Below are 144,179 nucleotides of genomic sequence, written 5' to 3' on the forward strand. Positions count from 1 at the left end.
ATCGACCACGCGCGGAAAAATGTGATTCTATTTAAAAAAACATAGTGGTCCTTCGTATGTTCACCAGCGAAAAGCTAACAGCATCTTCGTGATTTTTGGACTATTTCTTGAAAGGTTTTTTTCGTGCAGTAAATAGTTCTATAATAATGTGAAACCATGGAATTAGTTGTTTCATTTTGTTTATGGTGGATTATTCAAAAAGGTAGATTAAGACACAGTTTCCCTTTTCCTCGTTAATATGAGATTATTTATTTCCTTCCTGACTGTGAAATGTAAACATACTGTGAACAATGTCAATGCAGGTTTCAATGGAACTTTAATATCATTTTTTAAGAGAACAGTTGAATCACGACCTATGATTCTTTGAGATCTTTGTTCCTTGTGATCAGTTCTATATGGTGCAATACGAAAAGATTTTGGCTTTAAATTTCAAGATCAATTTTCACCATCATCATTCACGACATATATCTTTTATATGTCCAGCAGATAGACAGACAGTGTTTTAAACATTTAATAAAATAATTCATTATCCTTACATCATCTATCTTTTCCAATGTCACTTTAAGGTCATGATGTCAGAAGTCACATTGAAATGTTCACTACGTCAATTATATCATTGCATTGTAGAAGACAGACGTTAATATGGATAAAATCAATGACGTTAAGATTCGCTTTTAAAACGATCTCAGTTCCAGTCCGAGTGCCCCAACCTGCAGACGTGTGTCTAGTGCCCTGTGAAGTTCACAAAACAACACGTGCCGCCCATCCGTCGAAAGTGAATCGAAACAAACATAATCCAAGTGTTTCCTATCTTATTAGTGAAAAATTCCAACGCTCCTAAACTCTACCCGAATCATAGTCTCATAGCCTCTCGAATAGTTATTCAACTTGAATTAACTGGCTCGATGATGGCCCAAGAATCGCGACCAGGCTCTCTTGAGCAAAACCATAATTGCACCGCGCTACGTCTTCCGTGGCAAAAGAGCAATATATCCCACCATATTGACACCAAAAACATTAAAAAGCGTAAACTAGAATCAGTTAAAACAAACGCAAACGCTAACCAGAACGAACAGTCAAGAAGCTGTGTAACCACATACAATTAGGATGTTGAGGGGCTAGGTGTAGGTTATGATGTAGAAAAGTGTCCGAAGGTCGGGGGTCCATATCCTATCTCTGATGTGGACTGAGGTGCGTCACAGCCTTGGTGTATGCTATGATGATAAGGTGGTGATGTGTCCAAAAGTGTCCGAAGGTCGGGGGTCCATATCCTATCTCTGATGTGGACTGAGGCGCGTCACAGCCTTGGTGTATGCTATGATGATAAGGTGGTGATGTGTCCAAAAGTGTCCGAAGGTCGGGGGTCGATGTATTATCACTGATGTAGGTTGAGATGTGATTGATGTCACAATGGACATGGCGCGTTGCTTGTTAGCGGAAGCGAAAGTACATAAAAGGTACTGGCCGGAAATAGTTTGTACAGCGGTATACTTGAAAAATCGAATATTAGCGAATACTATAGAGAGAAAGACACCTTTTGAAATATTCTTCGGGAGAAAACCAAGTGTTAAAAATCTACATCTCTATGGAAGTAAAGTTTTTGTAAGAAGGCCAGAACAAAAAAGAGTTTCCAAATGCGACAAGAAGGCAGATATGGGAATTCTATTAGGATATAGTGAAGTAGGATACAGAGTCTTATTAGGTGGGAAAATAACAATAGCTAGACATGTAGAGGTCATAGAGACAGACACTAAATGTATCGGTTTTGAGGAAAATTCATTAGAGGCAGATAGAAATGATAGCGAAGATAACTATTCTTTGGATGGTATGGATAAGGAAGAGTTAGAAGGTAGGAAAGATGAAAATAATAGTAGTATTGAAAGCTCAAACACTCCTAGGAGATCTACACGTATTAAGAAAACTCCAGTAAGGTATCCAGAAAAGGAAAATATTTGCGAGATTCATGCAAATTATTGTAAAGTAGATATCCCTTGTACATTTGAGGAGGCGATTTGTTGCGAAAATAATGAAGTTTGGAAACAGGCTATGGATAAGGAAATAGAATGTCTCTATAAGAATAAAACTTGGAATTTGGTAGAAAGGGTAAAAGGCAAAGAAGTATTAGATGTAAAATGGGTTTACACGAAAAAATCAGAGGACAGGTATAAGGCTAGATTAGTGGTAAGGGGATTTCAACAAAGAAACGTAGCCGATGACATATATTCTCCAGTGGCGAGTAATCAGACCTTTAAGATATTGCTATCATATTGTTGTCAAAATGGATTAATAATTGAGCAAATGGATGTAGAAACTGCCTTTTTAAATGGTGAAGTAACCTCGGAGGTATATGTAAATCAACCAAAGGGATATGCGGACGGAACGAATAGAGTTTGTAAATTATCGAAAGCGCTTTATGGGTTAAAAGAAAGTCCGAGGGACTGGTATGAGTGTTTTGATAAGTATGTGACGAGATTAGGTTTTAAGAAGAACAATATAGAGCTGTGCCTATATACTTATGGAGAGGGAGAAAATGTTGTTTATTTGTTAATATACGTAGACGATTTGTTGATTTGTAGTAAAAACAAAGGGAAGATACAAAGTGTAAAAAAATTATTAACTGATAAATTTGAAATGAAAGATTTAGGTGAAGTAAAAGAATATCTTGGAATAAATATAGAGTATGATTATTTAAAAAATGAAATGAGATTAAGCCAAAAGAAATACATAGAATCATTAGCAAACAAATATAAATTACACAATAGCAAATTGTACTGTACACCTATGGAGACCAACTTAAAAATTGAAAAAGCTGAGATAAATAGAGAGGACATTGGATACAAGAATTTAATTGGCGCATTGCTGTATATTAGTGTAAATACCAGACCCGATATAAGTTATAGTGTGAATTATCTGAGTAGATTTCAAGATTGTTGTAACGAGACACATTTTAAATATGCCTTGCGAATATTGAAATATTTGTACCGGACTAGAGATTTAGGGCTACATTATAAAAGAAATGAAAAGTGCGAAACGATAGATTGTTATGTGGACGCTGATTGGGCAGGAGATCATATAGATAGGAAATCGACTTCTGGGTATGTAATTAGATTGTATGGAAATGTAATTGGATGGAAGTCTAAAAAACAAAGGTGTGTGACAAAAGCCTCGACGTATGCAGAGTATGTAGCTCTATCGGAAGCGGTGAGCGAAGTAATGACTATCAGAGAACTAATGAAAATCTTCGATGTAAATGTAGACGATAACCCTGTAAAAATCTATGAGGATAACTCTGGAGTAATGAGTATAGCAAAATACGGAACTTTTACAAAAAATTCTAAACACATCGAAGTTCATTACCACTACGTTCACGAGTACGTAAAGGAAAATAAGATAAACATAATAAAAGTAAGTACAGAAGAAAACACTGCGGATATTTTTACGAAGGCACTGTGTAGAGAGAAATTTGAAAGGTTTAGGTCATGGATGAATGTAAAATAAGAGAAATGTAAATAAAGCGATAAATATTAAATATTTTGTTAATTCGACAAGTATGTAAATAAAATTAAGTGTACAGTATAAATGTAAGGAGGCGTGTTACGGAAGTGATACATTTACACTGTACATGAGAGTGTGTGTGTAAGGGTCAGAGGGCGTCCAGGACTTAGTTGAGACAAAAGACTGCCGTTAGAAGATCCTGGTTAGTCGGTTGGCGACAAGCGTGCGTGCAAGACGTTCTTCAGAGTGTAATATAGATGTATAGCTGTTGTGTGTGAAATATAGTCAATTATTTGTATTTCCAAATCCTCGAATTTCCTTAACAATTACCTGAAAATAAACGGTTGTAACTTCTACCATACCCAACATCCCAGTGGAAAGGCCCACAGCGGCACCGGAATCATTATCAAAGCTAGCATTAAGCATTGCGAGCTTCCATCATTCCAGAAAGACTATCTCCAAGCTACAAACGTAGCGATAGAAGACTGCCATGGCACAATCACCACCTCAGCAGTACACTGCCCTCCCAGACACTCCATCGCCAAAGAAGACTTTGATAACTTCCTTGATGCTCTGGGCAATAGATTCATAACTGGAGGAGACTATAACGCCAAACATACCCAATGGGGCAGCAGACTGGTCACAGTAGGAGGCAAAAATCTTGTTGAGATATGAGTGCGTAGTAGAAATACTTATATGTATATATCAGTGTGTGTGGAAGTATGTGTGTGTGCGCAGCGTCTCGAAACAAAGGAATGTAAACAGTCAGTCGGTTAAGAGTCGTCGATGAAGAGTCGGGTGTAGAAGGTGCTGAGACGCGTGCAAGTGTGTATCGATAAATATATAAAGAATCGTCCATGTAATAAATATGTCATTATTTTAGTAATAACTGTCAATATAAATTGTTATATATATATAATATATATATAATAATATATAATGTTCCTATAACATTATTTCGGCTTCAAAGATCCACAATTTTCAACAAATCTCTTAAACAGCATAATCACCAACAATCTCAACTACCTCACCACATACGAACCCACGCACTGGTCCACAGACACTAACAAAATACCCGACCTACTTGACTTCTTCATAACTAAAAATATCTCGCTATGATACGTCCAAATCAACTCCTCGGCTGATCGCTCTTCTGATCACTCCCCCGTGATAGCAACTGTCAGTTCAACAATTATAGAGAATACACCTAATTGCTTTATTCATAACCAACTCACCAACTGGCACCTCTTTAGAGAAGTCTTTAATCACTCAACTTCAGCAATAATTTCATTAAAAATTAATGAAGATATCGAAGCAGCCACGAAATACTTAAACACGAACATAATAAACGCTATCTGCTCCTCCACACCCACTAAGACTTCTATCAGCAAACGTGAATATCTCTGTTACATATTTAAAGAAATAACAGAAAAACGTAGATTAAGAAGAGTATGGCAGACCCACAGAACACCGCATGACAAACGTAAACTAAACAACGCAACTAGGAAGCTAACCAAAATCATTAAAAACTATAAAAATGACTGTTTTCAAAAATATCTCTCCAATCTGTCTCCCACAGCTGACTCCCTCTACTCACTATGGAGGGCTTCCAGAATATTCACTCGTCCCCCGCAAATAATCCTTCCAATCCACTATCCGCAAGGTGGATGGGCGCGTAGCCCTACAAAACAGCCAACCTGATTGCTAATCACATATCTAACGTAATTAAACCTCATTCCTCCAATATTACCCCGGAAATAACGGAATACCTGCACTCTCCCTTCCAAATGTCTCCTCCTATTGAACCTTTCACTTCTGTAGAAGTTACAGAATTAATCCGTCGCCTAAATCCCAGGAAAGCATCGGGGCATGACCAAATATGTAATAAAGCAATCAAGGAACTTCCCATAAAAGGGATTGCACTCATCACATCAATTTTTAATACAATTCTTCGCCTTGAATATTATCCTAAGTCCTGGAAAGTATCACTGATTACTCTCATCCCTAAACCCGAAAAACCAATACTCGAAACTAGCTCCTATCGCCCAATTAGTCTTCTACCTACTTTGTCAAAACTATTCGAGAAGATGCTAACGAATCGACTCCTTCCACTCATAGAGGATTTGAAAACACTCCCAGATCATCAATTCGATTTTCAGAAGCAACATTCTACGATAGAGCAAATTCATCGTATAACTCACATTAGCAGCCAAACCCTTGAAAAGAAAAAATATTGCTCAGCGGTATTCCTAGACATTCAACAGGCATTCGACAAAATATGGCATGAAGGGCTACTATACAAACTTCTACTACTACACAAAATCCTACCACACACCTACTACTGCATCCTAAAGTCCTACCTAACCAATAGATAATTCATGGTTAAATGCTTAGACGCCACTTCCACAACATTCCCAATAGAATCTGGCATACCCCAAGGCAGTGTCCTCGGATCCCTGCTGTTCTCCATCTACACTGCCGATTTATCTATATCAACAGAGATAACAATAGCAACATTTGCTGACGACACAGCGCTATTCGCTTCCCACGCAGAGCCGATAATTGCTTCATCCACTGTCCAGCGGTGTCTCGACTATATGGAAAAAATCCACACATGTAACCTTCACGCTCCGAAAACAAACCCGCCCCCAGATCACCATCAACAATACAACAATTCCTAGCAAGGACACAGTCAGATATCTGGGTATGACCCCGGACAGGAGATTAACCTGGGAAAACCACATCGCAGACAAAACGAAGCAAGTAAAGGACAAACTCAAAAAATTCTATTGGCTGGCTGCCCGACGAACCAAACTAAACACACAGAATAAAATTACTCTCTATAAGATTGTAATAAAACCTCTCTGGACCTAAGGAATCCAATTATGGGGAACAGCAAGTAATTCCAACATTGAAATACTTCAACGCTTCCAATCGAAAACGCTGTTACGTCGGACGACCCTCTACCTAGACCAGGCCATACACCGCGGGCCAGACGGGAACCAGATGTCCGCTCATCCTTACTGCGTACCCTCAATAGTCTCAAGGGCCCATCATAAATCCCAGTAATTTGCTAGCTAAGGTTCTTCAGACCGAACAAATACCTTTTTTCTCAATCGCCTTTTAAAGAGTATTGTCTACTACGACTTAACACGAGAAAGTTAGTTTTTCTCACGTACGATACTTCTCACTAGCCGCTTTCTATCGAGGGCGGCTAAGACCCTTCCTAGTTCACCAACCTTCGTTTATCCAATCAGAAGCAATGCATACTGCCCTCACTTTCCTGACCAAACATGTCATGAACAAATCCGATGGTCCCGTGCTCAGGACACACCCATCGCTATCTTTCCTCCGACACAGCATCGATACTGTACCTTACTTCTTCTGCACCGCTAGGAAAGTCAACTACTTCTTCTACATCACTAGAAAGGTCAACTTTAAGACTAAGTATACACTGCGAAAAGTCTACTTTACTTATTATACAACGCTAGAGGAGTCTAACTCACATCAACTATCTAAGTCGGTTCTCGGGATTACCGAATATTCACTTCCTCTTAAGTATCCTCTAGTGCTACATCCACTAACATACTAAATTCAACTATAAGAGTCTTGCTCTATGTTACATATCTATCTTATCTTCGTGCGACAAGTTGTCATCTACGATTTATACCTACTCAACAGTGTAACTTAAGTGTTGGAAATAAAAACCTTATAACCCTGCGAATCACAGTGTTATACTAACTGAATCACCCCTATTATCTTAACGGAAATCAGGGGATCGATCAACTCATGGTGTCGATTATTATAATCGTAACGGGAATTTACGACTTCCGTTGACGTCTCTCCTCACGATTGCGTCTCCCCGCGATTGGTCGAAAATACAAACGCTAAGATCCATTATAAATGCACCCTGGTATGTCGCCAACGAACTAATACATCGCGACCTCAAGATACCAACAGTCAAAGAGAAAATAACAAAATATAGCGATAGATATAGCAAAAGAGTCAACAAACATCGAAACCCCTTAATTACTGGACTACTTGATACGTCGGACCAGATCCGCAGGCTGAAGAGACACTACCCGCTAGACCTAAACGCTAGATTCAATTAGCTATCTAAATTAAGTAATATTTACTTATTTATAATACTTACTTATAAATTATACTTATCTATAATAAGTATTAACTTATTATAAATATTTAGCCATGTCACTGCACCACGCCAGAAAAAATTACTGAAAATTCTCAATGCGAGAATTGATTGTAAATTTTAATAAATAAAAAAATCTGGCTGCCATCTTGTGCGCGGTGTGTGGCCTGGTTTAGGTAGAGTGTCGTCCGACGCAACATACCCTTTTGATAACGGAACGGAATATCATGGTGGCCAGTTTCGATATATTGTTGATTTCCTTGGATTGCTTGGGCATAAGACATTGAAGTAGTAGAGAATTTTTGAGGACTGGGTACTTGATTGGTTATCTCTTTTGCTCTGGGTTTAGGGTACTTATTTGTGTACAGGGTTTTATGGGCAGCGCAACCTTTATAGTTCGCAGGGTGGTCTCCTCCTGCACTTCGCAGGACTTTCGACCTATTGATTAGGTCGATTCCTGGTGCTTTATTATTTTTTGTTTTCTCGATTATGTTTCTAATTTCTTGTGCTGTTGTTTTAGGTATGCTGTAGTGTTTGTCAGTTGAGGTACTAGTGGGTTGCACATCCTCGTCCGTATGGCATTTGGGATTGCTGTTGTTGATATTATGTGGTGTAAATGTGTTGTAAAGGTGGTTGGAAAATTCTTCAGCTTGCTCTTCGTTGCTTCTTGCCCATGTGTTGTCTGCTTTTCTGACTGCTGGGACTAGTTTTAGTGGTTTCTTTATTTTTTTCGTGCCTTTCCATAGGGAGTAGTTGAAGTTCTCATGTGCAGAGAGTGACTCTATGAATTTTGTGAAATCGTTATTGTTATGCTCTTTTATTTTGTTTTTTATTTCCTTTGCAAGTTTGTTTAGGTATTTTTTGTTTTCTTGTGTTCTATGTTTTTGCCATTTTGCTTTCGTTTTTCTTTTTTCTTTAATTTTTTCAAGTATGTCTGGTGGAATTATTTTTGTTTGTCTGTTGGTTGGTTCAGGTATAGTGGTTGCCCTTGCTGCTTCTTGGATAGTTTCTGTCAATGCTGTTACTGCCTGTTCGATGTGTTCGAGTTTTCAATGGGATGTTGCAGCTGATTTTGCTCTCACTTATTTCTTTAAATGTTTGCCATTTGGTGGTTTTGTTGCATAGTATCTCTGGGTTGCTATAAAGTATTGGTTTGTGTCTGTATGTAATTATTATGGGTGCAGCTGGGTGTTATTTTTATTTTATTTGCGTTTAGTCCTTTTGTAACTGCAAAGTCGAGTAGGTCAGGAATTTTTCTCAGGTCTGTTGGCCAGTATGTCGGTCTTCCCGTGGATAATATATTGAGGTTATTGTTTCTAATGTAGTTTTCCAAGGTCCTACCTCGTGGTGTAGTGATTCTTGATCCCCATAGTGTGTGCTTTGAGTTGTAGTCTCCAGCTGCGATATACTCGTCACCTAAGTGTCGAAAGTACTCCTCTCACATTTACGCTGTCATTTTGTGTCGCGGTGGTACGTATGCTGGTGACAACTGGAAGTGGTTGCTGCTAGTTTGTACTGTAACGGTGGTTGTTTGGGTATATTCCTTTCTTACTTGGCTGTGTAAGTGATGTTTGATATCGTTTCTTATTATCACTGCGCCCCCCCCCCCCCCGCCCCCGTGTGCATATATGGTGTAGTACGGTATTTTTATGTAACTTTTTGGAGAGAAGTGTGTTTCTGATACGAGTAGTATGTCGATATTATTGTTATACAGGAATGTTTTAGTTTCTAGGGCTCTTTGTTGTAGGCCGTTAGAGTTCCAGGCTGCTATTTTAAGCATGTCCATTTTTATTTTTTGCTTAGCATGTTTGTAAGTAGTTGTAGCATGACTGTGATTTGTTGCGTTTGCTGTTTGGGGACTGCGTTTTGTTCGCTTATCATTTTTGTTAGCATTTCTGTGTTTTTGATGGATTGCTTTAGTAGTTCTTTGATTTCTGTAGTGTCGTTGCTGTAATTGTTCTGATTTTTATTGTCTAAGGGTGCTGATTGTTTGGTTACTTGCGCGTAGCTTCGGCTACTAACGGCGTTGGTGTTACTGTGGTTATTGTTCATTACGTGCTGTAGATTTGGTGTTGTCTCTGTTTCTGTGCTATCCTGTTGCGCGTGAAAGTTGTTGTGTGTCCTGTTTCAAAGCGGCGGAAACAGTTTACATTGCAGTTGCTTTTTGACTACACAGCCTTTGTTGCTGGCTGGGTGGTTTCCACTGTAGTTGTAACATTTTCGCGTGTATGGGCAGTTCGTTGTTAGATGCATTTCTGCGTATTTGACAGACGCCGAGATTCTGTTACAGTAATTTTTTGTGTGTTCATATTGATGACACCGTGTGCATTGCGGTATGTCTTTTTTATGTCTAGATGGCTCCACTGTTACTATTGTGTTTAGAACCTTTTTAATTTCAAAAATTTCTTTGTTATTGTTTTTAGGTTCAAGTTCTATTAGGAATAGCGGCAATGGTTGTTTAGTATCGTACCTGGTTATGTTGTTTATTGCTCTTACATGATGCCCGATTTTAGCTAGTTCCTCGCATATGTTATTTGTATTTGTTTTTGGATGTAATCCTCTGATTACTGTTTTATAACTTTTATCAGCTTTGAGCTGGTAAGTGTAATATCCGGCGTTGTTTTCTTTTAGTGCTTTTGTCACTTTTCTGAAAATTTCTGGGGTGTTCGTTTGTACTTTTACTTGGTCTTGTTTTAATTGTTTTATACTGTAATTTTTTTCCTGCCGTGTTGTTAAGTAGTTCAATGAGGGGGTCTATTTGGGCTTCAATGTAAATTGACGGTGGTTTAGCGATGTGGGTTATTGGTTTTCCGACCGGAAGGAGTTTCGGAGTGTGATTTCTTGTAGCCATTGTTGTTTTTCTGCTTCTATAGCTTTCCTAATGTTGGTGTTTGGTGTTATTTTTCGTTTTTTGTTGTAATTCGCCACCTTCCAGCTTTCATCCTGGTGGGTTAGTTCGTTACTGGTTTTATTCTCTTCATTGTTTTGGATTGGTTCCATTTCAATTTCGTTTGTAGCTGAGCACTCCTGTTCTTCGTTTATTGATTGGCTTGGTTTTGAAGTGTTTGTTGTTTTGTTAATGTAGTATGTTTCGTCCTTACTATTTATTTTTATCGGTGCGCTGTGATTTTGCATTTTAGATTTGATAATAGTCTTCTTAGTAGGACACGGATTTCTACCATTTGGCTATGGGCGTTGACGTTCGTAACTTTCTTTTCCCCACTTGCCGCACTTTGTCTGAAGCACTGTTTTACACGTTCGTTTAGCTCGGCTGCTCGGGCAGAACTGAGAGTGAAAGTGATGGGAAAGGTCAAATGTATTTAAAGCTGAAAAAAGCGACATAAAGTGCCATGGCTGTGGAAAGTACAGCCACGTGGTAAGAAATTGTACAAACACGTGCAGAGGCGGAAACAATGGCGCAAACAATTGAGGAGCGCAATGGCAAGGAGGTGCGTATCAGCCGCAGAAGAATAGGGGTCGCGGCGGACCAAAGCTTTTGGCCAAAGAGGACGAGGATATGGTCAACGAGGATTTGGCCAACGAGGACGAAGCAGAGGCTGGCAACAACGCTACAACGGGGCAAGTCAACACGACGCAAATTATTCATACAACGAGGACTACAACGACTAAGAAATTGGATCTTTCCTAACGCGAGTAGAGCGCGATAATAGTAAGAATGTATTACGGTATATACTGGCGATACGCGAAAAATAGATTGGATATTGGATAGTGGATGTTCAGATCACATTGTAAATGTGGCAGGGACTACCGGGCATAGCCTTACTGACGAGTCCACCGGTAGTCCCGGGACGAAACGCAACCTCTCTTTTCATCTGCCACATTGGTGACCTCGACGTGATAAAATGTCTAAGACCAATTCATCGTATATGTGCCCGCAACCAATCCGCGTGCCTCCGATGAAGCCGCAGAAGGTATCGTTCTGGTTCACTGTATTTGAGAAACAGCTTGAGGCGGCGGGAATCGAGCGAGATTCCGACAAAGTTGCCACCCTGTTTGGGTGTCTCGAATCAGAGTATCTGGAGCGACTCGAGGACGTTCATTTGGACTCCACGGTCGGCAGTCAGTACGACCGGCTAAAGGAAGAACTGATACGGAGTCTAGCTGAATCCGACAGCGAGCGGGTTAAAAGACTGGTAGAAAAAGAGGTGATGGGCGACCGTAAGCCGTCCCAATTCTACCACGACCTGAAGAAGCTGGCCAGTCCCTTAGCGTCGGAGCAGTTCATCCTCGCGTTGTGGAAGAATCGTCTACCAGACCGCATACGACGGGTGTTGGCGGTTATGGACGACACCAGCACGGATAAAATAATCCAGGCCGCGGATAGAGTAGAGGAGGCCTGTTCTGGAAGCGATCAGCGGGAGGCTAGAGTAGCATCCGTGAGCAAACGCGAGGCACAGGACGACGCAGTGCCCAGTTTCAAGAAGGAAATGCGTGAGGAAATGCGCAAGGTAATGCGCGAGGAATTGCGCGAGGAATTGCGCGAGGAAATGCGGCAGGTTAATGCGAGGATCAACGCGCTCAGTATTAGCATCCGTCGACGAATGCATTCGCGTTCGCGTTCCACCGGGAGGCGCCGTCGGCGTTCTACCTCCCGAAATCTATGTTAGCCTATGTTATTATCACGACTTGTACCGCGAGCGGGCGCGAAAGTGTAGATCTCCGTGTCGATGGAAGTCGGGAAACGAGTCCAGCCGTCCTTAACCGCGGCGAACGACAACGGCTTGGTGACCCGCCGCATTTTAAATGGCGTTTTGTGATTGCCGACGTGAAAACGCCCATCATCGTCGTCGACTGTTTGGGCTATTACGGGTTACTCGTCGATTCGCAGCTGAGACCGACATAAGATCCATTAGGACCATCGACAAGGAATCCCCGTACCATCGCTTATTAGCAGAATTCCCGGCGTTGACTCGACCACCTGTCTTCAGGAAAAGTACGATTGAGCATGGAGTGCAGCATCATATCTGCACGACACCTGGAACCCCCGTCCACGCGAAACCACGCCGCCTAGCCCCCAATCGTCTCAAACAGGCAAAGGCGGAATTCGAAATCATGATTGACCGAGGAGTGATGCGTCCATCGCGAAGCCCGTGGGCACCACCCTTGCACATTGTGCCGAAGAAGAACGGAGGAATACGACCGTGTGGCGACTATCGGGCATTGAACGCCCGTACCATTCCGGATAGGTACACACCGCCACACATCGAGGACTTTGCCCAGAATTTGTATGGTAAGCGAATCTTTTCTAAGATCGATCTTGTGCGCGCTTACCATCAAATTCCCATCGCGCCGAAGGATGTACCGAAAACGGCAATTACTACCCCTTTCGGTCTATTCGAAGCGACTTCCATGATGTTTGGGCTTCGAAATGCCGCCCAAACGTGTCAAAGATTTGTGGACGAAATCACGAGAGATCTCGATTTCGTCTACGCGTATATCGACGGCTTTTTAATCGCGTCGTAAGATGGAAAACAACAACGCGAGCATTTACGAATTTTGTTCAAACGCCTCGGCGAATATGGGGTCGTCATCAATCTCGCGAAATGCGAATTCGGCGTACGCGAAATTCAATTCCTTGGCTATACCGTTACCGCGGAGGGGATAAAACCTCTGGCTGAACGCGTTGCAGCGATCATGAAAGTACCGTGTCCTTCTACCATTAAAGAATTACGAAGATACTTCGGTATGAATAATTTTTATCGACGTTTCATACCGAGGGCCGCGCAAATTCTGCAACCACTCAACGATTTGTTGAAAGGCACGACCAAGTGCAACGCGACTATTGAGTGGTCCGATCAAACTGAAAAGAACTTCCGCGAGTCGAAGCGCGCCTTAGCTAACCGATTTGGGATTTGGGCTAACTTGAACGCAACGGCCGCCGAAATGCTCTACGGCACCGATATACGATTGCCGGCGGAATTTTTCATCGCAATTAAACAGCAAGCCAACACAGAGTACGCGAACCGGCTCAAGGAACGGGTGGGGAAGTTCAGGCCGCATCAGCCTACGCGTCGTGCCGAAAGAAAAATCTTCGTTTTTAAGGAATTGGAAACGTCGCCTTATGTTTTCTTACGTCGTGACGCCGTAGGAGGCCCTCTACAGCCTCAGTTCGACGGACCGTACAAGGTCATCAAACGCCTCGACAAAGATTATATCATCAAAATAAACGATCGCGACGTAACGGTTTCCATAGATCGTTTAAAACCGGCGTTCGGCGTTCCAGACGATATTGAAGAGAAGTCCACCGAACCTCGGGACATACTTATTCCGGTAAAGCAAGAGAATGCGCACGAGGAAAGCAGCGCAGGCAGCGGTAAAACAACGGAAGAAAATGCTAGGAATAGGTATGTTACGAGGTATGGACGTAGAGGTCGTTTTCCCGACCGGTTCGAGGCAGGTCTCGATTAGGCGTCTTAATATGTCGGTTAGGCGTAAAATCGTAAACAGCGATGACAAACTCGACGAAAAGAAACTCCGTATACACTCAAAAATTTTTTTTTATAACGTAAACGTTATCACTGGAAGGGGGGTAATGTAGCGGCACGCGAGCAGGATAAATTCAAATCTTATTGTTGTTTTGTTTCCGAGTATCATGACCGTTAGGTCACAGGTATTGCAAGGTGTAATAAACTCCGAGCAAAACAATGCCGCCGTTACTTTCAACCGTCAAACGCAGTCGAGTTCAAACTTTCCGACTGTCCCTCGACCAGTATAAATAAACAAGCGAATTGACGAGCGAGGGAGTTCAGCGATCGCAGAGTAAGCATATCGACGCATCAAAGTGTATACGAAGTTTCTCGACACGCGCGTATTTATTCCGATAAATGATTACACCAGAACTTGTGCTTTGTATCAAAGCATTACTTTAATAAAGTGCTCACGACTTATAGACTGTAATAGTAATATTTGAACTGATCCATCCTCTACAGATGATTCTTATTTTGTTGAGTACGAAAATTTAAAAAGCCCGATAAATGTAAAGGTAGGAGACGGTAGAATTCTAAAAGGAACAAAAGTTGGAAAAATTTTAACTTACTTTGAAATAAACAAAAGGAGGATTAAAATTACAATGTCTAATGTATTTTACGTGAAAGAAATGGATAACAACTTGGTTAGGTATGCGAGAGTAACGAATGAAAATAAGATAGTCTCAGCAGGAAATACTTCAAAGATACATAACAAATATCGCATTCAAAGATCATGGTTTATATAAGATAAGTAGTTACATTGAAAGGCAAGAATCTCACGCTATAAATGTAGAAAAAACGACAAATAAGGAAAAACTTTGCAAGATCTTAGGACATGTAAACTTTGGTTATTTAGATACAATGTGTAAGAAAAAATTAGTTGAGGGAATGCCAGAAAATTTTGAGCAAGTACAATTAAAATGTGGTACATGTATCCAAAATAAAATGCACAATTTGCCCTTCCAAAATAACCGTAGTAGAGCACGCGAGATTTTAGAATTAGTACATACCGATTTAAATGGACCTCATAAAAAAAACCGGGTTTGATGTATCCAAATATTTCTTAACATTTATAGACGACTACAATAAGTGCGCATTGATTTATACTTTGAAATCAAAAGGTGAAATTTACAATTGTTTCCTTGATTATATAAACAAAGTTGAAAATCTTACTGGTAAGAAGATAAAGAGACTAAGATGCGATAATGGAAAAGAACACATGAACAAAAACATGTACAATCTAATTAGGTCGTAGAACCATGCCCACCTTATGTTCACGAGTTAAATGGAACAGCTGAGCGCTACAATAGAACAATCATGAATTCTGCTAGATGCTTATTACATGATTCAAAGCTGAATATTAAATATTGGCCGGAAATAGTTAGAGCCGCGGCGCACTTAAAAAATAGAACCATTACGAACACATATGAAAATAAAACACCATTTGAAATATTTTTTAAAAGGAAACCGAATATAAATAATTTAAGATTGTACGGAAGTAGAGTTTTCGTAAGAATAGCTGAAATTGCACTGGGATACTTGTAGGTTATGAAAACAATGGATATAGGTTAACAATAAAATTATAATTGCAAGATACGTAGAATTTATAGGTGAAGATGAAAATTTAGTAGGATTTCAAGGAAAAGATGAAACAGATAATGAAAGAGAAAAGGATTTTGACGAACGTTCGGATTCAAACGAAATTCATGAAAATGAAATAAATGACGAAAAGGTCGAGCAGGTTGCAATAGAAAAGGAGAGAAATTGAAGTAACGAATCAGAAGAAAAACTTGAAGACATAGAAAATAATTTGAGAAGGTCAGGACGGGAAAGAAAGAAATCTCAAAGATGGCCAAACGAGTTCATATTTCATTTATGTGAATGTAGTTAGCGCAGACAGTCCTCAAATCTATGAAGAAACTTTAAGTGGTGATGACAGCGGTTCATGGAAAGAAGCAATAGATCGAGAAATGAATAGTTTAATCAAAAATAAAACCTGGTAAATTAGTAGAGAAACCAAAAGACAAAAAAGTATTAGATTTGAAATGGATATATAAGAATAAATCTGATAATCGTAAGAAAGCGCGACTGGTTGTTCGAGATTTCCAACAAAAGGAAATACCGGAAGATTTATACTCTCCAGTGGCAAAAATGCAAACGTTGAAGTTATTACTATCTTATTGTTGTCAATATGGTTTGACGATTATGCAAATGGATGTAGAAACGACATCCCTATACGGAACTATAAAAACGGAAGTATTTGTAAAACAATCTATAGGTTACGACGATAAAAGCGGGAGAGTATGTAAATTATCAAAAGCGTTATATGGATTGCGTGAAAGTCCAAGAGCTTGGTATGAATGTTTGGACGGGTATATGAAAAAATTAGGATTTCAAAGAAGTGAGAGCGATTATTATCTGTATATGAAGTATAAGAGCGATAATGTTATATATTTAATTCTATTCGTAGACGACTTATGAATATGTGGAAAAGCAAAAGAAAAATCGATGAAATTAAAAACAAATTGTCAAAGAAATTTGCGATGAAGGACTTAGGTGAAGTAAAGACTTACTTAGGAATAAACATTGAATACGATAATAAGAAGTGTGAGATGAAATTAGATCAAAGTAGTTATATAGTGTCATTAGCGAAACAATATAATATAGAAAATAGTAAACTACATTTTACACCAATGGAACAAAACTTAAGTTTAGAACCCGCACAATCAGCCTCAGATGATATAAGATACAGAAATCTCATAGGAGCTTTATTATATATTAATACTGGAACAAGATTAGACGTTAGCTATAGTGTAAACTATTTAAGTCGATTTCAAAACAGTTACGACGGGACCCACTATAAATATGCATTGAGAATTTTGAAATACTTATATTTAACTAGGAAATTGAAATTAACTTATAAAAGAAATTTGAATACTGAAGTTATTGATTGTTTTGTTGACGCTGATTGGGCTGGAGATAAAGTAGATAGAAAATCCACTACGGGATTTATCATAAGATTTTTCGGAAACGCAATTTACTGGAAATCGAGAAAGCAAAGTAGCGTGACAAAATCATCAACAGCCGTCGAGTATGTAGCTTTATCGGAAGCTGTGAGCGAAATTAAATTTGTAAGAAAATTGTTGTTCACTTCCATTTTATGAATGAAAGTTACGAAAATAAAGAGATTGACATTATGAAAGTAGATTCAGAAAATAGTGTAGCTGATATTTTAACGAAGCCTCTAGGGAGGAACAAATTTGGAAATTTTAGATTACTTTTAAGAATGATTTGTTTGACTTATAAAAGGAAATGAATATGCAGCACAAAAATTAAGGAGGTGTGTTGAGATATACATAATTTTCTGTGCTGGACTGAGTTAAATGCGTAGTAGAGATACTAGTATGTGGGTATCAGTGTGTGAAGGTATGTGTGTGCGCGGCGTCTCGAAAACAGATGAATGTAAACTATTCAATCGGTTAACAGTCAGGTATAGAAGAAACTGCTGAGACGCGTGCAAGTGTGTATCGATGAATATCTTTGGAATCGTTCATCAAATAAATATATAACTATTCTAATATTAATTCCAAATGTAAATTTAGTGCTCCCATGACATTATTTCGGCTATCAAGATCCACAATTCTCAACAAACGTATCGAAGCTAAGTTGTGTTTTGTCAGACCAGTGGAATTGTATGTCTTTCTTAGTTAGTTCTGTTAACGGCTTGGCAATTTTAGAGAAGTTTCTAATAAATTTTCTATAGTATCCAGCTGGCGCAAGGAATGATTTTACATCTATAGGATTTTTGGGTAGTTTAAAATTCTTTACTGCTTCCATCCTTTTATGGTTAGGTTTTACTCCATCTGCTGTCACTACGTGTCCTAGATATTCTATTTCGGGTTTTAAGAACTCACATTTATCTGGTTGTATTCTTAGACATACTTCCCTGAGTCTTTAGAATATAAAGGCTAAATTTTTATTGTTCTTCTATCGATTGCCCGAATATAATGATATCATCGAGATAAAGGAAACAATGATTGTTAATCAAACCCCCAACGCGGTATCCATTATTCTTTGAAAGGTGCGTTTTTGAGCCCGAATGGCATTCTATTGTAGTGGAAGTGTCCTTGCTAAATGCAGTCAGTCACAGAGTCCGTGTATAGTCGATTGTTCATGGCTCGTCGAGTTCGTCCTTATATTCATTGTTAATGCTGTATTGAATCTTGTTAAAAGCACGTCGAAATCTAATGTTATAATTTAGCACGCTTTCGGTTAATCCTTGCCTTATTTCTCTTAATTGATCTTGGTGTTCTCTTACTGATGCTTGAGTAGCTACGTTAAATCTTAATGCTTCGTACAGAGTTTCAAATTCGTTAATATGGATATTGCGAATTGCCATTGCGGGTTTTCCTACAATTTTCTCTATTTTGATCATTTTTAATAACAACATTTGTTCACCACACATCATTCTCATTTCTTTTATTTCACGAATAAAATCCTCTACACCTATATCATCTTCTCCGTTTAGCATGGGAATACATTTTAATGCAATTTCAGCCTTTAGATTTCCATAGTTTGCAGTTCTTGGATTGGATGGTTGGACGTATGTTGGTGGTCTTTGTGGCATAGGTGGAGGTGGATTAGTATGGTGTTTTAATACTGATATATTATCGCCATCGTTAGTCATCACAGAACCAAATTCAGTTGATTCTACGTCTATTTGTGATAGTTTAACACGAGAGAGGTTTCTACCTAATATTTCTATTTCGTTAGCGCGCTTTCTATTTTCTTCGTTGGCTAATCTTAATGCATTCTTTATTTCGTTAAATTGTTGTCGAAATTCTTCGTTCTGTCTCTGTATTAAATCTAAAATTGCTCTGGTAGAGGAATCAAGTGATCCCGTTTTATTTTGGGTTTTACTTGTAGAGGGTAAACTTGTCTCGGCTTTTGAATCTTTCTTATTGTTCATTGTGAATATTGCCTGTTCGCTAGAGTTGCTGGAGAGACTAACTTTAGGCGTTCTATCGTTTAAAGGAATCCAGATTTTTCTCACCTTGATACGTAAGTTCGTAGAATGAGGTTCCTTTGCGGTGCTTTCCTCTGCGGCACGTTCAAAGGTGTTGCTAGAGTGTCAAACGCGTTCTGTTGATTTGTTCTATGCTGACAGTAGTCTCGCTGATTTGATCCACTGTAGTAAATTATTGGCAGCAGAGTTCACAACACAAATGGTCCCAATCCTTCGATCTTCAATGATGTTCGTAGACCGAAATCGTAATTTCGTTTACACTGAAGCGAATGGATCCTGGCAGGGTCGCCAAAATGTCACGCAAAAATAACGCGAAAATAATAATAAAAAAAAATGTTGGGTTCTTGGACCACAGTTCGAGATACCTTTATTCTAATAAGACCACAAGTGTTCGATTGAACTGTTTCCGAAAAACTGAAGCCTCGATCAAGACCCAGCCCTTCTAGATGTTCGTTTATCTTATACTTGCGTGCCGAATTCATATTCCTTTGTTTTGGGAGTTGGTGTCGTGTGACAGGCGGTTCAGGTTTCCTGAGTCGGTTGGAGATATTTGTCGACGTTACAATAGTGTCACGACCAGCTCAGTTAAAGACCGGAGATAAAGATGTGGCGACACTCGGCAACAATGTATATCACCGAAACGGAGTGCCCAATGAACCATCAATATCCCAACGGTGCTTCCGTCGAATGTTCAACAGGAGAGCGTGCGTGGCAACAGTCGCGGACGCCTAACAAACCCGTGGATAGTGGGGATATTGAGAGATGACAAAGGAGAAAGAAACAGTTCCAATCGAAAATCAAATTGTAAGAGCTTCAGTCTTGGAAAGTCACGGCTGGATTTCAAAAGTAAAAAAGTATAAACAGGCCAATTTCTCGTAATTATATGTCGGAGATGAAAGGACATCGGAGCCTTCTCTTTGGAACTTCGGGAAAATCCCTTAACACCGTAATCTACATTCTATCATAGGCGTAATTAAACAATTTTCGTCATTCGATCCGATTGTATTTGTTCGAGATTTGTGATAATGAGCTTGGGCTCGAAGCGACAGTCATTCGCCGAACGTAGCAGCGGTCATGGGATGAACGCTTTGTCAAATAAAATATGGAGTAATTCTATAGCTCTCCGTAAAAGAAATACTTGTGGCGGCACGCGACAGTAAACATTCGAACGGTTTCCGTCCCGTGGCTCGCCTTACGCAGACCCTATTCTTGGAGTAAGATGATTGCCAGATGTCGATGCGTCTCCGCAGCACACGTTCAGCTAGCCTGAGGGCCCGTTATAAATCTTAAGATTGAGTAGACTAAAGTCCTTCAGACAGACAAACAATTTTTGTCCCAACTACGGTAAGATAGGGGAGATCTATTTCTTTCAACGAACGACGTCTCCCACTAGCAACTTTCCCTCGAGGGCGGCTAACTTCCTTTTCTAACCACCGATATGGAGATTGACCAATTAGCCGCAACGTCAATTTCCGTTACTTTCTGAACGAAGGCTATCCTCGACGAATCCAATGATCTTGTGTCAGCAAACACACCCCATCATCGTTTTCCTCTGTGGCATCATCGCGACGGAAAGTCATTCTCTCGTGAAGTCTCATTAGCGAGTTATATAGCGTCTTTACGCTCGGTGAATATTCTGCGTTTTAACAAAGAGTTAGTTTAGTAATACTTCCACCGTAGCCAAGCAAATCGAGTACGACTTGGAATTTGGAAGAAGGCGCAGCCTGTTATCCCGTTGACCGCGGATTCGTTATTGAACCTAGGATCATTGTCATTAGTTTCTCGAGTATCTAAGTGCCACGGATACTTATCAAGTCATGCAATAATCGTATTTGCACTAGTCAATGTCTTCTCTATTGCATAACGACAACGTGTAACCCAAACGAAGATTCGTTTCACGCCCCTAACCCTAATTCTAATGTAAACCTGACATATATATGTCGAATCTTTATTTGGATTACACGTTGTCGTTATGCAATAGGGAAGACATTGACTAGTGCAAATGCGATTATTATAGAATCGAACAAGTAATCGTGGTAGAGAAACTAATGACAATGATTCTAGATTCAATATGTATGTCTAAGGACACAAGATCATCGGATTCGTCGCGGATAGTCTTCGTTCAGAAAGTAAGGGAAATTGACGTTGCTGCTAATTGGTCAATCTCCATATCAGTGGTTAGAAAAAGATGCTAGCCGTCCTCGAGGGAAAGTTGCTAGTGGGAGACGTCGTTCGTTGAAAAAGTAGGCCTCCTCTATCTTCCCGTAGTTGGGACAAAGACTGTTTGCCTGTTTGAAGGACTGATCGAGACTTCAGTCTTTCGATAACGGTCTAATCGCACACCTGCAATCTTATTGCAGAATAAAGGTATCTGGACCTCTGGTTCAAGAGCCCAACATTTCCTTTATTATTATTTTCCCACTATTTTTACGTAACACAATCATCGCTTTTTTATTAATTATACTTTAAAACGAATAACTTTAATGTATCATGTATTTTTGTTATAATGTACGAAATAATTATAATTTATCAACAAGCATCGTTATAAATATCATTCTAAACATCACAAGGAATCATTATAAACATCAGTTCTCTTTATCGGCATAATTATAAACTACAATAAGTTTTGGATCATTATATTACTACATCTTATATGTAGAAAACCGAAAAGTTTACCTTTTAAATATATGCATATAAAAATAAATATTATTTATAATAATATTTGCGCGTATAGGGTAATAGTTAAGCGAATCATTTTATGGGATGTCTATATTTGTTTCATGTACATTTAGCAATAAGCTGCGCAAACTACCTGAGCGATAAAATGTGTGCATATTCACATATCTGAAAGTTCTTCGATAAAATGAGAAACTATAAGTTAGAGAAGTAAAGTAAATTACAGAGAAATATGAGAAGTAAAGAGAAAAATGAAATGCCAAGAGATTGAAATAATAAGAAATATAACATGTGTAGTAATCCAAATAATCTACGATATAATACTGTGTTGATTGATCTCTTTAACATTATATTCAATATTAAATCATATAAATATTAAAACATCTCTGCAAGATATACCCGAGTCGGCTCTTTTCTGGAGCTCTCTTCAGATCACGCACTTGTAGCAACAACTAGTTCAACAATTATTGAAAACTAAATAGAACTACTCAGAACGACCACACAAAGTATCAGTGCTGTCGGGAAGCTTTAAACATCTCAAGATCGGCTTCAGTTTCGCTAAGAACAAACGAAGATTTTGACGCAGGTATGGAATATTTGAATAGCAACATAATAAATACGATCCGTTCTACTACACCTGATGAAGAGTCCGCAACCAAACAGGACTACCCAGATTCCATAAAAAGAAAAATTACAGAAAGACATAAGCTCAGAAGAATATCACAAGGCAATCGAGAAGCAAGAGGAAACGTAGGTTAAATGAAGCAACGAGAAAAGTGGCAACAATCCTTCAGAAATTCAAAAACAACTGTTTCCGAAAGTATCTAAGAAACTTGTCCCTTACAGCAGACAGTAACTATTCTCTTTGGTAGATATTCAAGAAATTCACTGGTTCATCTTAAATTATTTCTGCGATCCATTTGTCGCAAGGAGGACACGATACCCCACACTGATAAAGCTAACTTAATTGTGAATTAGCCGAAGTATTTAAGTCACTTTCTTCTATTGAAATCGGCAGGTACGCAGAAAAATACAAGGAAAAACGACAACACATCCAAACCAACTGACTGCAGAAGCGAGCAAAACTCTCAGAGACAGAAGACAAAAAGAAAACATCCCATTGACCTCACTAAAGAAATAAAATAGTCAAACTCGATGATGGTATCCCGCTGGTCGTAGCCATCCAAATGTTATTTAGCCATTAAGCTAGAAAAATTTACCAAATGTCTAGCTGGACAAATTGTAAAGTACAAATTAAATAATAATAAAAAACACTTTCTTCTACCAACGAAGCAGAAATATTTGTATATCTATAAATCATATTTGTGATAATACATGAAATTTTTGTAAATCACCTTTCTAGATATCTTTTCCTGTAAAACCATTTATAAACTCACAGGTGAAAGAAATGATCTATTACCATTTTAACCCCCAAAAAGCACCGGGACACGAATTGATAAGTAAATAAAGCGATTAAGGGAGTGTTCGGAATTAGAATGTTCTAAAACAGCCACTTTTTGTGATTTTTTTTAGAAGGGAAAGAAAGAAACGAATTTGTTGAATTTTGAGGTATGATTTTGTATATAATTAACGAATACAAACAAATTTTTTTTAAGTAAAAAGAAAAATTATAGCAGATTTCTAAGCCTATTTCAATAGCTGCACTTTTCAATCGACGGGAAAGATCCACATCATAATTCTTTACCGTAATTCTAATAATCTAAATCTAAATCTTGAAGTTAAAATCTTCTGTTACAAATTATGAATTAGACCTATTTATAACTTATGCTAATCCCATACGTTATAAAATCTTTACCAGTGTGATGGAAAACGCAAGGCTAGGCATCTTGAAAATAAGTGCATTACAAGAGGCAGGAATTCTTTTAGAACGGCCATCTCTTACTACAAGAAATATAATAGCAGCAAAAATATATTATTAAGAGCTTCATAATAGATTAAATAATAATGATTTAATTAAGGGAATTATTTGCCTTTACCCCTTGTATTTTGAGAGGGCTATGAAAAAAGTACATCTCCTTCATGAGGCTACTTAGAATACTTCCTATGATATACATTGCCACATTAAGAATCAAATACTTTCCAATCAGCTAGAACCTCGGCGAGACAGCCAGCTACGGTCGTTAAAGCCCAGAACTGAAGACGACCCGTGGCGAGCTCGAATCCTCGGCATAAGGACTCCAATCTAAAAAGGGACGGAAAAACCAAAATTTCTCTTAGAATAATACAAACAGGCAAGCGGCCAAGCTCCTCCCTTGCGTGTGCTGTGGATGTACTTTCTGGGAGTACTTGGTTTTTAAACGTGCTTGGTGTTAAGCACACAGTGGCCCGACGATAAAAACTCGCACTGGTACACTGTCCCGTTCGTGGAGGTTTTAGCCGGCACTACCTTCTGCCCGTCCCCACAGGGTGGTAAGGTGTCTATGAAGATTTCCTCCACGTAAAAAAAAAAAATTTTTTTTGTAGTATGATAGGAGAGACGTTTAACATTCCCGTAGACAAGGGAGGAACACATATAAATGATATCACTGGCGAATAATCTTTATCAATAATCGACATGAAAGTAGGTGTTACGCCACGATGCTTACCACAGGCTGTATTTTCTAACCGTCGCTCGCGGTCCTACAGTGTCGCAGGCAGACCGTCTTATCTGCCCGCCGGATCATATACAATGTATCGACGGGCGTGTCACGTAAAATAACAAAATAAAAAAGGAATTTGAGGTGAAAAATAAAAAAAGAAAACTTTATTTTTTTTCTAACATCAATACACTTTACAATCTACTTCCGAACTCTAGGCGTGACTTTCTAAGACTGACTCTTATGATTGTCTTAAGACTGTCTTATTCAATCCCGGACGAGCCCCCGCCTGTAATATCGGAATATATTAATGTAATATCGTGATATAATATATTTACAAGGAATGGATGATACAGATGTTAATCGGACAGAAAAAGACGATTGTTGTCCAACCTGAACTATTCACACCAAACGTACAGAAAACAGCACAACTAAATAATTAGATAACGACTCGACTTTCACCAAATGCAATCAACACTCTCTCGGCAACGCCACCCGCAAACTCTGCTTCTCGACTAACTCTCTGCTCGTTGTCGCATTCTATTGTCTTTTGCTAGGCACACGTGTTCTACAGACGCTCGTAGCCAGGGTCACGTAGGTCTTTTCTACGAAACTATGCACTTGAAAAGACCGATGATACATTGATGGACCCGACGGCGCCTCGGCTCTCGCGACATTGTTCATGGTTCGCCCGATATCTCTTAGGCTTTTCGTCCACGATACTACAATCGGCCATCCTGCAATAACATCTGCCCTCAGATGTTGCCTTCTATCTCGCTGTCATCAGATGCGTCATTTTCGGCGTTTATGACCCAAGGTTTCATGAAATCGAGGTGTGCGTGGGTCCTTCCTTCGGTACTGCTTCGCACGCTTTCTTCTTTTCTTGTAATTTCGCAGGTTCCCTTCTAGCTTACCTATGTTTCGTTCGGTTAGGATACAGTCAAGGCAGTTGGATACCACGTGTTCGACCTTTTCGCGTAACCCCTTGAACCAGAAGTCCTTCTTGACCATAGCTTCTGTTTTGGTAACCCCGAAATGCCCACGCTCGTGCGCTTGCCTGACTACTTGAGCCCGCATCGCCTTCGGTACTACTATTAGCACATCGTCCTTACACTCCTTATACAAAATATTGTTTCTAATTACATACCCATCGGCCTGACTGCACGTTGCGGCGTCCAAAATCCTACGGACTTCAATGTCCTTGTTCTGTGCCCTTCTCAACCGTGCAATCAGCCCGTCTTCACTCTCCGTTACATACATAGTGCTCGGCAGGGGATTCCTACTCGGAGCATCTACATGCTGCATACTGTTCCCCGGCCGATGACACACCTGATACATAAACTCGCCTAGTAACAAGGCCCATCTAGCCACACGCACACACAAGTCTTTCTTTCTCATCGTTCTGGCGAATGCTTGACAATCCGTAACAATAGTAAACGGCACGCCTAACAGATATACCCTGAACCTTTTCAACGCTTTTACTATTGCTAGCACCTCTAGTTCGTAGCTGGTATACTTCGCTTCCGCGGGAGTTGTTTTTCCGCTGGCAAAGTAGACCGGATGGAATTTACCGTCGTTTAGATCTAGTTGCATTAATATTGCTCCGTAACCCTCTGCGGACGCGTCCGTATGCAACTCGGTCTCTGCGCCTATTCTATAAAGTGTTAACACAGGCCCGCTGGTAAACGCTGCTTTCAAGGTTTCGAAGGCTTCTGATTCCCGATCCCCGAACCTGAAGTCTATCTCCTTTTTCAACAGATCGGTTAAGGGTTTGGCAATCTTCGCGTAACCTCTAATGAATTTTCGAAAATATCCCGTAAGTCCCAAGAAACTCTGGACTTTTCTAACCGATGTTGGCTTGGGAAAGTTTGCAACGGCCTTGGTTTTATGAGCGGACGGCTTTATTATGCCTTCATTTGTCCATAATTCCATCAACTCGTCCACCTCTTTTTTCTCCGAAGGCGCCAGTCTTCGCGGCCTTCGAACCACAGGTTTGTCACTCTTTAAAACAATTTTTGCCGTTATCCCAACGTCCCGCTTTTTCTCCGGCCTATACGCCCTAATGATATCGCGAATCGCTTCACGATGATGCGGTTCCTGTACGTGTGTTAGGTCTGTTTCGTCAGTCTGTTCTACCACGTTAATTCTAAACACATCCGACACGTCTTTGTTAGTCTGTTCGTCAAGCCGCAAGAAAGTCACTTCGCCTCGTTTAACCCGTAACTCTACCTGATCCAGAAAATCAGTGCCTAACAACAGGCCGTGCTTCGTCAATATTTTGTTTGAAACAACGTGTAAAGTGATTGGCAGTTTATAACCATCAACCATCATTACCTTGTTGAATTCACCCCAGGTCTCATTGCCAGCGGAACTAAGACCGTCGAACTTAAGCTTGCATTTACCTAGCGGTGGTGACTCTAACCTCGCATACTCGTCTGATCGAATGAACGTGAGATCACTACCCGTATCCACTAATGCCACAAACCTACAATCATCTATCGCCACTTCCTTCATATACTTCCCCTTTTCGGATCTTGACACTACGCAAGTCTCTTTCGGTTGTGCCGTACACCTCGCTGCAATATGTCCAAATCCGCTGCACTTGAAACACCTAACACCTTCTCCCCTCTCCGGACACTTAACACTTAGATGATCCTCACTACCGTAAATGAAGCATCTTCTTTTCTTCATTGCATCTACAGATTGACTGGGCTTCCCTTTCTTCTGGGTTTTAGCCGACTTCACAATCGACTTTACTCTGCGACTCTTCTGCTCTTCGTACATCACTAACCTCTTCCTCAACTCTTTGATTGACGTAGCACCGTACAATATAGCCTTATTGTTCTCGTCGTCTATTATTCCATCCACTATGTATTCCACCTTTGCTTCCTCCTCTATGTCCACATGGCTGGCTATTTCGAGCATGCGGTACATGTAAGCCAAACATGCTTCATCACTCTCCTTTTTTGTTTCGTTTATCGACGTTTATAATGAAAGAATTTCGTCAACGGCGCCATCTGGATCCTTGTTGAAAAATTAAAATAGCCGCAACAGCACCATTAAGCTCATCACCCAGAGTAGCTCTTGTTGCTGACTCGTGGAGGAATTCTTATCATCAACGACATAAACTATACCAGTTCCGGTAACGTTCTTCAGATGGTCCAGGCACTCGAACTCGCAACATCGCTCTCCAACACGGAATTTCTTGCATGTTTGTAGTAAAAAGAAATCGATCAATTGTACAGATCAATCGTTACTCGACTGCTCGAGAATTCAGATCATCCAGAGAATAGAATAGAGACGTGGAAAAATGTAGTGCGATCATCGCAGTGGGAGGAAATAGGGGGATAGGGACCAAATGAATGAACGAGATGTTAAGGACAACTGACGATAAGTTCTTCTTTTGTCGAGAATTGCATGTTTGTGAATGGTTTGTGGGTGGTTAGGTGGAGAGAATTGAAGAGTTTGGAGGTGACTGGAAGAGTGTTTTGGGCAAGGTAGATTGCAGAATGGTTGCGGTAGCATTGTGTTAATTATGGGTTTGTACATGTAATCTTTGTATGTATCACTACATACAACCTAACGTATATTTTTAATAATACATCAGAGTTTTAGTTATTTCATAGCTATGAATTTTATACTCTATAATCTTGACGTTTTATTTCACAGAAGCGTTTGAATATCCATAAAAATTAAATGAACCAATGTATTCATTATCTTATAGAGAAGATATATTATTTTTAATTATGTTCCAATTATTTATCATGATCCTGATTTCCTTATTCTGAAAATTTGAAAGGAAGTTTTGTAGTTTGATACTTTCAGCGACAAAGGGTCAATATTGCTTTAGTATATTTCGTCACATATACATGTATATCTATATGTCGGAGATGAAAGGACACCGGAACCTTTGGATAGCCCCGCAACATTGCAATCTAAAGTCTACTATAACTGTAACTAAACTATTGTAGTTATTCAATCCGATTGTAATTGTTCGAGATTAGTGACGGTGAGCTTTGGCTCGAGGTGACAGTCTGTCGCCCAACGTAGCCGCGGTCAAGGGATGAACGCTTTGCCTAACAAAGGTATGGAGTAATTCTATAGCTCTCCTTAAAAGAAATATTCGTGGCGACACGAGACAGTAAACATTCCAACGGTTTCTGTCCCGTGGCTCGCCACACGCAGACCCTATTCTTCGAGTAAGATGATTGCCAGATGTCGATGCGTCTCCGCAGTACATGTTCGGCTAGCCCGAGGGCCCGTTATAAATCTTAAGGTTTAGTTAACTAAAGTCCTTCAAACAGACAAACAGTCTTTGTCCCAACTACGGGAAGATAGGGGAGACATATTTTTCAACGAGCGGCGTCTCCCACTAGCAACTTTCCCTCGAGGGCGGCTAGCATCTTTTTCTAACCATCGATATGGAGATTGACCAATTAGCAGCAACGTCAATTTCCCTTACTTCCTAAACGAAGGCTTTCCTCGACGAATCCGATGATCTCGTGTCCTTAAACACACCCCATTATAGTTTTCCTCTGTGGCATCATCGAGACGGGACGGGCATTCTTTTACGCGCTCCCGTCGACCAAAGAGTAACGCCTTTACGCTCAGCAATTATTTTTACGAGTCAGACTTAGATTCAGCGAGAACGCCCATCTGTCATCCCGTTGGCCGCGGATTCGTTATTGAACCGGAGACTAATGTCACTGGTGTCGCGGACGTCTCACCGCCGTGGTAGATTGTCAAACCTGTGTTATTCATACCTGTGTCAATAAATCGTATCTTCGTTACACCGCAACGATGGCTACCTTCAATCAAGACTCCTCAAACACCGACAACCCTATCCCCAATGTCATTCCGACATATATATCCACCGAAAATGCGCTCTTGTAGACTGTTACGCCATGCGGCTTGCCATAGATCATATTCTTAACTGTCGGTCGCGGCACTATATTGTCGCAGACGGATTGTCGTGGCTGCCGACAAACAAACATTGTAGTGGCAAGCCCATGGTTCATTAAGCAGGGCGACCTCCAGAAACGTCGATTCGTGGCCGTTATTTTACCTGGCGTAAAAGAATGTGGCGTGATCCGAACGTAGTGGGGGTCGCCTTCCAGAAAAAACGGAAAAAATCGAAAGGCGTGCAGAACGTTTCGAGAAGCCGAACCGTCAACACATATTTTATATCGCGCATTACGTAGTTACATTTCTTTTTGTTGTTCTCTTTATGTCTTCCCAGTTGATAATTTCTTAAAATAAACGTTAATTTATTTGTGTTAATTCTGTGGAATTCATTGAACTACCCTTATTATCCTAATCGAAATAAGGGAAGCGATCAGTTCGTGGCGTCGATTATTTAATCGTAATGGGAACTTACAACTCTCGTTGACGTGCTATCTCGCGATCGCGTCTCTCCGCGAACGATCGAAACATAGACAAACGCTCGATTCGCGTCATAGCTTTTAAAGCTTGTCGCATCTCAATCCGTTGGAAAAAGTTTTTCCAGTAGCATATTTTATTTTTACGAACCAACAAGGTCTTTGTTTATTTCCTTCTTTTTTTTGCTCCAATTTCCCCATTGTTTTTTCAAGGATAGTATTTCAGAGCCACTAGTCAAGTTTATTGTAACAATAAACGTACGTTTCGGAAACATTTTGTGCTGTGAAACAGAATACACTAAAGTTTGAAGGTCACATCGATTTTCGAAAGTTTATAAATGGAGGTGTATGACAGTATCACCAGCTGTTGCTGTCCAAGTAACCCCAACATCGAAATACTACAACGATTCCAATCGAAAACGCTAAAAGCCTTAATAGACGCACCTTGGTATGTTACCAACGAAACCATCCATCGCGACCTCAAGATACCTACAGTCAAAGAGGAAATAGCAAAATATAGCGACAGATATAGCAAAAGAGTCAAGAAACACCGAAACCCCCTAATCACTGGACTACTCGATACGACGGACCAGATTCGCAGGCTGAAGAGGCACTACCCGCTAGACCTAAACGTTAGATTCATTTAATTATCCAAATTAAGCATATGCACTTACTTATAATACTTATAAATTATACCTATCTATAATAAGTATTAACTTATTGTAAATAAACAGCCATTTCACTGCGCCACGCCAGAAAAATTACTGAAAATTCTCAACGCGAGAATTGATTGTAATTCCAACAAATAAATAAAAAAAAAAAAAAAAAAAGCTGTTGCTGTCCCCAAGCGCCAAAATACGTTCTGTCTACTATTTTATGTATCTCACAGAAGTATGTCTTCATTCATCATCTCCCATGCCATCCACCAACGTGTTCTTAACATGTTATCTCCTAGTAAAATATTGATGTTGAGTCAGATATCCAACTGAATAATCTTTTCGGTGTCTACTATAAGACATTTAAAACCAAGGCTCGTACACACGTGTGCTTATACGTCAGATGTAATACTTAACACGAAACCTGCTTATATTAATATTAAATTTATGCATAGTAGGATGTTCGACCTTTGTAAAAATGAAATTATAATACATACAGTTTCACCGTGGAAAAGTGAATCTTTCTAGCATGTCCACGCAAATGCAGGGGAGGGGAGGACTGTGCATGCACCAAACAACTTTACGTTCGTAATTTTTCACACAAATGTACAACTGTAGGGAAAAAATTATCTCTGATTTTTCGGATGTTAGGAATCGACAATATCGCATAACGGAATGCTGTGTTCTACGTATTCTATTTTTGTTACGAAAGTGGTACAAACAAAGTCCACATAAGAATAGTACAACAAAATCGGTTGAGGTTAGGTTATCGTGCAGATATCGCGGCTTTTGCATTGGAAATCACGCAACTGCCAGTCTCGTCGTTCCTTGTAAACGAAAGAAAGGTATTGTAATCGGTCGGAATTAACATAAAACTCGTCGCATGCGACCATATGGCCTGAATGTTGAATAAACGAGAGTAGAGCGCGAGCTATGTGATTCTAACCGTTTAGGCGGAAACTAATGATTGTAACCAGAGCCGAGATATATGCCAATATTACTTTGCTCGACAAAGCGTATAAGATGAGGAGAGAATCGCGATAAGGTAGAGCAAGAGACAGATATTCTCTACGTAAAGCAAGTCTGTCAACTAGATTGAAGTCCTATAGCTATAACTACAGTGAATCCATATTCTGGCGAATTGTCTTTTCACAAATGAAGCTTCTGAAGAACGGAATTGATACAATAACTACTGTTCATTCATAACTACTGTTGTAAGAATCTATATATTTGTCTATCTATATCTATATATATCGATCTATATATATTTGTCAGAATGTCATTTTATCAAAAAACCCATCCTCTGTAATCATAGTTTAACGAAGCATAATTAATAGAAGAGGTAGAGCGTTAAGTGGAGATGATTTAATCACAGTTAAGTAGATAAATCTCTATATTAGTCTCTTTAATTAAAATGTCCTACGTTTTATTTGCGTCATTTTTTTTCTTCATCCAATTTAAAACGTTTAAATAACAATAGCCTATACAATATAATTTTATGTAAAAAAATTGATTATACCATGTTTATTACAGATATTTAACATTTTTGTGTACATACAAAATTTAAATTATACCTCGCTTGAGAACAAAAATTCTATTTGTTTTCCTAACATGTACTAATAATTATTGATCAAACTAGAAAAAGCTGGAGGAGATTACTTAGGAAGATTACTTAGCATCTTATATTCCTGGCAAGAGAAAATGAAAAATTCGTTTCTTCTCTTTGCTTCCCTGTTCCTTCTTTCCTCCTTTTTCCCTTTTTACATCGCTTTGTTTTACATCGCAATTTACATTTATTTGTAAAGTTTGAATCTCCTCGATATTGAAGATGTTGAAGCTGCAAGTATGTATTTCATTTTAATCCATTCGAGACCGAGATTTAATTGTAAGACGATACCTAGGTGTCGGTACGATCTGAATGTTTAGTTAGAATGATTCTGTGTTTTACTTTCTCCAGGGTATCCTTTTCATACTTTGATATTAAATCGATGACAATCTTAAATAGTATGCCTCATATTTTTAAAGTATAAAATTATATACTATGTTATTGTATAATGTATTATGTACAGTTATATATATATATATAATAATTCTATATTGAAAAAAATATGAAATTAACATGATATATACATTACTACATAAGTTATATATAAAATATGTATATTATACCCTTGCCTACTGACTGATATGAATTTCTTTCGGTCTCGAATGCGTTAAAAGAGAGCGCAAAGAAGTCGAAATTACTTATTGTAATTAGTAAAACGACCTGAGAGGCAGACAGATACAAGAAAGAAGGAATATTATATTAGCGGCATTATCATGTTTTCGCTCTCTTTAAGTCTTTCATCGAGACAGACAATCTACAGGTATTAATCGACCAATTTCTCCAAGCTGATAACTTCGAATTGATGTTTATATATAAGAAGTGTTATGTGTTAATCTGTCTAAATGTTTAAAAGGTGTTATAAGTTAAATGTTGTTAAACGATACGTAATTGCCTTTTGATCGTAAATTTTACTATCAAGGGGTCTTTTATGTATGCGTAATCATTGTGAATTATAACAATTTATGTGATCGATATTAAAGGTGTTTAAAAGCATGTATTCTTTTCTATATTATTATTCTCCTATATTATTATCCTATATTATTATAGCATTCCTATATTATTATAATATCCAATTACATGTTGATACACAAGATATACAGATTATTATTTATAACGTTTTGGTTTTCTTAATTGAGTCATTCATTTAGTACAAATGATAAGAAATTAGTAATAATTCACAAAAAAAGGATATCGTAGTAGAAATATTATAAAAAAACATTTTCTGTTTTAGTGCAGAGTTACTCCTTCTTACAGACAGTGTCGTACAAATCTGTACGTCTCTGAGAAAATGTAGGTATCTGAGCCCTTACTTCCTCAACAACTTTTAGATCTGATAGAAAAAAGAAACATACGAAGTAATAAGTAATGCTTACTAATAAATTCAACAAATACAGAGGAAGATGGCTAAATCGATAAATTAACGAGACTAAAAATTAATTGCATCATGGATCTCTCGCTTTTAATTTTAAGCTGTAAATTACCGATATCGGTGACTTTTTTTTTTTATTATTTATTTGTTGAAATTTTTTTTTTTTTTTTTTTGATATCGGCGACTGCCATATTCTCTTGAGTTTCCAAATCGTAAAGAATCTTTCTCCAGGGATTGGTCAACTGTGTATGTCCCCATGCGACGTAACTTGCTTAAGGAACACGAGCCGGTGATATGCAGGCAACGTATGATTGATTAGCATTCGCTCTGAAACGCTGAAGTAATGACCAGTGCAGTGGTCCAGTGGTCATATTGAATGCCGCTGGATATATCAGCATTTGGCAACCTAACCCAGAGAAGCAGGAAATATGAAGCCACCGAATACCAATTAACTTCGTAGTTGCACGGTTCACATTCCATCATTTCTGAATATGCGAGGACAGTCCTCTTATTGTGCTTTTAATTCTTTTATTTGTTTCATTTTCAGCAAATATACTGGTTTTTTAAATTAAGCTTCTTTTTATACAGAGTTACAGATTATATTAATTTTATATAGAATATATTTAAGAAAGATATTTAATTTTTTGCTAGTTAAGTATTGATCGATTAAGTTACTGTACCTTTGTTCTGTCACGGTGGTCGTGAGAACGCAGCGAAAGGATGATTATATCTCACATACCTTGGCCAGCAAAATAGCGACTAAACAGTAATAGAAACCCTATGTGACCGGCATCCAGCGATAACCCCTCCACAGGAACCAAGTCCTTGATATAAAAAGGTACCTCTCAAGTCAGTACTGGACATTCTTTTCTGTGCTGTTTGACCATTCTGTATCGTTACTCTGTCAGTGTTTAATAAATTTTCTAATAACAATCAAAATTGAAGTACGAATCTCTCACCTTGCTTGCGGAACGTGAAATTACCCCGAATCGACGTGACAGTTCCGATAAATGCGTGCCATTTCCTCGAATCTAATATCATAGCAAATGCCAATACCTATTTTGCAGCCCTTCACATCGAACGTCGTTAGGGAGTTACCAGGACTGAGTGAATCACTCTCTCGAAAAGTAATCTTATTAGGAATGTCGATGTCGAATAGATGTACCTAATAACATAAAAATGTAGTCGCTAATTCTATTGCTGCAACTTTTGTAATTTAATATCAAAGTTACCAACTCCTAAACTTTAATTATTTTTTATTTAATAACTGACAGCGTTTTTATCACTTTCTTTTATTAAAAATTCTTATCATTTAATAATGTTTAAGAAGGAGAAAAAATAAGTATTTTCGTATGTGAAAAATTTATACAGCAACAAACACATTACAACAAAAATGGGCGTTTCCCGTATCATAACGTATTTTATAAACCGTAAATTATAGAATTGGTTATAGTATACGTATGTACATATGTATATTCCTAAATTATTCCCAGATAGAGTCACTTTCTTCACCCCAATATTTTCAAATTCAAAGCCATAAAGGAATATATTACTTACCTTTCGGTGTTTTGCTATCAAAGTTCCATCGGGACCCCAAATAGTACAGGTATTGTACAATTTATCGCCCTCTATTTCAGGCATCGTACCACCAACTACATACATGTTGTTTTCTTTAGCTGCGTTCGATAAAGCAACGCTCGTTTCACCATCAGGAATACTCTCGGCGTATTTTGGAAAGTACTCTGCATTGCAATATTTCAATTAATGAAAAATAACTGTCTTTTGTTCCAACCATAAATTAAATTGAAATGTTTGTCAGTTTTTTATTTTCTAAATTATCAAAATAACTAAGTTTTATATTTCGACTTAATTAAATATGCAATTACTTAGCGAATAGTATATATAATAAATTGTTTCTACAGGTTCAAAATGAAAAATGAATATTTAGAAATATTTAATTACGACAATGCTATTTGTGTTAGCATCAGTGGCTTGTTACTCAACGACTTTGCTAGTACTTTTTGAAACATAAAGTTAGTTTTCAATTAACACTTATACTAGAGGCGGAATTATAAATGCAAAATAATTGATAATACTAATTTATAAGTACCTAATTATTAGTATGTTAAAAAATATATTTATACAATAATCACGATAATCATGAAAATGGGGAAATCCTATATTCTCGAATCAATTCACAATTTATTTTGTATATTAATTAGATTCCGCGCTCATCAGTACGTACTCACTGGCGACATCGAGAAAATGTATCGGCAATTCCTCGTACGACCAGGGGATCGGAAATATCAAAGGATATTATGGCGCAGCGCGAGTGGAGAAACAGAAACATATGAGCTTAACACCGTAATACTCTTATCATAGAAATAGAAGCAGTCCTCAATTCCCGCCCGCTAACTCCTATCTCCACCGATCCAAATGATCTCCTAGCCCTCACTCCCGGACATTTCCTCATTGGCGATTCATTAATGTGCTTACGTGATCGAGATTTCAGAGACATTCCATCGAACCGACTCTCCAAATGGCAGCATATCCAACAGCTTAAACAACATTTTTGGAACCGCTGGCATAAGGAGTATTTGAACGAGCTAACCAACCGCAATAAATGGAGCAAGGGTGGACACAGCATCCAAAAGGGCACAATCGTCATCCTCAGAGAGGACAACGTTCCCTCCATGCATTGGCCTCTGGGCCGAGTTATCAAGGTTCATCCAGGCGCCGATGGTGTCATCCGGACAGCTACAGTTCAGACGGCAAAGAGCATTTTGGATCGGGGCGTCAAAAGGCTTGTCCCACTGCCAATTCAACCCGATCTCGAGAAACCCGAACAACTAGCCACCGAGACGAAATAAGATGGGAACTTCAACCACACCTCGCTAGTTTGATCGGTACCCTCTCAACGGGGGGAGAATGTTACGCCATGCGGCTTACCATAGGTCATATTCTTAACTATCGATCGCGGCACTATAATGTCGCAGACGGATCGTCGCGTCTGCCCGGCAAACAAACATTGTAGTGGCAAGCGCATGGTTCATTAAGCAGGGCGACTTCCAGAAAAAACGAAAAAAATCGAAAGGCGTTCAGAACTTTTCGAGAAGTCGAACCGTCTACACATCTGTTATGTCGCGCATTACTTATCAACCAAAACGCAGTTACATTTTTTTTGTTCCATTTATATCTTTCTAGTTAATAAGTTGTTGAAATAAACATTAATTTATTTGTGTTAATTCTGTGGAATTTCATTGAACTACCCTTATTATCATAATCGAAATAAAGGGATCGATCAGTTCGTGGCGTCGATTATTTAATCGTAACGGGAACTTACAACTCTCGTTGACGTGCTATCTCGCGATCGCGTCTCTCCGCGAACGGTCGAAACAAAATGATTCACTAAAAACTGTCCTGAATTCCTAAGAATTTATTTACCGCAAAACTGACAAAGTGTTTATTTAAAAAATGAGGTTGAAGGTAGTCCTTTTCTTTCATTTCATTCATTTTCATTTTCTTTCTTAAGTATGGCTAACACAATATCTAATCAATTAAAATTTTATACTTTCACGTGAGTTTCTTTAGATAATTATTATCAACATGATGACTAACTCTTACGGATTAATACGTGTCTGTAGGGCAATCCGGTGGACTTGATCGGCTTTTTACTTCGAAAGTTGAGTAATCGGTGTCGCTTTCTTACGCATCTTTGAACTGTATAAATGTTTTAAAATTGTTTGATCCAGAATGTACCACACCGAACAATCAAGAAGGCAGGTGCCTTGACTACAGAAAATGTAAACCTCTGCAAGAAATATGGCAGATACAGTACCGTACAGCCACCGATTTTTATAGACGATCAGTGTGCAGATACCAGGGCAATGTTACGATCGTTTGCTGTCCGAACGATCCAAACAAAGAGAAGAGAGAAATTTTAATAAAAACTGTGTATAAGTATAAGGCTTTGCGACCACCATACTGTGGTTTTAGCAACGTCTCTCATACCAGGGTGGTCGATGGTAAACCAGCTGAACTTGGTACGTTTTATGTCTTTCTTTCCGATTAATAATAAGCCATTTACTGCAAAGAATGAACTTTAAAGGCATTAAACAGCACATCAATGTACATTTCAATTAGACCAAATAATAATGCTATGATTTTATCGGTAGTAACTTTACTTATTAACTTGAATTATTTCTTTCTTTTACTTCATGTTAGGAAGAGTATCTTTTTGCTTGAAATAAAAAATTGATATAGGAGTAATAATATGGATAGAGATCAAAAACTGTTAGGGCAGAAATTACACGTTTGAACTTTATAGTTCAGTATAGTTCAAATAGAAATTATATAGAATTATTTAATAATTTGTATTCCACTGGAATAAAAATTTAATTTCTGTCTTTATCAAATCTCTATTTCAGAGTATTTGTACGTATGTACTTATCGTCTGCTGTATGATCGAATATCGAATAGGTAATAATTGTTGTTACTCGTTACGTGAGAAAAAATTATGTATATTCACAACTATGACTATTGCATTTTAGGCGCTTGGCCATGGATCGCTGCATTAGGTTTTCGTAATCCCCGAAACCCAGACAAACCACTATGGAAGTGCGGAGGTTCCCTGATATCGACTAGGCATGTTTTGACCGCAGCACATTGTGCACATATGGATGGAATAGAAAACATACACAATCATAATATTGCCATTCTTAGATTGATGGAGGAGGTGCCATTTTCGAGTAAGTCCTCAAATATATATATATATATATATATATATATATATATATATATATTTATTATACAAATATATATATATATATATATTTGAGGACTTACTCGATATATATATATATATATATATATATATATGCTATTGAGTATTACTGAAGTATCATATCCTGAAATTTCTTACTGTACACATATATTGTGTCATAAAGCGTGTACAATTCTTTCTCATACTTTTGGTCATTCGTTTCCTGCATTTTCATTTATTTTTTTATTTTTCAGGGTACATATATCCCATTTGTACGAAAAAGCCCCTACGAAAGAGCAACTTCGTCGGCTATAACCCCCTTGTTGCTGGATGGGGAGCATTAAGATATAGTAAGTGATATCAATTTTATAATAAAATTAAACAGTTCCAGTCTTAAATATCTTTCTTATTTTCTTCGTAGGACGACCACGACGTAATGCATTAATGGAAGTACAAATGCCAGTGATTAAGAACGCCGAATGCTGTGATTCGTTTCTTGTGGTCGGAGGTTATGTTTGATGCCTATATTTATCAAAGATTTAATGCACATTATGGAGAAAGTGTTTTGTCACGAAATGTGTTCGAATGGGCACAAAAGTTCAAAGAGGATCGCATAAGTGTTATGAAAAAACAGCTGGACGCCCGTCCACATCCACGATGACAACATTGAACGTGCTCATGAACTTATGCTCTATGGAATAGACGAGTGACGCTGGATAATGTGGCAAATCATTTGCAAATCAGCCACGGCTCTGCTTATGCAATAGTGCACGACAGATTTGGGTTTTAAAAAGTTTGTGCGAGATGGATGCCGAAAAAGCTGATGAAAAGGTGAAGACGACGATGCATTCGTGGTTCGCAGCTCAGCCCAAAACATTTTTTAATGAGAAAATACGAAGGTCCTTCAGCAAATGGACAAAGTGTATACAGAAATTGAGTGATTATGTCAAAAAATGATGTATGTCTTTTTTGACAATTGCCTAAAATAAATTCTACACCGACAGAGCGGGTAACTTTTTACTCACCCTCGTAAGACACTTAAATTTCCAATCTATTATGATGAACAAAAGAGCTTATACTATTAAATCTAATTGTGTTTTGTTGCATGAGAGTACACGTGTATGTGATGTACATTACCTTTATATCCCCTTGAACGCTTCAATATTGCGCATATATACTATATTTTGTACAGCTTCTATAAAATTTTGTATGTTTGTTTAGGCTGTTAATCTAGAGGCTGGAGTACAAAGAAGTGGCACAATGATGTGGGCTGATGACATTTATAATTATCAAGGAATCACCCCTACATTTGCTCAGGTATATATCGTTGACTATAATGTATTTAACATATATGATTGTTAGAATATTAATAATTAATTTTTAATTCTATCAGCATTTTAATGAAACTGTCCCTTGGGAAGGAAGAACTGATACCTTGATATCACGGTTTGTACATCCTATATGTACGACAAATTTTAGAACATTATATAACGAAGAACCAGATCGTCATGGCCATGTGATGTGAATAAAAGGACTTGAATTTGATGATATTTTTATAATGTTAGATAACATAACTAAGTATCTTCACAGTAAGATAGGATGACATGGTTTACATGATCTTAATGTTGTTCACATGAGTGATGATATTATAAGGAAAAGTGTAATATCACAGGTAGGATGATTCATAATTTAGAACTACTAACTCATGTATGTATTAAAAATTAAAGAAATATATTAAATTTTATAGGATATTTATGTTTAGTAACCAGTAATTCAGAGATTGGTATTCATGGTTACTATAACGAGGCTGTAGAAACGCACCCTTTCTTCTTTGCAAATGGTCCTGTATTTATGTCTAAGCCGAAACTGGAACCTCTGAATAATTTAGATTTATTCTTGTTATTTTCTAAAATACTTATCTACAGTATACCATAAGGAATGATACCGTATCACACCTAATCAAGTGTCTTAAGAAACATCAACAGGATATCACAGTAATCCTTTATCGACTGATATGTAAGTAAAAGTTATGTGTCATTGTTATACACAGTTATGTGTTATTGTTATACACAGTTATTTATCATTTTCTATTAATTCAGTTGTAGCCACTACAATATCTATGACACTGGTAGTAATTATAAGAACAATAATGATGTTCTATAAGAGGAAATGATGATTAGGAACAAAAACTTACAGGTAAGTCAAAGTATATGTTATTTGCCATTTGAAAAGAAAGTTACTAACTTAGAATTTTTTGATAAATAATAATTGTGCAAAATATATTGGATTTCAAATTTGTCAAAAATTGAAATTTAAGAAGCATTGTAATAATATAACATTAATATTTTGATTTTTCAGGAGATATCATGCGGTGGATGGATAATATGTAAAAAATATTAAGCAGTATATGAATTTTCATATTGCGTAGAGATAACAAAATGAATTTTAAAAAATGTCGACATGGTAATAAGAAATAGCATCATGACAAAGAATATATAAACACAGTTTCATTTTTTATAAATAAAAATTTGTTGTTCCAGATTTTGAAATATAGTGAAACGTTTAATTAGTATCTTAATATCTTTAAATAATTATTATTTTAGAATCAATTGTAATTGTATCATACGTACTTTTGAATTCGTGCAAGAACATATGTAATTTTGAAGTAGTTATTATTAGGAAATTGTTAGACGCGAACAGTATGCGAAAAGTTAGTATGTAGTGTAATAATTATCAATCAAAACACAAGAATTAAATTCTTGAGGAAAAAATTTCCGGAATTTCTTATTTACATGATTATAAAGAAATCCATAATAAAAAGGAGCTGCTTTCTAATACTTCTCTTCCTTGTAATGCCTACGTTGATAATAACGAGGTTCGACTTTTTGTTTTTAGAGGGGTACTGGAAAATTTGAAAGTACAGTACCATTGGGAAGAAAATCACGATATTGAAAACGATATTTGCAAGTAAATTTCCAAAAAATCTGTTTTCAAATTTTCGCTTTCTATTTCACATTAAAAGAAAGGGCTGCCTTCTTTTTCTGCAAGACAAAACAAACATTCTGAATCTCGTATCAATGAATGATATCAATAAGTTATTTTTCTTTTCAGATTGAACAATATTCCAGATTTATTCATAATTTCATACTACGCGAAGAATAGACTTTCATAGGTATATAAAGGAAATATTAAGTATAGGAAAACTCTTTTTCGTTGTAGGTGACATATGCTTCACGGTTGAACACATGTATTTTTGAACACATATAAATGAAAAAGTACTCTTATGGAGAAAAAGAATTGATACCTTCGATTGACATTAGATAATGTATATAAACTTATGAACAATCACTATCAGTTTGTATTTTAGGTGCATACGCAGATTTGTTGGAGTTCTTATAAAATGTACTTCCTGTACGAACGTTTTATTCTTCCAAATTTTACGATACTATGTCTCATATAATAACTATATGGATTAAACGTAATATAAATGATCCGAAAATAGACTCGAACGACATTAATTGTCTTTCTATTTATACCAATATCGAAAATACAAGTAAAGCTGGAGCAATAGTATGCAAGAATGGACTATTTATTATTTTAAACCAAATCATAGCATATTCAGAATGCACAGTATTATCATGAAATGTAAATGAATCAGTTGTAAACGAACGATTTTACTGTAAAATCATTGCCTCCTTTTTTTCATCTGAAATATAGCAGCAATGAGTACATTCTTTTAATATATAATAGAACGAGATATCTTTATAAAGTTACATATGTCATCACTGGTAACTGTTATCTCGTATGACACCAAATATACCGTTAGTATGGAATGATATTTTTATGAAGATATACTTTAATGATAGATTTTATGAATGAAACGTTATATAAGAAAAATTATCTCTTGTTATTCTATGAAGTGTAGTAGCTAATGAAGATTAATTTTACGAAGTATTAGAGCAAAAGAGAATTAAAAAATTAAAAAGATCTAAATAAGATTGTTCGTGTGGCTTAATTATCTCAATTCTGGTACACCACTTGTTACATTCTAACTAATTAGCGCTAAACAATAACTTGCAAATATTAAAGATATTAACACCTTAATATTAACACCTAAAGGTTTTCAGGAAATTTTATAATATTTGATTATTGTATATCTAGTTATTGATTGATAAAATTTCTTGTATAAGCATAGATCGAGGTTGACGTCATACGCAGATTGCATTACAGGTATCGTTTTAATTTATTTTATGGCTAGAATCATTTGAATATTATACGAATAATTATTTCCATTCGAACGATTAATAAATCACGTACCTATAAAAGATATATTATGAAAAAGACGTGACGAAACAAAAAAATATTGGAAATTCCGTTGTCATTAGATCAATTATTTTTGCAATGATTTTTATTTCCATGTAATTACATATGAAATGGGTAATTCATTAACATCTCCTCGAATCGAATATAATTCGTTACACTTCACAACGATTCAAATAATGGACGGGAAATATATAATAACTTTCCTGTCCTTGCGTTAAAATAGTACTGTACAAATCAGATGATACAGGAAATACCCAAAAAACCCAATTTTTGTGATTTCAATGTCACAGACAATGACACAACTAATCAGAACACGTTCGAGGCTATAGACATTGAAATTACCGCGTGTTTAATACGTTTAAAGCATAAATCTAAATTTCACGCGATTATTTCTTTGTACATTGTGAAACTCTTAAATTATCTTAATCGAATAAATAATCCTAATGTAATAAAACATCTTGAAATAGACCTAGATATCTGAAACAGAAACTCGAAGGATAAGAAATCCTAAAAGGTACTAATCCTAAAATAACAAACTCCTAAATAATAAACAAGTGATAAAACCTGTTATAAATAATAAACCTTACCTGGAATAATCAAATCCTAACTAATCGAAAATAAAATAAGGCAAGCAATTCTTAATCTTTCAAGTAATTTTTCCGAAAACACAGAAAGATAGAGAAATTAAAAAGACGCAGCACAAATTGCAGCACAATGAAAGTTTCAGAGCGATGAATACGATCGTATTAAACTAAATAATTTTCAAAAGTGAAATTACACTGAAACGTATATCGATGATATTTGTCATTTTTACGATCTGTTTCGCTTGATCGTGCTTCTTTTCTGATGTAAATTCAATTTATGATACGAACTAAGTTTCCTTTATTATTATTAGTCCTGCGTCTTTTTAATTCGTCACTTCTTTTATTTCAGAACAATGACGGGCTCCAAGATGCTGTTCGGATGTTTGGCGTTAATTGCTTTTCTGCATCCATTAGTTCACGTTTGTACTTCGAGTAGTACAGCTCAAGGTTTGTACTTCGAGTTGTCTTTTTCCATGCACTTCAAATTCCAATACGATCTGGTCACGTGGCCTTCGTACAATTTCGAAATTTTACCTGTTTGGTAATCGTCAATGAAAAAAGAAGTTATGCGTGACCTCAACACATTGAAACAATTTTTATGATTTTTTATTTGCCGGTTGGTCAGCAAGTTAATGGAAAAATTTCACTTAACTATTCGCGTTAATTTCTTCGGTTTAACTTTTGGGAAATGCTTCGTTAGCTTCGGGAATATTCCAACGATTCGTTTTACGTACAAAATAAGCATGATAAATATTACATCACGGTAATGTAATATCGGAATATATTAAAGGTGTAATTTTGTCCGATTAATTATAATTTATTAATAATGGATTGAAAATACAGATATTAGTTAGACAGAGAAACGATGTTTGATTAACAGGAAAACTAAATGCAACGCTCGTATTTACAACAAATAACTTGACAACTATTTGGTAACTCTCTCTCTCTCTCTCTCTCTCTCTCACTAGCAACTCTAACACTCGACAACACTCGCAACTCAATTCTAACGACTCTATGCTTCGACGTCTCGATCAACTCTGATTCTCGCAACACGCACACTTTTCGATTCGCCTTGGATAGCGAAACCGTCCTTCTTCTAACGTTGTCTATTGTTTCCCTCATACCTATGTAAGAACTACCAACTACGTGCCTCTAGTCACGTAGGCACTCTTAAATGTAAACGAACCACAGAAACACGACGTACACGGTTTTTCTATTTTCAGCCGATCTCCAATCAAAGCTATTCTACGATATTACAATCGGCCTTTCCTGACAATCACATCTGCCCTCAGATGTGCTCATCATCGCCGCTCGCACTTACATCACTATCGTCAGCATTCCACCATTTCATGTGATCGGCTGCCGTGGAAGTTGTACATGGCCCTTCGTGCTCCCCCTCTCGCTGCACTATGTATCGGTCATTTCGCAGGACTTTTATCACCCGGTACGGTCCAAGAAACTTCGGATGCAGCTTTAGCCCGGGACCCCTCTGCATCCTCTCGATTGCCACTAGATCTCCCGTCCTGTATGCTGTCGCCTTCTTGCGTCTCCTGTTATACGCCCGCTTGTTTCGGATTTGGATCTCCTCAATCCGTCTCTTTGCGTCCGCACGCAGCTGATCTCGTTCCTCTTGGAACACCGCGGTCTGTTCGTCCTCGATGCTACTGCTCCTCTTTCGCTCTTCCTCTATCTTCCTCTCCGTTCTTTGTTTACCCATTTCACTCTTGTCAGGGGCTTTGATCGTCGTGGCAGCATCGTGACATTTTCGTAGGCTCGGTTCGTACATGGAAGACGTTAACAACTTACCATCTACCGAGACTATGATCTCTTCTTTTTCGAAGGTCTTCACGTTCATCGTGTCCTCGACAATCCCATCGTCGTCCTCGTCATCCACATCCTCTGTATATCGAATCTTCGTATCGATATTATTGGAGGGATTCCGCGCGTGCGACTTCCCTTGTCTTTTCGTTCGCCTTGCATTCACTCTCTTCGAGTTTATCCGAAAACTTGAAACAACCCTCACACCCGCAACGCTATCCTTCTCAGTAAATTCGGAAATATCATCAACAACATCCTGTTGCTGTTGTTTAGCCAGATTCTTCCTCCTCGTGATGTTCGCTAAGTCCTCCTGCTGGCCGCAAGAATCCGACGAGGACACCATCTCGTGGTCCACTTTACCAATCACCACGTGTCTTGCCACTATTCTCCGTTCCTCCGACACTTGCTGCACAGCTGCCCGATACTTCTTCAAAACTTCTGCTAACTCTTCTTTATTTTCTTCCAATTGCGACAGTAGCTCAGTTCGTTCGCGACTAGCTACATTAATACGATCTACTGCTTCGGAACGTTGCCGCAGTACTTCCTGCAACGAAGCCTGCGTCTCATTCAGTTCTTGCTCCAGTGCCTGTTTCGCTTTAACTGCAACTGCTCTAGCGCATTCTGCATCTTCTAACTGGTTCTTCAGCTGTCGTAAAGCTGCTTTACCCGTCGAGTCACCTTCCGATATCTCCAGCATCGTTTGAGCGTCTCTTAGCAATGCTTTGGTTCTCTTCAAATCTCTTTTTAGCCTATGTTGCATGTCCTTAACGTGTGACAAATCTATCTCACTCGCCTGTGTCTCTACATCTATCTTGAGGACTTCCGGACACTCATCGGGATTTTCGTCCTTTATTATACTAATAAAAGATTCTCCCCCTTTTATACTTATTTCAACAGTGTCCAAAAAGTCTGCGCCAATAATAAGCGAATGTTGCATCACTGTGTCTGAAACTACGTGTATGGTTATACAGTACGACTCATTGTCTATAATAATGTTCGTCGAAAATTTCCCGAGCGTAAAATTCCTTCCGGAACCGACACCGCGAAATCCAACGATTTCCTGACTTAATCTGGGCGCTCCGATTTTCACATGCTGATCTGCTCGCATTAGAGTCAGCTCACTACCGGTGTCTATCAACGCGCTCAATTCGAAATTTTCCATCTTAACATCCTTACCACGCCTTGTTTGTAACGACCGAAACACGCTGTAAACTTTTTTTGAGGACTCACCCAAATTATCGCAACTTGATGCGTACTTGATGTGTCCGTACTCCCTACATTTGAAGCATTTAGGTCCTCTCGACTTGCTCGGACACACCGCGCACACGTGCTCCGCATCACCGCAATTGTAGCATCGCGCCTTCCTCGCATCTCCAGATCGACCGAGTTCCTTGTTCCTCTCGGTTTCGGACAGCTTCGCCACCGGCTTTACCCTGTTACTCTTCGGCTCCTCAAATTTCGTCCTCATCTCCATATCTCTTTTTATCGCTTCGTAGCGCCTGAAACGCTCTTTTAATTGCTCGATATTCCTGGCTCCGTATAGCACAGTCTTGTTCGCCACCACGTCGGGAATGCCTTGCATAATGTAGTCTATCAAGGATTGCGTATCAACCCTTCCTTGTTTTGCAATCCCGCACATGTGATACATATATTGTTGCAGACTCTCATCTGCTTTCTTCTTTCTATGGGATAACTCGCCATGTATCTGTTGGTCGCTTGCTACATTTTCAAACTCATTCCTCAACGCCTTTTTTAGCTTTGCCCAGAACTTCGCGCATCGCTCTTATCGTACGAAGGCCTGAGCGGAGCCTGCGAGTAATTTCTTAGCATAGGCCACCATGTGGGGGTCTGACCAATCCCACACTTCTGCCATTTCCTCGAAGTCTTCCACCCACTGATTTACACTCAGCAGATCATCCCCGCTGAATTTCTCTAATGAGTCTTCCACGTCTTTAAGACTCAACATCGAACCGACGCATATACTTCTGCTGATACTCATCGCGGTCCTGATACACCGCTCGCGTGCCTCTCCTGTATTCTCGCGCGCCTTGTTTATCGTCTTCGCCTTCACTTTCGTCGGAGCTCTCTTCTTCCGACGATACATCGTCTCCTTCTAGGGCCGCCTGTAGCCGCGCGCGTAGTTCGGATTTTCTTCCCGTTACCTTCAACCCCAAGCTAACGAGACGCGCTCTCAGCTCTTTCGTCCTCAGCTTCTCGAGGTCTTCCTCTCCCTCTTGACTGCGTTCGGCTCTCTGCTTGCTTCTTAGATCTCGCTTTGTTGGTTCTTCGCCACGCTTCGAATCCTTAGGAGTAGATCGACCAGGTTTGCACGCTCTGTTCAACCTGGCAACCAGCACTGATCTCGCACCGGATATAGGCAGATTCATCTGTGCGAGCTTACTCCTCAGCTCCTCCAGCGTCAAATCCTCTTCACCCGACAATCGTTCGTCTTCAACGTTTGCCATTTTATTCTATTCTTTTCTACTCCCGCACAAATAGCTCCGTTAAATCGTATCGTTTCTCTGTCTTATTCAATCCCGGACGAGCCCCCACTTGTAATATCGGAATATATTAATAATGGATTGAAAATACAGATATTAGTTAGACAGAGAAACGATGTTTGATTAACAGGAAAACTAAATGCAACGCTCGTATTTACAACAAATAACTTGACAACTATTTGGTAACTCTCTCCCTCTCTCTCTCTCTCACTAGCAACTCTAACACTCGACAACACTCGCAACTCAATTCTAACGACTCTATGCTTCGACGTCTCGATCAACTCTGATTCTCGCAACACGCACACTTTTCGATTCGCCTTGGATAGCGAAACCGTCCTTCTCCTAACGCCTTTTTAAAACGCGATGGCGCTATCACTTTCTAAAAGCGTCGTCTTTACATTTCCGATGGCCACGGGCACATCCGACTGCCAGATATACAATGTATTATAAGAGTATCATTACCATACTTTTCATGAAAAGAGCAATTTTTCTTGATAACTATACTCTGTAACATAGATTGAAGTCGCTGATTTGATCCCTCTGATATCGTTGTCTTATGAGAGTCTCGCATGGTCTTGATTGGTTCTGTTGACTCTTATCGTTGTGAAAAATCGATTCGTTGTGTACCTTTTTTGTATAGAGAATTATTTTGTGGTAGAATATAATGTTGTAATATTTGTGGTCTTTACTTTACTAATTTTGTCACTGAGCCGCTCTTTGGTTCGTTGAGCGATTCATATTCCGCATATATTCCGTACTTGCTTCGCTTGGTACTTTTATAATTTTCGCAGTTACAATAAAAAATTTAATTCTTAACAGATTAAAGATCTAACCTCTTGCTTTATAGTGTACAATAATTTTTTTTTTTTTTGTATAGGTTATGTGATCCATAGTTTGAGTAAGTAGTACATATATATATATATATGTCGGGGTATCATTAAGATTTGAATCACGTAATGTTTCTTCATTTGAATTAGCCATTGTTTTTCAAAACAGAGAATATATTTACACGAATAAACAAGGTTTTACAAAATATTATGAATAATGAATTTTGTAAATGATATGATTGATTAACAAATGATAAATTAAATTATTAATTAGATTAAAGAATAATAAGTTTTATCGAACAATAAAAGAAACGAATAATATATCTTACGATTTACTAATTTAACGAATAATGAAAATTAACGATTGATAAATTTACAAATATTGAATTTAATTTACGCTATAAACAATGATCCGGAGTTCAAACGAATCCACGGTCAACGGGAAAACTTTAAACAATTTTATAACACAAAAATACGTTTGCTGAATCACTCGGAAAAATTACTCGATGTATCACTTTCCAAGGCGATCACACGAATGAATATCTGATTAAAATCTTTTTCGTAATACGACTGCATTTGTTTGTTATATTCTCGCTGGAAACATCGAGAAGGTTCCAATCGTTGTTGCTAGGCAATATCTGTCAAAAGTTTGTTATATACTCTTTGGAAACATCGAGAAAGATCCAAACGCCGATACTAGGCAATTTCTGTCTTCATCAAGCAAAACGTTTATCCCGTGACCGTGGCTACGTTCAGCGACCAGTTGTCACCTCGAATCCACTTTCGCTTTTCACAAATGTCAAACAATTACAGATGACAATTACTTAATTACAGTTATGATAAAATCTAGGCTAAAGCATTAAAAGGCTTCCTCAAAATTGCATAGGGAAGGCTCCGGTTTTCATTTCATCTCCGACATATATATATTTACGTGACAAGCTTTCATTTCAATCTATATTTAAGATTAATATTTTATCAGTTTCTGTTCGTAACAACATCGAAGTAGTCAATTAGTTTGAAGAGTATAATTAAGGAAGTTATGAAGCAAGAGGTTAAGAACAAATTCTGAAAGAGGTTATGTACAACTCAGTAGTACTGCTTTACATTACTTTGCAAATTACTTTTCAAGCATAAAAATAGTTTAACAGCCACTTATAGTTACTTCCTTACCATTACATTCATTAAATTCGTTTGATTTTGTAAACAAAATAACCACGCTGACCAGTCTCTTATTTAAAATAGAATTATTTTGTCATATATCCAACAGTTTACTTTCTCTTCGTAAATATTATTAATAATTTTATCAATTTCGTATACTTCCATCCTTCGTATAAGTGACAATGAATCAGAAGAGTTTCATAGCAATATTGAACAACATACAGTCAACTACAACACCATTAGATACATCCACCATACAGTCAACTACAACACCATTAGATAACAGCAATATAATAGATTATAATTTTCTACGTGTCATTGATTCATCATCATCATTTTCCATTTGTTTAGCATATGTAAAAACGTATCTGACGTAATCTTACCTCGCTCTTTGAGTACAAAAATCCATTCAAATGAAACAAAGGGAAAAGAAATAAGAAAACAAACACTCACATACGAACCTTCATTACATAACTGTATGTACTCCTCGAGGTATAATTACTCAGACACGTTACAGCGTACCTTCTTCGTTCCCTGATGGCTGATGTTGATCGTTGACGTTTATAATGAAAGAATTTCGTCAACGGCGCCATCTGGATCCTTGTTGAAAAATTAAAATAGCCGCAACAGCACCATTAAGCTCATCACCCAGAGTAGCTCTTGTTGCTGACTCGTGGAGGAATTCTTATCATCAACGACATAAACTATACCAGTTCCGGTAACGTTCTTCAGATGGTCCAGGCACTCGAACTCGCAACATCGCTCTCCAACACGAAATTTCTTGCATGTCTGTCGTAAAAAGAAATCGATCAATTGTACAGATCAATCGTCACTCGACTGCTCGAGAATTCAGATCATCCAGAGAATAGAATAGAGACGTGGAAAAATGTAGTGCGATCATCGCAGTGGGAGGAAATAGGGGGATAGGGACCAAATGAATGAACGAGATGTTAAGGACAACTGACGATAAGTTCTTCTTTTGTCGAGAATTGCATGTTTGTGAATGGTTTGTGGGTGGTTAGGTGGAGAGAATTGAAGAGTTTGGAGGTGACTGGAAGAGTGTTTTGGGCAAGGTAGATTGCAGAATGGTTGCGGTAGCATTGTGTTAATTATGGGTTTGTACATGTAATCTTTGTATGTATCACTACATACAACCTAACGTATATTTTTAATAATACATCAGAGTTTTAGTTATTTCATAGCTATGAATTTTATACTCTATAATCTTGACGTTTTATTTCACAGAAGCGTTTGAATATCCATAAAAATTAAATGAACCAATGTATTCATTATCTTATAGAGAAGATATATTATTTTTAATTATGTTCCAATTATTTATCATGATCCTGATTTCCTTATTCTGAAAATTTGAAAGGAAGTTTTGTAGTTTGATACTTTCAGCGACAAAGGGTCAATATTGCTTTAGTATATTTCGTCACATATACATGTATATCTATATGTCGGAGATGAAAGGACACCGGAACCTTTGGATAGCCCCGCAACATTGCAATCTAAAGTCTACTATAACTGTAACTAAACTATTGTAGTTATTCAATCCGATTGTAATTGTTCGAGATTAGTGACTGTTACGACCGATCGCGGAGAGACGCGGTCGCGAGGAAAACGCGTCAGCGAGAGGCGTAAATTCTCGCTACGATTCGGTGAATCGACGCCGCGAAGTAGTCGTTCCCCTGTTTCGGGTAGGATAACAGAGGTGGTTGATTGAATCTGACACAGTAGTAAGTTATATTTCACCGTTTATTCCACAACTTATAACGAGGATAGTTACACTGGTGCGTATAGACGAGATTGGTAGAGAGCCAGCTCGAAGGATGCTGCTCGTTCGAAGGTTACAAAAACACTGTCACTGGGAGACGAGGATGTCTCGGAGCGAAGCTAAGGATCCGTCCCATCCCCGGGACCATCGGCATTTTTTCGTGCCGATGTTATGTAGGAGAGCGAGGGATTAGCCTTCGTTTTTAATTGCTCAAACGAAGGGTCTTAATTGTCCTCGAGAGAAAGTGATTAATGGGGGAAAAGTTGCCGCGTACGTGACAAAAAACAACTTTCCCTTGTCCTGCCGTGGTAGACAATAGTGTTTAGAAACTCCTCGGGACCAGATGTTTGTTTTGTTTAAAGGACCTTTTCTCGTAAATCTATGATTTAGGGACGGTGCTTAAGGATAATGAGGGTACGCCGTGCGGACGAGCGGACCTCTGGTGTCCGTCTGGCCCGCGGTGTGTGACCTGGGCCAGGCAGAGAGTCGCGCGGCGTAACATCCTCCCCCCGTTGAGAGGGTACCGATCAAAATTTCATTAAAGGTGGAGTTAATTGGAGCAGCCGCCCGACTCCTTGTTGATTGCTGATTGTCCTTATTCTGCGTGATCGGGTTGGCTCGTTGGTAGGACGCGCTGCGTGGCACGTCGTTCCAAGATGCTCGTTGCCGTATGACTTGTGGTAGTCTGGATGAGGTCGTTGTTGCCAGGGTGACTTCGAAGATACGGTCGAAGGCCCGTTGCCTGGATGGCACGTTGTCCCCTTTGTAGTCTGGATCGCCGTCTTCCTCGCCGATGCCGAGCGATTTCCAGGTGAAATTCACGACCCAAGAAGTGACGTGAATCTTGCTTCTGGAAGTGTCGTTAAACACCTCGGCCCAGGAGGGATCGTCGAAGGGGACGTCGGTGATGCTTGGTGAAGATTCATCAAGCGCGGTGCGGCGGTTTGAGGTTGCCTGGGAGGCTGGACTCCCCCCGATGACCCGCATCGAATCGCATTCTCTTAGTAATGACCCTCGGTGGAGAATGACCGTTGGATGTCGTGACCGTGACTTGCCGTGTGCACGGTAGCGTTCCTTATGATTCCCTCAGCTCCTGAAGTGGTGCTTGATCGGGTGGATCTCGTATCCGACTTCGGGCTGTCGATTGGTTCCGAGTCGTCTGGAGTCGTTCTGCTTGGTAGTGGTACCATCCGCTTGATGCTCCGTTCGAGAGTACTCGTCGCTGTTCGAACGATAGCCGTGCGTATGATGCCGTCCGCGCCGGGTTGGGCCTTGATGATTCTACCCAATGGCCATTGCATCGGGGGGACGTTGTCTTCTCTGAGAAGGACGATGGTGCCTTCTCGTATGTCGTGACTGCCCTTGCTCCATTTGTTCCGGATGTGTAGCTCGTTGAGATACTCTCGATGCCACCGACGCCAGAAATGTTGTTTGAGTTTCTGAATATGTTGCCAGCAGGAGAGACGGTTGGATGGCGTATCCCTGAAATCTCGTTCTCGGAAACTGGTCAGTGAATCTCCGATGAGGAAATGGCCGGGAGTGAGAACGAGGAGATCGTTTGGGTCAGAAGATATCGGCGTCAGCGGACGGGAGTTGAGGATAGACTCGACTTCGGTGATGAGGGTGTTAAGGTTTTCGAAGGTCAAGAGCTCGTTACCGACGACACGTCGGAGATGTTGTTTGAAAGACTTCACTGCAGCCTCCCACAGCCCGCCGAAATGAGGAGAGTTGGGAGGGATGAAGTGCCATTCGATCCGTCGGTCGGCTAAAAAGGACTGGACCTTTGCCTTGTGATCGTCGGATTGCAGGAGATTTCGGAGCTCTTGTAATTCGTTGTTGGCACCAACGAAGTTGGTACCGTTGTCGGAGTAGATTGTCACACAGAATCCGCGGCGAGCGATGAATCTTCGCAGAGCGGAAATGAAGGCCTCGCTGGTGAGATCGCTGACCACCTCGATGTGGACTGCCTTGACTGCAAGACACACAAAGACTGCTACGTATACTTTGATTTTGCGTCGGTTGCGATCCCTTCGTTCCTTGATGTAAAACGGCCCGCAGTAGTCAATTCCGACGTTGGTAAATGGCCGAGACTCTGTGATCCGCGCCGCTGGAAGGTCGCCCATTATGTAGTCCACTGGAGGGGGTTTGGCTCTGCAGCAACGGACGCACTTCTTCAGCGTGCTCCAAACTTGACTGCGGCCGTCGATAGGCCAATACGATCTCCTTAGGGCGTACAAGGTAGCTTGCGTTCCGGCGTGGAGATTTAGGAGGTGTTCATGCTCGATTATGAGCGCGGTGACTGAGGATTTGGGTAAAATTATTGGATGCTTCTGGTGGAAAGGCATTGGTGAATGACTGAGTCGGCCTCCGACGCGCAGCATCTCGTCCTTGTCCAGAAATGGATTGAGTCTTTGGAGCTTCCCCTTCACTGCCGAATTTCTATCTGTCCGGAGAGCACGGATTTCGTCTGAAAAATGGCAGGCTTGCAATAGTTTGATTAATCGGTTATGTGCATTGGTCAACTCGTGTATGGTCAGAGGTTTGCCTCGATCCCGGGCTTGTCTCCATCGAAGGCACCGAGCGGCAATTCTTATTAGCTTGGGCCAAGAGGAGAATCTTCCCAGTATGCTGTGGTCCGCCGGAGTCGCGGACAGGCAGGTTGCCCTTTTCTGCTCTGGTGTTTCGTTCAACGGTACTGGGTTCCACGCTGGCCAGTGTTCTTCAGGTTGATGAAGCCACCCTGGTCCGTGTTGCCAAATGGTTGTTTTCAGGAAGTCTTCGGGTAGTTGGCCTCGAGATATGAGATCTGCCGGGTTGTCGGTAGTGGGGGTGTGGCGCCAATCTGCAGCGTGAGTCGTCCGTTGGATTTCTGTCACACGGTTAGCGACGAAGGTCTTCAGCGTGTGGGGTGATGTGTTGATCCAATGTAGAACGATTGTGGAGTCAGTCCAATAAACGGTCCGAGCAATGTTGATTGTTAAGGCTTGGAGGACCGTGTTGGCTAGTGACGCGAGAAGGAGTGCTCCGCTCAGTTCCAGCCTTGGAATGGTTAGTGACTTGAGCGGAGCTACCTTCGACTTCGCAGTGAGGAGACGTGTATAGACATGACCATCCAGGGTGATCGTGCGAAGGTAAACGCATGCTCCATATACCCTTTCGCTGGCGTCACAGAACCCGTGTAATTCAATTTCCGCTGCGGGATTGATTATCGTTTTACGTGGGAACTCCACGTTGTTCAATAATGGCAGCTGAGCGTAGTATCTGCTCCATTCCGTGTGCATGTCGGCCGGTAAGGATTCGTCCCAGTCAATTTTTAGTGTCCAGAGTCGCTGGAGCAACATCTTAGCTCGCACAATTACTGGTGCCAGCAAGCCAAGAGGGTCGTAGATCTTGGCGATTTCGGAGCTGATTGTTCTCTTCGTAATTCGAGATTCGGCATTATTGATTTTGACAGAGTATAGGATCGAATCGTCGAAGGAATTCCAAACAACACCCAGTGTCTTGAAGGTTTGTGATTCGCCTAGTAGCAGCTTATCGTTTATGTCCGTCTCGGGAAGTCCTCGTAGCAGTTCCCGGTCGTTCGATGCCCATTTCCGAATGTTCAAGCCGGCTAGCTTGAGCAGTTCTGTGAGCTCCGTTCTCAATGATTGTGCCTCGACCCTTGTATCGACTCCTGTGAGAACATCGTCGACGTAGAAGTCTCGCTGTAAGACTGTCGCCGCTCGTGGATACCGATGCCCCTCGTCGTCCGCCAGTTGCTTGAGGCAGCGGATGGCTAGATAAGGGGCCGCTGAGAGCCCGAATGTCACGGTGTTGAGTTGATAAGTGTCAACTTCTCCATCAGCATTGCGCCACAGGATTTGTTGAAATTTCCGATCCTCCGGGCGCACAAGAAATTGGCGATACATTTTTTCGATATCGCCTGTAATGACGTATTGGTGAGATCGAAATCTTAAGAGGATGAGAAATAAATCATCCTGTAGTTTCGGTCCTGTATGAAGTACGTCGTTTAATGAAACTCCGGTGGTGGTTGGGGCCGATCCGTCGAACACGACTCGGAGTTTCGTGGTTTGGCTGGATTCCTTGATCACGCCATGATGTGGCAGAAAATATCCGTCGTCCGTGGAGTAGCCCGAGGTAACCTTCGTCATGTGCCCTAATGCCAAGTATTCCTGCATTACGGCATGATAGTCGGCTTCGAAACGCTTATCTCGTTGGAACCGACGGCAGAGAGATGTTAGTCGTTTCATCGCCATGGCTCTGGAGGATCCAAGCGAAGGAGTCGTCTCGTTGAATGGGAGAGCGACCATGTATCGCCCTTCGTGTGTGCGTTGAACGTGATTCTGGAAATGTTCCTCGCACTGTCGTTCCGCTTCCGAAATGTGTGCAGTGGTCGGTCCTTCGTCGATTTCCCAGAACCGGGCGAGATCCGCCTGCAAGGCCGTCGTGGACGCGTGAAATGCGTGTGCGGGTGGTTGCGAGGCTGGGCTCCCCCCGATGACCCATCCGAACCGCGTTTTTTGCAGACGTAAGTCGGTCCCGTTTGCTTGACTGATGTCAAGTTGGCCGACGCACAGTGACGCTAGTGTTGGCCCGGCGCTCAATAGCACGTCGATCGGAGCAGGTCTGTGGAATCTTGGATCGGCTAGTCGCAGATTTCTGGGTATCTGTATCGTTGACCGATCCACGGGTTGATCTGGGATCGAAGTCGAGATGGTCGGTATGATGAGAAATGTCCAGATGCGTTCGTATGTGCCGTCAACGGAGGTGATTGTGGCCGTAATGTAACGTTTCGAGGTCGTCGATAATGTGTTGAGTGTTCCGATTGGGACCGAACATTTCCGTTGGTTGAGTCTTAACGAATTGGCGAGTCTCTCGGTGATGAAGTTCATGCTAGCGCCGGTATCTAGCAGAGCTCGGCAGCGGATCGGTTGAGATTTATTGTCCAGTATGTTGACCTGCGCAGTGACTAACAAATCGTGGTGGAGTGATCCGGAAGGAGGCGAGGTCAATGAGTCTGTCTTCGGTGGTTCGGTCCCTAGCAAAGCCGTTTGAGGACGTCAGGGCTCCCCTAGTTGTTTACGACTGGGGGAGGGATTTGATCCCGATGCCGTCGTTCGCGATGACCGAGACACACGTTTTGGGGAGGTTCGCGGAGACGTTCGGGGAGACGTTTGTGGAGACGTTCGTGGAGACGTTCGTGGAGACGCGGGTGCCTGCCTCGATCGGTGTGACGACCGCGGGGTCGGTGAACTAGGCGGAGATCGACCGTTGGATGACCGGTCGCTCGACGATCGACCGCTCGGTGTTCGGCTCACCCGTGTCCGTAATCTACTGTGACCATGCTCTCGATGTAAATAAGTGTGGTGTCGCTGTCTACAGATGCGACATGACCCGGCGGAGCACTGATTGAGCGCGTGTCCCTTGCCTAAACAATTCGTACAGAGCGACGCCCGTTTGGCCGTCTCGAGACGCTCCTTGGGCGATTTCGCTTTGAAGACGTCGCAATTCCACAGTTCGTGTTGTCTTCGACAGTCCGGACATACCGGCGACTTGAGTGTCGTGGTGAATGCCTGACCCCGCGGCGCGCTCGGTCGCTGACGGTTGGGTGCTTCCGAGGCCCTTTTCGTCGCGGTAACTGCTGAACTTGTTCTGTCGCCGTTTGTCCGGGTTTGCAAGAAATCCACTAAGTGCTTGTATGACGGTAATTTCTTGTCTGGCAAGGTGCATTGCCATTTGCGAATGGTGGCTGGGGGTAGCTTTGATGTAAGTAATTTGAGAAGAACGGTGTCGGATGTGATTGGGTCACCGAGGTTCTCTAACGCTTGTATATTTATCTGGAACGTCTCGAGAAAGTCGTCTATGGCTTCGGGTGTCTCTTTAACTATTTTTGGATAGTCCAAAAGCAAGTCGAGGTGGCGCATGCAGATTTGACGGTGGCAGTCGAATTTTTCTTTGAGTACGTCAACAGCGATGGCATAGTTTGACTCGGTGATGGCTAGCGATTGTATACTTCGCGCGGCCCTCCCAGTCAGCGCTGATCGGAGGTGATAGAATTTTTGGACTGGTGTTAGTTGTTTGTTTCGATCTATCGTTGACGAGAAGGAATCGTAAAATGACTGCCAATTCTCGAGCGTACCATCAAATGTGGGTATTCGAATCTCCGGCAGTTTAAGCGATGTCGGCTCGGCGGCGTTAGACGACTCGGAGCCTTGTGATTTCGACGGCGATGCTGGTGTATCATCCATGAGGGTGTGTATTCGGACTAGAAGATCGTCGTATGTGTCGGTTACTTCGGAAACGCGCGCGTCGTCTATCTCGCCTAGATCTTCTAATTCCTCTTGTAACAATCGATATTGTTTCCACGCGTCGTCGAGCATTGTCATATAGGCCGTTAATTGGGCCTTAATCGGTTGTGTAGATTTTTCGTATTCATCGAGTCGTTTCGACACAGAGGTGAATCGACCGATTTGAAAGCCTCGTCTCCGATGCAAGGATGTAATTTTCGCTGCGTTTCCGGTTGCCATTGTTCGTTGGATAAGTGCGAGTGGAATGGTTATAACTTACTTCTGTTGAAGATTGTCCAGTTGCGGCAGGAGGTTGCGTGGTTGCGTTTTAACCACCGAATTTTACCTCTTCAAGGGTGACGATCCTTGACGTTACTGACCTCGCTGGGGGGTAACGCTTCCGCTGCTGGTTATGTTGGATTCACGTGGCCCTGTATGATAGTGGGTGTCACTGGTGTGCGCTTTTCACTTGACGCGTGATGCGGCTTTGAGGATCGAATGATTCGACTGGTTACGTGTCCACACTTTTCACTTGTCACTGAATCCGGCTCGAAGGACCAACTGTTACGACCGATCGCGGAGAGACGCGGTCGCGAGGAAAACGCGTCAGCGAGAGGCGTAAATTCTCGCTACGATTCGGTGAATCGACGCCGCGAAGTAGTCGTTCCCCTGTTTCGGGTAGGATAACAGAGGTGGTTGATTGAATCTGACACAGTAGTAAGTTATATTTCACCGTTTATTCCACAACTTATAACGAGGATAGTTACACTGGTGCGTATAGACGAGATTGGTAGAGAGCCAGCTCGAAGGATGCTGCTCGTTCGAAGGTTACAAAAACACTGTCCCTGGGAGACGATGATGTCTCGGAGCGAAGCTAAGGATCCGTCCCATCCCCGGGACCATCGGCATTTTTTCGTGCCGATGTTATGTAGGAGAGCGAGGGATTAGCCTTCGTTTTTAATTGCTCAAACGAAGGGTCTTAATTGTCCTCGAGAGAAAGTGATTAATGGGGGAAAAGTTGCCGCGTTCGTGACAAAAAACAACTTTCCCTTGTCCTGCCGTGGTAGACAATAGTGTTTAGAAACTCCTCGGGACCAGATGTTTGTTTTGTTTAAAGGACCTTTTCTCGTAAATCTATGATTTAGGGACGGTGCTTAAGGATAATGAGGGTACGCCGTGCGGACGAGCGGACCTCTGGTGTCCGTCTGGCCCGCGGTGTGTGACCTGGGCCAGGCAGAGAGTCGCGCGGCGTAACAGTGACGGTGAGCTTTGGCCCGAGGTGACAGTCTGTCGCCCAACGTAGCCGCGGTCAAGGGATGAACGCTTTGCCTAACAAAGGTATGGAGTAATTCTATAGCTCTCCTTAAAAGAAATATTCGTGGCGACACGAGACAGTAAACATTCCAACGGTTTCTGTCCCGTGGCTCGCAACACGCAGACCCTATTCTTCGAGTAAGATGATTGCCAGATGTCGATGCGTCTCCGCAGTACATGTTCGGCTAGCCCGAGGGCCCGTTATAAATCTTAAGGTTTAGTTAACTAAAGTCCTTCAAACAGACAAACAGTCTTTGTCCCAACTACGGGAAGATAGGGGAGACATATTTTTCAACGAGCGGCGTCTCCCACTAGCAACTTTCCCTCGAGGGCGGCTAGCATCTTTTTCTAACCATCGATATGGAGATTGACCAATTAGCAGCAACGTCAATTTCCCTTACTTCCTAAACGAAGGCTTTCCTCGACGAATCCGATGATCTCGTGTCCTTAAACACACCCCATTATAGTTTTCCTCTGTGGCATCATCGAGACGGGACGGGCATTCTTTTACGCGCTCCCGTCGACCAAAGAGTAACGCCTTTACGCTCAGCAATTATTTTTACGAGTCAGACTTAGATTCAGCGAGAACGCCCATCTGTCATCCCGTTGGCCGCGGATTCGTTATTGAACCGGAGACTACTGTCACTGGTGTCGCGGACGTCTCACCGCCGTGGTAGATTGTCAAACCTGTGTTATTCATACCTGTGTCAATAAATCGTATCTTCGTTACACCGCAACGATGGCTACCTTCAATCAAGACTCCTCAAACACCGACAACCCTATCCCCAATGTCATTCCGACATATATATCCACCGAAAATGCGCTCTTGTAGACTGTTACGCCATGCGGCTTGCCATAGATCATATTCTTAACTGTCGGTCGCGGCACTATATTGTCGCAGACGGATCGTCGTGGCTGCCGACAAACAAACATTGTAGTGGCAAGCGCATGGTTCATTAAGCAGGGCGACCTCCAGAAACGTCGATTCGTGGCCGTTATTTTACCTGGCGTAAAAGAATGTGGCGTGATCCGAACGTAGTGGGGGTCGCCTTCCAGAAAAAACGGAAAAAATCGAAAGGCGTGCAGAACGTTTCGAGAAGCCGAACCGTCAACACATATCTTATATCGCGCATTACGTAGTTACATTTCTTTTTGTTGTTCTCTTTATGTCTTCCCAGTTGATAATTTCTTAAAATAAACGTTAATTTATTTGTGTTAATTCTGTGGAATTCATTGAACTACCCTTATTATCCTAATCGAAATAAGGGAAGCGATCAGTTCGTGGCGTCGATTATTTAATCGTAATGGGAACTTACAACTCTCGTTGACGTGCTATCTCGCGATCGCGTCTCTCCGCGAACGATCGAAACATAGACAAACGCTCGATTCGCGTCATAGCTTTTAAAGCTTGTCGCATCTCAATCCGTTGGAAAAAGTTTTTCCAGTAGCATATTTTATTTTTACAAACCAACAAGGTCTTTGTTTATTTCCTTCTTTTTTTTGCTCCAATTTCCCCATTGTTTTTTCAAGGATAGTATTTCAGAGCCACTAGTCAAGTTTATTGTAACAATAAACGTACGTTTCGGAAACATTTTGTGCTGTGAAACAGAATACACTAAAGTTTGAAGGTCACATCGATTTTCGAAAGTTTATAAATGGAGGTGTATGACAGTATCACCAGCTGTTGCTGTCCAAGTAACCCCAACATCGAAATACTACAACGATTCCAATCGAAAACGCTAAGAGCCTTAATAGACGCACCTTGGTATGTTACCAACGAAACCATCCATCGCGACCTCAAGATACCTACAGTCAATGAGGAAATAGCAAAATATAGCGACAGATATAGCAAAAGAGTCAAGAAACACCGAAACCCCCTAATCACTGGACTACTCGATACGACGGACCAGATTCGCAGGCTGAAGAGGCACTACCCGCTAGACCTAAACGTTAGATTCATTTAATTATCCAAATTAAGCATATGCACTTACTTATAATACTTATAAATTATACCTATCTATAATAAGTATTAACTTATTGTAAATAAACAGCCATGTCACTGCGCCACGCCAGAAAAATTACTGAAAATTCTCAACGCGAGAATTGATTGTAATTCCAACAAATAAATAAAAAAAAAAAAAGCTGTTGCTGTCCCCAAGCGCCAAAATACGTTCTGACTACTATTTTATGTATCTCACAGAAGTATGTCTTCATTCATCATCTCCCATGCCATCCACCAACGTGTTCTTAACATGTTATCTCCTAGTAAAATATTGATGTTGAGTCAGATAGGCAACTGAATAATCTTTTCGGTGTCTACTATAAGACATTTAAAACCAAGGCTCGTACACACGTGTGCTTATACGTCAGATGTAATACTTAACACGAAACCTGCTTATATTAATATTAAATTTATGCATAGTAGGATGTTCGACCTTTGTAAAAATGAAATTATAATACATACAGTTTCACCGTGGAAAAGTGAATCTTTCTAGCATGTCCACGCAAATGCAGGGGAGGGGAGGACTGTGCATGCACCAAACAACTTTACGTTCGTAATTTTTCACACAAATGTACAACTGTAGGGAAAAAATTATCTCTGATTTTTCGGATGTTAGGAATCGACAATATCGCATAACGGAATGCTGTGTTCTACGTATTCTATTTTTGTTACGAAAGTGGTACAAACGAAGTCCACATAAGAATAGTACAACAAAATCGGTTGAGGTTAGGTTATCGTGCAGATATCGCGGCTTTTGCATTGGAAATCACGCAACTGCCAGTCTCGTCGTTCCTTGTAAACGAAAGAAAGGTATTGTAATCGGTCGGAATTAACATAAAACTCGTCGCATGCGACCATATGGCCTAAATGTTGAATAAACGAGAGTAGAGCGCGAGCTATGTGATTCTTACCGTTTAGGCGGAAACTAATGATTGTAACCAGAGCCGAGATATATGCCAATATTACTTTGCTCGACAAAGCGTATAAGATGAGGAGAGAATCGCGATAAGGTAGAGCAAGAGACAGATATTCTCTACGTAAAGCAAGTCTGTCAACTAGATTGAAATCCTATAGCTATAACTACAGTGAATCCATATTCTGGCGAATTGTCTTTTCACAAGTGAAGCTTCTGAAGAACGGAATTGATACAATAACTACTGCTCATTCATAACTACTGTTGTAAGAATCTATATATTTGTCTATCTATATCTATATATATCGATCTATATATATTTGTCAGAATGTCATTTTATCAAAAAACCCATCCTCTGTAATCATAGTTTAACGAAGCATAATTAATAGAAGAGGTAGAGCGTTAAGTGGAGATGATTTAATCACAGTTAAGTAGATAAATCTCTATATTAGTCTCTTTAATTAAAATGTCCTACGTTTTATTTGCGTCATTTTTTTTCTTCATCCAATTTAAAACGTTTAAATAACAATAGCCTATACAATATAATTTTATGTAAAAAAATTGATTATACCATGTTTATTACAGATATTTAACATTTTTGTGTACATACAAAATTTAAATTATACCTCGCTTGAGAACAAAAATTCTATTTGTTTTCCTAACATGTACTAATAATTATTGATCAAACTAGAAAAAGCTGGAGGAGATTACTTAGGAAGATTACTTAGCATCTTATATTCCTGGCAAGAGAAAATGAAAAATTCGTTTCTTCTCTTTGCTTCCCTGTTCCTTCTTTCCTCCTTTTTCCCTTTTTACATCGCTTTGTTTTACATCGCAATTTACATTTATTTGTAAAGTTTGAATCTCCTCGATATTGAAGATGTTGAAGCTGCAAGTATGTATTTCATTTTAATCCATTCGAGACCGAGATTTAATTGTAAGACGATACCTAGGTGTCGGTACGATCTGAATGTTTAGTTAGAATGATTCTGTGTTTTACTCTCTCCAGGGTATCCTTTTCATACTTTGATTTTAAATCGATGACAATCTTAAATAGTATGCCTCATATTTTTAAAGTATAAAATTATATACTATGTTATTGTATAATGTATTATGTACAGTTATATATATATATATAATACTTCTATATTGAAAAAAATATGAAATTAACATGATATATACATTACTACATAAGTTATATATAAAATATGTATATTATACCCTTGCCTACTGACTGATATGAATTTCTTTCGGTCTCGAATGCGTTAAAAGAGAGCGCAAAGGAGTCGAAATTACTTATTGTAATTAGTAAAACGACCTGAGAGGCAGACAGATACAAGAGAGAAGGAATATTATATTAGCGGCATTATCATGTTTTCGCTCTCTTTAAGTCTTTCATCGAGACAGACAATCTACAGGTATTAATCGACCAATTTCTCCAAGCTGATAACTTCGAATTGATGTTTATATATAAGAAGTGTTATGTGTTAATCTGTCTAAATGTTTAAAAGGTGTTATAAATTAAATGTTGTTAAACGATACGTAATTGCCTTTTGATCGTAAATTTTACTATCAAGGGGTCTTTTATGTATGCGTAATCATTGTGAATTATAACAATTTATGTGATCGATATTAAAGGTGTTTAAAAGCATGTATTTTTTTCTATATTATTATTCTCCTATATTATTATCCTATATTATTATAGCATTCCTATATTATTATAATATCCAATTACATGTTGATACACAAGATATACAGATTATTATTTATAACCTTTTTGGTTTTCTTAATTGAGTCATTCATTTAGTACAAATGATAAGAAATTAGTAATAATTCACAAAAAAAGGATATCGTAGTAGAAATATTATAAAAAAACATTTTCTGTTTTAGTGCAGAGTTACTCCTTCTTACAGACAGTGTCTTACAAATCTGTACGTCTCTGAGAAAATGTAGGTATCTGAGCCCTTACTTCCTCAACAACTTTTAGATCTGATAGAAAAAAGAAACATACGAAGTAATAAGTAATGCTTACTAATAAATTCAACAAATACAGAGGAAGATGGCTAAATCGATAAATTAACGAGACTAAAAATTAATTACATCATGGATCTCTCGCTTTTAATTTTAAGCTGTAAATTACCGATATCGGTGACTTTTTTTTTTTATTATTTATTTGTTGAAATTTTTTTTTTTTTTTGATATCGGCGACTGCCATATTCTCTTGAGTTTCCAAATCGTAAAGAATCTTTCCCCAGGGATTGGTCAACTGTGTATGTCCCCATGCGACGTAACTTGCTTAAGGAACACGAGCCGGTGATATGCAGGCAACGTATGATTGATTAGCATTCGCTCTGAAACGCTGAAGTAATGACCAGTGCAGTGGTCCAGTGGTCATATTGAATGCCGCTGGATATATCAGCATTTGGCAACCTAACCCAGAGAAGCAGGAAATATGAAGCCACCGAATACCAATTAACTTCGTAGTTGCACGGTTCACATTCCATCATTTCTGAATATGCGAGGACAGTCCTCTTATTGTGCTTTTAATTCTTTTATTTGTTTCATTTTCAGCAAATATACTGGTTTTTTAAATTAAGCTTCTTTTTATACAGAGTTACAGATTATATTAATTTTATATAGAATATATTTAAGAAAGATATTTAATTTTTTGCTAGTTAAGTATTGATCGATTAAGTTACTGTACCTTTGTTCTGTCACGGTGGTCGTGAGAACGCAGCGAAAGGATGATTATATCTCACATACCTTGGCCAGCAAAATAGCGACTAAACAGTAATAGAAACCCTATGTGACCGGCATCCAGCGATAACCCCTCCACAGGAACCAAGTCCTTGATATAAAAAGGTACCTCTCAAGTCAGTACTGGACATTCTTTTCTGTGCTGTTTGACCATTCTGTATCGTTACTCTGTTAGTGTTTAATAAATTTTCTAATAACAATCAAAATTGAAGTACGAATCTCTCACCTTGCTTGCGGAACGTGAAATTACCCCGAATCGACGTGACAAAATTGGCGATCCCGCCAGGATCCATTCATCGCATCAAGAGGAAACTTCAACGGGAACTCTACGGATTCTACAGCGAAGGACCACGGTCACCTCCTTGATCAAAAGAAGGATCTGCAAAGATTCTCGGTAAGCTGGCTTTCGTACATTGTCGAAACCGTAAACCTGAAATACGTTCTGAAGATAGTGACTCTTCTTCCGCCGAAAGTGTCATATTTCTCAGCATGAACCCAACTGACAAGAGTACCGCTAAACAAAACGAACTAATCGCTACCCTGATTGAACAATTTGAAAGCCTAACTCACGAGTTTAGAAGCTTTAGAAACAGCACCGATCAAAACATTAAAAACATAAAGGAATTTGCGGAAACTAGCGATAGAAATCGCTCTAAAGAAATACGCGATCTTGCAAAAACCATGGAAATAAAATACGACACCGAGACTGACCAGTCGCAAATAAACACCCATTTAGAAACCGCTGCTGATAACGTAACGGATGACGAAACTGACGGACCGAACACGTCACAAAGACCACGAGCCGCATCTAGCCGCGCCGCGATTAAACCAATAAACAACTACAACGAAGATCGAGGGCTCGAGGCAGATAAGGCCATACGAACTATCGAGACACTACGAGGTCGAGATGACGTAGGCGTTGAAGATTTCATCTTATCGGTCCGCAAAGCAAGAGCTAGGTGCAAGGCAAGTGACAGAGAGCTATTATTAGATCTCATACTGATCGAAAAGATTACTGACAACGCGAAACGAAACATACGATATCTAAAAATCAACTCGTTCGAAGACTTATATTCATGCTTAGGACAACACGTATTAACACCAACAACTATTAGCAACTGTAGGGACAAATTAAAGAATTTAAAACAAGGGGCAACAGAAAGTGTACAATCTTTTAACTCCAGATTCCGACAACAGCTAAACGAATTAAATTATGCAGTCCAAAACGAAAACCGCACACCAACAGAACGACGCGTAGCTATAGATATTGAAGAACGCGAAGCACTTAAAACATATTTGCTCAACTTACGATACGAGATAGGACAGATGGTGGTATCTAGCGATCCAAAGAACCTGAACCTTGCCCAACAACTAGCAGCTGATAGAGAACAATGGTTACGAGAAGCAAATCGTGTCGCCAACCGCCCAAAGAATCAATCTCACAACACTACATTAGTATCCAAGCGAACTACTACCGATTCACAGCCACAAACTTTTGCTCAGCTACCTAGCCGACCATTAGACGACCGCATGAAACCGAAGTGTCCAAAGTGTTTACGAATTGGACACACAGCCGAAAAATGCTACTCTCGAAATTTTCCATTCGCCAGCCAAGGAAAGATTCCACCTCGAGTAAACCAAACAACGGAGAACCCAGAGAAAGCTTACCTCGAGTTAACTGCACCACTACCGGAAGATTACTATCAATCGTACTGCAACGAAGAGACGGAGGAAGAGCCAGATTCCTCATCGATACCGGAGCAGGAATCAACCTTATAAAAGAAAAAGCCTCACTAAACGTCCAAACTTCTAACCCAAAAACCTTTCTAATGGGAAGTGACAAACATACCACTAACAAAATTTGCAATTTAACCATGCTCAAGAAAAATCATCAATTCTACGTAGTCCCTAACAACTTTCCCCTAATCGAAGATGGAATAATCGGACTCCCATTCCTTACAAAGTATCAATACAGCGTCACTAACAATAAACTAACCTTCGACGAAATTATATTACCATTCCAGGAAACCGATAGCAAGATAAGACCAGGAGAAACTCTAATCTCAGCCCAATACATCGAAGGAAAGCCCACAACAGTATGTTTCATCAACACTGGTAAGCAAATCTGTCACATTACAAACGAAATAGAGAAACCCGATAAACTAAGCCAAATTAATAAATTCGCACAAATAATACGTACCAAACATATTGATCCAGAACTTCGAGAACCCCTTGAGAAAATCCTCATCAATTACTTAGACGTTTTTAATATGGAAACAGACTCATTACCATGTACCAACTTGACAGAACATACAATCGCACTCAAGACAGACAAACCTATAAACATCAAATCTTATAGACCGCCCGAATGTCATAAAAAGGAAATCGAGACTCAAATCAACGACATGTTAGACAAACAAATCATAGAACCATCGGACAGTCCATATAACGCACCAATTTGGGTAGTTCCAAAAAAATTAGATGCATCAGGCAAACAAAAATGGAGAATCGTTATAGATTTTAGAAAATTAAAGGAGCAAACAGACCAAGACGCGTATCCTTTACCAAATTCGGACGAAATACTCGAGCACTTAGGCAAAGCTAAATTTTTCTCGGTCCTAGACCTCTCGTCAGGATTTCACCAGATACCTATGGAGCAAAATTCCAAAAAATATAGTGCATTCTCAACCCCACAAGGTCACCTCCACTATAATCACATGCCCTTCGGCCTTAAAAACGCACCGGCGACGTTTCAACGTATGATGGATACCGCGCTACGGGGGTTAATAGGAAATAACTGTTTCGTATACCTGGATGACATTATAATATTCGGGAGCACCATCCAAGAACATAACCGAAATCTAGCCATTATACTAGACAGACTACAAAATTTAGGATTAAAAATACAACCGAACAAATGCGAATTTTTGAAACCAGAATTGGAATACTTAGGACACGTAGTAACAAAGGAAGGAGTAAAACCTAATCCCAAAAAGATTCAAGCCGTGAAAGACTTTAAAACACCAAAGACCGCGACCCACATAAAATCATTCTTAGGACTCGTTGGATACTATAGAAAATTTATATGTAATTTTTCTGAAATCGCAAAATCATTGACAGATCTCACAAAAAAGGACACTCCATTCCATTAGACCGATAGACAACAACTTGCATTTGACACACTAAAACAAAAACTCTGCGAAGCCCCTGTACTACAATATCCAGACTTTGACAAAACATTCACATTAACAACAGAGGCAAGTAACGAAGGGTTAGGAGCAATACTCTCCCAAGACGGACATCCATGCTGTTATATATCCCGAACTTTGAACCCTCCTGAAAAGAATTATTCCACAACCGAGAAAGAGTTATTAGCAATAGTATGGTCAATCAAAAGACTAAGACAATACCTACTTGGTAGAAAATTTAAAATTCAAAGCGATCATCAAGCCTTGAAATGGTTAAAGAATGTTAAAGACCCCTCATCGAGACTCATGCGATGGCGTTTGAGACTCGAGGAGTACGATTATGAAATCGAATACAAAAAAAGAAAAGAAAATACAACTGCAGATGCTCTATCCCGATTGTATCCTATCACTAATGAAGAAATCCAACCCAATGTAGAAAACCCGGACTATTATGACGAGTATATAGACTGAAAAATAAATATCACCCCAGCTCCGATAACCCAAAAACCTAACAGACCACACTTTAAACAAATTACAAAGACCGAACTGGGAGACTTTAACGAACAGCATTGGTTGCGTCAATTAACCAAACACTTTATTAAACACCGAACCGGACGCTTACAAATAGGAATAAACGACAATAGCTTCAGCACGTTAGAAAAGGTAAATATTCAACTCATGCTAAGGTTTCTAACAACTAGATTCCCTCAAATTAAATTAATATTTGGACAAGATCCGCCAGTAGACTACGATAACGAACAAAAACAAACGATACTACGCGAAAATCATAACGAATTAGTAGGACACTTAGGTATACACCGCACCGTGAAACGAATACAAGAGCACCATCACTGGACAAACCTAGAACAAGACGTTACAGAATTCATACAAAACTGCGAAACCTGCCAACGAGAAAAGCTAAATCGTATCAGGGCCAAGGAACAACCTATGATAACTGACACACCGCTTAATCCTAATGACAAAATCGCAATGGACATATTCGGACCTCTCACCAAAACCAAACGGGGCAATCAGTTTATCCTGTCTATCCAAGATCAATTAACCAAATATCTCATCCTCATACCCTTAAAAGACCAAACAGACAACTCAATCATCAACGAACTTTTGGATCACTATGTGTACATATTTTCCGCACCAAAAAGTATTCTGACGGACATGGGACGAAATTTCGTATGTAAATTGATGGACACATTTGAAAGGGCTTTCAAAATCCGACACATAAAAACCACTTCTTTCCATCCACAATCTAACGGATCCCTTGAACGAACGCATGCCGTAGTAAAGGACCTTATTCGAACTTGTACGACCGACCGACAGAACGACTGGGATGAAAACTTAAAATTAATATGCATGGGATATAATACTTCAGTACACGAGACGACCGGACATACCCCATTCGAACTAACATTTGGACGACAAGCTAACATGCCATCCTCAATATCAACCACTCCTAGCCTAACCAGAGAACAATTGTTTAACCTCTGGAAAAATCGACACAGCGCCTATATAGCTAAAGCAAGACGAGTTACCGAATCTAACAAAAAGCGATACCAGAGGGATCAAATGCGAAAAATTATTAAAACACAGACGATATTCCGAGTAAAAGATAAAGTATGGGTACATAACGATCACAAAACTAACAAGCTAGACCACGAATGGCTAGGACCTGCAGAAATCCTCTCATCCAATCCACCCACCTATCTTATCGAATATTCCAACGGTCACACGCAAAGAATCCACGGTAACAGGCTAAAACCCTACCTTTCAGGAAGAAGACCATAATATGGATCATCATAACACTCGAGTACATTAGAAGCGATCTAGAAGTAAAACCATTAAATTACGCCAACATATTCCTGGAACACATTAATAATTGCTATCTGTACAACGAACAAATAGATATCACCCTTATAGTAGGCCTTAACGATCCAATTGACCAAATAACGAGACAAAACTTTATGACTAACCATATCGAACCTTCAGTTCAAAACATTCAACTAATTCTAGATCTAAGCAAACTAAAGGTATGGATAAGAGATAACAAACTTATATATACAATAACTGTGCCGCTTTTGGAAAACAATGAATGGAAAATAACTAAAATTTACCCGATACAAACAAAACTTCCAAACAAAACTCTGTATTCATTGCGCCTGTAATAGAAACTGATTTAATACTAACCGACTCAGAACAACACACCTTTGTCGATAGTCACTACTTAAACAAATATTGTAAAAGAACTCAACCGAGTCACAATAGACTCAATTCACCCGAATGCACATCGGAATTAATTAATAATCGACAGACAGTCAAAACTTGCCCGACTGCTGTCTTCAAGCTGGAAGAATTGACGTTCGTACCTTTGCAAACGGAAAATCATTATATTATTATTCCTGCGAAAAATGTACAAATGTAAACTTTTCGAATGTCTACGCCGATCACTTCCTAAAAATGTACGTATCAAAATACTCTGCCCTACCGCTCGCGTAAACAGGATCGATCAAACATCAACGGTACCAAGGACGGTCACCTTCCAAAATATCACCGAAGACGAAGATGAGGGGATCATTCAACTTAGAAGCCCCACCAGAGCCTTACGCTTTAGCGGAGCAAAGCAAAACTAAGGAGGGGGGAATGTCACGGTGGTCGTGAGAACGCAGCGAAAGGATGATTATATCTCACATACCTTGGCCAGCAAAATAGCGACTAAACAGTAATAGAAACCCTATGTGACCGGCATCCAGCGATAACCCCTCCACAGGAACCAAGTCCTTGATATAAAAAGGTATCTCTCAAGTCAGTACTGGACATTCTTTTCTGTGCTGTTTGACCATTCTGTATCGTTACTCTGTCAGTGTTTAATAAATTTTCTGATAACAATCAAAATTGAAGTACGAATCTCTCACCTTGCTTGCGAAACGTGAAATTACCCCGAATCGACGTGACAGTTCCAATAAATGCGTGCCATTTCCTCGAATCTAATATCATAGCAAATGCCAATACCTATTTTGCAGCCCTTCACATCGAACGTCGTTAGGGAGTTACCAGGACTGAGTGAATCACTCTCTCGAAAAGTAATCTTATTAGGAATGTCGATGTCGAATAGATGTACCTAATAACATAAAAATGTAGTCGCTAATTCTATTGCTGCAACTTTTGTAATTTAATATCAAAGTTACCAACTCCTAAACTTTAATTATTTTTTATTTAATAACTGACAGCGTTTTTATCACTTTCTTTTATTAAAAAATCTTATCATTTAATAATGTTTAAAAAGGAGAAAAAATAAGTATTTTCGTATGTGAAAAATTTATACAGCAACAAACACATTACAACAAAAATGGGCGTTTCCCGTATCATAACGTATTTTATAAACCGTAAATTATAGAATTGGTTATAGTATACGTATGTACATATGTATATTCCTAAATTATTCCCAGATAGAGTCACTTTCTTCACCCCAATATTTTCAAATTCAAAGCCATAAAGGAATATATTACTTACCTTTCGGTGTTTTGCTATCAAAGTTCCATCGGGACCCCAAATAGTACAGGTATTGTACAATTTATCGCCCTCTATTTCAGGCATCGTACCACCAACTACATAGATGTTGTTTTCTTTAGCTGCGTTCGATGAAGCAACGCTCGTTTCACCATCAGGAATACTCTCGGCGTATTTTGGAAAGTACTCTGCATTGCAATATTTCAATTAATGAAAAATAACTGTCTTTTGTTCCAACCATAAATTAAATTGAAATGTTTGTCAGTTTTTTATTTTCTAAATTATCAAAATAACTAAGTTTTATATTTCGACTTAATTAAATATGCAATTACTTAGCGAATAGTATATATAATAAATTGTTTCTACAGGTTCAAAATGAAAAATGAATATTTAGAAATATTTAATTACGACAATGCTATTTGTGTTAGCATCAGTGGCTTGTTACTCAACGACTTTGCTAGTACTTTTTGAAACATAAAGTTAGTTTTCAATTAACACTTATACTAGAGGCGGAATTATAAATGCAAAATAATTGATAATACTAATTTATAAGTACCTAATTATTAGTATGTTAAAAAACATATTTATACAATAATCACGATAATCATGAAAATGGGGAAATCCTATATTCTCGAATCAATTCACAATTTATTTTGTATATTAATTAGATTCCGCGCTCATCAGTACGTACTCACTGGCGACATCGAGAAAATGTATCGGCAATTCCTCGTACGACCAGGGGATCGGAAATATCAAAGGATATTATGGCGCAGCGCGAGTGGAGAAACAGAAACATATGAGCTTAACACCGTAATACTCTTATCATAGAAATAGAAGCAGTCCTCAATTCCCGCCCGCTAACTCCTATCTCCACCGATCCAAATGATCTCCTAGCCCTCACTCCCGGACATTTCCTCATTGGCGATTCATTAATGTGCTTACGTGATCGAGATTTCAGAGACATTCCATCGAACCGACTCTCCAAATGGCAGCATATCCAATAGCTTAAACAACATTTTTGGAACCGCTGGCATAAGGAGTATTTGAACGAGCTAACCAACCGCAATAAATGGAGCAAGGGTGGACACAGCATCCAAAAGGGCACAATCGTCATCCTCAGAGAGGACAACGTTCCCTCTGTCACGTAAAATAACAAAATAAAAAAGGAATTTGAGGTAAAAAATAAAAAAAGAAAACTTTATTTTTTTTTCTAACATCAATACACTTTACAATCTACTTCCGAACTCTAGGCGTGACTTTCTAAGACTGACTCTTATGATTTTACTTTCGATCGGATCCGATTACTTTCTTTTGTCATCCCTCAACATCCCCACCGTCCATGCATTTGCTAGGCGTCCGCGATCGTTGCCACGTGCTCTTTCTTCTAGAACCTTCGGTGGAAGGACCGTTGGGATGTTGATGGTTCATTAGGCACTTCAGCGATATACATTGTCGCCGAGTGCCGCCACATCTTTATCTCTATCGTCAGTCCGTCGGATTTGAAGTATGCCGGTCGTGACATACCACCCTCGTTAGATTGATCTTGGTCCTCTAAGATCGTAGTAGAATGGAGTTATTTAAATGTAGATCAAAGGATATGTTTACGCTTTTTTTTTCAGGGATCGCTATGAATTGATTTTCTGCATGTGATGGTACAAAAGTTATTTCGTTAATCTTAAATATAGCAATTTTACAATATTTGTTAGTGTTCGAGAAGCTAATAATGTCAGAGGCGTAATGATGTTGTAGTTTTCGATCGTGAATTGGTTGGGTTTGTTTACAAAGCGTAATTCCTATCCCGTGAATTTAAGGCAACTAATTAAGGGTATTGTTACTAGTGCTAGGGTCAGCATTATCCTGAAAAAAGTACGCTTTCAATCGGTTACCATGTATCTTTTTCTTAGCATTGTCGATAGAAATAATGTAATAAGGAGTTTTCACATCGTTAATCCTGTAGGGTCCTAACCATTCAATGTCCAACTTATCTCTTTTATGGTCGTTGTGAATTAAAACAAAGTCTCCTTTCCTAAACACAGTCTGAGTTTTAACAATCTTTCTTTCTTGGTCTCGCTTGTATCGTTGCTCTGAATAAGTGTTTTGTGAGCTGTTTCCCAATATTTATTCAACTGTTTTTGCCAAAGTGAGTACATATCATCATAGGTAAGTGTGGGAAATTTGGATGTTGCGGAAGGCAAGTTAGCTTTTCGCCCAAAGGTCAATTCAAAGGGAGAGAATCCTGTTCCTTCATGTTTCGCGGTGTTGTACCCTAAACAAATGAAATTAAGTACTTCATCCCATTCTTTGTCATTGTCGTGTAATGCAGTACGAATTAAATCTTTAACTGAGGCATGCGTTCTTTCGAGGGATCCGTTACTTTGTGGGTGAAATGAAGTTGTTTTGATGTGTTTGATTTTAAAAGCTTCTTCAAATTTCGTCATTAAATCACTAACAAAATTTTGTCCCTGATCTGTTAGGATCGTTTTTGGTGCCGAAAATATGTAAATATAGTGTTCAATGAGCGCGTTAATTATGGATTCAGTTCGTTGCGTTTTAAGGGGAACTAGTATCAGATATTTCGTAAGTTCATCGTGTATTGAAAGTATGTATTGGTTTCCGCGTTTGGTTTTCGTCATCGGTCCTATGATGTCCATAGCGATTTTGTCGTTAGGGTTAAGTGGCGTGTCTGAGATTTGTGGGGATTCTTTGGGTCTGATACGTGTTAGTTTCTCCTTTTGACATGTTTCGCATGTTTTCACAAAGTTTTCTACTCTTTCTAAAAGTCCGGAAATTTTGAATTTATCCTTGATCCGTTGATACGTTTTCTGTATCCCTAAATGTCCTACGGTGTCGTTATGGTTTTCCTTTATTGCTTATATTATTTCGTTTTCGTCTAGTTTTAAGATGGGATTAGGTGCATAAGTAATTTTCTTGTACGTGTCGTTAAAATATATTAGCATGAGTTTAATCTGTGTTTTCTCTAATTCAGTGAAATCGTTATTTCCTATGCCGATTTTTGTTGTATCTTTAAGAATTTTGTAAAGTCTTCTGATCCAAAGTGTCTCGTCGTATTCTCCTAAGTCGTTTCGAGTTAATTGGTAAAATGTTTGGTCATTTGGTTTAATTTCTAAGAGTTTCGGATTCTCGTTGTTGTCTTTCCATGCGTTGAATGAATTAGTGTGATCAATTACTAGGTCGAGGTTAACTACTTCGTCGCGAGTTACTGCGTGAACTCTAGATAAAGCGTCTGCAGCTGTGTTATCTTTACCCTTTGTATATTCGATTTCATAGTCATATTCTTCGAGTCTAAGTCTCCAACGAATCAGTCTGCTAGAAGGGTCTTTGCAATTGTGTAGCCACTTAAGAGCTTGGTGGTCGGTTCGAATAATGAAGCGTCGTCCTAACAAATATTGTCTTAATCTTTTCACGGCCCATACGATGGCTAAGAGTTCTTTTCTGTCGTGGTATAGTTTCGTTCGGGTGGATTCAGTGTTCTTGAAATGTAACAACAAGGATGACCGTCTTGCGACAGTATTGCTCCTAGTCCTTCGTTACTTGCGTCGGTAGTTAAGGTAAAGGTTTTGTTAAAGTCTGGATAAGCTAATATTGGGAAATTACAGAGTTTGTCTTTTAAAGTATCAAAGCTAATCTGGTGTTTGTCAGTCCAATGGAATGGTGTGTCCATTTTTGTTAAGTCAGTAAGGCTTTTCGCGATTTTGGAAAAGTTTCGAATAAATTTGCGGTAATAACCTGCTAAACCTAAGAATGATTTCACGTCCGTGGCATTGCGAGGTAATCGAAAGTTTTTTACAGCGTCTAATTTCTTGGGGTTTGGTTTGACTCCTTCGGATGAAACTACATGGCCTAAGTATTCTAATTCCGGTTTTACGAATTCACATTTGTCCGGTTGCAATTTAAGTCCTAATTCTCTGAGTCTCTGAAATACTATCGTGAGGTTTTCGTTATGTTCTTGAATCGTTTTTCCGAATATCACTATGTCATCCAAATAAACAAAGCAGTATTTTCCTACAAGTCCAGCTAAGGCTCTGTCCATTAATCTTTGAAAGGTAGCGGGTGCGTTTTTAAGTCCGAATGGCATTCGATTGAAATGAAAATGCCCTTGCGGTGTCGAAAAAGCGGTATATTTTTTAGATTTCTCGCTCATTGGAATTTGATGGAATCCTGAGGATAAATCAAGCGCCGAAAAGAATTTTGCGTTTCCTAGTTGTGTTAAAATGTCGTCTATATCAGGTAAAGGGTAAGCGTCTTGTTCTGTGAGTTCATTTAGTTTCCTGAAATCGATAACTATCCTCCATTTCTGTTTTCCTGAGGCGTCTAATTTTTTCGGAACTACCCATACCGGAGAGTTATAAGGGGATTCGGATTCTTCTATAATATTTTTCTTCAACATGTCTCCTATTTGTCGCGAAATCTCGTCACGGTGACATTCCGGTGGTCTATACGATCGTGTGTTAATAATTTTGTCTTTGGTTAACGAAATTGTGTGCTGAGTTAAATTAGTACAGGGTAAAAGATCGGTTTCTAAATTAAAGATGTCAATATAATGGAAGATAATCTTTTCGATGGATTCACGGATTGGTTTTTCAATGTGATCTGTTCTCACTAGGCTTTTTAGTTTTGATACGTTGGAAAAGTCATGAGAATTTTGAATATTGCTAGAAATTTCAACGTTTTGCTTACCAGTGTTGATAAAACATACTTTAGTTGGTTTGCCTTCCAAATAGATTGTTTGAACTCTGTTTTCTCCAGGAGTCAAATGTATTGGTTTCTGAAATAAAATGGTTTTGTCGTTTAATCGGATTTTGTCATTGGATATTGAATAGTTATACTTCTCTAAATATGGTAGCCCAATGATTCCGTCTTCGATAATAGGGAAATTGTTCGGTACTATGTGAAAAATGTGATCTTGTCCAAAAATTCGTTTCGTTACGTATTCGTTAGTTTCGTATTTGTCTCGTCCCATAGAAAATTTTTGTTTAGGCCCTATTTGTATCGCGTTGACAGTTTTGTTACGTTTCACCAGGTTTATCCCTGCTCCTGTGTCGACCAGAAATACTCGCTCTTCGGTTCGGGTTGACAAAGGTATTGCGAGTAGTCTTCCCGTGACGATGTTGACTCGTATGTCTCGTACGGTGCGTCCATCTCCTGGTTCGATGTTGTTTCTTGTATTTCGTCCCATTCCTGGACTGCCTGAATCCTTGCGGGTGGTCGATCGCGCTGACTCGGTGGTAGAAAATTTTGACACTTGTTGGCAATGTGTCCCAGCTTTCCGCACTTGAAGCACTTCATCTGCGCGCGTTCAGCAGGTGATCTATTTTCTACTTGGTCAAATGTAGCAGGTTTCTGAGCTACTGGCGTGTTAGGCGATTTTGATGGTACATTAGATCGTCTTACCTGCATATGCTGGTTGTCGGGGCGATTACTAACCGAAGGTAAGCGATTACATGACCAATTAGGTTGTCGTTCTTCTCGCAAGTAGCGTTCTACATCGGCTGCCTTTTTTTCAGCTTCCGGAAGATTCAAGGGTTCACTGTTTAATAGTATTCGCCCTATGTCGCGTCTGAGTCCCTTTAGGTACACACGAACAGTCTTCTTCGTGATTTCTTCAGTCATAATTTTACGTGTTAGTGGTTGTGGGTACTCATTGGTTACTGCGTACAGCAAACGGTTGAGTATTCTTCTAAACCGAATATTAAAACTTTGCACTGATTCCTCGCGTCCCTGTCTCAACTCTCGTAATTGTTCTTGGTACTCATCCGAAGTCACTTGTGCTGCTAAGTTATTTCTCAGTGCGTCGTACAGATCACTGTAACACTCAATAGGAATGTTGCGAATACTTTGGGCTGCTTTCCCCACGATTTTTTCCACTTTTATTGCTTTCAGCAATAGATCTTGCTCCATACAGCGATCCTTCATACTTCTCACTTCTTTGATGAAGTCTTCAACTCCTACATCATCATCTCCGTTGAGCGTTGGGATGTAGCGTATTGCATCCTTAGCTCGTAGAGTGGGAGGAGCGGCCGGAAAATAGCCTCTTTCTTCCACCTCGGGTTGTTCGATGTCGAGGTGGACAGGTGGGGTGTCTGGAGCTGCTAACCCTGACAGTTTGCGTGCTTTTGCCATATTCACGGTGCGATTGATTGCTGTCGACGCACTTTCATTGTCTTCGGTGATAATGGAAGCAAATTCATCGGTCGCAGGGGATCCGAACCCAGTCCGTAGCGCTGCGACGGTTTTCCCGAGATTCTCGATTTCTGCTGCCCTGTGTCTATTCTCTTCGTCATTTTGCATAGACAAACGTAACATTTCCTCTCGTAAAAGGGCAATGTTCTTGTTCTGTTTTTGAATACTGTCCCATATTGCTCGCAACATTGGGTCAGTTGAGGTTGAAGTTTGAGATTCGTTTGCCTTAGACATTATTGCGCTGATTTATAATTTTCAGACGAAGACGAGTCTTGGCTACTGAAGCTAAATTTTCTTTCACGGTAACGTACAAAGGAATTCAGTTTACCTTTTATTGTTACTTCACTTGGTTCGTGATAGTTACTTTGTTGTTGCGGATGACCGTAGTCCCAAATAATTCGATCTTCCGTAGATGATGAATGTCTTTTGGTTTCCGAACAAACACTTTTCACTATCCTGGCAGGATCGCCAAAATGTCACGTAAAATAACAAAATAAAAAAGGAATTTGAGGTAAAAAATAAAAAAAGAAAACTTTATTTTTTTTCTAACATCAATACACTTTACAATCTACTTCCGAACTCTAGGCGTGACTTTCTAAGACTGACTCTTATGATTTTACTTTCGATCGGATCCGATTACTTTCTTTTGTCATCCCTCAACATCCCCACCGTCCATGCATTTGCTAGGCGTCCGCGATCGTTGCCACGTGCTCTTTCTTCTAAAACCTTCGGTGGATGGACCGTTGGGATGTTGATGGTTTATTAGGCACTTCAGCGATATACATTGTCGCCGAGTGCCGCCACATCTTTATCTCTATCGTCAGTCCGTCGGATTTGAAGTATGTCGGTCGTGACAGGCGCATAGTTGTCGCCAAGCAGCGAGCCCTAGAAACGTCGACTTTTGTCCATAACGTTTTCGACACAAGAAGAGCCATACGTGATCATAGGCGCGAGCGGAGGCGTGAACCGAGCATAATGGGGGTCGTCTTCCAAACAAGATAAAGAAATGATCGAAAGGCAATCAGTCCCTTCTGACGAGTCAAGCGTTAGACATCGAGAGCTCTGACGAGCAAAATCAAAATCATATAGTTTAACGAATTCATTAAGAGATATCGTAAAGTCGAGTCAACTTTGTGTAATTTATTCATCATATTATTGTTAAATATATTACTTTATGTTCATCTGTTAATACAGTGTTACTTCATTGAACCACCTCTGCTATCTTAATCGAAACAGGGGAACGACTATTTCACGGCGTCGATTAACAGAATCGTAGCGAGAATTTACGCCTCTCGCTGACGCGTTTTCCTAGCGATTGCGTCTCTCCACGAAAGGTCGTAACAGTATAAAAAAGAATATAGTCGGACTGCATGCCGTTGAATAGGGGGGGGGGGGAGGCAGAATTATAAAAAAACGAGGAAAAGATAGAAGAAGAGAAGGAGAAAAGGGAATGAACATGCGAAAGTGTGGAAAAATACCTGGAAGAACAGTAGAGGAAACGTGGACTGAAATCAAAAAGAAGATAAACGAAGCAATGCCAAAGAAGAAAGTGAAGATGAGGAAATGGGGTATGGGAGAGAAAGCGTGGTACAACAAGGAGTGGAAAGAAAGGAAAAGAGAGATGAGAAGGGAGATGACAAAGTTTATGAAAGGAAAATGCAGCAGAGAAGCGCTCATAGAGGGAAAAGAGAAAAGAAAAGACAAGAAGCAAAAGAAAGCAACGGGGGAAAACGGGTTAGAAAATGAGGTACGAAAGTATGCACCGAAGGAAGTGGGGGTGGCGTTATGGGAGTTACGGGGGGGCTAAGGTTAATTCGTACAAAAAAGGCATGTTTCTGTGAATTTTTTGTGACGACACCAGTTAGAATCTCTTTATTAAAACCAATAATACACTAAAGTATGACATTCGAAGTATATTGTATAAAATTTTCACGGACGTGTCTCGGAAAAAAGTAGAATTGCGGTGCCTCTCGTAACTTGGTGCTGTATCATCTGAAATCAAAAAATTAAAGTTCATTCGTTAGGAAACAGTTTTCTCCAGGTAACGCTGGGAGGATTTTTCGAAATTTTAATTTTTCACTTTTTTGGAACACTTTGAAGGGAAAAAGCGATTTTTTGCGAAAAAATCGGATAATTTGTTATTGTAAAATAAAAATAACTAACAAATTTGAAAAAACTCTCCAGCGTTACCTCGTAAATTATGTACAGAAATAGTGTTCAAAGGGGCACCGGGATCTGGGGGGTAAGATTAGGTATTATATAGAGAGCGAAACATCTGCCAGGTATCAATAGCACGTTCGGGTCGGGTAGGTATTAAAATCCGACATGTATGAAAATACTCGTAACTTTGTCAATTTTGCTCCAATCGACTTGAAATTTTGATACAATATTCTTAAGATATTATGCATTCAATTAAAAAAATACAAAAAAATTTAATACCTTACCCCCCCCTTAAGGAGAATATGGAAATAGGGAGGGGATACCAGAAGATTGGAAAAAAGGAGTACTACATCCAATATGTAAGAAGGGGGACAAGAGAGTAGCGAAGAGCTACAGAGGAGTAACGCTAATGGATACAGCATACAAGATCTATGCAGAGATACTGGACGAACGACTGAAAGCAGAGATTGAAAACAAACTGGAAGATTCGGATTCAGAAAAGGAAGAGGAGTGACCGATGCGGTTTTTCTGATAAACCACATCATATACAAGCAGCTAGGTAAAGAAAGAGGGAAATTATATGCCTGCTTTGCGGACTTAAGAGCGGCGTTCAACAGACTAATCAAATATATATACTTAAATATTGTTAATTCCGGATTGGACGGGTGTAAATAATCGACAAGAAGTTATATAACATGTGAAAATAAGTCAAAAATGAAAAAAATACAATTTCTTTAAAAGACGCATAAATTCGGAAGTTTATCGTACTCGTATACTAGGACAATTTTTAATTAAATATATCCAAATCCTAATTTCATAAAAGTGAAGCCATTTTCGCAGATAAAGTAACTTCCTGCTGATTGTTTGTTCATACCCAGTCTATAATTAGCCACGTTCAAGTATACTTGACAAATTTTCAGACTCGCTTGCTTGGAAACTAAACCACGGACGAAAAATTTGTATCATATATTCTCTTACTATCTTTTCACATGGAACCATCCCATGGTCGTCTGTAAAGGTTATTCGACCGAATCCTGTGAACTGAACAAGATGCAAACAGTTCCCATACTATTGAACTTTAAAACAACTGATTTCAAGCTAATCGAACGATAAATCGTAACCGCGAGAATGCGATTAGGTCACATTGGTATTAGGGTACTTCGTCGAAGACAGCCCTTGGACCTTAAGGGAGTGCCCTGAATTACAACGTTCTAAAACAGCGTCTTTTTGTGATTTTTTTACAATGGAAAGAAAGAAATAAAGTTATTGAATTGTGTGGCATGCTTTTATATATATTTAACAAATACGAAAAAATTTTTTTTTAAATAAATAATGAATCCAATCCAATGGCTTTAAAATTAGTGTACTCACAGATTATAATTTCTTATATTTAATTACAACATTTGCATTGACTATTTTATGCTTTGTTAGGGCATACGAAAATTATGTTGATGAAATAAAATAAATAAATAGGATAAAAAAACATAAAATAATATAAAAGGAAATTAAGTAATATGTGATAATATAAATAAAATAAAACAAAATAATTAACTAACCAATTTACAAATAGAAACTTTCGAAAAAATTCAAAGAAATATGTTTACTGAATTTGATCCAGAATGTCGGTAGGCGCCACTTTTTATCCATCAGTATGTATCCAAGTTTTGACTATGATTATATTGTTCAAGTTTGGAATTTGATAATTAGTAGTGTAAATTTTGTCAGTTACATATCAAATTTTTTTATGTATTTCGTTTTTGATTACATGATGTCAATGGATCAAACATCTAGATTCGCGTCTATTATATCGTTCGAAATCCAATGCTCAAAAGGATGTAAAGATCATTTGTCACAAAAAATTTTGGTAAAGATTATTCGCCAGTGAGAAAAAATTATTGGCACCTGCGTTATCCGGAAGGATAGCGGAGGCCCTTCGCGGTCCCCCCAAAAAGATCTGATAAGTCCCGCCGGAAGGCGACATTGCCTTTATATATGTGTATTTATATATGTGTTCTATCCTTGTTTACGGGAGTGTTAAACGTCTCTCCTTTCATACTATAAAAAAAATTTTTTTTTTTTTTTACGTGGAGGAAATCTTCATAGACACCTTACTACCCTAAGTGTAGGTGGGCAGAAGGTAGTGCCGGATTCTTACCGGCTAAAACCTCCACGGGCGGGACGACAGTGGACTAGTGTTGTGCGAGTTAATCGTCGAGGCGCTGTGTGCTTAACACCAAGCACGTTTAACCAAGTACTCCCAGAAAGTGCATCCATCAACACCACACGCAAGGGAGGGGCTGGCCGCTTGCATGTGTAGTGATCATTTAATAAATGCTGTATGTTTCTTTTAATAAGAAACTTCCATTCTCTGGGAAGTGTTCGGCTGCTCCTCTGTATGCCGCGGATTCGAACTCGCGACACGCCGTCTTCAGTTCTGGGCTTTAACGAGCGTAGCTGCTTGCCCCGCCGAGCTTCTAGCTGATTGGGAAGTATTTGATTCTTAATGTGGCAATGTATATCATAGAAAGTGTTCTAATTAGCCTCTTGAGGGACTGTACTTTTTTCATAGCCCTCTCAAAATATAAGGGGTAAAGGTAAATAATTCCCTTAATTAAATCATTATTATTAAATCCATTATAAAGCTCTTAATATATTTTTGCTGCTATTATATTTCTTGTAGTAAGAGTAGTGTTGAGAGGCAAGGAGAGGATCCTGAGTGCCCTACGTAATGAGGAAAATATAGTTTTGGGCCATGTGCAAAGGTAAGGTCAGAGTCTAACGGTTCACTGTCAGGTAACGTGGAATGACGTGGATTTGGGTATGGCTGTTGTCACAGCATCGTCACCGAACTTCACTGGTTCATCGTCCTCAGATCAGTCAACATATCTTCGTTAGTTGCCATCCTTAGATAAGTCAACATCTTCTTGACTGATTGTCCATCTTTAAATCAGTCATCTGTTTAACTTATATCTATGCGCACCTGGCATAACTGTCTATGTCGATAAAGTTGCTGGAATAAAGTGTACGTTGTAACTTGTTATTCTCAGTGTTATAATCAATTCAACTACCTCTATTGGCCTAAACGAAATAGAGAATCGATCATTTCGTGACGTCGATTGTCTAATTCTAACAAGAATTTACGACTCCCGTTGGCGCGCTTCCTCGCGATCGCGTCTCCCCGCGAACGATCGATCAGTAACTATAAGATATAATTTATTATTATCTACAGTAAAACAATATTGCATTCAAAAAGATAATGTGACAATTTGTTTTAAATTCATTAATTCATATTTACTATATGACAGAAGTTAATTCAAAGCACAACTACCTTTGGAAATATTTAAATTTCTGCCATCGGTAGTTTTTGTTGCGGTAAATTTTTCATTAAAGAATATCATCTAATGCGATATATTTTAACTAAATTTAAACGTGTCTTCGCAAACCATGTACCTGTTAATAGTCTCTCTCCATGTGTTTATATGACATAAATATTAATACAGTGGATTATAAATATTACGTTGTCCGAAAAGTTTCTTTCGTTTTATAAGGAAATAATAGAACCACAACATTTTTTGCTTTGTATTTATTTATTGAATTATGTATAAATGATGTATGTTCTAACAGAACAAAATGAATTTTAATCTATATGTAAGAATTCGTAATTCCCTCCATTCCAATATGTCACATTAATAACTTAATTATTGTATTTGTCGTTTCAGGTAAGTAACATTGAAATTTGTTATGGACATCTCGTTGATCACGTCGCATTGAAATAACTAAGTCATAACTGAAGGTACTGTCGTTATTAGTACGTTTGTTTATTGTGTAATATCGGAATATATTAAAGGTGTAATTTTGTCCGATTAATTATAATTTATTAATAATGGATTGAAAATACAGATATTAGTTAGACAGAGAAACGATGTTTGATTAACAGGAAAACTAAATGCAACGCTCGTATTTACAACAAATAACTTGACAACTATTTGGTAACTCTCTCTCTCTCTCTCTCTCACTAGCAACTCTACACTCGACAACACTCGCAACTCAATTCTAACGACTCTATGCTTCGACGTCTCGATCAACTCTGACCCTCGCCAATGCATTCCTGCTCGGTCGTGCTCGCTCTTGCTCTCGTCCTCTCTCTCTCTCACACACACACACACTTTTCGGCTCACATACTCTGGCCTCTCGATTGCCACTCCTTGAAATATGAAACCGTACTTCTGTTTTGACGCTGCTTATCTTTTCCGCGTCACTGTTACTAGGCGCTCTTGGATGTAAACAAACCACAAAAAGACGACGTACACGGTGTTTTCTAATTTCAGCCGATCTACAATCAAAGCTATTCTACGATATTACAATTGTTATATCAATAATTTCATTACAGTAATAGGACGCTTGATTCATAAATATTATAGGAATGCTAAAGGCAAAATACGAAAAGTTTAGAATTATGAACATAGTGTACAGTTAAAATGTTCTGCAGCAGTAATCGATAATTATGTGGAAGTAATAATTAAGAAATTTATTTCATTCGATATCTAAGACCAAATAACAATACTTCTTAAATTATAGCAGCGATATCGAATATGAAATTGTTTTCAATTCAATTACCAACTAAAATTATAGTAAAATAAATATAGATAATAATAATAAAGAAATATAGAGAGACAAAATATATGTAATAAAAAAGTTAGTAGCATCTCCTAAATATTTATTGTGAAAAACCTATTGACTAAGTACAACTATGATACAGAGAAGTAGGTATAAGTATATATTTTTTTTAATACCCAGAAACACTGCTGCAAGGCACAATTTTTTCTTTTCTAGGTCTTGGCTGATTTTGTGTGCTATCCGATGATATTGTTCTGTTGAATGTCGCTTCCGAAAACCGAATTGATAATCTGACGTTATTTTGGAATCCTCGAAAAAGGAATGAAGTCGTCCGATTAGCATATTCTGAAAGAGTTTGGATAAATTTGACGGAAGAGCGACTGATCAATTTGAATTTGCTCGATGGATTGGCTTCCTTGATTTAAGAATAAGAGTAATGAGTGACAATTTCTAAAGCTTTGAATAATATTTAAGGCGAAGGACTGCGTTAAATATGATAATAAATATGCTAAGTCTTATCCCTTTCATAGTAACCTCCTTAAGGGGATGTCCTGAATTAGAATGTTCTAAAATAGCGTCTTTTTGTGATATTTGTTAAAAGGGAAAGAAAGAAACGAAGTTATTGAATTTAGAGGTATGGTTTTCTATATATTTAATGAATACAAAAAATTTTTTTAAGTAAAAAGAAAAATTATAATAGATTTCTAAGCCTATTTCATGGGCTGCAGTTTTCAATCGGCGTGAAAGATTCATCTCGTAATTCTTGACTGAAACGAAAAACCAAAAAAGGATTAAATTATTTTATATATATGTGGGATGGTGTGACGTTAGCGAAAGACGTGGCTGATTGTTTTAAACGTTGTTAAGATATGTTAATGCTGTCAAGGAGTGTTGTGAGCGTTACCAAGATTTGTTATGGGAAAAATGAGCGTGGTAATGCTGTCAGAGTTGAATTAATCGTGGTCGAGAGAAGTTCATCGTTGCTGTGACGTAGAAATAGTGTTAAACGAATTCGTGAAGTGCGATATTATATTCAATATTGTGAGAGTATTACAATATTGTGCTTATCATACTGTCTTCTCTGTTAATTTATAATAAACATTCCTACATATATTTTTCTTCTCGATGAATTAAAAAAGTTCGTCAAGAAGTTTATTTAAATAATTGTTATAGCACCTTAAAGTCTATTTTTTCTTTTTAAAAAACACATTTTTTTAAACCCGCCAAAATTTTTAATTTCACACTATTTTCTGCCTTCTTTTTAGTTCTGCAGTCTGCTACAAGTAGTATACCAATAACTAATTTTTTCTACGTTAGTTTTACTCATATTGTTAAGAACGATGTAAATAAAGTAATAAGAAGAGCCTATCACCAGGGACGTTCGAACGTGTATGCAAATGAATGGTCAATAGCATGAAAATTTTTAATTAAAATCTTTGCATTAAATACTTTCACGTGACATCTCCTTTCTATCAGAAAAATTTGAATTGATACTAAATAAATGAGGTTTTAGAGTGGATATGATTCTGATGTAACTATTTTCATTCGTACAACTCATATGTTATTTGTAATTGTTTTTAAACTGATTTCGAAAGTTAATAAAAAGTTGTATACTTTCTTATTTTATTTTCTGATTTGAATTTCTACAAAATTTGTTAAAAGAATTATCTTCTTTGTCGAAACTGAAAGATTAATATATAGCACTTGTCCATTTCTTAAAAATTAATTTACATACAAAATGTTACTCATACATACATATCTGTATTTATCATATTTCTTAATTATTTTACTATTTCGTTATGGTACATTTCAGTTTTTGTATTAGACATCTTTAAATTAATTGCAAAATGCTATTACTAAAATATTCATTGCTGTTCTGCAGACATATTCAATTGTAAAACGAATAAAGCACGACTTGATTTGTCTAATCTCTTTTTCACTCTTTCTTTCTACAAATTTAATTTTTTTTCCATCCAACTTGCGTCTACTGATTCAGGTATCTACATTCCTTTTTCACAGCGATCAAATGTATTGCTTTTGAGTTCCGATTATATTGTGACAGTTTACCTACCGTGAAGAAATATCAGGTCTCGTTCCGATAGCTATATATTGGGTTGGCAATTAAGTCATTGCGGATTTTGTCGTTAGGTAGTATTGACAAAATCCGCAATCATTTAGTTGCCAATGCAGTAAATCTACTACCACTAATCAGTGGTCTCAGTAACCGTTGGTATTCGGTCTTCTTTTTTCTCTTTACGTGACACCGGCTTCGGCGAACCTCATATGCATCTAAATCTTGTTTTAAATGCATTTAAATGTTCTTACTGGCTATTTTACTGGATATTCCTTAAAATTTTTTCTTTGTATGATATTTCCGATAATTATATCACATCAGATCACATTATATCACAATCTCCAGGTATTTTTCCGCACTTTCATTTGCCCATTCCCTTTTCTCCTTCTCTTCTTCTTTCTTTCCCTCACTTTTTTATGAGTCTGGTCCCCCTATTTCTATTTCTAACGGCACGTGGTCCGACTCTGTTCTTTTTCCTACTTTCATGTCGATTATTTTTTTTGTCGCCACCTGATTGCCAATCTATTATTGAGTTTCCTCTCTCCCCGATGTATGTCCACTCCTCCCCCTTTTAATCCCTTCCATTGATTATCATCCAGCCTCTCTCTTCCAGGTACTTCAACAGAGTTCTTCCTTCCATGTTTATCGTCATGTCTTTTGATCGCCTGTTTTTTTCTTTCCCTAGATCCTCGTTTATCGGCCCTCCCTCTTCTCCTTCTTCCTGCGTTCCAATCAACGCAGATGATCATCACTTCCTCCTCTCTTCCGTCTACTCTTTCCTCTATTTCTTTACATGTCCCTTTTGGGTCTTGATTATAAACCATCATTACCCTATACGTCTTATCATTGTATACTATTTTTCTTTCCACTATATTATCACTTATTTCTTTGTAATCTATTTCCCTCAGTTCCTTATTTATACCCGTTATTATTCCCCCTTTGCTCTTCCTTTTTTCCTTACTCTCATTGCTGCCCTGCATTTCCAGTCGAATTCTTTGGTTAGTCTATATTTCAGTTTTTCCCAATTGTCTTCCTCTATCTATGTTTCCGTGAGCTTGACCACGTCGAATTTCTTCAAATACTCCCACACCTCCTTGACCTTACTTATTAGCCCTGCCACATTCCAGAAGCACATTTTCATCCCCTTTGTAGCCCCCCTCCTCTTTCCCCTTTTTTCATTTTTCATCCCCTCTATTTCTTTCTTCCTCTAGCCTTTCTTCATTTTCGTTCCACTTGTACCATCTGTTTTCTATTTTTAGTTCCTTATATTCCATCCTCACATCTTCGCCCTTTTCCCTTCTTAATCTAGTTATCCTTCTTATTTGTTGCTGTAGCTCAATTTCTTTTCTTGTCAGATCGTCATCTATATATACCCCCTCCTCCAATTTGCTTTGTTCCTTCATTATCCTCATTTTTTCCTCCATTGATTTCATCGTCGCCACTATTATTGTGTCTTTGTCCCTCACCCTTATCATAGGGCAACCACTATACCTGAAACAACCACCAGACAAACAAAAACAGTTCCACTAGACATCCTCGAAAAAATTAGAGAAAAAAGAAAAGCGAAAGCAAAATGGCAAAAACACAGAACAAAAGAAAACAAAAAACACCTAAAAAACTCGCAAAACATATAAAAAACAAAATAATAGAGCACAACAACAACGAGTTCACAAAGTTTATCGAGTCACTATCTGCACACGAGAACTACAACTACTCCCTATGGAAAGCCACAAAAAAAATAAAGAAGACAATAAAAATGGTCTCAGCAATCAGAAGAGCAGATAACACATGGGCAAGAAGCAACGAAGAGGAAGCTGAAGAATTTTCCAACCACCTATGCAACACATTTACTCCACATAATACCAACAACAGCAACCACAATAGTCATACGGACGAGGATGCGCTAACTACTAGTATACCAACTGGCAATCACTACACCATACCCAAAGCAACAGCACAAGAAATCGGAAACATAATTGAGAAAACAAAAAATAATAAAGCACCAGGAATCGACCTAATTAACGGCAAAATCTTGAAAAACCTTCCGCCAAAAGCGATAAGACAAATCACAATAATAGCTAACGCAATACTAAGAATACAATACTTTCCAAAAACTTGGAAACTGGCACAAATCATAATGATACCCAAACCAGGCAAGGCCCCACACGAAACCATATCATACTGACCAATCTCATTACTTCCTGTGTTCTCTAAGATACTAGAGAAAGTAATTTACGACCGCATAAAACCTATAATAGAGAAGAATCAATTAATACCGGATCACCAATTCGGATTCAAAAGCAAACACTCCACAATATAACAAACGCACAGACTCGTCAATGAAATCTTACAGGCGCTGGAAACAAAACAATATTGCACGGCACTCTTTATGGACATCGAAAAAGTATTCGATAAAATAAATCACAATAGCCTACTTCAATCAATCAGAAAACAGTTCCCGGAGCAGATATACCAATTAATCAAATCATACCTAAGCAGCAGAACCTTCATAGTAAAAATCAAAGACACATACTCTGAAGTTAAAGGAATCAAAGCAAGGAAGCGTCCTAGGACCAATTTTATACACATTATGCACGGCCAACATACCAACAACTAACAATAGCAAAATACTGACATTCGCGGATGACACAGCTGTACTAGTCAGGCACACTAACCCTGCAACAGCAGTTACATTACTACAGGAACATATCACAAAAATAGAAAAGTGGTTTCAAGCAAAACAAATCAAAGCAAACACCAAAAAATGCAAACACATTACATTCACACTGCAAAAACAGAAACCACCAAACATTGCACTAAACGGCACACACATAACACAAACAAGGCAAGTCAAATACCTAGATACACGACTCACATGGAAACAGCATATTAAAGCAACAATAGACAAAGTACAGATGGCAAGGAGACAAATGTACTGGCTAACAAGTGGAAAATCCAAACGAAGCATAGAAAACAAACTAAAAATATATAAAATGGTCATAAAACCAATCTGGACGTACGGAATAGCACTATGAAGAACAGCAGCAATGAGCCATATAACCAAAATAGAGGCAATGCAATCCAAAATACACAGAACAATAGTAAGCGCGCCATGGTACGTTAGAAACGAGGACATTCGGAAAGACCTGGGAATACCAACGGTCAAGGAGAAGATTAACAAAAGTGCAAGAAGGTACGGAGAAAGAATAGCAACGCACCCAAACCGGCTGGCAGCGGAAACGGTCGACACATCAAGCATAAAAAGAAGATTAAAAAGGAAACACTCAACAGATCTCACAAAGGACATAACCCAGCAAACACGATGATGGTACCCCGCTGGGGGTAGCCACCTACATGTTATATCAGTATACTGCTATAATATTTTACCAAATGTCCTACTGGACAAATTGTAAAATTTAAATAAATAAATAATAAAACCCTTATCATACGTGTTCTTTCTATTTTTGCCCATACTTTCATTTTTTCTCTTATGAACTCCTTTACTGTCTCTGCATTGCTTCCTTCGTTCCAGTCTACTCCTTCGATTACTATGTTCCTTCTTCTTTTCTCTCTCGCTCTCTGCCCTGTTCTTCTCCTCCTCGATTCTTCTGACTCTGCCCAATAGTTCTTTCTTTTCCCTTTCCCACTCTTTTTTCTTTCTCTCTCTCTCTCTCTCTCCCTTCTTTCTCTTTCCGCTTTCATTTCCCTCTTCATCTCCGCCACTTACTTTTCGAATATTTTTTTTTTTTATTTATTTATTTGTTGAAATTACAATCAATTCTCGCGTTGAGAATTTTCAGTAATTTTTCTGGTGTGGCGCAGTGACATGGCTGTTTATTTACAATAAGTTAATACTTATTATAGATAGGTATGATTTATAAGTATTATAAGTAAGTGCATATGCTTAATTTGGATAATTAAATGAATCTAACGTTTAGGTCTAGCGGATAGTGCCTCTTCAGCCTGCGAATCTGGTCCGTCGTATCGAGTAGTCCAGTGATTAGGGGGTTTCGGTGTTTCTTGACTCTTTTGCTATATCTGTCGCTATATTTTGCTATTTCCTCTTTGACTGTAGGTATCTTGAGGTCGCGATGGATGGTTTCGTTGGTAACATACCAAGGTGCGTCTATTAAGTCTCTTAGCGTCTTCGATTGGAATCGTTGTAGTATTTCGATGTTGGAGTTACTTGCTGTTCCCCATAGTTGGATTCCGTAGGTCCAGACAGGTTTTATTACGGTCTTGTAGAGGGTAATTTTATTCTGTATGTTTAGTTTGGAGCGTCGGCCCGTGAGCCAATAGAGTTTTTTTAGTTTGTCCTTTAGTTGCTTCGTTTTATCTCAGATGTGTGTCTTCCACGTTAGTCTCCTGTCCAGGGTCATGCCCAGGTATCGGACTGTGTCCCTGCTAGGGATTGTTGCATTGTTGATGGTGACCTGGGGGCAGGTTTGTTTTCGGAGCGTGAAGGTTACATGTGAGGATTTCTTTTCGTTGACTTTGAAGCCCCATTTGTGAAACCACTTTTCCATGGAGTCGAGACTTCGCTGGAGAGTGGATGAGGCTATTACCGGGTCTGCGTGGGTAGCTAATAGCGCTGTGTCGTCTGCAAATGTCGCTATTGTTATATCGTTTGATATAGGTAGGTCGGCAGTGTAGATGGAGTACAATAGGGGTCCGAGGACACTACCTTGGGGTATGCCGGCTTCTATTGGGAATGTTGCGGAAGTGGCGTCTAGGCATTTAACCATGAATTGTCTATTGGTTAGGTAAGATTTTAGGATGGAGTAGTAGGGGTGAGGTAGGATCTTCTTAATCTTGTATAGTAGCCCTTCATGCCATACTTTGTCGAATGCCTGTTGGATGTCTAGGAAAACCGCTGAGCAATATTTTTTCTTTTCGAGTGTTTGGCTGATCGTATGAGTTAAGCGGTGGATTTGCTCTACTGTAGAATGATGTTTTCGGAAGCCGAATTGGTGATCTGGGAGTGTTTTCAAGTTCTCTAGGATTGGAAGGAGTCGGTTCGTGAGCATCTTCTCGAATAGTTTGGACAGGGTAGGTAAAAGACTGATTGGGCGATAGGAGCTGGTTTCATATATCGGTTTACCGGGTTTAGGGATGAGGGTAATCAATGAGATTTTCCAGGCCTTAGGATAGTGTTCCAGGCGAAGGATAGCATTAAAAATCGATGTGATGAGTGCTATACCTTTTATGGGAAGTTCCTTGATTGCTTTATTGCCTATTAGGTCGTGTCCTGCTGCTTTCTTGGGGTTTAGGCGACTGATTGTTTCTATAGTCTCTGCAGAGGAGAAGGGTTCGATAGGAGGGGACATTTGGAAGGGGGTGCGCAGGTATTCCGTAACGTCCGCGGCGGCTTTGGGGGAATGGGGTTTGAATACTTTCGACAAGTGTTTAGCAAACAGGTCGGCTTTTTCTATAGGGCTTCGCTCCCATCCACCTTGCGGACGGTGGATAGGTGGGATTATTTGTGGGGGGCGTGTGAGTTTCCTGGAGGCCTTCCATAGTGAGTAGTTGGAGTCGGCTGTGGGGGATAAGCTGGCGAGGTATTTATGGAAACAGTCGTTTTTATAGTTTTTTAAGGTTCTGGATAGCTTTCTAGTTGCGTTGTTTAGTTTGCGTTTGTCATCCGGTGTTCTATGGGTCTGCCATACTCTTCATAGTCTACGTTTTTCTGCTATTTTTTTTAGTATGTATTGAGGATATTCTTGTTTGCTCTTAGATGGCTTTGTCGGTGTGGAGAGGCGGATTGCGTTTATTATGCTCGTGTTTAAGTATTCCGTGGCTGCTTCGATTTCTTCCTTTGTTTTTAGTGGGGTGAAGGCTGAGGTTGAGTTTCTAAAGACTTCTCTGAAGAGCTGCCAGTTGGTGTGTTGGTTGGGAATGGAGCCATTAGGTGTATTCTCGATGATTGTTGAACTGACTGTTGCTATCACGGGAGAATGATCAGAGGAGAGATCAGCCGAGGAGTTGATCTGGACGTGTCTTGATGAGATATTTTTAGTTACGAAGAAGTCGAGAAGGTCGGGTATTTTGTTGGTGTCAGTGGGCCAGTATGTGGGTTCGTATGTGGTGAGGTAGTTGAGGTTGTTGTTTATTATGCTGTTTAAGAGGTTTTTGCCTCTTGCTGTAACCAGTCTGCTGCCCCATTGGATGTGCTTGGCGTTATAGTCTCCTCCAACTATGAATCTATTGCCCAGGGTGTCCAGGAAGTTATCAAAGTCTTGAGTGTCTGAGAGGGCAGTATACTGCTGAGGTGGTGATTGTGCCATGACAGTCTTCTATTGCTACGTTTGTTGCTTGGAGGTAGTCTTTCTGGAATGATGGAAGTTCGTAGTGCTTAATACTTGCTTTAATTATTATTCCGGTGCCACCGTGGGCCTTTCCGCTGGGGTGTTGGGTATGGTAGAATTTGTAACCATTTATTTTCAGGTAGCTCTTGTCGGTGAAGTGGGTTTCCGATACGAGCATTACGTCGATTTGCTGGTGTTTTAAGAAGAGTTCTAGTTCAAGTTTGTGTTGCGCTAGACCGTTGGCGTTCCAGAGTGCTATGCGCCTTGGTTTTATTTTGAGTCGGGGCGTGCTAATTTTTCCACGATGAGTGTTAGTAGCGATAGCAAGTGATTTATTTGCTCTGATTGTTTCTCTATTAGCTTTTCAAGCCTTGAGGAGTTGTCTGTGTTAGGTGGGTTGGGGACACTGTTTTGGGGAAGATTCCTTTGGCTGTTCGGGTTATTTTGGATGCCTTGTACTGCTTGGGCATAGGAGGTTGAGGTGGAGATGAATTTGGTAGGACTGGGTGTTTGGTTGGTTGAGGGGGTTGGGGTAGTCGTGAATTTCGGCGGGCTGGGTGTTTGGTTGGATACCTCTTTTGCTCTGAGCTTAGGGTACCTGTTCGTGTATAGTGTTTTATATGCTGAGCAGCCTTTGTAGTTGGCAGGATGGTCCCCTTGGCAGTGGATGCATTTCGCTGGGGTTTCCGGTGATTTGGCGCACTGGTCAGTGGAGTGAGTGCCTGCGCATTTAACGCAGCGGAAAGTATAGTTGCAGTATTTCTGCGTATGACCGTACCTTTGGCACCTTTTGCATTGCACTATTTCTTTTTTCACAAGCGGTGGTTCGATCTTTACTATCGCGTTCATTAGGCGACTGATGTTGTAGATTTCTTTATTGTTCGGCTTTTGTTTAATGTCTAGGAAGAATAAGGATAACGGGTCTTTCGAGACTCTATGCCTTATATTACTTACGTTGATGACTTCGTGGCCGAGTTTTGAGAGTTCGTATTTGAGTTCGTCTATGTCTGCTGAGTGGTGTATGTTTCGTAGGACCACCCGGAAAGGCCTTTCCTGTTTGAGTTGGTAGGTGTGGAAGTTGGCGCTCAGGGTCCTGAGTGTCTTGGTGAGTTTTCTGTAAGCTTCTGAGTTCGTCGGCAGTATTTTTACTTTATTGTTGCTTATCTTAAGGTTATATTCCTCCTTGCTGATATCTCTCTCTAGGGACTTGATCATTGTCTGTATGTCAATGACGTCGTCCTCAAATATTGGTGGGGGAGGGGGGATTCTCTGTGAGTGTTGGTTTGGTGGCAGTTCTACGATTTCCATGGCGTCGTTTGAGGATTCCAATACGGCGAACCTGTTGTGTGTGTTTATTTGCGTTGCTGTTTCTATTTTCCTTTTCTTTGTAGTATTAGCGTCGTTAGTGCGGAGAGTTCTGCTACACTTCTGCCACGGGGGGGGGGGGTAGCACGGGGTAGCTGCGAGTCTGCTCCGGAGAGCCTGGTCGCGGTTGCTGGGCCATCATCGAGCTAGTTAATTCGGAATGAACAACTAGTCGTGAGGCTGTGAGGCTAGTATTCGGGTTGGGGTTAGGTGCGTAGGATTTTCTTCTCCCTAAAGGGTAGGGGATACTTGGCTGTGTTCTCTTTCGACGGTTGGACGACACGTGTTGTTTTCGGACTACGCTGGGCACTAAAGACACGTCTGCACGCTTCGGCACTCCACAGCGAACTGTTTCATTACTTGTGAAAATTTAGGAATGAAGTTTCGGAAGTAAGATGCCAAACCTATGAATTGCCTAAGTTGTGTGACGGTCGACGGTGCAGGTAAAGAACTCAAGGCTTATATTTTACCCGGGTTTGGACGGACTTCTCCGTTACGAATTACATATCCCAAATAGAGTACCGATGTCTTTAAAAAGGAACATTTTGAAAAGTTAAAGGAGAATCCGGCTTTCACGAGGGTATCTAATACGGTGTTCAACCTTTCTAGGGCTTGATCTACTGAGTCGGCAATAATTAGGACGTCGTCCAAGTAAACAACAACGAACGAATACGCGAGGTCGCCTAAGGCGTTGAGAATGGCCCTCTGAAAAACGGATGGTGCATTTTTCAATCCGAACGTCCGATACGTACTCGTATTGCCCGTCGGGTGTAACGAACGCCGTATATTCCGTCGAATTGGGATGAATGGGGATTTGGTGAAACCCGCTGGCCATGTCTAGGCTAATGAAGTATCTCGCCTTCTGCAATCTCGCGATTTGATCCGCGATAAGGGGTAGGGGATACCGGTTCGCGACCGTATTTTTATGCAATGCTCGAAAGTCTACACACAGTCTATCCGAGACGTCCTTTTTCTTCACGAGTAGTATAGGGCTCGCGAACGGTGAGTTACTAGGCCTTACAATCTTTGCTCTGATTAACTCGTCTATTCTCTCACGCACTATCCTCCGCTCTTCTTCGCTAAGTCTGTAAGGACTTCTTTGCACGGTGACATTAGGATCGATTAGCCGTATTTCTAACTGGCCCGTGCTTACGCGGGTACGTGGGAAGCCTGCAATAAACGAATCTTTAAATTTTTTGAGAGTAGAAATTAACCGACTTTTATCGTTACCGATCACATCAGTATCGGCCGCGTTAATATCGATCTCGTCTTCGGGGGTTTTACTACAGGTGTTGACCACCTTTGTTCTGCAAATATCGACGCTATTTCGTGTAATGTATACGTCGAAACCCTGGCTTAAAATCTCGCGACCAACCATGATATCGTAATTCAGATATTACGGCAAGAACATGAAAGGTTATCTCCAATGTAAGACCGTTTATGCATACCGTGGACAAGATCTGGGACGTACACTTAACACGGGTGTTTCCTATTCCTCGCATTATTACTACCTCAGTCGTCCTCTTACCGGAGAATTTCGAGGCAGCAGACTCTTTAATTAATGAGCACTCGGCTCCGGAATCGAAGTAAAATGGGAACGACTCACCCAGATGACTTAGTGTACCAGCTGGGGATTCCGCCGCACAGTAGTTGACTACACGTTCATTCTTGGTACTGGCTTTTTTGTTCCGTCGTAGCGGGCAGTCAGGTGCGATTTGGCCCTCCGCCTGACACTTGAAGCAAACCACCTGAGGCGATGCGTCCGGTCGCCTTCCTCCCTGGCGTTGTGTACTCCTCTGCTGTTGGTCACGCATCCTCGTCCTACACTCCGCGAGTTTATGCCCTGGTTTACCACAGTGAAGGCATCTCGGGAAGCGGGTCGACAAGTGGCGCCGTTTTGCCTCAGGTTCCGCCGATGGATTATTTGGCGAAGGTACTGGCCTCTTCTTCGCGTGAGAGAAGACTCGCATTTCCCTCTGGAATTGATCTAGGGTCCGAATATCGTCCCCGAGTGCTATTCTTTCGAAACGCTGGTCATACCAGATCAGTCGCAGAAAGACAACGGCGTTGATCATCTCGACATTGGATAGATTTCCCCATTTCGCCGACAGAAGGGAGTGGAGGCGATTTCCGAAAGTCCCCGCGGTTTCGTCCTCCAGTGGTGATTCGTTGAGCATCCTAATAGCGAGCACACTCCATAGCGAGCAAGAAAAAGTTCCCTAAACTTTGTCCAAGTAAGACCGTTGACCGGGACATGCGTAAGCCACTCTGCCGCGGTACCCTCTAAAGCACGACTTATAGCAATATATAACTCGTAGTCTCGTAGGGACACTTTGTCCATAACCGCACTAGCAGCCGCGCACCACGAAGCTGGACTGGTGCCCGCGTTCCCGGGGTTGAAACGTGGTAGCGCTATACTCGTCGTCTCCGTACTCGGCCTTTGCGTCAGTGTCCGAATTAGCTCTTCCATGGCGTCGATCCGCCCTTGCATCTCATGAAGCCGTCCTGATCCCACTTCTGATGTCGCAATGGCGTTGAGGATAGGGTTGTCGGTGTTTGAGGAGTCTTCATTGAAAGTAGCCATCGTTGCGGTGTAACGAAGATACGATTTATTGACACAGGTATGGATAACACAGGTTTGACAATCTACGCGGCGGTGAGACGTCCGCGACACTAGTGACAGTGGTCTCAGGTTCAATAACGAATCCGCGGCCAACGGGATGACAGATGGGCGTTCTCGCTGAATCTAAGTCTGACTCGTAAAAATAATTGCTGAGCGTAAAGACGTTACTCTTTAGTCGACAGGAGCGCGAAAAAGAATGCCTGTCCCGTCCCGATGATGCCACAGAGGAAAACTATAATGGGGTGTGTCTAAGGACACGAGATCATCGGATTCGTCGAGAAAAGCCGTCGTTTAGGAAGTAAGGGAAATTGACGTTGCTGCTAATTGGTCAATCTCCATATCGGTGGTTAGAAAAAGATGCTAGCCGCCTTCGAGGGAAAGTTGCTAGTGGGAGACGCCGCTCGTTGAAAAATAGGTCTCCCCTATTTTCCCGTAGTTGGGACAAAGACTATTTGTCTGTTTGAAGGACTTTAGTTGACTAAATCTTAAGATTTATAACGGGCCCTCGAGCTAGCTGAACATGTACTGCGGAGACGCATCGACATCTGGCAATCATCTTACTCGAAGAATAGGGTCTGCGTGTGGCGAGCTACGGGACAGAGACCGTTGGAATGTTTACTGTCGAGTGTTACAATTATTTCCTTTTTGAGGAGAGCTATAGAATTATTCCATGCCTTTGTTAGACAAAGCGTTCATCCCTTGACCGCGGCTACGTTGGATGACAGACTGTCGCCTCGAGCCAAAGCTCACCGTCACTAATCTCGAACAATTACAATCGGATTGAATAACTACAATAGTTTAGTTACATTTATAGTAGACTTTAGATTGCAATGTTGCGGAGCTATCCGAAGGTTCCGGTGTCCTTTCATCTCTGACATATATTTTCTACCTTACAATTTATCCACGAGTTTCTCTGTTTACACATCAAATAACCTGGACACGATTAATCGCTGTTAGAGCCAGCATAGCCCTTGCTGTGTCCAATCGTGTGACAGGAGCGAATGATTCCCCGTAATTTATTCCGATTTCTAGTTACGTCCTACTGCGAGTAATCGTGCTTTGTACTTTATATTTCCTTCCTGCGAATGTTTCTGACTGTACACCCATTTGCTTTCTATCGTTTCTATCTCTTTTTCGTGCTGCACTAATCTGCATATCGTGCGCTCTCATCGTGTTGAGACACGATCTCTGATTCTATCGCTGCCACATTGTTGTTTGGTAGTAATAACATTCGTTTACTCCTTTCGCTTTTCTAATCTTTCGAAACGTCTTCTTCTCGAAAGCTCATTTCTCTTGCCATTAGCAACGTGTCATGCCTTTCTCGTGTAACTTTATTCAGCCATCCTAGTTTGTGTCCGCGTTTTATGTTTTCTTGAAACTCTTCTGCTTCTGGTTAGTACTCTCTGCTCCCTGTATTACCTTCGTTAATTTGTCTTTCCATATTGTTGAGGTTTTATCTCGGAATAGAGAGAGCAAACGTGTGGATGAATGTATTGGGTTGGCAACCCGATATTATAGAATTTCTTTATTCGGAAATGTTAGAAATTAGGATTTCCAATGGTTTCTAATCTATGCAACAATTTATTGGTAGATGGATTTATTACAATGGATTAAGCAGAAAATCGATGATTATTTATTTATTATAATGTAGTATTGTAAATAATTATGATTAGTTTATTAATGATAAATGAATTAAGCAGATGTTAATGAAAGAGAAAACAATGGTTATTAAACATGAACTAATTGCAACAAACGTATAATAATTAAAACAACTAGATGTTTGATTAATTTAAAGATGTCTAATACAAAAATTGAAATATAATATAACGTAATAGTGAAATAATTAAGAAATGTGATAAATACAGGCATGTATGTCTGAGTAATATTTTGTATGTAAACTAATTTTTAAGAAATGAACAGGCGCTATATTTTAATTTTTCAGTTTCGACAAAAAAGAATATTCTTTTAACAAATTTTATAGAAATTCAAATTCTATTCTATTCAATTCTGTTAACTTTCGAAATCATTTAAAAACAATTACAAATGACATATGAGTTATATGAATGAAAGTAGTTACATCAGAATCATTATCCACGCTAAATCCTTATTTATTTATGATCAATTCAAATTTTTCTCATGGAAAAGAAATGACACGTGAAAGTATTTAATGCAAAGAGGTTAATTAAGAATTTTCATGGTATTGACCATTCATTTGAGTACACGTTCGAACGTTCTTTGTGATAGGCTCTTCTTATCATTTTATTTACATCATTCTTAACAATATGAGTAAAACTAACGTAGAAAAAATTAGTTATTGGTATACTACTTGTAGCAGACTGCAGTAAAGTACATAGAATAATTCAATACAAAGTAAAGAATTATATATATTTACTAAAAGTTTCGCGTATTTTTATAAATTACAGTCCTGAACTATAGATAATTATCTGTAAATTCAAATTCCAGCCTAAAATAACATTTTTTTTCCAAACTGTCTCTTCTCCAAATCTTATTCGTAACACCATGTTACTTACAATAATTTTCCTAACTTATTCAAGCTATTGTCACGTAAAATAACAAAAAAATAAAAAAAGAAATTTAAGATGAAAAATAAAAAAAGGAAACTTTAGTTTTTTCTGACACCTGGTTTACAATTTACTTCCGAGCTCTAGGCGTGACTTTTCAAGATTGACTCTTACGATTCGATTTCCGATCGGATTCGGTTATGTTTCTTTTGTTACCACTCTATTGTCACGTAATTTTTGGGGTTAGTTGATGAAAATAAAAAGTAGCCGAGTCGTAACATAACTATCGTCTTTATTTCACGGCACAGGTTTACATAGATTGGAGAGATGTTCACTGTTCGATAGTTTTATCTATTTCTCCCCAGGTGCTTCCGTCTCATTACGGAGGAAAGCTCGGCGTGGGTGCGCCCCTTTTAATTAACAACGCGGATTCGCTGTTCGCACCTTCCGTTAGGAAATGTGAGGGTAACGATCCACGATGCTAATTGGTTATAAGTCATGAAGATAGGAGGAGAAAGCCTTCTTCCAGCGCGGCTAGTAGGTAACATTGTTTATGGGAAAAACCAGCTTTTTCGTTAGTCGAGTATTGGGTTTTTCCCATTAAGTAACTACCTGCTTTCCCGTAATTAGTAAGGACGTATAACAACCTAAGGGCTGTTTCAAGGACCATCCATAAACAGATAGCAGAAATAATAAACTTAAAAAGTTTAGGCTTATGGTGGGTCCTTGGGGTAATTGAGGGTATGGACTGAAGACCTGCATACATTCTGCCTCTAATATGAAGCGACGTTACACTATATCCCCACTATCCTAGAGTTTGTTAGGCGTCCGCGACTGTTGCCATGCACCCCCTCCTCTCAAACATTCCACGGAAGCACTGTTGGGATATTAATGGTTCATTGGGCACTCCACTTCGGCGATATACATTGTTGCCGAGTGCCAACACATCTTTATCTCCGGTCTTGAACTGAGCTGGTCGTGACACTATCGTAACGTCGACAAATATCTCCAACTGACTCAAGAAACCCGAACCGCCTGGCACACGACACCAACTCCCAAAACAAAGGAATATGAATTCGGTACGCAGGTATAAGATAAACGAACATCTAGAAGGGCTGGGTTTTGATCGAAGCTTCAGTCTTTCGGTAAAAAGTTTCTTTTTATAAATTGGTTCGTTAATTATTTTGTTTTATTTTATTTATATTATCATATATTACTTTATTTCCTTTTATTTTATTTTGTTCTTTTTATTTAATTTATTTATTTTATTTCATCAACATAATTTTCGTATGCCCTAAGAAAGCATAAATTAATCAATGCAAATATTGTAATTATATATAAGAAATTATAATCTGTGAGTACTCTAATTTTAAAGCTATTGGATTGGATCATTATAACTAATATTTTATTGATCTCCGGCATTTCAGTCAATATCACACCACTATGTTATTATTATTATAGTATTATGTTATTATATAGTTATTATTATATTAAAACTGTTTTGTGAATAACCGCTAAAAAAGGTACACATTATACAGTTGTTTATCGAAATCATTACAAAGTCACGTAGTATCTAAACACCCGACGCAACACTTAAAACTCGTTTGTCGGAAGGTAGCGGCATTGCTGTCAGGGATATTAACATAATCGTCTGTGCTATGTGTATCAACACAAGCGTCGGACGCGTGTATCGGCTGGTGTAGCTATGTAGTGGTGCAGGCAGGCGATCAATTTTACCCAATAATTCCGATTTAAGACTCAGACTGCGGATTTCAGACGCAACCGCGTAAGGCGCGGCTATACAGCTAAGGAAATTCCATCTTTAGACAATAGGACCCTGTCTAACACTCTTTCCAGGAAAAGCGTGCTCAGATTGCAAAATACCTCACAACAAAAAAAGATCAGGAAAGTCAGTTAGATATAAAGGGGCATTCCAAGCGTTAGGTGAAATTATTTTCAATGAAAAATGAATTTTTAATCAATATCCAAGTGTGTTACGTTGTATATCAATTGTATAAATAACAAAAAAGGATTAATATATCCTTTCAAACTTTGCACACTGCACAAAAATACAGAACACATTTACTCGAAATATATTCTAATAGAGTTTTATTCGCTCGAAAAGAAACAAAAGATTTTGTCAACATTTCTTAAACATGATCGAAATTGATTGCAATATACTTGCGTCTGTAGTTTGCTACTGGAACAGACGATTGTCAAAGATGTACTTACATACGTTTAAGGCGGATCGTATTGTTGTGCCTTGGAGTGACAACGTTGTTTTGCTTTATTAGGTCTAAAGGTAAACAAATGCCGAACAAAACATTATCGCCGTTCTTTCTAATCGTCATCCGTATTTACATTTGAACTTTTTATAATGCCATCGGTCGGTACGAATAGACGAGTGTCCTTTCTAGGACGATCATTATAACGAATCATTATAACAGGTCATACAGTGGAATAGCAAGCGTAGAGTTGAACGGTAGCATTGAGCGAGCGACGATTACAACCGGCATACACTATCTCTCTCTGTACTTGTATTTAAAGTGATTTGAATATACAGTGACTATTACAATTTTATCACGTAGAATAAACCACCTCAGCTCGTAATTTTTGGAATAAGATACGAGATGTTCCACATAATTCATATGTCGGGTTAACATTAGAATTTAGGGCCAGTAACAATTCTTCGTTTGGATTAGCCTTCGTTTTACGATTTACACGTTTATACGTATTATATTTACACGTATATACAAGACTTTTACAAAGTATAATGAATATTGAGTTTAACGAATAACAAGATTAACGAGTAATAAGTTTAACGAATAATAAGATTAACAAATAATATGTTTTACGAATAATAAGTTTAACGAATAATGAGTTTAATGAGCGCTATTAACAATGTTCTTGGGTTCAAACGAATCCACGGTCAACGGGATAACTTTTTACTATGCGTAGAATAATTTTAGCTATAAAATACGATTGTTGAGACGCTCGGTATAAACTGCTCGATGTGTCACTCTCCAAGGCGATCGCACGAATAGTAAATTGATTGCATTGCATTTGTTTGTTATATACTCGTTGGAAGCATCGAGAAAGTTCCAATCGCCGTTGCTAAGCAGTTTCTGCCTGGAGTTTGATTATTAATACAACGTGTGTCCCATTATATCGACCGTATCGCCGTATGCCGCCACAACCACATTTCTAGGGAGAACCATACAAACACTCCACACCTCCGTCAGGCAAAACGTCCATCCCGTGACCGTGGCTACGTTCGGCGACCAGTTGTCACCTCGAATCCAACCTCGCTATCACAAATCTCGAACAATTACAATCAGATTGAATGACGACAATTGCTTAATTACAGCTATGATAAAATCTAGATTACAGTGTTGCGGAATTATCCAAAATTCCAAAGGCTCCGGTGTTCTTTCATCTCCGACATATATATACAATATGTAATGATTTACGTGCAGTATTATACCGAGTGTCACAGCAAACGTTATTTTGTGCTTCAAAATATATTCTACGTTTAACAAAGAGTTACTCCGTTGACCGTGGATTCCTTATTGAACATAAGAATTTTCATGATTTTGAGATGTGTTGTCAAGGTCATCATTCTGGACAACTTTTTTTTATACATGTTATCGCTACATGGCTTTAGTTTCCAAGATATTCGCAAAAAGCTTTAACCCTTTCGCTTCCGGTGCCGCTTATAGACGGCGACCACGCGACTGTCACGTAAGATCGATATTTAGGTTGTAAGAGAAAAGAAAGCTGAGTCGTAACTCAACTATTAATTTTCTTTTATCGAACTTTATTATAACTTTGGCACTAAACCGGAGAAAAGAGGTTGTACGAGAACAGCGACTAGAACAAGAACAAGAACTGCCCGAGCTGGATGAAGTCTCGGCTTATATACACCCTGGCTTGGGGATGTTGAGGGGTTCGGTGTGGGTTCCAAAGGAGTCCGAAAGTCGGGGGTCGAGCCTTATCTTCGATGAGGACTAAGGTGCGTCGCAGTTTTGGCGTCCGACAGTCGGGAGTCGATATGTTTTCTCTGATGGGGACGAAAATGCGTCGCAGCCCTTTGGTGTTCGAAAGTCTGGGGTCGAGATCTTATCTCTGATTGGATTGGAAAGTAATTGATATCACACGACGATCGGCACCCCATATATCAATCATACACCAGTTACACCAGTGCCATCTGTAGTCAATAATATATTTTTTCGTTACCGGCAGAACATTTTCTGTTTATTTTATCGATATATTGGATTAATCGCTTCTTAAAAGTTAAAATTAAGTTGAAGTTAAAGTTTCTTACTTTTCATAATTAGTTATATTAAACATCTTATCGTAAAGTCATGTAAATATGTAAAATATTACCTACAATTTTGTAAGTCTTTACATATTAAACATGTAAATTATACTTACCATATTGGAGCAAAGATTGTTTTATTATTGTTTTATTCAGCACAGTTGTTATTTAAGATTTAGGAAAACATTTATACAGCAATCACGCCACTGTGCGCATGTGTGGCGCGCGCCTCCGTACAGGGAGAGCACTTAGGCGGACTGGACTGCCGAAGCGAAAATGTTAATGCAATTTATGTTACGATTACATTTCATTTTAGAGTAGACGGTAGACATTTTTAATATTATGTAAATAGAAAAGGAAAATTAATTAGTTAAACAAAATGTGTTATATTTCACATAAAGTATAAAGTTCAAACCTAATTGTCTTGGAAAATAAAGCCTCAAACGAAAAAATATTATCTTATATTGTCTATTCCTTTTTCCATGTCAGTGCAAGTACAAATTGCATTACCTACACATAGCTCTTGATTTTTATCATTATGCTCTCTCCTGCAAAATATTCAGTGACACTTACAAAATCTTTACAATCATCTAATTACATCCGTTTACCAATTGCACTATTAATTACACGATATTCTGTGCGATAAATTTATACTAGGTATCCTTCAGAAATTCACCACAATTTTCTTCAAATCTACATATTTAGAAACTATTTTTCAGAAATTCAACATGATTTTCTACAGATCTGTATTATGATTAAATTTTATTATCCAGTGCTCTAAAATGTTCCGTAAATGCATCAAAACGATCAGTAAATATTATAAACTCAACTTACAACCATTATTACCTAATTTCTGTAATCTCACGAATATCCATAGCAGTTACTACCGACATTGCTTTTTGCGAAACAGTTGGGAAAGTACCCACAATTAGAAACTAACAGACGTATCCTTGGGACAATTTCCGATTTTCTTATCTTTTTAACTCCATCCATTTCCATAGTAATCTCAGTGGTTTCCGATTTTTCTTCCACTCTAACTGCAACCCTTTTGCTTCCTTACATTGGTTGTGACTAACGCGATTCGAGGTGCGTTGAAAGGGCTCCAGGTATTTCCACACAGCGTATTCTTGGATTCTCTCTATGGAAGAAAGAGAAACGAACTTTAAGACCAAATTCCGTTTACTGCGCTTCTTACAATTAATTAAAATGTTCTGTATAGTATTTTTTCATTTTTTAAAAATATGTTGAAATCAGGGACTATGACAGTTGTAACCCAAATTTACAAAGTTATAGTTTAAACATTAGTATCTTACAATTATTTTAAATTGTTTTGATCAGAAATAATCATTACAATTACTCAAATTTCTTTGGTTAGAAATTCCGTCACCGATAATGATTATCAATAACTAAAAATAGTTCATTACAGTAATGGTTATCGATAACCAAAAACAATATTTATCGTTGATAATAGTTATCGGTAACCGTAGAAATGTTCATTTATAATGATTATTTGTAATCAGAACTCTCGAAAATTAATATTTTTTAATCACTTAATTTTTTCAAAACATCTTTTATAATTTAGTAGATTTTTTTTATTGCCAAGGGGAGTTAACTTTTTTTTAAATAACTTCTCTCGTAAGAATTTTGCGAATAATTGTTATTTTTGACCACTGGTTGAAATATTCAAAGTTCTTCATATTTTTTGCCTTTTAAACAAAGTCAGAAAATCCTATGTAGCTTATAGGGATCTAGAAACAGCCTGATTTATTTATTCTAATTGTTTTTAGGTGTCTTTACCAATTTATAATGTTCTATTACAAAGTATCGTAACTTAGATAGCCCTACCTTTAAATATAAATAGGACATTTTATTGTAAAACCACGTATATATGTTGTTACGAAACTATCAATTTCTTAACAAATTTTTCTAGCTTTCACTTCTATTCTTTATTTTCTCCTTACTACGTTTGTGTTTACGTATAAGTTGTACGTATAGTTAAAAATATTAATTAAATATGTGTTGAGAATTTTGGATCCTAATAACCGAAATAATGATATAGGAACACTAAATTCACACTTGGAATTAATATTAGAATAGTTATATATTTATTTGATAAACGATTTCAAAGATATTAATCGATACACACCTGCACGCTTCTCAGCACTTTCTTCCATACCAGACTGTTTACTCAACAGTTTACATTCCTTTGTTTTCAAGACGCCGCGTTCATACATGCTTGCACACACTGATATTCACATACAAGTATCTCTACCACGCAACTAACCTAGTCTAGCACATAAAATTATACATATCTCAATAACATGATTTCAAGTCGTTTCTTGATAAAAATTCCCTATCTCGCTCCTTTTATAAAATTAAAACGTTCTATCTGAAACATTTAATTAATTAATACATTATTATCTATTTATTTGTTATTTATTTTTCATTATCTATTACTATTATCTATGTATTATCTACCTGTACGCTTAGTTATAATTGTAGGTATAGGCTGTTACGAAAAGCTGACTTAATTAAATCGAATAAAGAACAGCAAGAATCACAGGAAGAAAATGTAAAACCTCAGTTTTTTCAGTTTCGAAGTAACCAGATAAAATATTAAGTAACGATAGAAAAGGCAGTGTAAGTATCAGATGGTAGCGTCTGATGTATGGCTCACACCCATTTGCATAACTGAAACATGCTTCTGTTTTCCAATAAGGGTCATTGCACATCAAATCGATCATTTTTTGACTTCAAAGTTAGGAATTTTTTTCAGTGGCATATCATATAATTTACGTGAATTGCTCATTTCATGAAAATGGAATTCAGAAACTATTTTTGTAATAGAGTTGCTCCTTTGAAGGTTTAATGTGTAAGATTTAACATATCTAAATGACATTTCGTTCGCAATAAAGAATCAATACTTTCTGATGTTGGAAATTATAAACACATGTCTGTTAATTCTGAAAATTTTACTTCCAACTGATTTTCAAATAATTTTCAAATATTGAATCCGCCTTAAACGTATGTAAGTACATGTCTGACAATCGTCTAAAGATGGAATTTCCTTAGCCGTACAGCCGTGACTTACGCGGCTGCGTCTGAAATCCGCAGTCTGAGTCTTAAATCCGAATTGTATGGCTGACATTGATCGCCTGTTTGCACCACTCTCATAGCAACACCAGCTGATACACGCGTCCGACGCTTGTGTTGATACACATAGCACAGACGACTATGCTAATGTCATTGACAGCAATGCTGCTACTTTCCGACAAACGAGTTTTCAGTGTTGCGTTGTGTGTTTAGATACTACTGTTTAGATAATGATTTCAATAAACAACTGCATAATGTGAACCTTTTTTAGCGTTTATTCACAAAACAGTTGTAATATAATAATAACCATATAATAATATGATAATAATAATAATAATAATAACATAATGGTGTGATATTGACTGAAATGCCGCAGATCAATAAAATATTAGTTATAATGAATCCAAACCAATGGCTTTAAAATTACAGTACTCACAGATTATTAGAAAAGATAGAACAGATTAAAGAAAATTATGCTGATGAAATAAAATAAATAAAGGAGATAATAAAACATAAAATAATATAAAAGGATATAAAGTAATATATGATCATATAAATGAAGTAAAACAAAATAATGAACCAACCAATTTACAAATAGAAACTTCTTAGAATAGAAGCTTAGAATAGAATAGAAGCTTATAAGGAACTTTATGTCTAATTACATTATAAACAGTTTACGGTATTATCGCTACTCGTATAACATCTTTAATTTCATCATTAAAAGAAATATGTTTACTGAAGTTGATCCAGAATGTCAGTAGGCGCCACTTTCTAACCACCAGTATGTATCCAAGTTTTGCCTATGGTTATATTGTCCCAGTCTGGAATTTGGTAATTAATAGTGTAAATTTACTCAGTAATACTGTGTTGTATATCAAATTTTTTTATCTTTCTTATTTCGTTTTTGATTACATGATGTCAATGGATCAAACATCTAAATTCGCGTCTAATATATTGTTCGAAATGCAATGCTCGAAAGGATGTAGCTGTAAAGATCATTTGCCACATGAAAAGGTTAACAGATAACCTGCGTTATCCGGAAGGATAGCGGAGGCCCTTCGCGGTCCCCCCAAAAAGATCTGATAAGTCCCGCCGGAAGGCGACAGTGCCTTTATATATGTGTATTTATATATGTGTTCTATCCTTGTTTACGGGAGTGTTAAACGTGTCTCCTTTCATACTACAAAAAAAAATTTTGTTTTACGTGGAGGAAATCTTCATAGACGCCTTACTACCCTAAGTGTAGGTGGGCAGAAGGTAGTGCCGGATTCTTACTGGCTAAAACTTCCACGAACGGGACAGTGCACCAGTGCGAGTGGATCGCCGGACCCCTGTGTGCTGAACACCAAGCACCTTTAACCAAGTATTCCCAGAAAGTATACCCAGAACACACGCAAGGGAGGGGCTGGCTGCTTGCCTGTATTATATTACTTTTAAGAGAAATTTTGGTTTTTCCGTCCCCTTTTTGGAAATGTCCTTTATACCGAGGATTCGAACTCGCCATGCGTCGTCTTCAGATCTGGGCCTTAACGAGCGTAGCTGGTTGTCCCGCCGAGCTTCTAGCTGATTGGAATGCATTTGATTCTTATTGTGGCAATGTATAGCAGGAAGTATTCTAATTAACCTCTTGAAGGAGATGTATATTTTTCATAGCCCCCTCAAAATACAAGGAGCGAACGTAAATAATTCCCTCAATTAAAAGTATTATTATTAAATCTATTATAAAGCTCTTAATATATTTTTGCCGCTATTATATTTCTTGTAGTAAGAGTAGTGTTGAGAGGCAAGGAGAGGATGCTGAGTGCCCTGGAAGTTCGTCAAGAAGTTTATTTAAATAATTATTATAGCGCCTTAAAGTCTATTTTTTCTTTTTAAAAAACACATTTTTGTATACCCGCCAAAATTTTTAATTTCACACTATTTTCTGCCTCCTTGTTAATTCTGCACTCTGCTACAAGTAGTATACCAATAACTAATTTTTTCTACGTTAGTTTTACTCATATTGTTAAGAATGATAATAAAGCACGACTTGATCTTGTCTAATCTTTTTTTTCTCTCTTTCTTTCTACAAATTTAATTTTTTTTCCATCCAACTGGCGTCTACTGATTTTCAATTACAATTCAGATATCTACATACCCTTTTCACAGTGGTCAAATGTATTGCTTTTGAGTTCCGATTATATTATGACAGTTTAATTGGCGTGTAAACAATATCATTCTGTCATTAGGTGGTATTGACAAAATCCGCAATCATTTAGTTGCCAATGCAGTAAATCTACTACCACTAATCAGTGGTCTCAGTAACCGTTGGTATTCGGTCTTCTTTTTTCTCTTTACGTGACACCGGCTTCGGCGAACCTCATATGCATCTAAATCTTGTTTTAAATGCATTTAAATTTTCTTACTGGCTATTTTACTGGATATTCCTTAAAATTTTTTCTTTGTATGATATTTCCGATAATTATATCACATCATATCACATTATATCACAATCTCCAGGTATTTTTCCGCACTTTCATTTGCCCATTCCCTTTTCTCCTTCTCTTCTTCTTTCTTTCCCTCACTTTTTTATGAGTCTGGTCCCCCTATTTCTATTTCTAACGGCACGTGGTCCGACTCTGTTCTTTTTCCTACTTTCATGTCGATTATTTTTTTTGTCGCCACCTGATTGCCAATCTATTATTGAGTTTCCTCTCTCCCCGATATATGTCCACTCCTCCCCTTCTTAATCTCTTCCATTGATTATCATCCAGCCTCTCTCTTCCAGGTACTTCAACAGAGTTCTTCCTTCCATGTTTATCGTCATGTCTTTTGATCGCCTATTTTTTTCTTTCCCTAGAACCTCGTTTATCGGCCCTCCTTCTTCTCCCTCTTCCTGCGTTCCAATCAACGCAGATGATCATCACTTCCTCCTCTCTTCCGTCTACTCTTCCCTCTATTTCTTTCCATGTCCCTTTTGCGTCTTGATTATAAACCATCATTACCCTATACGTCTTATCATTGTATACTATTTTTCTTTCCACTATATTATCACTTATTTCTGTTTTCGCACGATCGCGGGGAGACACGACCTCGAAGAAGCGCGCCAACGGGAGTCGTAAATTCCCGTTACGATTTGCTAATCGACACCGCGAATCGTTCGATCCCTTATTTCTTTTGGGATAATAAGGGTAGTTAAATTAAAGATAACGCTGCTGCTAACAATAGTTTGACTGACAAACGTGTGGAAACAATGCAGCTAAAAAGTGCCGTTTTATGGTGGGTCCTTGAGTTTATTGAGGGTCTGGAAGGCTATCGGTGGGCCGCTGGCTGCTAGGTAGCGTCGGCTGGAATGCATGTTCCATGTGACGCAACATCCTTCCCCCGTTGAGAGGGCACCGATCAAGTTCTATATGTGGGTGTGTGATCCACCTCCTTTGATGTCAGTGATTGTCCGGACTCATCTTGAACTGATTGACATGGCAGGGGGACCAGTCGTTTGACGCCGCGGTCCAGGAGGCTCGATGATGTCTGCACAGTCGCTGTCCGTATTATGCCATCGGCTTCGGGATAGACCTTGACTACACGGCCCAAGGGCCAATGCATCGATGGAACGTTGTCTTCTCCGAGGAGGACGATTGTACCTTCTTGTATGTTGTGTCCACCCTTGGTCCATTTACTGTGGTTGTTCAATTGATTGAGGTACTCCTTATGCCAGCGTTTCCAAAAATGTTGTTTAAGTTTTTGGATATGCTGCCATCTGGAGAGCCGGTTGGATGGAGTGTCCCTGAAATCTCGCTCACGCACACTCATTAATGACTCGCCGATGAGGAAATGACCCGGAGTGAGGACGAGGAGATCCTTGGGATCAGTGGATATGGGTGTTAATAGTCGGGAGTTGAGAACTGCTTCGATTTCTATGACAAGTGTATTGAATTGCTCGAACGTAAACAACTCATTACCGACGATGCGTCTGAAGTGATATTTGAAGGACTTCACCGCTGCCTCCCATAGTCCCCCGAAATGTGGAGAATGAGGGGGTATGAAGTGCCATTCGATTTGCTTGTTGGCTAGGAAAGTAATTACCTTTTCGATGTGATCTTCCGATTTTAGCAATTCGTAGAGCTCCCTTAAATCGTTGTTTGCGCCGATGAAATTTGAGCCATTATCGGAATGGAGGGTCGAATAAAACCCTCGCCGTGCGATGAATCGACGAAGAGCGGCGATGAAGGATTCGCTCGTGAGATTTCCAACGAGTTCGATGTGCACCGCCTTGACTGCTAGGCATATGAAGATGGCTACATACACCTTGACCCGTCGACGGTTGCGATCTCGTTTCTCCTTGATTTAAAATGGCCCACAGTAATCGACGCCGACGTTTGTAAATGATCGAGATTCAGTTACTCGAGCCTCCGGCAGATTACCCATTATGTAATCTACTTGTGGTGGATGAGCACGAACGCAGCAGACGCAGTTTTTGATCGTATGCCATACCTGACTTCTGCCATCGATGGGCCAGTATCGCTGTCTCACTGCGTATAAAATCGCTTGTGTACCTGCATGCAGACTGACCTTGTGCTCGTTTTCGATGATCCGGGACGTTGTCGGAGATTTGGGTAGGATGATCGGGTGCTTATGTGTGAAAGCCATCGGTGCTTGACTCAGTCGGCTCCCGAGGCGCAATATTCCTGCCTTGTCTATAAACTGCTGAGTCGTTGGAGTTTCCTATTGACCGGCATATTTCGAGTCTTCCGGAGCGTGGATAGCTCTTCTGGAAAATGAATATGTTGGAATAACCGAATGAGTTTGTCATGGGAAATCCGTAATTCTTCTGCGCTTAGTGGTGACGATCGGTTTTGTGGTTGTCTCCACCGGAGACAGCGAGCGGCGATGCGGATTAACCTTGGCCACGATGAAAATCTGTCCAAGAGGCTGTTGTCGACAGGAGTTGTGGCGAGACAAGTTGCTGCTTTCTGTTCTGGTAAGTTGGCTAAACGTGTTGGACTCCACATCGGCCAACATTCTTCTGGTTGTTGCAGCCACCGTGGTCCAGTTTGCCACATGTTAGGCTGCAGGAAGTCTTCGGCTGATTGTCCTCGAGAAATCAGACCCGCCGGATTGTCATTGGTGGGAACATGACGCCAATCTGTGAAGCTAGTTTTGTTCTGTATCTCGGCTACGCGATTTGCGACGAAGGTTTTCAGTGTGTGAGGTGACGAATTGATCCACTGAAGAACAATGGTGGAATCCGTCCAATAAACTGTACGCTTTACCTCGATATGCAATGCTTGCCTTATGATTGCAATTAGTGACGTGAGTAGAAGAGCGCCACTCAGTTCAAGTCGTGGAATGGTTTGCGTTTTGAGCGGAGCTACCTTCGATTTCGCAGTGAGTAGTCGTGTCTGGATGTTTCCGTAATGATCGAGAGACCTCAGATAGACACAGACTCCGTATGCCCTTTCGCTGGCGTCACAAAAGCTGTGGAGCTCAATCTCGATGAGTGTTTTTATTATGGTCTTGCGTGGGAACTGTACCTCGTTGAGTAGTGATAGTTTGGTGTAGTAACGGTTCCACTCGGAATGCAAATCCGCTGGCAGGGCCTCGTCCCAGTCGACCTTTAGCGACCAGACTCGAAGTATAATCTTCGCTCGAACGATCACTGGTGCAAGCAATCCTAGTGGGTCGTAGATTCTGGCGATCACCGAGCTGATGGATCGCTCTGTAACCCAAGAGGTCTTGGCGTTAGCTTCGACCGAGTAGAGTATTGCGTCGTCCTTGGAATCCCAAAATATGCCGAGTGTTTTTAGGGTTTGATACTCAACTAATTGTAACCTTCGGCTTTTATCTTGTTCGGATATCCCTTGGAGGATGCTCTGGTCGTTGGAAGCCCATTCTCGAATGTTCAAACCGGCGGATTGGAGAAGTTCGGTTAGTTCCTTTCTGAGGGGCAGTACCTCTTCCTTCGTGTCCGCTCCGGTGAGGGCGTCATCGACGTAGAAGTCTCGTCGCAGAGCCGATGACGCTCGTGGAAATCGATGTCCTTCATCGTCTGCCAACTGCTTGAGACACCGTAGGGCCAAGTATGGAGCTGCCGATAACCCGAACGTCACGGTATTAAGTTGGTAGATTTCGATTTCCCCCTCCTTGTTACGCCAAACGATTTGTTGATATTGTCGGTCCTCTGGTCGCACCAGGAATTTCCTGTACATCTTCTCGATGTTCCCGGTGAGTACATACTGATGCAGACGGAATCTAAGCAGGATATTGAATAGATCCTCTTGTAACTTGGACCCTCTATAGAGTGTGTCGTTTAATGATACTCCGGTGCTGCTAGCCGCGGATCCGTCGAACACGACTCGGCGTTTCGTTGTTTCGCTCGCTGCCTTGATCACGGCGTGGTGTGGTAGATAATACCCGCCTTCGTCGGTGTTGTCGGGACTGATTTTTGACATGTGTCCTCGATCTAGATAATCTTGGATTACCGCTCGATAATCGGCTTCAAAGCGTCTGTCGCGCTGGAATCGGCGGTTGAGGGATGCGAGTCGTTTCATTGCCAATGCTTTGGATGATCCGAGCGACGGGATCTTTTCGCTGAACGGGAGAGCGACGATGTATCGTCCTTCGCTGGTGCGTCGGGTGTGAGCTCTGAAATGATCTTCGCATCGTCGCTCTGCTTCTGAGATGTGTTTGATTAGGGGTCCTTCGTCGATTTCCCAGAACCGCGTAAGGTCTACTTGCAGAGCCGTCGTGGATGCGTGAAAAGTGTTTGTCGCGGTTGAGGAAGTTGGACTCCCCCCGATTACCCAGCCGAATAGTGTTTTTGCGAGCGCAGTTCCGGTTCGTCCGGTCGCGTCAGGTTGATTTGTCCGACGTACATCGACGAAAGAGTTGTGCCCGAGCTTAATAAGACATCGATCGGGGAAGGCACATGAAATCGGGGATCGGCTAGCTTGATATTCCTGGATACGTCAAGCGCCGAACGATCGATGGGCTGACTTGAGATCAGGTGCGTTATGGCTGGAATGACGAGAAATGCCAATGTGCATTCGTACTTGCCGTCAATGGAGGTAATCGTCGCCCTTATGAGTCGCCTTGATGTCGTCGTCAATGTATCGAGAGCTCCAATTGGGACCGAACACTTCCTTTGCCTTATTCCGAGGATGTTTGCAAGCCTTTCTGTGATGAAGTTCATGCTGGATCCGGTGTCGAGGAGCGCACGGCACTGGATCGGTTGCTGTTTGTTGGTTAGTATGTGGACTTGGGCTGTAGTCACTATGTCATTATGCAATTCCTCGGAAGCTGCTGGTCGGGTATCTTCGGTCCTTGTCGGAGTTCTGGATTTTTGGCGTCATTGCTTACGCGTATGTGTCCATTTCGGTCTGTCGGATGAACTGGTGGGCGAGTTCGTCCGGGTTGCCCCAGAATTGTGTTTCTTCGCGGTTTTCCGCTTACCTGTAGGTGACGGGGGCGATGCTGTTCTCCTGCTTGACGAGGAGGGACTTCGGCTCGAGGTGGAGGAATTCGACCTCGATGGCTGTTTTTCCGGATGTAGCAGCGTGTGATGTCGTCCTCCGCACATTCGACATGAGCCGGCGTGACGATCACGCGCTATGTGCCCCTTCTTCAGACAGTTCAAGCATAAAGACGCCCTTGTAGAGTCCTTTAAGCGTTTACTTACAGTTTTGGCCTTGAATGAACCGGGTATTGTCCTTGACAGGTAGGGCATGCTGGAGTGACTTGTGTCGCTGTAAGTAAATGCCCTCGTGGGGCGCGTTGACGAGTCCGAATGGTTTGTTCTGGTGAAGCTCTTGGTTGTTGAACCGTGGGAAGCGGTCTGGAGTTCCGTGCTAATTTCTCGAGGAATTTTAGCAAATGACTATACTGAGGCACTTCGTGGTCAGACAGCGTCATTTCCCATTGTTTTTGGATACTTAATGGTACCTTCGACAAAATGATGCAGTTAAGTAGAGCACTGTTATCGGGGTTGACTTGTCCTAATTTGTTTAAAGCACATATATGTTGCTTAATAGTGTGGGCTAAGCGCCTTAATTCCGTTGGAGACTCGTTGGTTAATTTGGGGTAATCAAGCATTGGCATGCAATGATTGAATGCGGTGTATCGAGGACTCTCTGGTCGGATTATCGCTCACTGTATTCGACTTGTTGACTGCTTGAAGAGATGCTTGATTGAGACTGAGCTTTTCGCTCTTGTGCTTTTCCGGAGGAAAGTTTGGTGTGGGTGGGCCCTATGAATGAAGAACGCGGATTCGTTATTCACACCTTTCGTTAAGGAAGTGAGGGTAAAGATCCGCGATGCCGATTGGTTATGACTCCTGCTAATGAAGAAGGATATGGGGAAGTCTCCCACCAACGTGGATCGAGGTGACTTCATTCTTGGGGAAAACCAGTCGTTTTCAGTGGCCATGTGTTCGGTTTTCCGTTCAGTGACTACCCGCTTTCTCCGTGAATTTTGAAAGCCTAATAAACTCAAGGACTTCTCCGGAACTCTGACATAACCGAAAATACTTCTAGGCAATAGTTTGACTGACAAACGTGTGGAAACAATGCAGCTAAAAAGTGCCGTTTTATGGTGGGTCCTTGAGTTTGTTGAGGGTCTGGAAGGCTATCGGTGGGCCGCTGGCTGCTAGGTAGCGTCGGCTGGTATGCAGATGTTCCATGCGACGCAACATGCCCTCATTTTTTTATGAGTCTGGCCCCCCTATTTCTATTTCTAACGGCACGTGGTCCGACTCTGTTCTTTTTCCTACTTTCATGTCGATTATTTCTTTTGTCGCCACCTGATTGCCAATCTATTATTGAGTTTCCTCTCTCCCCGATGTATGTCCACTCCTCCCCCTTTTAATCCCTTCCATTGATTATCATCCAGCCTCTCTCTTCCAGGTACTTCAACAGAGTTCTTCCTTCCATGTTTATCGTCATGTCTTTTGATCGCCTGTTTTTTTCTTTCCCTAGATCCTCGTTTATCGGCCCTCCTTCTTCTCCCTCTTCCTGCGTTCCAATCAACGCAGATGATCATCACTTCCTCCTCTCTTCCGTCTACTCTTCCCTCTATTTCTTTCCATGTCCCTTTTGGGTCTTGATTATAAACCATCATTACCCTATACGTCTTATCATTGTATACTATTTTTCTTTCCACTATATTATCACTTATTTCTTTGTAATCTATTTCCCTCAGTTCCTTATTTATACCCGTTATTATTCCCCCTTTGCTCTTCCTTTTTTCCTTACTCTCATTGCTGCCCTGCATTTCCAGTCGAATTCTTTGGGTAGTCTATATTTTAGTTTTTCCCAATTGTCTTCCTCTATCTATGTTTCCGTGAGCTTGACCACGTCGAATTTCTTCAAATATTCCCACACCTCCTTGACCTTACTTATTAGCCCTGCCACATTCCAGAAGCACATTTTCATCCCCTTTGTAGCCCCCCTCCTCTTTCCCCTTTTTTCATTTTTCATCCCCTCTATTTCTTTCTTCCTCTAGCCTTTCTTCATTTTCGTTCCATTTGTACCATCTGTTTTCTATTTTTAGTTCCTTATATTCCATCCTCACATCTTCGCCCTTTTCCCTTCTTAATCTAGTTATCCTTCTTATTTGTTGCTGTAGCTCAATTTCTTTTCTTGTCAGATCGTCATCTATATATACCCCCTTTTCCAATCTGCTTTGTTCCTTCATTATCCTCATTTTTTCCTCCATTGATTTTATCGTCGCCACTATTATTGTGTCTTTGTCCCTCACCCTTATCATAGGGCAACCACTATACCTGACACAACCAACAGACAAACAAAAACAGTTCCACTAGACATCCGCGAAAAAATTAGAGAAAAAATAAAAGCGAAAGCAAAATGGCAAAAACACAGAACAAAAGAAAACAAAAAACACCTAAACAAACTCGCAAAAGAAATGAAAAACAAAATAAAAGAGCACAACAACAACGAGTTCACAAATTTCATCGAGTCACTATCTGCTCACGAGAACTACAACTACTCCCTATGGAAAGCCACAAAAAAAAAAAGATAAAGAAGACAATAAAAATGGTACCAGCAATCAGAAGAGCAGATAACACATGGGCAAGAAGCAACGAAGAGCAAGCTGAAGAATTTTCCAACTACCTATGCAACACATTCACCCCACATAACATCAACGACAGCAACCACAATAGTCATACGGACGAGGATGCGCTAACTACTAGTATACCAACTGACAATCACTACACCATACCCAAAGCAACAGCACAAGAAATCGGAAACATAATTGAGAAAACAAAAAATAATAAAGCACCAGGAGTCGACCTAATTAACGGCAAAATCTTCAAAAACCTTCCGCCAAAAGCGATAAGACAAATCACAATAATAGTTGACGCAATACTAAGAATACAATACTTTCCAAAAACTTGGAAACTGGCACAAATCATAATGATACCCAAACCAGGCAAGGCCCCACACGAAACCAAATCCTACCGACCAATCTCTAGTCGTCTCTACCGTCGTGAACATATTCTTTAGTGTGCTCATTACACGCTCTATTTGTCCATTGGCCCTACTAGCTCCGGTTGCTATCAGGTGGAGTTTAATGTTTCTGTTTTTACAAAAGCTTTGAAACTCCTTGCCTGTGAAGCATCTTCCCTGGTCCGCTATTACCCGGCAGGGACTGCCGAATAAGAATATAGCCGACTTAAGTGGTTCGATGGTGTTACTGGAGTCTATTTTGCGGATGTGACGCAGTATACGAATTTGGTGAATGCGTCGACCAACACAACGACGTACTCCTTCGAGTCACTCTTCCCGCTCAATTTGCCCGTGATATCTACGCCTAAGGCCTTGAGGATGGCCCTCTGGAAGACGGCAGGGGCATTTTTCAGTCCGAACGGCATCGTTAGGTATTCGTATTGGCCGTCGGGGGTGACGAACGCGGTATACTCTGTCGAGTCGGGGTGAATGGGAATTTGGTGAAACCCGCTGGCCATGTCCAGGGTGATAAAGTATCTCGCGTTTTGTAGTCTCGCGATTTGGTCCGCGATAAGGGGTAAGGGATACCGATCCGCGACCGTGTTTTTGTTCAGCGCTCGGAAGTCTACACACAATCTATCCGTGCCGTCCTTCTTCTTCACGAGTACCATGGGGCTCGCGAACGGCGAATTGCTAGGCCTTACTATTTTGGCTCTAATTAATTCGTCTATCCTTTCGCGTACTATCCTGCGCTCCTGCTCGCTATGTCGGTAGGGGTTTCGTTGCACGGTGACGTTGGGATCGATTAGCCGTATCTCTAGCTGACCCGTACTTACGCGAGTACGCGGGAAGCCCGTAATGAATGATTCTTTGAAACTTTCGAGGATGGAAATCAATCGAGCCTTATCGTTACCGATCACGTCGGTGTCGACCTCGTTAATATCGACCGCGACCTCTGCGACTTTACTACAAACGTTAATCACCTTGCTCCTGTAAATATCAACGCTGTCTCGTGTAATGTTTACGTCAAAACCCTGGCTTAAAATTTCACGACCAATCTTGATATCGTACTTTAAGTTGCTGTCCGCAAGAACGTGAAAAGTTATGTCCAATGTAAGACCGTTGATACACACGGTGGACAGAATCTGAGACGTACTTTCCGTGCACGTATTTCTTATTCCTCGCAGTACTACCACGTGAGTCGTTCTTCTGCCGGAAAATTTCGAGGCTGCGGACTCTTTAATTAACGAACATTCGGCTCCAGAATCGAAGTAGAATGGAAACGACTCACCCTGCTGGCTTAGTCTATCCGTCGGGGCTTCCACCACGCAGGCATCAACCCGGCGCTCACCCTCGGGGCGATGTTTTCCTTCTCGCCGCGATGGACAGCGAGACGCGATGTGTCCCAGCTTGTGGCAGTGAAAGCACAACGCTTTTGGTGGTACAGCCGGTCGGCTTTCCTCCGGGCGTCGGGGGTCCTTCTTCGGTTCCCACTTCGCCCCCTTGCGGCATTCGGATGTCGAATGTCCGTAAATACCGCAGTGGCCGCACCTGGTCCGGGGGGCGGGTGACCTGCCTGTTTCCGGAGCTCGCTGATGACCTCCACGACGGGGGCGTTGGCCACTCCGCGTATAAGAAGGGCTTCATTTCTCTTTGGAATTGTTTCACCGACGTGATGTCACTCGTGAGCGCTAGTCGTTTAAAACGTTCGTCGCGCAAGGCCAGCAGATGGAGGGCGGTGGCGGCGAGTACCTCTTCCCTGGTTGAATTTCGGCACTTCGACCCCAGGAGGGTGATGATACGATTTCCGTACACCCCTGGTGTTTCGCCGTCCCGCGGTAGTTCCTCGGCTACCTTGATTAGCGACGCGGCTGCTACTTCTTCGCCACCGAAGTGCGCGGCGAATTGTTCCTTAAAATCTGGCAAGGTGAGCTCGTCGCCGTTCAATATTTGCGTAAGCCAATATGCTGCCGGACCCTCTAGGGCACGGTTTAGGGCAGAATACAGTGCGCTGTTTTTCAGGGGGTGGTCCGTCATGAGCAGGCCGACGGCTGTGTACCAGGCGGCTGGATCTGCGTCCGCGGCTTCGGGGTTGAAGCGCGATAACGATACCCAGGTTGCCCGGTGTCCTTTCTTCTTCTTCTTCTTCTTCTTGTTCTTCTTCTTCCCTAGCGACCGCATTAGTGCGCGCACGATGCTCTTGCGATCCCGCGCCGACAACGTGTGTTCGGATCCCACTTCTGATGTCGAGTGTGAATCCGAATCCGAACTCGAGTCACACTCCGAGTCCGAGCTCGAGGCGCCCTCCCGGGGAGGGCTCGCGGGAGGTAGCGGTTCCGCGTTGGAGTTCTCCATCGTCCGGTCGCGCGTGGGGTACCTTTATTGTCGATAGGGAGGTGTTACGGAACAGGCGCGGGTACACAGCAGACACACGCACGCGACATTAGTGACGAGGGCCTCAGGCTTGATAACGAATCCGCGGCCAACGGGAGGACAGGTTCCCTTGCTCTAACTCACACGAGCACCACTCCCTGCTCCGTACACACGATCCTCCGATCGACGTCGCTGTCGATTGGTCGATTTGGGACAAAAGCCGCCTGTCCGTTTGCAAAAACATCTCAATCGCCGAGAAAACCCAGGTTTTATAGCGGGTCCTCGGGCTGCCGGGACTTGTGTTGTGTACGTGCCTCAACGTCAGGTATTCATTGTCCTAGGGAACCGTTAGCATGTTTTATTGTCCGATACCTCCATGGGTAGTTTCTTTTATGAGGGTCATAGCACCGCTCCGCATCTTTGTTAGACGGAGCGCCCGTCCCGTTGACCGCGACATCGTTGGGCGGCGAGCTGTCGCCCCGAGCCAAGGCTCACCGTCACTAATCCCGTACGATTGCTATCGGTTTGGATAATTGCTCTTGTTTCGTTACGGCTATATTAGGCTGTAGGTTGCAAGGTTAGGGTGTTGTCCTGAAGTTCCAGAAGGGCCCCGGCGTCCTTTCGTCTCCGACAAATATATAAAATGGTCATAAAACCAATCTCGACGTACGGAATAGCACTATGGGGAACAGCAGCAATGAGCCATATAACCAAAATAGAGGCAACGCAATTTAAAATACTCAGAACAATAGTAAACGCGCCATGGTACGTTAGAAACGGGGACATTCGGAAAGACCTGGGAATACCAACGGTCAAGGAGGAGATTAACAGAAGTGCAAGAAGGTACGGAGAAAGAATAGCAACGCACCCAAACCGGCTGGCAGCGGAAACGGTCGACACATCAAGCATAAAAAGAAGCTACCCTACATGTTATATTAGTATACCGCTATAATATTTTACCAAATGTCCTACTGGACAAATTGTAAAATTTAAATAAATAAATAATAAAACCCTTATCATACGTGTTCTTTCTATTTTTGCCCCTACTTTCATTTTTTCTCTTATGAACTCCTTTACTGTCTCTGCATTGCTTCCTTCGTTCCAGTCTACTCCTTCGATTACTATGTTCCTTCTTCTTTTCTCTCTCGCTCTCTGCCCTGTCCTTCTCCTCCTCGATTCTTCTGACTCTGCCCAATAGTTCTTTCTTTTCCATTTCCCACTCTTCTTTCTCTCTCTCTCTCTCTCTCTCCCTTCTTTCTCTTTCCGCTTTCATTTCCCTCTTCATCTCCGCCGCTTGCTTTTCGAATATACCTTTTATTTCCTTTATCATTGTCTCGAATCCTCTTTCCATTTTCTCCATTTTTTCCATCATTAACTCCCCCCTTTCTCCCTGGTTGGTGTTTCTTTTTCTCACAAGCTGTATTTATCCAATGTAGTTTTGAAATCTGCCTTATCATCCGCTTTACCCGTGTTCCATGGTTTTCCACTGTTTGTCGCCATCTGTCGTTTCCCCATCTTACTTCTTTTGCCGTGTTTCCGACTTCCTAACCTCTTCTCTTCTAGTTTTTCTTATTTGTATCTCTCTCTCGTTCCTGTCTTCTTTTCGCTTTTCTTTCACTTTCTCCTCGTTTGCTCACCCTTTATTTTAACTTCTTCGTATCACTTTGTGTTTCCTTCTCCATTCTCCCTTCACACTTCACATTTTCCACAGAGCTCTCCATCCGCGTGCTACCCTCGCCCCGAACCAAACCGGGAGTCCATCATCTATAATGATTTTTCGTAAACAGAACACTCGAAAATTAATATTTTGTAATCACTTAATTTTTTCAAAACATCTTTTATAATTCAGTAGGTTTTTTTATTGCCAAGGAGAGTTAACTTTTTTTTTAAATAACTCCTCTCGTAGGAATTTTGGGAATAATTGTTATTTTTGCTCACTAGTCGAAATATTTCAAGCTCTTCATACTTTTAACCTTTTAAACAAAGTCAGAAAATCCTATGCAGCTTGTAGAGATCTAGAAACAGTATGATTTATTTACTCTAATTGTTTTTTTAGATGTTTTTACCAATTTATAATGTTCTATTACAAAGTGTCGTAAATTAAATGGTCTTACCTTTAAAAATCGATAGGACATTTTATTGCAATACCACGTACATATGTTGAAACCACTAATGTCTTAACAAATTTTTCTAGCTTTCACTTCTGTTCTTTGTTTTCTCCATACTACGTTTGTGTTTACGTATAAATTGTACGTATAGTTAAAAATATTAATTAAATATGTGTTGAGAATTTTGGATCCTAATAACCGAAATAATGATATAGGAACACTAAATTCACACTTGGAATTAATATTAGAATAGTTATATATTTATTTAATAAACGATTCCAAAGATATTAATCGATACACACCTGCACGCTTCTCAGCACTTTCTTCCATACCAGACTGTTAACTCAACAGTTTACATTCCTTTGTTTTCGAGACGCCGCGTTCATACATGCTTGCACACACTGATATTCACATACAAGTATCTCTACCACGCAACTAACCTAGTCTAGCACATAAAATTATACATATCTCAATAACATGATTTCAAGTCGTTTCTTGATAAAAATTCCCTATCTCGCTCCTTTTATAAAATTAAAACGTTCTATCTGAAACATTTAATTAATTAATAGATTATTATCTATTTATTTGTTATTTATTTTTCATTATCTATTACTATTATCTATGTATTATCTACCTGTACGCTTAGTTATAATTGTAGGTATAGGCTGTTACGAAAAGCTGACTTAATTAAATCGAATAAAGAACAGCAAGAATCACAGGAAGAAAATGTAAAACCTCAGTTTTTTCAGTTTCGAAGTAACCAGATAAAATACTAAGTAACGATAGAAAAGGCAGTGTAAGTATCAGATGGTAGCGTCTGATGTATGGCTCACACCCATTTGCATAACTGAAACATGCTTCTGTTTTCCAATAAGGGTCATTGCACATCAAATCGATCATTTTTTGACTTCAAAGTTAGGAATTCTTTTCAGTGGCATATCATATAATTTACGTGAATTGCTCATTTCATGAAAATGGAATTTAGAAACTATTTTTGTAATCGAGTTGCTCCTTTGAAGGTTTAATGTGTAAGATTTAACATATCTAAATGACATTTCGTTCGCAATAAAGAATCAATACTTTCTGATGTTGGAATTTATAAACACATGTCTGTCTTTTAATTCTAAAAATTTTATTTCCAACTGATTTTTAAAAATTATCAAATATTGAATCCGCCTTAAACGTATGTAAGTACGTGTCTGACAATCGTCTGTTCCAGTAGCAAACTGCAGGCGCAAGTATATTGCAATCAAAATCTTTTGTGTCTTTTCAAACGAATGAAACTCTATTAGAATATATTGCGAATAAATGTGTTCTGTATTTTTGTGCAGCATGCAAAGTTTAAAAGGATATATTAATCCTTTCTTGTTATTTATACAATTGATATACAACGTAACACGTTTGGATATTGATCAAAAATTCATTTTTGATTGAAAATAATCTCATCTAACCATTTACATATGTGTTAAACGTGTCTCCTTTCGTACTACAAAAAAATTTTTTTTTTTTTTACGTGGAGGAAATCTTCATAGACACCTCTTACCACCCCTGTGTAGACGGGTAGAAGAGGTAGTGCCGGATTCTTACCGGCTAAAACCTCCACGGGCGGGGACGGTAAACCAGTGCGTGAATGTTCCTCCTCGGGCCCCTGGTGCTTATCACCAAGCACCTTTGCCAAGCGCACTCACAGAAAGTACACCCGCAACAAACGCAAGGGAGGGGCAGGCCACTTGCCTGTAGTAAAGAGTAACTTCCATTTTTCCGTTTCTTTCTAAGTAGCATCCAATGCCGAGGATTCGAACTCGCAACGCGTCGTCTTCAGCTATGAGCCTTAACGAGCGTAGCTGGTTGTCCCGCCGAGCTTCTAGCTGATTGGAAAGTATTTGATTCTTAATGTGGCAATGTATATCATAGGAAGTATTCTAATTAGCCTCATGAAGGAGATGCACATTTTTCATAGTTCTCTCAAAATACATGGGGTAAAGTTAAATAATTCCCTCAATTAAATTTGAAATAATTTAAAATAATCCCTCATTATTATTAAATCCATTATGAAGCTCTTAACAATATATTTTTGCTGCTATTATAATTCTTGTAGTAAGAGATGGCCGTTCTAAAAGAATTCCTGCCTCTACTAATGCGCTTATTTTCAAGATGCCTAGCCTTGCGTTTTCCATCGCATTGACAGAGATTTTATAACATATGGGATTAGCATAAGTTATAAATAGGTCTAATTAACAATTTGTAACAGAAGATTTTAACCTCAAGATGTAGGTCCGATGCAAATGATCGAATTTGCAACAAATGACCGCATCGGCAATGGGTTGGAAGAACAAGAAAATACATATATATGTCGGATTTGCACTGGGAGTAGGGTTGTGGGCGTCAAATGAATCTTCTCGAGAATTAGCCATTGGTACGGTATACACAGGTGTAGTTTATTGCAATGATAGAATTATTACAGTCTTGACAATTGATCACGGCGGTTCGGCACTCGCGACACTAGTGACAATGGTCTCAGGATCAATAACGAATCCGCGGCCAACGGGATGACAAAAGAACGTACTCACAAAGTCTAAGTCTGGTTAAAACGTGAAATAACCACTGATCGCAAAGATGTTACTCTTTAATCGATGAGATCGCGAGCGAGAATGACTTTCCCGTCTCGATGATGCCACAGAGGAAAACTATATTGGGGTGTGTTTAAGGACACGAGATCATCGGATTCGTCGAGAAAAGCCTTCGTTCAGAAAGTAAGGGAAATTGGCGTTACTGCTAATTGGTCAATCTCCATACCGATGGTTAGAAAAAGATGCTAGCCGCCCTCGAGGGAAAGTTGTTAGTGGGAGACGCCGCTCGTTGAAAAATAGGTCTCCCCTATTTTCCCGTAGTTGGGACAAAGACTGTTTGTCTGTTTGAAAGACTTTAGTTGACTAAATTTTAAGATTTAACTTTTTTTAAAAAAACTTCTCTAATAAGAATTTTGGGAATAATTGTTATTTTTGCCCACTATTTGAAATATTTCAAGCTCTTCATACTTTTAACCTTTTAAACAAAGTCAGAAAATCCTATGCAGCTTGTAAGGATCTAGAAACAGCCTGATTTATTTATTCTAATTGTTTTTAGGTGTCTTTACCAATTTATAATATTCCATTACAAAGTATCGTAAATTAGATAGTCCTACCTTTAAATATAAATAGGACATTTTATTGTAAAACCACGTATATATGTTGTTACGAAACTATCAATTTCTTAACAAATTTTTCTAGCTTTCACTTCTATTCTTTGTTTTCTCCTTACTATGTTTGCGTTTACATATATTTAAAAACACTAATTAAATACATCTTCAGAATTTTGGATTTTAATAGCCGAAATAATGGTATAGGAACACTAAATTCACACTTGGAATTAATATTAGAATAGTTATATATTTATTTGATAAACGATTCCAAAGATATTAATCGATACACACTTGCGCGCTTCTCAGCACTTTCTTCCATACCAGACTGTTAACTCAACAGTTTACATTCCTTTGTTTTCGAGACACCGCGTTCATACATCCTTGCACGCACTGATATTCACATACAAGTATCTCTACCACGCAACTAACCTAGTCTAGCACATAAAATTATACATATCTCAATAACATGATTTCAAGTCGTTTCTTGATAAAAATTCCCTATCTCGCTCCTTTTATAAAATTAAAACGTTCTATCTGAAACATTTAATTAATTAATAGATTATTATCTATTTATTTGTTATTTATTTTTCATTATCTATTACTATTATCTATGTATTATCTACCTGTACGCTTAGTTATAATTGTAGGTATAGGCTGTTACGAAAAGCTGACTTAATTAAATCGAATAAAGAACAGCAAGAATCACAGGAAGAAAATGTAAAACCTCAGTTTTTTCAGTCTCGAAGTGCCAGATAAAATACCAAGTAACGATAGAAAAGACAGTATAAGTATCAGATGGTAGTGTCTGATGTATGGCTCACACCCATTTGCATAACTGCAACATGCTTCTGTTTTCCAATAAGGGTCATTGCACATCAAATCGATCATTTTTTGACTTCAAAGTTAGGAATTTTTTTCAGTGGCATATCATATAATTTACGTGAATTGCTCATTTCATGAAAATGGAATTCAGAAACTATTTTTGTAATAGAGTTGCTCCTTTGAAGGTTTAATGTGTAAGATTTAACATATCTAAATGACATTTCGTTCGCAATAAAGAATCAATACTTTCTGATGTTGGAAATTATAAACACATGTCTGTTAATTCTGAAAATTTTACTTCCAACTGATTTTCAAATAATTTTCAAATATTGAATCCGCTTTAAACGTATGTAAGTACATGTCTGACAATCGTCTAAAGATGGAATTTCCTTAGCCGTACAGCCGTGCCTTACGCGGCTGCGTCTGAAATCCGCAGTCTGAGTCTTAAATCCGAATTGTATGGCTGACATTGATCGCCTGTCTGCACCACTCTCATAGCAACACCAGCTGATACACGCGTCCGACGCTTGTGTTGATACACATAGCACAGACGACTATGCTAATGTCATTGACAGCAATGCTGCTACTTTCCGACAAACGAGTTTTCAGTGTTGCGTTGTGTGTTTAGATACTACGAGACTTTGTAATGATTTCAATAAACAACTGCATAATGTGAACCTTTTTTAGCGTTTATTCACAAAACAGTTGTAATATAATAATAACCATATAATAATATGATAATAATAATAATAATAATAACATAATGGTGTGATATTGACTGAAATGCCGCAGATCAATAAAATATTAGTTATAATGAATCCAAACCAATGGCTTTAAAATTACAGTACTCACAGATTATTAGAAAAGATAGAACAGTTTAAAGAAAATTATGCTGAAGAAATAAAATAAATAAAGGAGATAATAAAACATGAAATAAAATAAAAGGATATAAAGTAATATATGATCATATAAATAAAGTAAAACAAAATAACTAACGAACCAATTTACAAATAGAAACTTTTTACAAGCATATAAGTAACATTATGTCTAATTAAATTATAAACAGTTTACGATATTATCGCTACTCGTGTAACATTTTTAATTTCATCATTCAAAGAAATACGTTTACTGAAGTTGATTCAGAATGTCAGTAGGCGCCACCTTCTAACCACCGGTATGTATCCAAGTTTTGCCTATGATTATATTGTTCAAGTCTGGAACTTGGTAATTGATAGTGTCAATTTACTCAGTAATACTGTGTTGTATTTCAAATTTTGTTATCTATTTCGTTTTTGATTACATGATGTTAATGGATCAAACATCTAGATTCGCGTCTAATATATTGTTCGAAATCCAATGCTCAAAAGGAAAAATTATTAGCACCAAAAATTATTATATGCCAATAATTATTTTTAGCATAAAATTATTAGCATAGCGGAATCCCTCCGCGATCCTTCCAAAAAGATCTGGTAAGTGTTGTCGAAAGGCGACAGTGCCTTACCATTTATGTGTGTTCCACCCTTGTATACGGGAGTGTTAAACGTCTCTCCTTTCATACTACAAAAAAATTTTTTTTTTTTACGTGGAGGAAATCTTCATAGACATCTTACTACCCTAAGTGTATGTAGGTGGGCAGAAGGTAGTGCCGGATTCTTACCGGCTAAAACCTCCACGGGCGGGACACGATGGTAGTTGTTGTGGTGAGTTGATTGTCGGGCCCCTGTGTGCTTGTCACCAAGCACGTTTAACCATGTACTCCCAGAAAGTACATCCATCCACGCCACATGCAAGGGCGGGGCTGGCCGCTTGCCTGTAGTATGTTTCTTTTAAAAGAAACTTTCTCATCCTGTGCTATTCCTGCGCCTCCATTATATGCCGAGGATTCGAACTCACCACGCGTCGTCTTCAGTTCTGGGCCTTAACGAGCGTCGCTGGCTGTCCCGCCGAGCTTCTAGGTGATTGGAAAGTATTTGATTCTTAATGTGGCATTGTATATCATAGGAAGTATTCTAATTGGTCTCTTGAAGGAGATGTACATTTTTCATAGCCCTCTCAAGATACAAGGAGTAAAGGTAAATAATTTCCTTAATTAAATCATTATTATTAAATTTATTATGAAGCTCTTAATAATATATTTTTGCTGCTATTATAATTCTTGTAGTAACAGATGGCCGTTCTAAAAGAATTCCTGCCTCTTCTAATGCACTTATTTACAAGATGCCTAGCCTTGCGTTTTCCATCGCACTGACAGAGATTTCATAACGTATGGGATTAGCATAAGTTATAAATAGGTCTAATTAATAATTTGTAACAGAAGATTTTAACCTCAAAATTTACGTCCGATGCAAACGATCGAATTTGCAACAAATGACCGCAACGGCAATGAGTTGGAAGAACAAGAAAATACATATGTATGTATCCTTCTTTTGCGAAACAGGAGAGCTTTATTTCTTTCTCTGCTCTTCCAAAGGCGCCGGAACGATGTCCTACGATAATATATGGCTCATCTGCACCGAACCTTAGGATACACGATTAAAAGAGGTTTTTATTAGCCAACATAGCCCTACATATCTATTAGCGAAATTTTCGCATGTTTGTTATAAGTTGTATGTGTATTAATACAAGCGACGGGTGTGTATATCGCAACTGGTACCACTATGCGATTTTCCCAGATAGACGATATAAATGTCCTCCATTTGATTCGGGTTTAAGAGTGCTTCAAACGTAGTTGCGTACGACCTTCGTCGTTGACCGACGGTTCCGTTGAAGAAATCCAACGTTAAATTGGGTGAGTGGCGCCGGCCGACTTTTCCAACCATCTAGAACTTTTTATTACACTTTATTATACACTTAATAGTCACAATTAAGATATACACTGAATTGACACGTATAAATTACACTTTACTCTAGTAACTTTATATAAATTAAGTGGGCGATTGGTTTAAGGGTAGAACCTCGGTAAAGAGATGTTGACTGTTCTATAGATAGAGAATTAGTAAGTTTTAGTGAGGATGTTGTGGCGGAGGAAAGCTAGGTGTGGGTGTGTCTAAGACCAAGGGAGGAGCTGATTTGTTAAGGACAATTTTGGCTAGGAAAGTGAGGGCGATAGACATTGCTTTCGGTTTGATCATAAGAAGGTTTTTTTTTATTTGGTAGGCTATTTACAATCAATTCTCGTTGAAAATTTTAAGTAATTTCATTTGGCAAGGTACAATAGCTTGGTTTATAATAATTTATATGTAGGAATGTTTATTATAAATTAACAGAAAAAAACAGTATGATAAACACAATATTGTAACACTCTCGCAAAATTGAATATAATATCGCGCTTCACGAATTCGTTTAACACTATTTCTACGTCACAGCAACACGATGAACTTCTCTCGACCACGATTAATTCAACTCTGACAGCATTACCACGCTCATTTTTCCTTTAACAAACCTTAGTAACGCTCACAACACTCCGTGACAATATTAACATATCTTAAAAACGTTTATAAACAATTAGCCATGTCTTTCGCTAACGTCACACCATCCCACAACTTCGGCCATTCTGACAAACACATCTGCCCCCAGATGTGCTCAATATTACTAATTACACTTGCGTTCCTGATTTCTTTATTATTCTGCAACGACTATTGACCTCAATGGATGACGATTATCCTTCGTTGTCTTCAAAATCGTCATCTTCTTCTTGAGCTTGGCAAACTCGATCACTCAAACCGCTTCGGTCTTCCTGTACTAATAACTCTTCTACTATATTTCGACTAAGCGCATCCACATGACGCATCGCCGTACCTGGTCTATGCTCGATTTTATAATCAAATTGTTCAATCTTTCTTTTAACATTTTCTATCGTTTCTGCAGCTCTTGCAACTGCTCCTTCAAAGTATTTGTACTGTGTTCAAATTGCTTTTTCATATCTTCTATCAACGTATTCTTTTTCTCCAAATCTTTCGTTGCACGTTCTATTTCTGTCCGTTCTATTTCTGTCTGTCTGTCACACCAGATGGTGTGACGTTAGTGAAAGACGTGGCTGATTGTTTATAAATGTTGTTAAGATATGTTAATGTTGTCAAGGAGTGTTGTGAGCGTTACCAAGGTTTGTTAAGGGAAAAATGAGCGCGGTAATGCTGTCAGAGTTGAATTAATCGTGGTCGAGAGAAGTTCATCGTGTTGCTGTAACGCAGAAATAGTGTTAAGCGAGTTTGTGAAGTGCGATATTATATTCAGTTTTGTGAGAGTGTTACAATATTGTGTTTATCATACTGTCTTTTCTGTTAATTTATAATAAACATTCCTACATATATTATGTTGATTCTAGTTGAATCTAATGCTTCAATCTAAAGGGTATTTTCTTTTTAGTCTGCGGATCTGGTCCGTCGTGTCAAGTAGTTGGGCGACTAATGGGTTGTGGTGGTTGTCGACTCTTGTGTTATATCTGCTTCTGAACTTGTATATTTCTTCTTTTACTGTGGGTATCTTGACGTCGCGGTAGATTGTTTCGTTGGTGACATACCAAGGTGCATCTATTAAGGATCTTAGCGTTTTTGATTGAAATCGTTGAAGGATTTCTATGATGGAGTTACTCGCTGTTCCCCATAGTTGAATCCCATAGGTCCAGATAGGTTTTAGTATGGCTTTATATAGCATTATTTTGCTCTGAGTGCTTAAGTTGGAGCGACGGCCAATGAGCCAGTAAAATTTTTTAAGTTTAGCCTTGAGTTGCTTCGATTTGTCTATTATGTGTTGTTTCCATGTCAATCTCCTGTCCAGAGTCATGCCCAGATATCTGACTGAATCCTTGTTAGGAATTGTGATATTGTGAATGGTACCTGAGGGCAGGTTTGTTTTCGTAGCATGAAGGTTACCTGTGTACTTTCGACCAATCGCGGGGAGACACAATCGCGAGAAGAGACGTCAACGGGAGTCGTAAATTTCCGTTACGATTAAAATAATCGACACCACGATTTGATAGATCTCCTGATTTCCGGTAAGATAATACGGGTGATTCTGTTAGTATAACACTGCGATTCACAGAATTATAAGTTATATATTTCCAACACTTAAGTTACACCGATGAGTGGATATAATTCCTAGGTGACAACTTGTCGCACGAAGATAAGGTAGATATGCACAATAGAGCAAGGCTCTTGGAGTTGAACTTAGTATGTTAGTGGACGTAACACTAGAGGATACTTAATAGAGGAAGTGAATGTTCGGTGATCCCGCGAACTGACTTGGATAGTTGATGTGAATTATACTCCTCTAGCCTTGTGCTTAGACTTAGACGCTGACCTTTCCAGCATCTGTAGAAGAAGTAGCTGACTTGACCCTCCTGATGTCGTATGAGAAGTGGTTGACTTGACCCTCCTGATGTCGTATGGGAAGTGGCTGACTTGACCCTCCTGAGGTCGTAGGAGCAGTGAGGTTGGGTGACGATGCTGTGTCGGAGGAAAGCTAGCGATGGGTGTGTCTAGCGCACGGGATCATCGGATTTGTTCATGACATTTTGGTCAGAAAAGTGAGGGCAGTATACATTGCTTCTGATTGGATAAACGAAGGTTGGTGGACTAGGAAGGGTCTTAGCCGCCCTCGATAGAAAGTTGCTAGTAGGAAGCATCGTACGTGAGAAAAACTAACTTTCCCTTGTCAAGCCGTAGTAAACAATAGTCTTTAGAAATGATTCGGAAAACAGATGTTTGTTGGGTCTGAAGGACCTTAGCTAGCAAATTATTGGAATTTATGATGGATCCTTAAGACTATTGAGGGTCCGCCGTAAGGATGAGCGGACATCTGGTGTTCGTCTGGCCCGCGGTGTATGGCCTGGTCTAGATAGAGGCTCGCCCGACGTAACAACCTGTGTAGATTTATTTTCGTTAATTTTGAAGCCCCATTTGTGGAACCACTTTTCCATAGAGTCAAGACCTCGCTGGAGAGTGTGGGATGCCATTATTGGGTCTGAGTGGGATTCTAGTAGTACTTCCGAGTCCTAGGCGTAACTTTTCAAGACTGACTCTTACGACTTGACTTCCGATCGGATTCGGTTGTTTTTCTTTCGTCACCCCTCTATATCGCCACTATCCTAAAGTTTGTTAGGCGTCCGCGACTGGTGCCATGCACGTCGTCCTCTCGAACATTCGGCAGAAGCACCGCTGGGATATTGATGGTTCATTAGGCACTCCGCTTCGGCGATATACATTGTTGCCGGGTGCCAACACATCTTTATCTCCAGTCTTGAACTTTTTTTTTTTTTTTTTTTGTACGTGGAGAAATCCTCATGGACACTCCGCTGCTGCAATAATCGCGTAACAGCAGAGTAGTGTCGGACTCCTACCGACTAAAACTCCACAATGACCATCTTATGCGCGTGACAGGGGTGCTCCAGGAACCTCTTGTGAATTAACTTCAGTTGCATCCCCTTCTCGCGTTCTCTTGTTCGAGCCGGCTATTGAGTGGGCGTTAGGGGGAGGTCGTTGCCCCTAGTGCTGTCACTTCTTCTGGTCGTAGTCCGTTGGGGTGGTGGCGGGGTGGCTCTGGGTCGTCTGACTGCCATCCTTCTCCATCGTCTTATCCTGCAGGGGTGAGAGTTTTTCTTTCTCTCCCTTTCCGCTCGCTCCTTCGCGAGCATAACTCGCTCGCAGAAGAGGCGGACGGCCTCGTATTCCTGTGACCCTCTCAACATCGCTTCCACAATCGCTGAGGGGGTCAACGTTTCTCCTATGGCGTGCCGCAGGGTGTAGCGGGGCAGCTCCCATGCCGGACAGAGCTCCAGGGTGTGCTGCGCTGTGTCCCTGCCCTCTCCGCAGTGGTGGCAGATGTCTGTCGTCTCTCGCCTTATTCTCTTCAGGAACTCGCCGAACACGCCGTGTCCGGTGAGTACTTGTGTCATCCTGAATGTGAGTGGGAGGCCGTGGCGGCTCCTCCATGCCTCCCAGTTTGGTAGGACCGCATCCGCGCCTCGGTGTTCGCTTCTCCCGTTGATCAGTTGGGATCGCCACAGGTTCCATGTGTCCTCCTCGGCGGTTCCTGTGTCGTTTGGAGCCGCTTGCTCGGTGGGGTCTTCTCCCGGGTGCCATTCTCTCCGGCGGGTGTATCTCTTTTTGAGTGCCAGCGCCCGCAGCTCCCACGGGGGGGACGCGGCTAGGGTGGACGCCGACGCGTGAGACACCGTCCGGTATCCCCTAATGATTCTGATGACGGTCACTCTGTGCAGCCTTCTCAGGAGCAGGATGCTGCGACGGCTTGCCATCAGGTCGTCCGCCCATACTGGGGCCCCGTACATCACTCGTGACCGAACGACGCCCTCGTAGAGTCGGCGCATCGCGTCTCCGGTCCCGCCGATGTTCGGTAGTAGGCCGCACAGGGCATTGGCAGCCGCTTACACCTTCGGGATCAGTGAGTCGAAGTGCGGCTCGAACGTCCACTGGCTGTCGATGGTGAGTCCCAGATACTTCATCTGTGACCCCACCCGGACGGTTTTACCTGCCATGTTTATGCATAGGCCGGGCGGTGGTGTCCCTCGCCTCTTCCTGTCAAAGAACCAGGTGGCCTCCGACTTCGCAGGGGAGACTCTCAGGCCCAGTTCGTTTACGGCACGGATCGCACAGGCCGTTGCGATTCCGCCAATGCGCAGCGTCTCGTGCCAGCCACGACCCTCGACCAGGATTAGGGTGTCGTCCGCATAGCATACTATGGCCGCGCCTGGGGGTAGCGGGCATCGTAGTACCTCGTCGTACGCAACGTTCCATAGCATGGGGCCCAGCACCGAGCCCTGCGGGACGCCACGCTCGACGGATCGCTTTTCCTCTCCTTCCTTACTGGCGTAACACACCCACCTGTCGTCGAGGTAGGCTCGGATCAATCGGACGAGTAGCTGGGAACCTCGAAGTGCTCCAGGGCCGTCACTATCCTGTCCCATGGCATGGTGTTGAACGCGTTGTCGATGTCCAGGGAACTCGCCAGCGCCACGCCTTTCTGGGAGACCATGTCCTCCGCAATCGCTCGTACGCGTCTGACCGCGTCAATCGTCGAGCGCCCCTTCCGGAAGCCGTACTGGCTTTCGTGCAAACCTGGCACTTGGCCCGCTATGTGTCGTTCCAAGCGGGCGGCGACTACCCTCTCGAGTAGTTTGCCGACCTCGTCCAGTAGGCATATCGGCCGGTACGCTGACGGCGAGGTCGTCGGTCGGCCCTCTTTATGGAGCAGGACCAGCCTCGCCGTCCGCCACGCCCGGGGGTAGACTCCCTCCCTCAGGCATCTTGTGAAGAGGTGCCGGAGTCTGGGGGCCATGACCCCCATCACTTCCCCCCAGATCCGGCCAGGGATTCCGTCCGGGCCCGGTGCCACGTTGCGGGCGGTCATTCTTCTGGTTGCCTCCCATATCTCCTCCTCTGTGACTTCCCAGTCGTCCCTCCATTCCAGCGGTCGTGTCGTTTCCCGTGGCCGTTCCGCCGCTCTGTTTTCTTGTGGGGGAAAGAGCGTTCCGGTGATCCGCGTCAGCAGTTCAGGATCCATTTCCGCCGTTATCAGGGGGCCCTTCGCGCGCAGTTTCCGTGTCACCGTCCTGTATGGCCTCCCCCATGGGTCCGACTCGACTGTCTCGACCAGTTCGGACCAGGCACGGTCCTTCGCTTTTTTAATTTCCCTCTGTAGCGAGCGCCGTAGCGCGCGGTACGTCCGGTAGCGCAGGGAGACTTCTTCTTCGTCGCGTCGTCGCCAGCGGCGGGCCCTTAGGTACTGTCTTCGGGCCCGGACACATCTCGTTCTCAGTTCCGCGATGCCGGGGTTCCACCAGTAAACTGCTCTGCTTCGCACCGTGCCCGGTGTGGCTCGTGGCATGGATGCGTCGCAGATTGTTGTCATGGCTTGGCGGAGGTTCTCGGCCTCCTCTTCCGCGTCTGCTTCGGTCGTCGTTGTCGAGGCCTCCCAGCTCCATGCTGTTGCTATAGCAGCCGCCCGGAGTAGGTCTTCGTTCCTCTCCTTTATTTTCCATCTGGGTGGTGGGCGCGCGTGCCTCCCCCTCGGCGGGCCGCGCCTGAGCTCCAGTCTTGAACTAAGCTGGTCGTGACACTATTGTAACGTCGACAAATTTCTCCAACCGACTCAGGAAACCCGAATCGCTTGGCACACGACACCAACTCCTAAAACAAAGGAATATGAATTCGGCACATAGGCATAAGATAAACGAACATCTGGAAGGGCTGGGCCTTGATCGAGACTTCAGCCTTTCGGTAACGGTCTAATCGCACACTTGTAATCTTATCATATAATAAAGGTATCTCGAACTCTGGTCCAAGAACCCAACATTATTTTTTATTATTATTTTCGCGTTATTTTTACGTGACATTTTGGCGACCCTGCCAGGATTCATTCGCTTCAGTGTGAACGAAATTACGATTTCAGTCTACGGACATCATTGAAGATCGAAGGATTGGGACCATTTGTGTTGTGAACTCTGCTACCAATAATTTACCACAGTGGGTCATCAGCGAGACTACTGTCAGCATAGAACAAATCAACAGAACGAGTTTGACACTCAAACAACACCTTTGAACGTGCCACAGAGGAAAACACCGCGAAGGAACCTCATTCTACGAACTTACGTATCAAGGTGAGAAAAATCTGGATTCCTTTAAACGATAGAACGCCTAAAGTTAGTCTCTCTAGCAACTCTAGCGAACAGGCAATATTCACAATGAACAATAAGAAAGATTCAAAAGCCGAGACAAGTTTATCCTCTACAAGTAAAACCCAAAATAAAACGGGATCACTTGATTCCTCTACCAGAGCAATTTTAGATTTAATACAGAGACAGAACGAAGAATTTCGACAACAATTTAACGAAATGAAGAATGCATTAAGATTAGCCAACGAAGAAAATAGAAAGCGCGCTAACGAAATAGAAATATTAGGTAGAAACCTCTCTCGTGTTAAACTATCACAAATAGACGTAGAATCAACTGAATTTGGTTCTGTGATGACTAACGATGGCGATAATATATCAGTATTAAAACACCATACTAATCCACCTCCACCTATGCCACAAAGACCACCAACATACGTCCAACCATCCAATCCAAGAGCTGCAAACTATGGAAATCTAAAGGTAGAAATTGCATTAAAATGTATTCCCATGCTAAACGGAGAAGATGATATAGGTGTAGAGGATTTTATTCGTGAAATAAAAGAAATGAGAATGATGTGTGGTGAGCAAATGTTGTTATTAAAAATGATCAAAATAGAGAAAATTGTAGGAAAACCCGCAATGGCAATTCGCAATATTCATATTAACGAATTTGAAACTCTGTACGAAGCATTAAGATTTAACGTAGCTACTCAAGCATCAGTAAGAGAACACCAAGATCAATTAAGAGAAATAAGGCAAGGATTAACCGAAAGCGTGCTAAATTATAACATATAACATAGATTTCGACGTGCTTTTAACAAGATTCAATACAACATTAACAATGAATATAAGGACGAACTCGACGAGCGATGAACAATCGACTATACATGGACTCTGTGACTGATTGCATTTAGCAAGGACACTTCCACTACAATAGAATGCCATTCGGGCTCAAAGACGCACATTTCAAAGAATAATGGATACCGCGTTGAGAGGTTTGATTAACAATTATTGTTTCGTTTATCTCGATGATATCATTATATTCGGGCAATCGATAGAAGAACAATAAAAATTTAGCCTTTATATTCTAAAGACTCAGGGAAGTATGTCTAAGAATACAACCAGATAAATGTGAGTTCTTAAAACCCGAAATGGAATATCTAGGACATGTAGTGACAGCAGATGGAGTAAAACCTAACCCTAAAAGGATGGAAGCAGTAAAGAATTTCAAATTACCCAAAAATCCTATAGATGTAAAATCATTCCTTGCGCCAGCTGGATACTATAGAAAATTTATTAGAAACTTCTCTAAAATTGCCAAACCGTTAACAGAACTAACTATGAAAGACATACAATTCCACTGGACTGACAAAACACAACTTAGCTTCGATACGTTTGTTGAGAATTGTGGATCTTGATAGCTGAAATAATGTTATGGGAGCACTAAATTTACATTTGGAATTAATATTAGAATAGTTATATATTTATTTGAGGAACGATTCCAAAGATATTCATCGATACACACTTGCACGCGTCTCAGCAGTTTCTTCTATACTCGACTGTTAACCGATTGAATAATTTACATTCATCTGTTTTCGAGACGCCGCGCACACACATACCTCCACACACTGATACCCACATACTAGTATCTCTACTACGCATTTAACTCAGTCCAGCACAGAAAATTATGTATATCTCAACACACCTCCTTAATTTTTGTGCTGCATATTCATTTCCTTTTATAAGTCAAACAAATCATTCTTAAAAGTGATCTAAAATTTTCAAATTTGTTCCTTCCTAGAGCCTTCGTTAAAATATCAGCTACACTATTTTCTGAATCTACTTTCATAATGTCAATCTCTTTATTTTCGTAACTTTCATTCATAAAATGGAAGTGAACAACAATTTTCTTACAAATTTAATTTCGCTCACAGCTTCCGATAAAGCTACATACTCGACGGCTGTTGATGATTTTGTCACGCTACTTTGCTTTCTCGATTTCCAGTAAATTGCGTTTCCGAAAAATCTTATGATAAATCCCGTAGTGGATTTTCTATCTACTTTATCTCCAGCCCAATCAGCGTCAACAAAACAATCAATAACTTCAGTATTCAAATTTCTTTTATAAGTTAATTTCAATTTCCTAGTTAAATATAAGTATTTCAAAATTCTCAATGCATATTTATAGGGGGTCCCGTCGTAACTGTTTTGAAATCGACTTAAATAGTTTACACTATAGCTAACGTCTAATCTTCTTCCAGTATTAATATATAATAAAGCTCCTATGAGATTTCTGTATCTTATATCATCTGAGGCTGATTGTGCGGGTTCTAAACTTAAGTTTTGTTCCATTGGTGTAAAATGTAGTTTACTATTTTCTATATTATATTGTTTCGCTAATGACACTATATAACTACTTTGATCTAATTTCATCTCACACTTCTTATTATCGTATTCAATGTTTATTCCTAAGTAAGTCTTTACCTCACCTAAGTCCTTCATCGCAAATTTCTTTGACAATTTGTTTTTAATTTCATCGATTTTTCTTTTGCTTTTCCACATATTCATAAGTCGTCTACGAATAGAATTAAATATATAACATTATCGCTCTTATACTTCATATACAGATAATAATCGCTCTCACTTCTTTGAAATCCTAATTTTTTCATATACCCGTCGAAACATTCATACCAAGCTCTTGAACTTTCACGCTATCCGTATAACGCTTTTGATAATTTACATACTCTCCCGCTTTTATCGTCGTAACCTATAGGTTGTTTTACAAATACTTCCGTTTTTATAGTTCCGTTTAGGAATGCCGTTTCTACATCCATTTGCATAGCCGTCAAATCATATTGACAACAATCAGATAGTAATAACTTCAACGTTTGCATTTTTACCACTGGAGAGTATAAATCTTCCAGTATTTCCTTTTGTTGGAAATCTCGAACAACTAGTCGCGCTTTCTTACGATTATCAGATTTATTCGTATATATCCATTTCAAATCTAATACTTTTTTGTCTTTTGGTTTCTCTACTAATTTACCAGGTTTTATTTTTGATTAAACTATTCATTTCTCGATCCATTGCTTCTTTGCATGAACCGCTGTCATCACCACTTAAAGTTTCTTCATAGATTTGAGGACTGTCTGCGCTAACTACATTCACATAAATGAAATATGAACTCGTTTGGCCATCTTTGAGATTTCTTTCTTTCCCGTCCTGACCTTCTCAAATTATTTTCTATGTCTTCAAGTTTTTCTTCTGATTCGTTACTTCAATTTCTCTCCTTTTCTATTGCAACCTGCTCGACCTTTTCGTCATTTATTTCATTTTCATGAATTTCGTTTGAATCCGAACGTTCGTCAAAATCCTTTTCTCTTTCATTATCTGTTTCATCTTTTCCTTGAAATCCTACTAAATTTTCATCTTCACCTATAAATTCTACGTATCTTGCAATTATAATTTTATTGTTAACCTATATCCATTGTTTTCATAACCTACAAGTATCCCAGTGCAATTTCAGCTATTCTTACGAAAACTCTACTTCCGTACAATCTTAAATTATTTATATTCGGTTTTCTTTTAAAAAATATTTCAAATGGTGTTTTATTTTCATATGTGTTCGTAATGGTTCTATTTTTTAAGTGCGCCGCGGCTCTAACTATTTCCGGCCAATATTTAATATTCAGCTTTGAATCATGTAATAAGCATCTAGCAGAATTCATGATTGTTCTATTGTAGCGCTCAGCTGTTCCATTTAACTCGTGAACAAAAGGTGGGCATGGTTCTACGACCTAATTAGATTGTACATGTTTTTGTTCATGTGTTCTTTTCCATTATCGCATCTTAGTCTCTTTATCTTCTTACCAGTAAGATTTTCAACTTTGTTTATATAATCAAGGAAACAATTGTAAATTTCACCTTTTGATTTCAAAGTATAAATCAATGCGCACTTATTGTAGTCGTCTATAAATGTTAAGAAATATTTGGATACATCAAACCCGGTTTTTTTTATGAGGTCCATTTAAATCGGTATGTACTAATTCTAAAATCTCGCGTGCTCTACTACGGTTATTTTGGAAGGGCAAATTGTGCATTTTATTTTGGATACATGTACCACATTTTAATTGTACTTGCTCAAAATTTTCTGGCATTCCCTCAACTAATTTTTTCTTACACATTGTATCTAAATAACCAAAGTTTACATGTCCTAAGATCTTGCAAAGTTTTTCCTTATTTGTCGTTTTTTCTACATTTATAGCGTGAGATTCTTGCCTTTCAATGTAACTACTTATCTTATATAAACCATGATCTTTGAATGCGATCCCTATCGACTCTCTGTATTTGTTATGTATCTTTGAAGTATTTCCTGCTGAGACTATCTTATTTTCATTCGTTACTCTCGCATACCTAACCAAGTTGTTATCCATTTCTTTCACGTAAAATACATTAGACATTATAATTTTAATCCTCCTTTTGTTTACTTCAAAGTAAGTTAAAATTTTTCCAACTTTTGTTCCTTTCAGAATTCTACCATCTCCTACCTTTACGTTTATCGGGCTGTTTCGACCACTCGCGGCGAGACGCGATCGCGACGAAGCACGCTAACGGGAGTCGTAAATTCCCGTTACGATTAGAGAATCGACGCCACGAAATGATCGATCCCCTATTTCGATTAGAATAATAGAGGTGGTTAATTGAATATTACACTGATGTAACAAGTTGTAAATGACAGTTTATTCCAACAACTTTGTGAAGAAGATAGTTACGCTGGTGCGTATGTATAAGATAAGTGAGTGACTGATCATCGGGTGTAAACGATTGAAGGAATGTTGACTGCTTGAAGGATGAAAAATCAGTGATGTTCGGTGACGATGCTGTAGCGGAGGAAAGATAAGGATGGGTGTGTCTAGCGCACGGGACCATCGGATTTGTTGGTGACGATTTTGGCTAAGAGAGTGAGGGAAATAGGATTCGTTGTTAATTGGTTAAACGAAGGTTGGTAGACTATGAAGGATCTTAGCTGCCCTCGATAGAAAGTTGCTATTAGGAAGCATCGTACGTGGGAAAACCCAACTTTCCCTTGTCAAGCCGTGGTAGACAATAGTCCTTAGAAAGTGATTTAGAAAAAGATATTTGTTCGGTCTGAAGGACCTTAGCAAGCAAATTACTGGGATTTATGACGGGTACTTAAGGCTATTGAGAGTACGCCATAAGGATGAGCGGACATCTGGTGTCCGTCTAGACCGTGGTGTATGGCCTGGTCCAGGTAGAGGGTCGCCCGATGTAACACGGGCTTTTTAAACTTTCGTACTCAACAAAATAAGAATCATCATTTACAATGTGATCTGAACATCCACTATCCAATATCCAATCTATTTTTCGCGTATCGCTAGTACATACTGTAATAGCATTCTTATTATTATCGCGCTCTACTCGCGTTAGGAAAGATCCAATTTCTTAGTCGTCGTAGTCCTCGTTGTATGAATAATTTGAGTCGTGTTGACTTGCCCCGTTGTAGCGTTGTTGTCAGCCTCTGCTTCGTCCTCGTTGGCCAAATCCTCGTTGACCATATCCTCGTCCTCTGTGGCCAAAACCTTTAGTCCGCCGCGACCCCTATTCTGCTGCGTCTGATACGCACCTCCTTGCCATTGCGCTCCTCCATTGTTTCCGCCATTGTTTCCGCCTCTGCACGTGTTTGTACAATTTCTTACCATGTGGCCGTACTTTCCACAGCCATGGCACTTTATGTCGCTTTTTTCGGCTTTGAATTCATTTGATCTTTTCCTATCACTTTCGCTCTCGGTTCTGTCCGAGCAGCCGAGCTAAACGAACGTGTAAAACAGTGCTTCAGAGAAAGTGCAGGAAGTGGGGAGAAGAAAGTTACGAACGTCAACGCCCATAGCCAAATGGTGGAAATTCGTGTCTTCTACTAAAAAGACTATTATCAAATCTAAAATGCAAAATCACATCCGACCGATAAAAATAATTAGTAAAGACGAAACATACTACATAAACAAAACAACAAATACTTCAAAATCAAGCCAATCAATAAACGAAGAACAGGAGTGCTCAGCGACAAACAAAATTGAAATGGAACCAATCCAAAACAATGAAGAGAATAAAACCAGTAACGAACTAACCCACCAGGATGAAAGATGGAAGGTAGCAAGTTGCAACAAAAAACGAAAAATAACAGCAAATATCAACATGAGGAAAGCTATAGCAGCACAAAAACAACAATGGTTACAAGAAATCCCACTTCGAAACTCCTTCCGGTCGGAAAACCAATAACCCACATCGCTAAACTACCGTCAATTTACATCGTAGCCCAAATAGACCACCTCATTGAACTACTTAACAACACGGCAGGAAAAAAATTACAGTATAAAACAATTAAAACAAGACCAAGTAAAAGTACAAACGAACACTCCAGAAATTTTCAGAAAAGTGACAAAAGCACCAAAAGAAAACAACGCCGGGTATCACACTTACCAGCTCAAAGCTGATAAAAGTTATAAAGCAGTAATCAGAGGATTACATCCAAAAACAAATACAAATAACATGCGAGGAACTAGCTAAAATCGAGCATCAGGTAAGAGCAATAAACAATATAACCAGGTACGATACTAAACAACCATTACCGCTGTTCCTAATAGAACTCGGACCTAAAAGCAATAACAAAGAAATTTTTGAAATTAAAAAGGTTCTAAGCACAATAGTAACAGTCGAGCCACCTAGACATAAAAAAGACATACCGCAATGCACACGGTGTCTGCAATATGGACACACAAAAAATTACTGCAACAGAATCTCGGCGTGTATCAAATGCGCAGAAATGCATCTAACAACGAACTGCCCATACACGCGAAAATGTTACAACTGCAGTGGAAACCACCCAGCCAGCAACAAAGGCTGTGTAGTCAGAAAGCAACTGCAAAGTAAACTGTTTCCACCGCTTCGAAACAGAACACACAACAACTTTCACGCGCAATAGGATAGCACAGAAACAGTGACAACACCAAATCTACTGCACGTAATGAACAATAACCATAGTAACACCAACACCGTTGGTAGCCGAAGCTACGCGCAAGTAACCAAACAATCAACGCCCTTAGACAATAAAAATCAGAACAATTACAGCAACGACACTACAGAAATGAAAGAACTACTAAAGCAATTCATCAAATACATAGAAATGCTAACAAAAATGATAAGCGAACAAAACGTAGTCCTCAGGCAGCAAACGCAACAAATCACAGTCATGCTACAACTACTTACAAACATGCTAAGCAAAAAAATAAAAATGGACGTGCTTAAAATAGCAGCCTGGAACTCTAACGGCCTATAACAAAGAGCCCTAGAAACTAAAACATTCCTGTATAACAATAATATCGACATACTACTCGTATCAGAAACACACTTCTCTCCAAAAAGTTACATAAAAATACCGTACTACACCATATATGCACACGGGGGGGGGGCGCAGTGATAATAAGAAACGATATCAAACATCACTTACACAGCCAAGTAAGAAAGGAATATACCCAAACAACCACCGTTACAGTACAAACTAGCAGCAACCACTTCCAGTTGTCACCAGCATACGTACCACCGCGACACAATGACAGCGTAAATGTGGGAGAAGTACTTTCGACACTTAGGTGACGAGTATATCGCAGCTGGAGACTACAACTCAAAGCACACACTATGGGGATCAAGAATCACTACACCACGAGGTAGGACCTTGGAAAACTACATTAGAAACAATAACCTCAATATATTATCCACGGGAAGACCGACATACTGGCCAACAGACCTGAGAAAAATTCCTGACCTACTCGACTTTGCAGTTACAAAAGGACTAAACGCAAATAAAATAAAAATAACACCCAGCTGCACCCATAATAATTACATACAGACACAAACCAATACTTTATAGCAACCCAGAGATACTATGCAACAAAACCACCAAATGGCAAACATTTAAAGAAATAAGTGAGAGCAAAATCAGCTGCAACATCCCATTGAAAACTCGAACACATCGAACAGGCAGTAACAGCATTGACAGAAACTATCCAAGAAGCAGCAAGGGCAACCACTATACCTGAACCAACCAACAGACAAACAAAAATAATTCCACCAGACATACTTGAAAAAATTAAAGAAAAAAGAAAAACGAAAGCAAAATGGCAAAAACATAGAACACAAGAAAACAAAAAATACCTAAACAAACTTGCAAAGGAAATAAAAAACAAAATAAAAGAGCATAACAATAACGATTTCACAAAATTCATAGAGTCACTCTCTGCACATGAGAACTTCAACTACTCCCTATGGAAAGGCACGAAAAAAATAAAGAAACCACTAAAACTAGTCCCAGCAGTCAGAAAAGCAGACAACACATGGGCAAGAAGCAACGAAGAGCAAGCTGAAGAATTTTCCAACCACCTTTACAACACATTTACACCACATAATATCAACAACAGCAATCCCAAATGCCATACGGACGAGGATGTGCAACCCACTAGTACCTCAACTGACAAACACTACAGCATACCTAAAACAACAGCACAAGAAATTAGAAACATAATCGAGAAAACAAAAAATAATAAAGCACCAGGAATCGACCTAATCAATAGGTCGAAAGTCCTGCGAAGTGCAGGAGGAGACCACCCTGCGAACTATAAAGGTTGCGCTGCCCATAAAACCCTGTACACAAATAAGTACCCTAAACCCAGAGCAAAAGAGATAACCAATCAAGTACCCAGTCCTCAAAAATTCTCTACTACTTCAATGTCTTATGCCCAAGCAATCCAAGGAAATCAACAATATATCGAAACTGGCCACCATGATATTCCGTTCCGTTATCAAAAGGGTATGTTGCGTCGGACGACACTCTACCTAAACCAGGCCACACACCGCGCACAAGATGGCAGCCAGATTTTTTTATTTATTAAAATTTACAATCAATTCTCGCATTGAGAATTTTCAGTAATTTTTTCTGGCGTGGTGCAGTGACATGGCTAAATATTTATAATAAGTTAATACTTATTATAGATAAGTATAATTTATAAGTAAGTATTATAAATAAGTAAATATTACTTAATTTAGATAGCTAATTGAATCTAGCGTTTAGGTCTAGCGGGTAGTGTCTCTTCAGCCTGCGG

The 144,179-nt window shown here is 39.8% G+C and overlaps 6 protein-coding genes, 1 long non-coding RNA gene, 1 other non-coding gene and 3 pseudogenes across 13 annotated transcripts; 2 read left to right on the forward strand and 9 right to left on the reverse strand.

Moving 5' to 3' along the window:
- Positions 1-24,313: 24,313 nt before the first annotated feature.
- On the forward strand, positions 24,314-24,397 carry LOC117160428 (U6atac minor spliceosomal RNA; annotated as a pseudogene).
- A 4,682-nt stretch (positions 24,398-29,079) lies between these two features.
- LOC117160335 (omega-amidase NIT2-like) lies at positions 29,080-35,210 on the reverse strand. The gene is made up of 4 exons (XM_076626298.1): positions 34,999-35,210; positions 34,425-34,606; positions 34,181-34,342; positions 29,080-33,847 (listed from the first exon to the last, which is right to left on the reverse strand). The coding sequence occupies exons 1-3, from the start codon at positions 35,101-35,103 to the stop codon at positions 34,201-34,203; spliced, it is 429 nt and encodes a 142-aa protein (XP_076482413.1). The 5' UTR covers positions 35,104-35,210; the 3' UTR covers positions 29,080-33,847; positions 34,181-34,200.
- A 1,880-nt stretch (positions 35,211-37,090) lies between these two features.
- On the forward strand, positions 37,091-41,617 carry LOC143304027 (venom serine protease Bi-VSP-like). 3 transcript variants are annotated; one of them, XM_076626310.1, is made up of 11 exons: positions 37,091-37,484; positions 37,869-37,920; positions 37,992-38,189; positions 38,458-38,553; positions 38,625-39,212; positions 39,425-39,520; positions 39,597-39,875; positions 39,951-40,219; positions 40,303-40,399; positions 40,562-40,666; positions 40,744-41,617. In XM_076626310.1, exons 1-5 carry the CDS (start codon positions 37,464-37,466, stop codon positions 38,720-38,722), a joined length of 465 nt encoding a protein of 154 aa, XP_076482425.1. In that variant the 5' UTR covers positions 37,091-37,463; the 3' UTR covers positions 38,723-39,212; positions 39,425-39,520; positions 39,597-39,875; positions 39,951-40,219; positions 40,303-40,399; positions 40,562-40,666; positions 40,744-41,617. The 3 variants fall into 3 exon arrangements, with proteins under 3 accessions (XP_076482425.1, XP_076482426.1, XP_076482424.1); XM_076626311.1 differs by having other exon boundaries at positions 41,099-41,617; XM_076626309.1 differs by having other exon boundaries at positions 40,562-41,617.
- Positions 41,618-52,192: 10,575 nt separating this feature from the next.
- Positions 52,193-56,083, reverse strand: LOC117160353 (uncharacterized). The gene has a single exon (XM_033341048.2). The coding sequence runs from the start codon at positions 56,081-56,083 to the stop codon at positions 52,193-52,195; it is 3,891 nt and encodes a 1,296-aa protein (XP_033196939.2).
- Positions 56,084-56,251: 168 nt separating this feature from the next.
- On the reverse strand, positions 56,252-57,718 carry LOC117165591 (uncharacterized). Its single transcript, XM_076626383.1, has one exon. The coding sequence runs from the start codon at positions 57,716-57,718 to the stop codon at positions 56,252-56,254; it is 1,467 nt and encodes a 488-aa protein (XP_076482498.1).
- A 5,770-nt stretch (positions 57,719-63,488) lies between these two features.
- On the reverse strand, positions 63,489-64,847 carry LOC143304016 (uncharacterized). Of its 4 annotated transcripts, none has more exons than XR_013060706.1 (3): positions 64,691-64,847; positions 64,412-64,632; positions 63,489-64,137 (listed from the first exon to the last, which is right to left on the reverse strand). It is a non-coding gene; the product is annotated as an uncharacterized LOC143304016 (long non-coding RNA). The 4 variants fall into 4 exon arrangements; XR_013060704.1 differs by having other exon boundaries at positions 64,412-64,606; positions 64,691-64,845; XR_013060705.1 differs by having other exon boundaries at positions 64,412-64,619; positions 64,691-64,845.
- A 5,752-nt stretch (positions 64,848-70,599) lies between these two features.
- Positions 70,600-71,694, reverse strand: LOC143304051 (omega-amidase NIT2-like). Its single transcript, XM_076626384.1, has 2 exons — positions 71,178-71,694; positions 70,600-70,785 (listed from the first exon to the last, which is right to left on the reverse strand). Exons 1-2 carry the CDS (start codon positions 71,259-71,261, stop codon positions 70,600-70,602), a joined length of 270 nt encoding a protein of 89 aa, XP_076482499.1. The 5' UTR covers positions 71,262-71,694.
- Positions 71,695-81,481: 9,787 nt separating this feature from the next.
- LOC117160436 (U6atac minor spliceosomal RNA) lies at positions 81,482-81,596 on the reverse strand (annotated as a pseudogene).
- A 25,927-nt stretch (positions 81,597-107,523) lies between these two features.
- LOC117160415 (U6atac minor spliceosomal RNA) lies at positions 107,524-107,638 on the reverse strand (annotated as a pseudogene).
- Positions 107,639-109,833: 2,195 nt separating this feature from the next.
- LOC143304052 (uncharacterized) lies at positions 109,834-112,883 on the reverse strand. The gene is made up of 3 exons (XM_076626385.1): positions 111,334-112,883; positions 110,239-110,560; positions 109,834-110,139 (listed from the first exon to the last, which is right to left on the reverse strand). The coding sequence occupies exons 1-3, from the start codon at positions 112,881-112,883 to the stop codon at positions 109,834-109,836; spliced, it is 2,178 nt and encodes a 725-aa protein (XP_076482500.1).
- Positions 112,884-126,836: 13,953 nt separating this feature from the next.
- Positions 126,837-126,941, reverse strand: LOC117160435 (U6atac minor spliceosomal RNA). Its single transcript, XR_004464781.1, has one exon. It is a non-coding gene; the product is annotated as a U6atac minor spliceosomal RNA (small nuclear RNA).
- Positions 126,942-144,179: the final 17,238 nt, after the last annotated feature.

This window comes from Bombus vancouverensis, chromosome 18 (assembly GCF_051014615.1).
Source record: "Bombus vancouverensis nearcticus chromosome 18, iyBomVanc1_principal, whole genome shotgun sequence".
Taxonomy (NCBI): domain Eukaryota; kingdom Metazoa; phylum Arthropoda; class Insecta; order Hymenoptera; family Apidae; genus Bombus; species Bombus vancouverensis.

What these genes read in the sequence shown, in the direction of transcription:
- LOC117160335 (XM_076626298.1), bottom strand. Translation starts at nt 35,103, where the DNA reads ATGTATGTAGTTGGTGGTACGATGCCTGAAATAGAGGGCGATAAATTG. An exon ending in TGATAGCAAAACACCGAAAG is followed by an intron (nt 34,607 to 34,998) that starts GTAAGTAATATA and finishes TTATGTTATTAG; the next exon opens with GTACATCTATTCGACATCGA. An exon ending in AACTGTCACGTCGATTCGGG is followed by an intron (nt 34,343 to 34,424) that starts GTAATTTCACGT and finishes AAACACTGACAG; the next exon opens with AGTAACGATACAGAATGGTC.
- LOC143304027 (XM_076626309.1), top strand. Translation starts at nt 37,464, where the DNA reads ATGGTAAACCAGCTGAACTTG. An exon ending in TGGTAAACCAGCTGAACTTG is followed by an intron (nt 37,485 to 37,868) that starts GTACGTTTTATG and finishes TCTCTATTTCAG; the next exon opens with AGTATTTGTACGTATGTACT. An exon ending in GGAGGAGGTGCCATTTTCGA is followed by an intron (nt 38,190 to 38,457) that starts GTAAGTCCTCAA and finishes TTTATTTTTCAG; the next exon opens with GGTACATATATCCCATTTGT.
- LOC143304051 (XM_076626384.1), bottom strand. Translation starts at nt 71,261, where the DNA reads ATGCCTGAAATAGAGGGCGATAAATTGTACAATACCTGTACTATTTGG. An exon ending in TGATAGCAAAACACCGAAAG is followed by an intron (nt 70,786 to 71,177) that starts GTAAGTAATATA and finishes TTATGTTATTAG; the next exon opens with GTACATCTATTCGACATCGA.
- LOC117160353 (XM_033341048.2), bottom strand. Translation starts at nt 56,083, where the DNA reads ATGAACTTCATCACCGAGAGACTCGCCAATTCGTTAAGACTCAACCAA.
- LOC143304052 (XM_076626385.1), bottom strand. Translation starts at nt 112,883, where the DNA reads ATGTCAAAAATCAGTCCCGACAACACCGACGAAGGCGGGTATTATCTA. An exon ending in AGATTTTCATCGTGGCCAAG is followed by an intron (nt 110,561 to 111,333) that starts GTTAATCCGCAT and finishes CAACGATTTAAG; the next exon opens with GGAGCTCTACGAATTGCTAA. An exon ending in TCGGCGAGTCATTAATGAGT is followed by an intron (nt 110,140 to 110,238) that starts GTGCGTGAGCGA and finishes CGCTGGCATAAG; the next exon opens with GAGTACCTCAATCAATTGAA.
- LOC117165591 (XM_076626383.1), bottom strand. Translation starts at nt 57,718, where the DNA reads ATGGCAACCGGAAACGCAGCGAAAATTACATCCTTGCATCGGAGACGA.